The 117,284-nt window shown below is 38.4% G+C and overlaps 1 protein-coding gene, 3 long non-coding RNA genes and 1 pseudogene across 4 annotated transcripts; 1 reads left to right on the top strand and 4 right to left on the bottom strand.

Moving 5' to 3' along the window:
* Window positions 1-25,419: 25,419 nt before the first annotated feature.
* LOC105039990 (putative disease resistance protein RGA3) lies at window positions 25,420-29,784 on the bottom strand. The gene is made up of 4 exons (XR_831035.3): window positions 26,495-29,784; window positions 26,319-26,382; window positions 25,979-26,054; window positions 25,420-25,828 (listed from the first exon to the last, which is right to left on the bottom strand). It is a non-coding gene; the product is annotated as a putative disease resistance protein RGA3 (long non-coding RNA).
* Window positions 29,785-52,317: 22,533 nt separating this feature from the next.
* Window positions 52,318-56,331, bottom strand: LOC140854674 (putative disease resistance protein RGA3; annotated as a pseudogene).
* LOC140854675 (uncharacterized) lies at window positions 54,553-56,987 on the top strand. The gene is made up of 2 exons (XR_012137818.1): window positions 54,553-54,691; window positions 54,778-56,987. It is a non-coding gene; the product is annotated as an uncharacterized lncRNA (long non-coding RNA).
* Window positions 56,988-62,812: 5,825 nt separating this feature from the next.
* Window positions 62,813-69,455, bottom strand: LOC114913162 (uncharacterized). Its single transcript, XR_012137817.1, has 2 exons — window positions 68,574-69,455; window positions 62,813-63,536 (listed from the first exon to the last, which is right to left on the bottom strand). It is a non-coding gene; the product is annotated as an uncharacterized lncRNA (long non-coding RNA).
* Window positions 69,456-84,891: 15,436 nt separating this feature from the next.
* Window positions 84,892-96,152, bottom strand: LOC105039988 (putative disease resistance protein RGA3). The gene is made up of 4 exons (XM_073250649.1): window positions 93,952-96,152; window positions 85,791-86,590; window positions 85,473-85,550; window positions 84,892-85,322 (listed from the first exon to the last, which is right to left on the bottom strand). Exons 1-2 carry the CDS (start codon window positions 95,856-95,858, stop codon window positions 85,969-85,971), a joined length of 2,529 nt encoding a protein of 842 aa, XP_073106750.1. The 5' UTR covers window positions 95,859-96,152; the 3' UTR covers window positions 84,892-85,322; window positions 85,473-85,550; window positions 85,791-85,968.
* Between the last annotated feature and the right edge of the window lie 21,132 nt (window positions 96,153-117,284).

Genomic DNA, 117,284 nt, shown 5'->3' with positions numbered 1-117,284 from the left:
ATAAATAAATAAAAATTATTTTGATATTTTTTCATCACAAATGTTTCATCTTCTAATGAACTCCTGTGTTGTGGTGAAGTCCTTAGGACTATTTAGACTCGACAAAGGAGGATTTGTCGCTTAGTCCTTAAACATGTTCGCGACCAAATGATACGTTGTTACCAAGGACGATAACGTTTATCGAGCATAGGTCGTTGTGTGCCATATGGGTTGGTTGTCCTCATAACCAAAGAGTGTGGAGACACTGGTATGGCATACAGGTGAGATGTAATGGTACATCTGCACTGAACGTGACCAACTCCGGAGCTATTTCTGCTGTCAAGATTTGCTCCGATGGGATATGGGTATAAATGTCTCTTCGACCTGAGACTGCCACGGTGACTTGCAAGCAACTCACTGCACTTAGGCACTGGACTACCTGAATTTCTAATTCAGTGACGGAAGGTTGCTGGGTGTAGTCAAGTACTTGACTTGTCGGTGCGTGTGTCAAGATGGGATTGACCACTCCAGTTTAGGAGCTGTGTATAGTCATATTTTAATTTAGCAAAATCTTGGCCAGGGTAGTCCTAGTGAGGAGTCACAGGACTAATTGAGTTGAGCACGATTCGGATGATATCATCAGGGTTGACAGTTTAACCCTGAGTCGTCCTAAACACAGGGATCAAAAGGGATGAATTATACGGTAACCATATTCACGTAGGTTCTGAATGTTGCGATTGCGATTATTCGACCTATCCGGTCATCGGGTACCATTGCTAGATAGTCACTTCGATTAGTACAGAAATTGATTCCTGTGCTACCGGCTTAGGTTCGAACCTGCGGGGTCACACACATTGGAGGTTCCTTTCTGATTTGATGGCTGATTATGAGTCTTATCTATCTGAAACTCTATGATTGAGAATTAGAATTCTCTAATCATGAGTTTCACACATTTTGGGTACCAGTGTCAAAATTTTGAATTTCAAATTTTGAATTTGAAATTTGAACTCTTTGATCAGGGTTTCATATCGATGGTCTCTGATGCCTGATTGCCCATCGAATTTGGACTCAATATTTATGAGAGGTTTAATTAATAATTTAATCACTAATTAACTCAATTTGATTGAGTAATTATTTTTGGATCAAGTCCAATTGAATTGGATTCAGTTTGGATTGACCCGATTAGGTTAAATGTTGACCTAATCGCTAAGGTGGTTTAGTCCCTGATTTGATCAGGGGTTAGATTTAGTTAATTCCTGATTTGATTAGGATTTTATTGAGCCTAATTAAGTCTAATTATATTAAATTTAATCTGGTCTAATTGTGCTTAACCTATTTTAAACTAGGTTGGCTCAATTTGAATCAAACCACCTTGTTTTAAATTTCCTGCGACACCCAACTTCCTTGCACCCATTTGAATTCACGAGAAGAAACTTCTCGTGAAATTTTTCTCATGCAAAACCCTTCCCCACACCCTCATTTGTGCGTCATATGGATGGATAAAATAATTAGTTAGCCATTCAAATTCAAAACATGTTTGAATTTGAATGGATAACTTATCACTTGCCCTTTCATCCTTATCCATTTTGTGCGCCACATTACTTACACAAGAAAAGGTTTCTCATGAAATATTTTCTACGCACAAAGAGCCACGCCCCTTCTCTTCTCACACCCAAAAGGATAGGGATAAGTTGGTTTTCGTTTGAATTCAAATTTGATTTGAATTCAAATGTGTAACCTCTTGTCTTTATCCTCTCACGCGGATAAGACACGTTCGACGTTGTTTTAAAAAGAGGAGAAAGGTGGGACGTGCGTAGAAATTTTAGGAGAGAAACTTTGGGGTGTGAGGAAGGCTTCTGCGCAAGGTGAAGGTCCAAAACCTTCCGAGAGAAAAAGAAAGAAAAGAGAGAAAATTGGGCGTAGGGTTTTTGGTGTGTACCCTAGGGTTTCTACCTAGGGTTCGGGAAGTGAGATTGGTGTGCCACGAGTGTCGTGAGTCCACCAAATTTTAGGGAGAGATCCATCAGTCTCTCAAGCAACTGTGAAAATAATCCAGAGCATCCAAGAAGTCGGCACACATCGATCGAAGGAGTTCGATCAACATCTGCCTTCAAAAGGGTGAAATCACGAACTAGCATTCGTGAGGAGCTGATCAGACGGAAGCTTCGTGTGGATGATCCGCAGAGGTCAGATATTTATGTGGCTATGATGTGACGATCAGAGCCCCCCGACGGTGATCAGATTGCGGTGATCGACTACCCGCAAAAGGTGATGTGTTCTGAACACAGTACTGTAAAACGTTTACTGATTCAAATTTGAATTTCAAATTTAAATGCATGCTGTTGTATCATATTTAGATCCTAGTGTAGGATTAATTAGTATTAATTAATGAGATTAATTAATAATTTCACTGTAAAATAGTAATTTTGAAAAAGTTTTAAAATTACCATTTTGCCCCTGTACTAAATTTTCGCTTCAAATGGTATCAGAGCCAGGTTCTAGAATATGATATACATATGCATGCGTAGATTAAGGTGTAATCTATAAGTTTAAATTTGAAATTTAAAATTCAAAATTCAAAAAGATTTGAAATTTGAAATTTGAAATTTGAAATTTGAAATTTGTTAGAAGTTTCAAATTTGAAATTCAAAATTTGAAATTTAGTTGAAATCTCAAATTTAAAATTTGAAATTTAAAATTCAAAATTTAAAATTTAAAATTCAAAATTTAAAATTCAAAATTTGAAATTTGATTGAAATCTCAAATTTAAAATTTAAAATTTGAAATTTGAAATTCAAAATTCAAAATTCAAAATTCAAAGATTGAAAATTCGAAATTTGAAATTTGGTTGAAATCTCAAATTTAAAATTTAAAATTTGAAATTTAAAATTTAAAATTCAAAATTTAAATTTTGAAATTGGTATATTTAGATATACTTGATCCAAGTAGCAAGTAATCTAATTGGGTTGGTTGCCATGGCCGTCCGGTCATAGGAGAAAAGTAGGGTTTAAAGGTCCTCTCTTCCCATTCGATGGGGTCTCCTATGGCGGTAGGGGGATGCAATTATATCCCATACCGATGAAGCAGCGAAAGGACTTAATTAAGAAATTTATCATGAATGTGTTAGATTAGATCTAAAAAAAAATTTATGATTTATTTTGAGTTATTTTCTGTTATGAAATGAGCAATAGAATTACTGTTTATGAAATGTGCTGACCCGTTTGTGAAATGAGTTAACACATTTGGTGAACAGAAAATAAAATCTTTCAAATTTGAAAATTATTTTCAAAATGCCAAACCCTGACCCATCAGCCCAAGTACTTAATTAAAAGAATTAAGTATTGTCTAGTAGGTCTAGAATTGTGAATTAAGACCTAAGACAATTGCATAAACTTGTGGGTCAATGGGTTAGATGAATTAGGTCCATAATTGGGTTAGACCTAAGGTTAGTTTAAAAAATGGACTAAATGGAGTAATTGGTCAAATCTAATCAATAGTTGAATTAGATTAGGTCAAGGATACTCTAGACTCAACTTCAATAGTTGTAGTTGAATGGGTCCATGTCTTTAACTAGACCAAGATGGACTTAATTCATGGCTACGCGGTGGAGCCCTATTTACTAAGTTGATCAAAATTAAAACTAATGAACCGGTTGGTGTCTAAGGTAAGTTCGGCAGATTTGACCAGTGGTTCTTAAGCGGGAGCTACTCGCATTGATTCGATCATTGACGAGTTAATGACAAATCCCCACCACTGATCTCACTTACCTGGCCAATCTGGTAAGTTAGATTTTGATTAGATCACTTGGTGATTAGAGCTCACCCATGTCATTAGGTAAATCAGTGTGACTGATTTAGGTGCTCCTAATGCCAGCTTTAATTAAATCCTTTTTTAATCTGACTTGGTGAAGTCAGTGGGAGGATTGAAATTGGCTGGATGATTTCTTCTCTACTATTCTTTAATAAAATCCTCAAAATTATTAGGTCCCTAAAATGATTAAGTTATAATGATAACTAAGTCATAGCCTCCCATTAAGTGAGTGATAATGAGTCCATTAGTTCAATGATCATTGGAGGCCCAAAGGCCTGGTGCTCATTGGCTAATGGAATTATTATTCATAATATGATAATTTGATTGAGTCTTTCTAATGGTGGTTAGGTTGGCCGGCCAAAGTCGGGCCTGATCATTTATTGGTCCGATTCACTAAATTAAGTCATGTTAATGGTTGGACCTAACCAGATCTTTTCAGTGGAGGCCAAAGCCTACTGATTAGGTTCTGGGGCAAAATCAATTACTAGAAGTTGTTTAGAGAAACAACTGGTTAAGAACCTACCCATAGATGCACATGGGTTGACCAACCAAAGTTGGGCTCGTGTGTAGTCTGTGTAGATTCTAGTACCCATTAAGGAATTAAAATAATTTTTTGAATTGGAGGATGAGGCTACCAGTTCGTAAAAATATTAAAAAAAATTTTAGACTAAAATCCAAGTCTTTAGTATTAATTTATGTACTAATAGAGGTCTCGTTTTCCTTTAAGCAGCTATGGCCACTACCCTGTCACTCCGGTCATTATTAGATAATGACAAGCTCATGGGACCCAATTTCGATAGCTGGTATCGAAAATTGAAAATCATCCTTGAGCATGAGCGGATCCTTTATGTAGTAATGGATCTAGCACCTGAGGAGCCAGCTTCGAACGCTAGTAAGGCGATCCGAGACACTTACTTGAAGTGGCTCAATGACCGAACCACCGTTCGATGTATTATGCTGGCAGCAATGAATGACGAGTTCAGCCGAAGGTTTGAGAACGCCCAGCCACAGGAGATGCTTCAAATGTTGAACGACTCCTTTGGCACGCCTGACGATGTTAAAAGGCACAAAACTAGTTATGCCATTTTCAATGCTCGAATGAGGGATGGGGCCTCAGTCACTGATCATGTACTGTACATGATCGAGATGATTGAGCGCCTAAGCAAATTGGGCTTTCCTCTGCACGAGCAGCTCGGTAAGGATGCGATCCTTAATTCCTTGCCCAAGTCCTTCCTCCCATTCCTTACTTATTTTCGAATGGCAAAGCCTGCAGTAAACTACCACGGATTGTTGGGGTTGCTGCAGAACTTTGAGAAGGATCACCAACTCCATAAGGAGTCGGTGAATGTAGTGGGAGGGTCTTCTTCTCATCGTCAACCCTTTGGGAAGGGGAAGAAGAACAAGAAGAAGAAAAATAAGAAGGTGCAATCTCATGCTGTGACAGTAGCACGGGGTCAGACCAAGAAGCGCAAGCACGACCAGAGCCAGGAGGAGTGCTTCTTTTGCAAGAAGCATGGGCATTGGAAGAGGAACTGTCCTCAATACATTGCCTCCCTGGACCCGAACAGGCCAAAGAAGAAGCAAGGTAATTATATGATAACTCCTTGCAACTTTTCGATTTGTGATACTACTGCCTGGGTATTGGATACCAGAAGCCCTTATCATATTTGTAATTCGATGCAGGGTCTGCAGGTCAGTAGGAGATTTGATGAAGGCGAGAGGTTCCTGAATGTTGGAGATGGAAGCAAAGTTTCAGTTCTAGCTTTAGGAATCATAAGTCTTGTAATCAATTCTCATAATGTAATTCTGAGTGAATGTCACTATTGTCCAAGTTTTTTATTAAATATTATTTCTGTAGGCCTTTTGGCCATGTACGGTTATGATTTTTTAATAAAAAGAAATATTTGTAATATCATTTTGAATGGTGTTACAATATTTGTTGGACAATTAAATAATAAAATTTACTTACTATCACAGCCTGTTAATGTGGTTCAAAAATTTGGTAAACGCTCTAGAATAGATAATATGTCAGAAGTCTACCTTTGGCACTGTAGGCTAGGTCATATCAATAAGAACAGGATAAACAGGTTGGCTCAAGAAGGAGTTCTTGAAGTTAGTAATTGTGAATCACTTCCAACCTGTGAGTCTTGTCTTCTTGGGAAGATGACCAAGTCACCTTTTACTGGAAAAGGTGAGCGAGCCAGTGAACTCTTAGGTCTGGTACATTCTGATGTATGTGGACCCATGAGCTCAAGTGCAAGAGGTGGATTTTTTTACTTCATAACCTTCACAGACGACCTATCTAGGTATGGGTATGTCTATTTAATGAAGCATAAGTCGGAATCATTTGAAATGTTCAAACTATTCCGAAATGAGGTAGAAAAATAAACTGGGAAGTGTATTAAAACTCTTCGATCTGATCGAGGAGGTGAATACCTTTCCAATGAGTTTCTGACATATCTAGGAGAGAATGGGATTCTCTCTCAGTGGACTCCTCCTGGAACACCATAGCATAATGGTGTGTCTGAAAGGAGGAATCGGACCCTGTTAGATATGGTTCGATCCATGATGGGGTTTGCTGGTCTGCCGATCTCCCTCTGGAGATATGCGCTTGAATCGGCTTGTTACCTTCTAAATAGAGTTTCGAGTAAGTCTGTAGCCAAAACGCCATATGAGATATGGATAGGACGTAAGCCAGTACTCTCGCACCTTAGGGTTTGGGGGTGTCCGGCTTATGTTAAACGTTTAATTACAGACAAGCTTGAACCTAGATCTGACAAGTGTAATTTTATAGGGTACCCAAAAGAGACCAAAGGGTATTATTTCTACCTTGCTGATGAGCAAAATGTGTTTGTCAGCCTTAAGACAATCTTTTTAGAAAAGGAGTTCCTTAGTGAAGGAACTGTTGCCTCTAAAGTCGAACTTGACGAAGTTTGACAGGTGGAAAAACCGACACATATTACTGAACCTGAACCGGATTTGATTAGATCAGATCTAGAGCCCATTGATTATTCACCCTTAAGGAGGTCTGGTAGAGTACCACATCAACCGGACAGATACTATGGTTTCTTGATCCGGGATGGTGATCCTGTCGAACTTGATAAAAATGATGAGGATCCGATCACCTACATGGATGCAATGCAGAGACCCGACTCTGAGAAATGGCTAGAGGCCATGAAATCCGAAATGGAGTCCATGAAGGTCAACGATGTGTGGACATTGGTTGACCCACCCGAAGGAGTAAAACCCATAGGGTGTAAGTGGGTCTTCAAAAGGAAGAGGGACGCAGATGGAAAGGTGGAGACCTATAAAGTCCGTCTGGTTGCCAAGGGATATCGTCAACGTTATGGTATAGACTATGACGAGACGTTTTCTCCTGTGGCAATGCTCAAATCCATTCGGATTATGCTTGCGATAGCTGCCCATCTGGACTATGAAATCTGGCAGATGGATGTGAAGACAGCTTTCCTAAATGGAGAGCTGGACGAAGAGGTGTATATGATACAACCTGAAGGGTTCACATCCACAGATGAGTCCAAGGTGTGCAAGCTACAGAGGTCCATTTATGGACTTAAGCAGGCATCTCGGAGTTGGAACATACGTTTTGATAGGACGATCAAAACGTATGGCTTCGTTAAGAACGGAGAAGCGCCCTGCATTTATAAGTGGACTAATGGTCCAGTAGTAGTATTTCTTGTATTATATGTGGATGACATTCTCTTAATCGGGAATGATGTCCCTACAGGGAATAAAGATTTGGCTATCGTCACAGTTCTCCATGAAGGATCTGGGAGAAGCTTCCTACATCCTAGGGATGAGGATCTATAGGGATAGATCCAAAAAGTTGCTTGGCTTATCCCAGTCCACGTACATTGATACTATGCTGAAAAGGTTCAGCATGAAAAATTCCAAGAAAGGCTATCTACCGATAGGCCATGGAATTTCTCTCTCGAAGAGGGATTGTCCGACAACACCTCAAGAGAGAGAACGTATGGGTAGGATTCCATATGCTTCGACAGTGGGATCTATCATGTACGCCATGACATGTACACGACCAGATGTGGCATACTCACTAGGGGTAGTGAGTAGATACCAATCTGATCCAGGAGAGAATCACTGGAAGGTTGTTAAAACCATCCTGAAGTATTTAAGAAATACTAAGGACCAGTGGCTTATATATGGTGAATCGGACTTGAGACTTATAGGGTTTACAGACTCTAGTTTCCAGTCTGATCGCGATGATAGCAAGAGTATGTCAGGATTTATTTTTACCCTTAATGGTGGAGCTGTCTGCTGGAAGAGTTCCAAGCAGCACACTGTGGCTGATTCAGTATGCGAGGCGGAGTATATTGCTGCATCAGATGCTGCCAAAGAAGCGGTGTGGCTGAGAAAATTCATCACCGAGCTCGGAGTAGCACCCTCCTTTGTTGGTCCAGTTCTGCTCTACTGCGACAGCTCTGGAGCCATTGCTCAGGCGAAGGAACCAAAGACACACCAGCGGACGAAGCATATTCTGCGCCGCTACCATCTCATCTGGGAGATCGTGGATCGAGGTGACGTTGACCTTCAGAAGATCGACGAGAAAGAGAACCTGGCCGACCCATTCACTAAAGCCATTGCGGTGAAGGAGTTCAACGACTATAAGTCGTAGATGGGTATTAGATACTGCACCGATAGGCTTTAGGCCAAGTGGGAGATTGTTGGGAATAGTGTCCCAAAGCCAATCGTCAGCCTGTTGACGGTTGTGCTCCTTTTTGTATTAGTACATGAATTATAAATAAATAAAAGTTATTTTGGTATTTTTTCATCACAAATGTTTCATCCTCTAATGAACTCCTGTGTTGTGGTGAAGTCCTTAGGACTATTTAGACTCGACAAAGGAGGATTTGTCGCTTAGTCCTTAAACATGTTCGCGACCAAATGATACGTTGTTACCAAGGATGACAACGTTTATCGAGCATAGGTCGTTGTGTGCCATATGGGTTGGTTGTCCTCATAACTAAAGAGTGTGGAGACACTGGTATGGCATACAGGTGAGATGTAATGGTACATCTGCACTGAACGTGATCAACTTCGGAGCTATTTCTGCTGTCAAGATTTGCTCTGATGGGATATGGGTATAAATGTCCCTCCGACCTGAGACCGCCACGGTGACTTGCAAGCAACTCACTGCACTTAGGCACTGGACTACCTGAATTTTTAATTCAGTGACGGAAGGTTGCTGGGTGTAGTCAAGTACTTGACTTGTCGGTGCGTGTGTCAAGATGGGATTGACCACTCTAGTTTAGGAGCTGTGTACAGTCGTGTTTCAATTTAGCAAAATCTTGACCAGGGTAGTCCTAGTGAGGAGTCACAGGACTAATTGAGTTGAGCACGATTCGGATGATATCATCAGGGTTGACAGTTTAACCCTGAGTCGTCCTAAACACAAGGGTCAAAAGGGATGAATTATACGGTAACCATATTCACGTAGGTTCTGAATGTTGTGATTGCGATTATTCGACCTATCCGATCGTCGGGTACCATTACTAGATGGTCACTTCGATTAGTACAGAAATTGGTTCCTGTGCTACCGGCTTAGGTTCGAACCTGCGGGGTCACACACATTAGAGGTTCCTTTCTGATCTGATGGCTGATTATGAGTCTTATCTATCTGGGACTCTATGATTGAGAATTAGGATTCTCTAATCATGAGTTCCACACATTTTGGGTACCGATGTCAAAATTTTGAATTTCAAATTTTGAATTTGAAATTTGAACTCTTTGATCAGGATTTCATATCGATGATCTCTGATGCCTGATTGCCCATCGGATTTGGACTCAATATTTATGAGAGGTTTAATTAGTGATTTAATCACTAATTAACTCAATTTGATTGAGTAATTATTTTTGGATCAAGTCCAATTGAATTGGATTCAGTTTGGATTGACCCGATTAGGTTAAATGTTGACCTAATCGCTAAGGTGGTTTAGTCCCTGATTTGATCAGGGGTTAGATTTAGTTAATTTTTGATTTGATTAAGATTTTATTAAGCCTAATTAAGCCTAATTATGTTGGGTTTAATCTGGTCTAATTGTGCTTAACCTATTTTAAACTAGGTTGGCTCAATTTGAATCAAACCATCTTGTTTTAAATTCCCTGCGACACCCAACTTCCTTGCACCCATTTGAATTCACGAGAAGAAACTTTTCATGAAATTTTTCTCATGCAAAACCCTTCCCCACGCCCTCATTTGTGCACCATATGGATGGATAAAATAATTAGTTAGCCATTCAAATTCAAAACATGTTTGAATTTGAATGGATAACTTATCACTTGCCCTTTCATCCTTATCCATTTTGTGCGCCATATTACTTACATGAGAAAAGGTTTCTCATGAAATATTTTTCACGCACAAAGAGCCATGCCCCTTCTCTTCTCACACCCAAAAGGATAGGGATAAGTTGGTTTTCGTTTGAATTCAAATTTGATTTGAATTCAAATGTGTAACCTCTTGTCTTTATTCTCTCACGCGGATAAGACACGTTCGACGTTGTTTTAAAAAGAGGAGAAAGGTGGGACGTGCGTAGAAATTTTAGGAGAGAAACTTTGGGGCGTGAGGAAGGCTTCTGCGTAAGGTGAAGGTCCAAAACCTTCCGAGAGAAAAAGAAAGAAAAGAGAGAAAATTGGGTGCAGGGTTTTTGGTATGTACCCTAGGGTTTCTACCTAGGGTTTGGGATGTGAGATTGGTGTGCCACGAGTGTCGTGAGTCCACTAAATTTTAGGAAGAGATCCATCAGCCTCTCAAGCAACTGTGCAAACGATCCAGAGCATCTGAGAAGTCGGCACACATCGATCGAAGGAGTTCGATCAACATCTGCCATCAAAAGGGTGAAATCACGAACTAGCATTCGTGAGGAGCTGATCAGACGGAAGCTTCGTGTGGATGATCCGCAGAGGCCAGATATTTGTGTGGCTGCGATGTGATGATCAGAGCCCCCCGACGATGATCAGATTACGGTGATCGACTATCCGCAAAAGGTGATGTGTTCTGAACACAGTACTGTAAAACGTTTACTGATTCAAATTTGAATTTCAAATTTAAATGCATGCTGTTGTATCATATTTAGATCCTAGTGTAGGGTTAATTAGTATTAATTAATGAGATTAATTAATAATTCTGCTGTAAAATAATAATTTTGAAAAAGTTTTAAAATTACCATTTTGCCCCTGCACTAAATTTTCGCTTCATCTCTCGCATTAGGTGATAGTAGCACAGAATATATTGTAGCATCCGATGCAGCATTGTATTCTGCTTCGCATACAAAATCAGCCACAGTATATTGCTTGAAACTCTTCCAGCAAACAGCTCCTCCATTCAGAGTAAATACATAGTGGCATGCTTCTACTGTCATCACAATCTGACTGAAAACTGAAATCAGTATATCCTACAAGTTTTAGATTAGTGTCTCCATAGATAAGTCATTGGTCTTTAGTATTTCTCAAATACTTAAGAATTACTTTCACAATCTTCCAATGCTTCTCATTCGGATTAGACTAGTACCTATTCACTACCCTTAGTGAATAGGCCACATCTGGCTTCGTACACGTCATAGCGTACATGATAGATCCTACTACCGAAGCATACAGTATTCTACTCATATGCTCTTTCTCCTCAGGAGTTGTCGGATAATTCTTCTTGAAAAGAGTAATTCCATGGCCTATCGAAAGATAATCTCTCTTAAAATTATCCATATTATACCGCTTCAACAAGGTATTAATGTACACGGATTGGGACAATCCAAGCAACCTTCTAGATCTATCCCTATAGATCTTCATCCCTAGAATGTAGGATGCTTCTCCTAAATTCTTCATGGAGACTGTGATAATAACCATAGCTTCATACTTTGCAAAGTCAGGATGTCATTTTCTAGTAACAGTATGTCATCCACATATAGTACAAGGAAGATGATTACAGAATCGGTAGCCTACTTATAGACACAAGGCTCTTCTATGTTCCTAATGAAGCTATTCGTTTTGATCACCTTATCAAAATGCATGTTCCAACTCCTAGACGCCTGCTTAAGTTCATAAATAGATCTATTCAGCTTGCACACTTTCGATTTATCTGTGGATGTGAACCCTTCAAACTGTATCATATACACCTCTTTTTTTAGCTCTCCATTAAAAAATTTAGTTTTGACATCTATTTGCCAAATCTAATAATCTAAGGGTACAGTGATAGAAAGCATAATCCGGATAGACTTGAGCATTACCACAGGAGAGAACGTCTCATTATAGTCAATACCATAATACTGACGGTAACCTTTGACAACTAGACAAGCTTTATAGATTTCTACTTTTCCGTCCGCTCCTCTTTTCTTCTTAAAAATTTATTTACACCCTATAGGTTTTATCCTTTTAGGTGGATCAACTAGTGTTCGTATACCATTGATCTCCATAGACTCCATCTCGGACTTCATGACCTCAAGCTATTTTTGAGAGTTGGATCTTTGCATGACCTCCATATAGGTGATCGGATCCTCATCGTTCTCATCAAGCTCGATGGAGTCATCGTCCTGGATCAAAAAATCATAGTATCTGTCCGATTGTTGCGGTGCTCTATTGGATCTCCTTAATAGTGCCTCTACTGACTCCGAATTCGATTCTTCAATCAAATCCAGTTATGTATATGTCGATTTTTTCACCTTATGAATTTCATCAAGTTTAATTTTACAGACATTAGCTTCTTCACTAAGGAACTTCTTTTTCAAAAAGACTGTCCGACTGCTGACAAACATCTTTTGCTCTACAATAAGGAGAAGTAGTACCTTTTAGTTTTCTTTAGGTACCCTACAAATAAGTATTTATCGAATTTAGGTACAAGCTTATCTGTCTTTAAATGCTTGACATAAGCTGGACACCCCCAGACCTTAAGATGTGAGAGTACTGGCTTACATCTAATTCATATCTCATATGGAGTTTTATCAATAAACTTACTCGATATTTTGTTTAAAATATAGCAAGCAGTTTCTAGAGCATATCTCCAAAAAAAGATTGACAGACTCGCAAAGCCCATCATGGATCGGATCATATCTAACAAGGTTCGATTCCTCTTTTCAGACACCCCATTATGTTGTAGTATTCCAGGAGGAGTCTACTGTGAGAGAGTCTTATTCTTTTTTAGATATGTCAGAAAGTCAATGGTGAGCTATTCACCTCCTCAATTTGATCGATGGGTCTTAATACTCTTTCCAGTCTATTTCTTTACTTAAGCACGAAATTGTTTGAACATTTGAAATAATTCTGACTTATGCTTCATAAGATAGACATACCCATACCTCGATAGGACATCTGTAAACGTAATGAAGTAGTAGTATCCTCCTCTAGCACTTATATTTATAGGTCCGTATATATCAGTATGTATTAGACCTAAGACATCACTGGCTCTTTCATCTTTTTCTTTAAAAGGTGACTTAGTCATCTTACCAAGTCGACAGGATTTGCAGGTAGATAATGATTCACAATCATCTATCTCAAGGATATATTCTTTGATTAACCTATCAATCCTACTCTTATTTACATGACCAAGCCTATAATGCCAAAGGTAGGATTCACCGACATTATCTAATTTAGGATATTTACTAGCTGTGTACATTATACTAATAGACTGTGATATTTTGTATATGTCATGTTTTAATTGTCCACACATAATTACAGTATCATTCATCATGATATCACAAAAATCATTCTTTATTATAAATTTGTAACCAAGTTTGGCCCAAAAACTTATAGAGATGATATTCATCAAAAAGGAGGGACAATAATGACAATCATTTAACATGACATTACTGGATTCAAAGACAAGCTGCAAAATTTCTAAGGTCAGAACTGGAACGAGGCTTCCATCTCGAACATTAAGGAATCGCTCGTCCTCTTGAAACTTTCTTCTTATCTGTAGTCCCTGCGACGAATTACAAATATTAATCGAGCTTTCAGTATCCAATATCCAGATAGTAGTATCACAAATAGAGAAATTACAAGGAGTTATCATATATATACCTTATGAAGCAACCATTTGCTTCTTTCTCTTATTTTTAGGCCTGTTTGGGTCAAAGATGGCTATATTAGAAGAATAATTTTTCTTCCAATGATTCAGCTTCTTGCAGAAGAAGCATTCTATCTGGCTCTTATCAATTTTTAACGTTTTACTCTGCTTAGGATCAACAGCACGGGATTTCTGCTCCTTCTTCTTTTTTCCTCTCTTAGAGTATCGACGCCCTACAGATGAACCTCCCATTAAATTCATTAGCTCCTTTTGGAGCTGGTGATCCTTCTCAAAAGTTTACAGTAATTCTAGCAAATCATGGTAGTTCACTGCAGGCTTCGTTATTTTATAATGACTGAGAAAGGGTAGGTAGGATTTTGATAGCGAATTGAGGATAGCATCTTTGCCTAACTATTTATACAACAGAAAGTCAAGAAGTTTGCTAAGACGTTCAATCTGCTCAATCATATATAATATATGATCGGTGACTGAAGCTCTCTCTCGCATACGAATGTTGAACACTGTGCAGGAGATTTTGTGTCTCTCCACATCCTTAGGGGTGCCGAAGGACTTATTCAATATTTAAATGATCTCCTCAGGCTGTGTATTCTCGAACTTACGGCTAAGCTCGTCGTTCATAGGTACCCTCATCACATAACGCACAGTCGTACGGTTATTGAGCTACTTAATGTAAGTGTCTCTCACGATATGAGGAGCGTTGGTTGCAAGTTCTTCAGGTGCCTCATAGTAAGAACGTATAAAATCCTCTTATGCTATAAGATAATTTTCAACTTTCGATACCAGCTATCGAAGTTGGGTCCGGTGAGCTTGTCGCTGTTCAACAACGAATGGAGGGATAGTGTGTTGGCCATAATTGAAAGAAAAAATATAAGCCTATTAGTATAAAGACATGGACTTTAGTCTAAAGATTCTCCCATTATTTTTACGAATTGATAGTCTCTACCTCTAACTCAAAAAATTATATTAATTTTTTAGTAGGTACTAGAATCCACACAGACTACATTCGGGCCGAGTGTGGCTCGGCCAACCCTAGTGTATCCATAGATAGTTTCATAACCAATTATTTCTCCAAATAATTTCTAGCAATTAAATTATCCCAAGTATTCCTTCAACATGCGTGTGGCGCCTCCATTGAAAATCTTGATTAGATCTAACCATTAACATGACAACACCAAGTGCATCTAACAAACGGATGTCCATGCCCGAATGTGGCTCGGCCAACCTGAGTATTGATCTGAAGTTACATCATGATGGTCATATGATGATTGACAATTTTAATACATGATAGACACCAAACATGTGGTACCTCCAATGTCTATTTGAAATATTGGACTCATTATCACGCATCTTAATGGGAGGCTATGACTAAGTTATCTTATAATTTTATCATTTTATGGACCTAATAATTTAGAGGGTTTGATTTCATTGACCTGAGAACAAGAGAAGAAGATGACCTGTACGTCACAAATCCTCCCACTGACTTCACCAAGTCATGTAGGGAATTAGACACAAGCTGGTATAAAGACTCCTAAATCGTCACACTGATTCACCTTAGTGGCATGGGTCTGCATGAATCAATTAGTGATCTAATCAAAATATAATCTACCATGTTGGTCAGGTAAGTAAGATTAGTAGGAGGGATGTGTCCTTAACTCACCATAGACGTATCTAGGTGAATAGCTCCCAATTAAAAATTACTTGATCGAATCTACCAAACTTACTTTAGATACTAACTGGTTAATTAGTTTCAATTTAGTCCACTAGAAGATTCAAACTCAACCACGGAGTCATAATTATGATCCATTTATTAGGGTCAAACATATGGACTTGATCAAACTTCAACTATTGAGATTGATTTAAAAAAAAATTGACCTAATCTAATTCAACATTTGATTAGATTTAATCAATTTCTCTACTTGTTCCATATGTGTTTCTAGCCCTAGATCTAACCCATTAGAAGGATCTAATTCAAGCTAATCTTTTACCCATCGATTTATGTATTGTTTTAATGATCTTCAATTCTCAAATTTAGATCATTCAAACTTAACTCAAAATTAAGTATGTGAAACGTATGTTTCAGTATATAGAATTATTCTACCAAGATTTCAGATGAAGCATACCATATGTTTCAATCCATAAAAATAAATTTTTATAGTATATTTAATAATTAAACTTGCGTAGATATGGTTTAAACTTCATACATACATCTTATGCATCATGATAACTTTTAGATCAATATCGATTATATCTTATGTAATATGCTATTCAGATTTAAAATAATTTTATATCTAAATTTTATCTTATTATAATAAATCATAAATTATTTTAAATTTAATTTAAATATATTTATGATCAAAATAATTCATAAGAATCAGTTTGCTCTTCTTCTTCATGAAATCGGATTACAATGATACCCCTATATGTCATAAGAGAACCCATCGAATAGGCAAAAAAAAGATTAATCTCCTCAATCTCCTATGATCGGATGATCTGGTGATCTCATCAATCTGAGTACTAGGCTACTAAAATCTGAAATCTAATTTCATATGTAATCACATCAACATATAATTATTGATAAAATAATTTTATGTCATGAACATGTCCTTAATTTTATCAATCATGTTCATTATCTAATCTAATTAGATTCGATGCATCATATATATATCATATTAGATCTGAAACATATCTTATACTGATTATAAAATATTAATTTTAGATTTGATATCATATAAAAAATTAATTAGATGCAAACATAAATGCATAAGGATTAAATTTTTGATAAAATTTGTTTTCATGTAGTGCTAAATTTCGATAGGATTTAGATCTAAATATCCATCAAAATAGATTCAATTCAGATCTAAAATAAGCTCCACTTTATAATAAAAATAATAATATTAAAATTTTATTAAAATAAATTTAAACTAAATTTTAATTCATATTATTATTTCATAAAAAATTTAGCAATAGTAAAATTATGTTATAACAATCTTATAACAACCTTAATCAACCATTGATTAGGCTCATCTAATCCAATCAAAATTAGATCAAAAAATTTATATAATAGATTTAAATTAGATTTAATATGTAATATAAAATTTTAATTACATAGGATATATAAATAATCCAAAAAAAATCAGTTACGCATGCATGTATTTCAGCCCCGCTCTGATATCAATTAAAAGGAAGGAAAACTGTTTTTCTTCGGATAGCTCAGGTTGTATTTAAATTTTTTTTATTAATCTACATGAATAAAAATCAAATCTTTACTTGATTAGCAGTAGAACTAGAGATCAAATCTTCAAAAATCTAAAATAAATCTTTGCGGAGGCCTAGAAGTGCAGACCCTTCATGCACACACTCCAGACAACACAGGAAAGCGGTATGAACTCCGATCAAACCACCTTTGCAACCCAATCAAACGAAAAAAGAGAGGTGCTGGTGTGATGCCTCACATCAATAAGGAGAACACCCAAGATGGATCCCATGCCAAGGGATGAGGGGTAGCAAGGATGGTGAGAAGACAAGAAAGGAAGGAGGGAAGGAGGTTCCTCTTCTCATGCCTCTCTCTCTCTTTTTCTCTTCTCTCAATCTAATTTATTTGCTATACATCCATAGACAGATATCCTCTCTATTTATAGATGAATCTCATGATCCAATAAGTATAAGACTCTTAATTCAATTATATTTTGAATCGATCCAATACTCATGAAAGAAGAACTTCTAAATGAGATAGAATTACCATCACATATGACAACCACGTTGTACCCATTCCCACACCCACATGGGACACCCACAACCAGCACGATTTTAGATACTGGTTGGCTCATAAGAGAGAAAATTTTTAGTGCAAGTAGAATTTTTCATATCTCATCCAAAATGGATCCGATTCGAATCCAATTCGAAGCTGGTTCGAAACAATTTCGATAGACTGTCAATCCCAAACTTTTTAAGACTTTTGTATCAAGTCTAACTTAAATTTTAGATCCAATTAAATTTAATTAATTCAGATTTAATCTAAAATTAATTAGCATTTAAATTTAATCATTTATGTACTTCATAGATCATAGATTAGATACTATTCATTTTCAAGATCGAACCTAAACCTCATATGTAGTGCTAGCTAGACATAGTCAACTCTTCAATCTTATTTGATTCATAATTTAATTTTCAATTAAGTTAGCTTATATATTCAATCAAGTCAAGTACTTTCAAATTGGACACATAAACATAGGCTAATACTTTCCTATGGTGTCTGATTTGTGTGTATGACTCCATAGATTCAAATACTAAATCGGTAGTACAGGAACCGATTTCTGTACTAATCGAGATATATCTAGCAATAATTTTCGATGTCCAGATAGATCGAATTATCGTAAAAAAATATTTCAGAACCCATGTACATAGTTACCGCATAATTCATCTTTTTGATCCTGAATGCTCTAGGATGGTCTTAGATTAACTGTCAACCGAGATTGCTTCATCCATATTGTATTCAACCTTTCAAATTCATCTCATGGATTATTCTGATTAAGATTTTACTAAATTGAAATACAGTGACACATCAGCTCCAATAATTTAGAGGGGTCAATCCCATCTTGATCTATATACAGATTTTACAAATACTTGATTATGCCCAGTAGCCTTCCATCACTGCATCAGAAATTCAGATAGTCCGACACGAAAGTACAGTGAGTTGCTTACAAGTCACTATGGTGATCTCAGGTCTAAAGGATACTTATACCCATATGTTTCGCGAGCAGTTCTTGACAGCAGAATGCTCGGTAAGTGAGTCACTTGTTCCATGACGATGTACTCCTACATCTCATCTGTATATCATACCAGTGTCACCACACTCCTTAATTAAGAGGACAACCAATCCATATGGCACAGAACGATCTTCACTCGATAAACGTCATCGTCTTGTAATGACGTATCATTTGGTCGCGAACATATTTAAGAACTATATGATAAATCCTCTCTTTATCGTATACTGACATAGTTCTAAGGATTTTATCACAACACAAGAGTTCAAGAAAGATGTAATTTTGTGATAAAAAATGTCAGAATAAATTTTTTTATTAATCAATAATTTATATATAAAAAAAAATCAATCATTACATGATTGATTTTAGGACATAATTTTCAACACTTACTAGTTCTTATCGAAGGCCTTATTGGGCTGCTTTTTGTTCTTAGGTCCAGAATCCATTTCACCATTTCATTATATCAGTGAAATGTGCCGCGATATGTCCACCATTTGCTAGAAAAAGATAAATAGAACTTGTATGTCAATTTTTCTGCTTGCAAGGAAATCTTAATTTGATGCTTTAATGGTTTATAGATTACGTATATGTTTCTTCGACCAATTTTTACAAGTTAATTCAGATGCAAAATCCCTTCTTAAGAAGTAAGATGTTTGCTCCCTGAAACACTCAGGCTGCTGGTGTTATAAATTAAAGAGTCTAGAGTGCTTTGTTGTAAGCAACTATGATTTGCACATAAAGGTTTTGATTAAGAGCGAATCACGTTTCGACTTGGAGCATCTGTAATTTCCATCAACACGTGAAGAGCAAGATTATCGGGGAAGCTGTAAGGAAAGCAAGGTTCGCACCTAAAATTAGCAAACACATCAAGAAACTACAATTAAAGCTGCAGAGAAATATAAGATAGCTGTTATATTGCAAATGTCCCATGCCAACTAAATTAATACAATGCGTGTAAAATAGATAAGGAAATGGTGCATAGATGATCATCTTTTAGTACAGAGATCGTGATCATTTGGAAGTCAGCATAAGGAGTTCTCTGCATGTAATTTCACTGTTCAGTGCAGCTCGGTTAACCACTATATATTTGGGGCCAAACAAATGACCATATGATTTATTGCCTTTATCATTCAAACAAAGTCAGGGAAAAAATGATAATCTCTAGTATGATGATCATTCAACCACATGGCTAAAAAAATATTTCAATTTAATAAATAGGATCCTCTTCAAATGGATGCCTTTGATGTTGCACAACTCTAAACCTAAGATCTTCGCATGGCCAGGGTACATTTTTAACTAAAATAGCCATGGATGCCAAGAAATTCTACAGAAGGTGGCAGACAAAGTTCCACCTAGATAACATTTAATGCTATCTATCTATCTATCTATGATACTCCGTATTTTTAGAATCAGGCATTTAGAAAACACATTTAATACCCATGGCAATGGAATTTAGCGGCATTGGTGTTGGGTGGGTGGTAGCTACGGGGACAAGAATAAGAATACAAAGATTTTGGAAGCAGAAATTTTTAAGGTATTGTCTGATAAGAGATGATATTTCATATCATCCCTATGATATGAGTTGGGTGATATGATTATCTTGTTTGGTATTGCAAATTATATCCAGTGATGATGAATCTAATGATAAATTCAGTGATAGCAGCACTACATAGGTGATAGCATATCCTCGGGTATTGATGATATGTTGAAGTTATTTTAGGACAAAAATATCTCAAGTCACTACATTGGATAAAAAAAAAATACTTCTCATCTCTTTCTTTTCTTTGATCTTTCATTTTCAATAATATCCCTATAAAAGAAAACTAGGATGATTTTCTTTTCTCTGATCTTTCATCTTCAATAACACCTTTTTTTTATCTACTAGATAGCTATTTTATTTTATTAACAAATTTAGTTAAATATAATGGATGCTTTTTATTTATTTATTGGATATCTATTTTATTTCTATAGACAGATATGATTAATTGACATGGATGGATTATGCTAAATCTTTCATATTTTTTTTTCTTCATTTTATTTTGATGGGCTAAATCATTCCTAATGAGTAACCCTGATATTGATATGGTTAAAATTGGCTAAGCCTAGCTAAGTTGAATTATATATAATATTATTATAATATCATCTTAATAGCCTAATTAAAATAGATACCTATAACTATTATTATTACTACTATTACAATGACATATTTTTGTGAGAAGTTGTGAATGAAGAATATTTAATCAAACTGTAGAATAATTATTACATACTAATATATAAAATTATTTATGATATTTTATATATTATTACTATCACTATTTGGTGATATACCAAATGCAGTGAAGTTCTATTTCTAGTGATGTTCGAAATACAGTCATCATACATCATCTTAGTATTTGCACATCATCCCAGTGCTCATATCTTTCTAGTGATCACATCATCCCGATTATCACCTCACTAGTAATATATCAAACAACACCTAAGGGATGATATTTTTGAAAATTTCAATTTTCCAAAAGAACAGAAAAGAAGTTTAGATGTAACTTAGGCCATTGTCATTGCATTTATATTTTCAGAAATAGGAAAGTAGAATGGAAAACAAAGTGTCCATAATATATTAAATAATCTGCACATATTTCATGAGTAAGAGTTAAAACAAATGGTAAAATTCATAATTTATGAAATTAGGTAATTCAAATATCGAAGAAGAAATCAGAGAAAATCAATATGAAATGCGTCGGTGGATATGAAGCATTTAGTTGGATGACTTATTCTGGTTTCTAGTTGGGTATGATCATGCATGTTATCTTAGTCTCTAATGTCCAATAATTTGCCGCAAATGAACTGAGATTAATCTAAATGTTCATCCCTATCAATTAGTAATTAAAGATTCTGTGTTTGATTTTGGAATGACACATCTTCAAATATTTAGACTGGTTTTCTTTAACAAGACGTAATTCGAACAAGGTGGTCGCATCAGAAGGGTGGAAACACTGGCGTACCCAACGCCCGGAAATGTAAGAGTCGAACTGATCATGTGGATCGGACTTGAGCAGTTTTTATGACTAGCGATGTCGAAAGGACTGCATATTGGGCCAGGCCAAGTTTAGGGCCATCTTGGTAAGTTGAGCCTAACATTATAGTGCCAATTTTAACTCCATCCGTTTACCAGCCCAGCCCACCAACCCAACATCTCGGGTTCTCAGGTCAGGTACTGGTAAGCTGGTCATGGTTTGCCAGCGAGGCCCGCAAAACAATCGAGTGAAGGGGGTATAAGTTATTTTGTTTCCTAAAAGTGTATATTATATATTTATCGGGGTGATTATGAGCTATTGGATATAGTATTTATTTAGAAATTTGTGTTTATATTGTTGTTTGACTGATTTCGTTTGTCATGCAATGCGTTTTTAGTCCAAAACTATGAAAATGGTCTTCTTATACAATGTGAAGCTCAAATTAAATGGATTCAGACCAAGTAAAATGAGTTAGCGGGTTAGCTATGGGCCAGGCATAAGGCAGGTATCCTTGACCTGCAAGTAGTTTGGGTCGAGTTTGAGCTAAACCATATGAGACTTGATATATTATCTGAACCCATCTTGACATGTGGATTGTTTCCCTAGCATTGGCTTAGTTGTCAACATTCTTTGAATTACCAACTCAGTTAATCAGCTGTTACTTGTGGTTGTTTTTCTGATATCAGTAATAAAAACTTAGCAATACATTTGAGGCCTCATAGTCATCAATTAACATTTTTTTAGCTGCTTGAAAATTATTAATTTGAACTTCATGTATGTTTTCAAAATGCGCTTACCTTTCACTCAGAGGGAAAAAGTGAAAATGAAAATGGTTTGACCTATTACTGTGATCTTGGTCTATTAGTAATTGGACTGTATGTCCTTGGCCAGCAGTGGAATTGCTACTTAAAGTGGTGTCTGCTATGGGGAGTGCCAATGCAGCGGACCAGGTGCAAATTGGACAGGAAAAGTCCATTGGGCACGCCTGTTAACCAACTGGGAGGCCCAACCTTTTCTTGGCAGCTACCATATTTATCGCGAAATTCTTTGTACACCGCATGTGTAGAAAATCTGATATGGAGTGCACCATCTTGCCAATTGGTCTATAAAGTCATCATTTTCTAATATATATTTAATGCCTGCAGTTTTTCTTTTTCGTTTGAAATTTTGAACGATGAAAATGCTGCTCTTTAGAAAAAATTATGTTATTATGTGATCATATTATGATATTCTGTCGTCATGTAGAAAATCTGATATGGAGTGCACCATCTTGCCAATTGGTCTATAAAGTCATCATTTTCTAATATATATTTAATGCCCGCAGTTTTTTTTTTCGTTTGAAATTTTGAATGATGAAAATGCTGCTCTTTAGAAAAAATTATGATATTATGTGATCATATTATGATATTCTGTCGTCATATTATGACTTTCTGTATAGGAAGTGATAACTTGATCTTAAAATATCATAATTTAAGAAGAATATTTTTGTCCAACCATTGTCTAATGCGTATTTAATGTCTGCAGTTCTACTTTTTCATTTAAAATTTTGAATGACGAAAACGTCTCTCTTCTTCTTAAAAAATTATGACATCCTATGGTCATTTTATGACATCGGTCAAATTATGACTTCCTACATGGGATGTCATAATTTTTTCACGGCAAATCATAATAAGGGAGGGGTATTTTTATAATTTAAAAATTTTATAATTTTTTAATGATAAAAATATTTTTTTCACTTTATAACTTCTGAAAAAAAATTATGACATCTTATGTAGGAAGTCATAATTTAACCATAAGATGTCATAAAATGGCCATAAAATATCATAATTTTTTTAGAAGAAGAGGAGTATTTTCGTCATTCAAAATTTCAAATGAAAAAGTGAAACTACAGGCATTAAATGCATATACTGCAGGTATTAAATACGTGTTGAAAAATGGTGACTACGTGGCCCAATCAGATGAAACGATATATTTTTTCTACGTTGAGGGTGGTGTACAAAGAATTTCTCATATCTATTATCTATGGCGATTCTTGGTTATTAGGCCCATGATCAGCTTAGGTTTTCGGCTTTGACATTTATATAGGCCCATTTCATTAAGATATTCAAATAGCCGATAGCCATATGTAAGATGTCATGATGTCCTTAGGAAAATGAAAGATGGTTCCTTATGTGCACTCTATTGATGTAATCATCAATTGAAATTCTCTATAGACCACAGACATACTACAATTAATTGTTATGATAATATACTGATAATATTATCAAATTTCCGATATAGACAAGCAATATTTGATATGTTTTGGATCATTAATTTACATTGGAAAAACATTGCAGAATATCAGAAGGAATAGGGAGAATTTTGCCCTTACATGCTCGCATAAAAATATGGAATTTTGTTTTATTCCAATTCATGATCCTGTTTGTTCATGCAGTCATCCTAACAGACTATAATTAATCTGCAATCAAGTCCTAAAAAATAGGGTCCATGATACAACTGTGAGGTTCATGAACTCGCCTGCAGAGTCCAAAGCTCCATTCATGACTTAATATTATTGCATCAGGGGACCTTACCCGACCTTAATTTAGATCTAGATTTTTGGATTATATAGTCAAATAATCTAGTTATTGTGGACATTCATATCGAGTGGTATCAAGCCATTTTGTCGACAAAATTGAAGCCTTATGTACGGTAGCAATAAGGGCAGCTTGCGAAGAAGAAAATAACGACTCAGACCACGCCCACCAAGATTTTGAAGACACGGTGGGTTGAGATCGAAGAAACATTTCTTCAGACAAAAAAAAAAAAGAGAAAAAAAATCATTTCTTGACAGGACCAAAGAAGTAAAGGAAGAAGGAATAACCCAGTGGAGATGATCGCTCAAACAAGATCGACGGCCATGGTAGAAGGGACTAAGATAAAATTGTCTGCTTAGGTTTCATGATGTAAAGGAAATTGAAGAGAGAGAATGTAGCTGGTGAAGAAGATTGCTCGAAGCAACATCGACAATGACAGAAGCTTCTAAAATAAGATGATGAGCCTGCTTGGGTCTTGCAAGGTCAAGAGAACACTCATAAATTTTTTTTTTTTTTTTTTTTTTATCAAATTTCTTTCTTGACTCTGTACGTTGGAGCATTTCCCATCTTCGCTCAAAAAAAAAAAAAAAAAAAAGGATATGTACTTAAAAGAAAAATGATTCACCAAGTGTATCATATATAATATTATATACTCCTTTTTATATTCAGTGCCATTTGTAAACTCATTGGTTGGTAGACCAGGTAATTATTCTGGGCATGCTGCTAAACATTATATCCAAGTAAAATTTTGTGCATGTGAATTGGGACTAATCTAAATGGTCACACATGTCTATTAAAAAATAGAGATTTTGTGCTTGATTTTTGAATAATGCATCGTCAAATATTTCGAATCGGTAGTTTACAACATCGATGGGCTTCTGTTTAATGGTTTTGCTTTAACAAAAGCAAGGGTCAATGCCGGGAGCTTACTCTTCATTCATTGCGCCGAGCTTGAGCCACAAATATCAAACTAAGTATGGGCTGGATTAAGCATAGATTATAGTAACATGGGGTAAGCTTCAGACTACCTTTAACCTAGCCTTACCCGTCCAATTTGCATCCTTAGCCACAGAATCCATCGTGAAAATAATAGAATTCATATGGTCACATTCATAGATGACATCAAATGAATTTTTCTATAGATCATAGATATACCACATGTTTTCTATATCACAATTTTGTTACACAGGCAAGCATGATCTCATGTTTTCGAGTACTAATCTGCTATAGAGAAATCTTGTGGAATGCTTGAAGGAATTGGGAGAATTTTGGTGTCACATGCTCTCACATCAAAGTATAAAATTTGATTTATACATTCATGAATCCATCTGCCCATGCATCCATGCAAATGCACTCTAAAAAAATATTATTTCTTTCCAATCCCTGTCCATCCAAATATGGTAATTATATGTCGAACATGATTTCCTCAGTCAAATCCCAAAAACTATGGTCCTCAAAACAAGGAAAAGCAGAATTCGATAATGTACTTGCTCACAGACACATCTTTCCAATGTCTATGCTCCCAAATATGATACACTGATCTCATAAGATTTGGTCCGCGATGCTACCTTCTTCTGGCCAAGCAGGTGAAATAACGATGTTCGGAATGCTATCATCATCTTGCATTCATCAATCCTTTCTCTGCAGGAGAACAAGAAAGAGATTTAGTCTAGACTTTTACTAATTAGTACCATCGAGGAATATCAACTCATAATTGCGTTTTGCATGTCATAATCATTGCTATTTTTTCCATAAAATTTCAGTAACTGTTGGTCCGGTAGCCACTTATACCTTTCAAATTGCTTGTTGTAGATCACAATCATTGCTGTGCTTGTTCTTGTTGAAGATGGATGAGAGATATCAAACTCTTTGAGAAAGAACAGAAGAAAATTAAGATCACAGCATGAAACAACATCTAATTAGGGACGGCTGAAAAATTCGTCCTCATGATTATACAATATATATGCGCTCTGTTTGAGCAATATTAAGACATCAACAGACAGGACGGAATGGACGAAAGCAACAGCTTTGACCTCCAGGGTGCTATATATAATGCTTATCCCACCCCAAGAAAAGAAAATAGATAAAAAAACTGATATCATGAAGTACTCTGATCAGAATATATATGTACCTGAAAGGACGAAAATGATGCAGAGTATCGCGAAGTTGACAAATAATCTCGCATCTCTTGCTTGCTAAAGCAGATGTAAAATATGGAGCCTAGATTACGATCCATTCCTAACTGCAGAAAGAGCCAAAAAAAAAAAAAAAAAAAGAAAAGGAAGAGGAGAGAAAGAGAGGAGGAACCGATGGCTTCAACATGAGATGGGTGATGTGTCACTGGATCAAAGGCCAGTCAGGTAGCCCTCGACGACAGATTTCGTTTTCCAGAGTCAACTTGCGGAGAGAAGGGAAGCGCGGTTGTTCTTCACCAGCACCTACCAGCCACTCTGGGAGAGACTCTGCTTCTCGATCATCGAGCTGTACATGCTCCACGGCATCCACACCTTCCACATACATCAACTTCTCACAACCATAAACGTATAGGTGTTTGAGTGCAGGGAAGTTGGACACTCTCTCCAAACATGAGTTGCGAATCAAGATCAATTCTGTAAGAGAGGGGAGGTTTTGTACTTCTCTCAGGCTGTGGGCACCTCGAATGTCTAAACTCTTCAAGGCGGTGGCATGACAAAGGAGTCTATCTGGAAGAGACTTCAACTTCGGACATCTGTTAATGACAATTTTATCAAGTGATGGTAGCAATGATGTTGTCTGGTTGTCCTCCTCCTCCCATCCCCATTCTTCCCAATTAGGCATGTCTTCAAACCTAAGATGCCTTAGTTTGGAGAAGTAGGTGGACAAGGAAGAGCCTATTTTTCTTCCACTCCCCAGCGATAAGAATTCAGGCCCAACGCTCATGATTGCAGAAGCACCTTTAATGCGGAGGTAATCTAGTCGTGGCAGCATTCCCAAGGGTGGAAGCTGCTGGCATAGTGCACAATCATTCAGATACAACCTTCGTAGGTTGGGAAGCAATGACGAGGAGGGTGACATCATCCAGCTGGGAAACTCACGGCCGAAGTAGCCATGGATTTCAAATTGTTCAAGGCATGGCGGTGGGCGAAGCTCCTCGAAGACCTCCCCTATTCTCTTGATTTCTTCCTGCACATCAGAAGAGCTGCTCGGTAGCGTGCAATACATTTGTAGGAAGAGAAGATGGGGCTTGGCTTCAAGTGCGGCAGCTCTTGCTTCAGCCCTGTTTGATACCCTCTCCAATTTGTATATGCTAAGATACCTGAGTTGGGAGAGGGATTTCAACTCTTCCAGGGTGCAAAACCTCCCGTCTTTATGTCCCTTGTGCTCCTGCTTTCCACCATCTCCTACTATAGATCTGCCGCCGGCGCTACCATTCACCACAAATCCAAAAAGATTATACAGTTGTTGCAGTCTCCCTATTCCCATAGGCAGACCATCAAGTGGTGTATAGCTGACATAAAGATTCCTTAGACTGATTAACCCGAGGACACTGCTAGGGAGGCTGTGCAAACAGTAACAATGCTCGAGTACCAGGAATTGGAGATTTCTAAGATTCCCTATACTCTCCGGTATCTCTCTTATTGGAGCACCATCGATACAAAGACTTCTAAGGTGTACAAGATCTCCCAAGGAAGTCGGTAGATTGTTAATGGCTGTTCCACTTAAGTTCAGGATCCTTAATCTCTTCAGCTTTCTGAAGAGGTCCTCTGGAAGATCATGAATATGTGGGGTATGGAAGAATAACAGGGTCCTCAAGGATGTCTGCTTCATTATCAAGTCAGGTATGGTTTCTAATTTTTCATCTACAATTGATAAACGGCGTAGTTTTGTCGTCGATGATGATGACGCCTCGATCCTTCTTTCAAAGGCTTGTGCATCTCCGACGAAGCACTCATCCTGTGCTATATGCTGTGCTAGAGATCGCAAGAGGTCATGCATTTTGCCACCAAATACACCATACCAATTAGGATCTGGCTGTAGAAGGTTCCTTTGCACCAACTCCTTCCAATACCCATCTACCACTTCTTCCAAGAACGTATTGTCCTTGGATGTTAAAAAGCCCTCTGCCACACAAATATTGACAAAAACAGCTTCAGAAATCAGGTGGTCCTCAGGAAATGACGAAAAGCAAGTGAAGCACTGCTTGAGAGCAGGTCGTAAATCCTGATAGCTCAAGTATAATGCGCCCATCACCCCTTTTGGAAGCTCTGTAAAAGACCATGCTGGGCTAGAAAGGATCTTTCTCCATTCCAATGGCCTTTTTGCTTTGGTTCGAAGAAGCCCTCCAGTTGTCCTAAGAGCAAGGGGAAGGCCATCACATTTCTCTACAATTTTCATCCCTATATCACTCAAGTCATGCATGTCTTGTTCATCCCCTTCCTCAAACACCATCTTGCAAATTAATGACCAACCATCCTCTGGAGACAACTTCTCCACCATATGACTGTATGTGGCACCCATTTGTTTGGCAATGTCTATATTTCTAGTGGTTATCAAAATTCTACTATCTGCCAAACCACTCTGCAAGGGCTTTCTCAGTACCTGATCCCATACTTGTGCATCCCAAACATCATCCAAGATTAAGAAGAACTTCTTGTTCGTGATTACTTGGCTAAGCATGGGTTCGAGCACATCCTTCTCCTTAGCCTCTCCAGGGTCACCTCCAGCTTTTGTTATGATAGATCTCAGTAATTCGGACTCTGAGAAATCTTGGGACACGCACAACCAAATCAGTGGCATTTGGTTGAAGTTTTCCTGGAGCTTCTTATCATGGTAAATCTTCTGAGCAAGAGTAGTTTTACCTATTCCACCCATGCCAACAATAGCAAAGATTGGGATCTTTTTCTTATATTCCTTTGTCAACAAGTCCACCAACTTCCTTGTATCATCCTCAATTTTCTCTCCCACAAGATCAGGTTCAACGACAGGAGATGTCTTGTTGCTTATTCCAGTACTATTACAGGGGTCATGACGAGGAGCAGGTGTAAGATGGAGGTCATCTTTGTCCTTGGCAAGTTCTTCAAGCTTAAGGTTGAGATCTTTAATTCTATCGCCAATCTCATGATGGAATCTAACTTTGTGCAAGCAAGCAATAGGAGGATAGCAACAACGTACCGACTCAACACCATGAGATGAGGATGAGTTTGAGTTGAGAAGCTTCTCACCCTCAATCCGGCATTCGTCGATGACATCGTCAGCATCGTACATGAGATCTCGCAGCTCGTTCAGCCAGAGGTTGATGGCTTGATTCTCGAAGCGTCTGTCCTCTGCATCCGCGAGAACGACCTGTATCCTCTTCAACCTCCTATGGAGCTTCTTGATTTCATCGGGCACACCCAAGATCTTGGCAGCCTCTTCCTTTGCATAGGTTAGCAGCATCTCACACAATTTGGAGACTAAGGCATCCGCGACCATGGCCATCTTTTGTTTCTCCGAGTCCAAGACAATGGAAGGGTGGGAGCACGAAATGTTAGGGTGCTCCTTGCACTCTGAACAAGGACAAGTATTTAATAATTGCTAATACCCTTCCGCTCGTCTGAGACAGGACATGTGATATGGCAGAGCTATGTTGGTTATTTTACTCCAAACTAAGATGCCATTTTATTTACATGGGTAAATTATGTTTGTAATTTTTAAATTAAAATAATTTTTAAAATAAATTTTAAATTATAAAATTTTAAATAAGCCTACCAACTATCTGGATCTCTTTTATTTTGTCCTTAGATAAAATTCTGATGGATTTCTCTCACCAAAAATCTGATGTGACAGATCCGGTGTAGACTCGGCAAAATCCAAAACATATGCGACAAAAATTAATATTTTATTATTATTATTATTTTTTTCATTCTTCTTCTCTTCTTTTCTCCCCATCGATCCCTCCAGCCGCACCCCTACCCACCCCGGCACAACCTCCCCCCCGCCACACCCCCTTCGGCCACACCCCCACTCGCTCTGGCACCGATGGTTTGTGCACTGGTGCCCCTTTGGCTTCGCCCCACCTTCAGATCGGCCGTCTCTCACCCTCTACCACCACCTTCTTTTTCTCCTCCCTCGCCTCCTGTCGAGCCCCCTTCCTGCTGCTGCTGCCAACATCCACGATCGACAGATTTGAAAAAAAATAATATATCCAACACAAAACCCCGGTGATTGTCTAAGCTTCCCTGTTTCATAGCTCTAAGCTTGCCACCTTGCTGAACTAATGGGGGGGTGGGTGCAGAATCCACCTGCGGTGATGGGGAATGGGGTCGGGGGGCAGAGTGGGTTGTGTCGAGTGAAACCACAGGGACACATGGGGATAGGACGGGACGGGGTCGGGAGGACATCAGTGCACAACCCACCAGCATCGAGGTAGACAGGAGTGCGATCGGAGGGGGTGCAGCGAGGCGAGCGTTGGGGTGGGTAGGGTGCAGCGAGGGTGCGATTGGAGGGGTTGGTCAGAAGGAAGGAGAAGACTCTTTATAGGAGTCTTTTTTATTTTTTTGGATGCTTTACGATTCGTGCGAGACGTCGGTCAAGCTTGATTGTCCATGTTAGCATCGGAGCTCGTCACGTGGGACTTTTGGTGAGAGAAAATGATCGAAATCCTCTTCGGAGGCAACATAAAAGAGATTCAGATGGTTGGAGGACTTAAGTTTAGAATTTTATAGTTTAAGAATCATTTTAAAAAATTTGACTTAATTTAAGAGTTATTGACATAATTTATTTTATTTATATTTATTTATTTATTTATTTTATTAATTTTTTTTATATACAGAGAAGAAAGAAGATGATGACGTGGCATGAATGGTTTGTAGGAAACCACACTCCTACTATTGAGATTCCGTTCGGATTGTTCCCCTGGAGTGGGAAGAAAAAGATAAAGATGTGGCATTAATTAAAGGTTTGTAGAAAACCCACCCCCATTATTGAGATTCTTTTTGGATTGTTCCTCTGGAGTGGAAAAATGTTAGGATTTGATATCTCGAGATTCAGCCCATATTGAGCCCACAGCGAGGTTCGCGGCAAAAAATGGAGTCCAACGAGACCAAGATCACCCCAAACGGAGCTCGGATGGAGGAGATATGAGCTTTTGAAGTCAGCACGAGATCCGAGACAGTGGAGGACCGTCGGCGACAGACGGCGATGCGCGGCCCAGGCGGGACCAATGCGCGGGATGCACGACCCAGGCATGCAGGCGGCCCAGGCGGGCGCGGGCCGGTCCAGGCCCAGGTGCCCTACCTCGGCCCGTACCCTGATCCACTGTGGACCGGGCGATCCACGGTTGGGCCTGTGGACCGCATGGATATTTTCCATACATTTCTCGTGGTCCACGATACTATTTCATGGACCGAAGCACGATCGGAGGGTCCAGGGACGTCCCGATCTTGATCCAACAGTTTGGAGCCTTAATTGAATTTGATTAAGACTCTTAAACCTAATCTAGGTCATGTTTAATCCTTTAAAAGGGCCTGTGACGAACAGTGAAGAGGTGTGATTCGATTTTTGCTGAGGACGCCATGCAGAACCCGAGAAGAGGAAGAGAGATGTGCAAAGCGCTGAGAGAGAAGGAGCAGTAGGCTCCTGGACAGCGGACGCCAGGCATTTCAGGGGTTCAGGGGGTCTTCTAAGAGAAAGAGCTTTTGTGAGAAAAACTTCTAGTGAGAGAGAAATTGGGTGTATGAGGGTTGAGGGTGAGATCTCCTCTTGTAAAATTTTTTTTTCATAGTGAAGTTTGCATGCCCCATGGAGGCGAGTCCTTTTGTGGCTGATCCACGTATTTTGATTGTTTTATTTTGTTTCTTCTTTCTTCCTGCTGCATCGCGTGGTACTAAAAAGATCTTGAGAGGTGGTATCCTAACTAGACATCTATCCAATAGAAAAAGATAAAAATGTGACATTAAAGATTTGTAGAAACCACATGGTTTCTTTAAATTGTTTGTCTATCGCGAACGATTTTTTAAAAATATAAAAAATCATTAGATAAAATTAATCTACAGTAAATATGATAGATTAGTGGAGATCTATATAGATATGTATTTAATTTTATATTAATTATTTATAAAAACTATCTTATATATTTATATAAAATTAAAAAAATTTAAATAGTATTTATCAGCTAGAGTTTTTTTAGATGAAATTATAAGATGTGATAAATAGTATCGAGCTCACAGTCTATGCGGATCGAACGATATTATAGTATAAATTTTTTTTCTTATATTCTTTGACCAACCGGTTAATCAAAATCTCCGTGTCAGTCTCAATTTTCTCGCCCACCACTTCAGGCTCGGCAACGGGGAATGTCCGTAGCTTATTCTAGTACTCTTATAGCGGTTATCATGTGGAGCTGGCGTAAGATTGAGGTCAGCTCTGTCCTGGACAAGTTCATCAAGCCTATGGTTGAGATCTCTAGTTCTATTTCCAATCGCAGGATGGAATCTAGCTTTGTGCAAGCAAGCAATAGGAGGGAAGCAACAACGCACCGACCCAATAGAACGAGATGAGGATGAGTCTGAGTTGCGAAGCTTTTCACCCTCGATCCGGTATTCGTCGATGATATCGTCTGCATCGTACATGAGATCTCGCAGCTCATTCAGATAGAACATCTTGTATCCTCTTCAACCTCCTACGGAGCTTCTTGATTTCATCGGGCACACCCAAAATCTTGGCAGCCTCTTCCTTTGCATAGGTTAGCAGCATCTCACACAATTTGGAGACAAAGGCATCAGCGACCATGGCCATCTTTTGTTTCCCCGACTCCAAGGCACTGTGAGGTTCAGAGCCGGAAATAGCAGGGTACTCCTTGCACTCTCCACAAAGACAACCATCTAATCAGTGCTATTACCCCTCCACTCGTCCGACAGGACATGTGGATTGTGGTATGGCAGAGCTATGTTTGTTGTTTTACTCCGAATTAAGATGCCATTTTATTTCTTTATTTATTTATTTATTTTCAATTGACTTACCGTTTGCTTTCCACGTGCTTGTTGGAGCTCTAAAATCAGAATAAGATTTCTATAATCCGATCGGCTATTGAAAAAATTATGATCAAATATATTTCAAAAATATTTATAAAAAAATAAATGATCATATGTATTTATAAATGCATATATTAAAATACTAAAAAAAAGAAATAGATAAATCCTACAATAAACGCGTGCACGTTAAAATTCTAAAAAAAAAAAGAATGGATAAATTCTACGGATATTTGAATAGTTTAGATAAACATCATATAACCATCTCTTTTTTGATAGATGTCCCAATATATATACGTGGCAGACGATCACGATCCGACATAATTTCTTCCATGATCGATCTGACTATAGAAGTTTTATCTTTGAAATCACATGCGACGGATTGAGGGGTTTGCCCTCACTTCATGTGGAAGCTGTCTATCTTGATCTTTGATTTGGTGTAATAGCACCTGCGTTCGAATAGGCAAATCTCATCACTTTTTTTTAAATGTGTTTTTTAGCTTTTTTTTCCTTCTTCATTTTAGCGTCGGAAGTGGGTTGGTTTTGAAGCTTCATGGATAGTTGAAGGTAAGGGTGCAAATGGGTCGAGATCGGATCGGATCGTAAGTGATCCCGATCCGATCCAGTTCTTTGATCGGATTCTAATGTTGGACTCAGATCCAACTTAATTGAAAATCAAATTAGATCGGATCGGATCCATGATAAAAAATCTGTCACTCACGATCTGATTCTTTGATTAGATCCTAATATTGGATCAAGATCCAATCCAATTGGAAATCAGATTGGATCGGCTCAGATTCATTATCAAAAAAATCTATCTCATTAGATCTTTTGGATCGGATTGGATCCATGTATAATCCGATCTCAATCTAAAAAAATTGGATCTGGCTCAGACCTAAATTCTAGTTGAGCTCGGTTTGTTTGATAAACTAACATATGCAACATTTATGATAAAAAAAAAATAATATTATTTTATCTTAACTATTAATTTATAAATAATTTCTCAAAATATTACGATCAAATTGAGTAAAATTATATAAAAATTAACAATGCTAAAATAGCACTTGAAATTCTAATCCCACCCTATTGACTCTATAGCTTATATATTAAATTTAATACTGAATTTAAATCGGATCGGATCAAGTTCTAATTCAATAAATTCATATCTGATTTAAAATATTGTACGAATCTAATTTTAAAATTTAATTTAATTTTTTAAATTTTTTAAAATAAATCGAATTGTATCTACGTAGATCGGATGCCGGGTAACGGATCAATCCGTCCCGTGTGCAGCCTTGACTTGAAGGCGGTGTTGCCGGTTGGTCATGCACGCCGGCCGGTGCCAAAAGTACAGTCACTGGCTACACAGAAACAGAGCACGGATATCCCAGAACAAGCTTTCGTGTATCTCAATGCATGGTCAAAGGGCAGGGTCATCAAAATGGTCCCACGCATGATGGTCGGATCCTACTCGTGACCTATGATATAAGAGCGCCATCAACGAGATAGGCATGACTGCTTACTTGCAATGCACCTATGCTCTTAGGCATACCACATGTCACACAGACAAGCATGATCTCATGTTTTCGAATGCTAATTTTCTTTAGAAAAATTTTGTGTAATGCTTGAGAGAATTTTACAGTAACATGCTCTCATATCAAAGTACAAAATTGGTTTATGTATTCACAAATCCATCTTCTCCTGCATTCATGCAAATAGACTCTGCACAAGTTGTTATTTCTGTTCTGTCCTTGTCCATCCAAATATGGTAATTATATGTCGAACAGGATTTCCTCGGTCAAATTGCAGAACTATGGTCCTCAAAACAAGGAAAAGCAGAACTCGATAATGTATTTGCTCCCAAATATGATACACTGGTCTCATAAGATTTGGTCCGCAATGCCAACTTCTTCCGGCCAACCAGGTGAAATAATGACGTTGAGACGTTCGGAACACCGTCATATCATCTTTGCAGGCATCAATCCTTTCTCTGCACGACAACAATAAAGAGATTTAGTCTTGATTTTTACTAATTAGTACCATCAAGGAATATTAACTCATAAATGTGTTTTGTATGCCATAATCATTGCTATTTTTACTTTGAGATTTCAATAACTGTGGGTCTGATAGCCAGTTATACCTTTCAAATTGCTTGTTGCAGCTCACAATCATCGCTGTTGCTTGTTCTTGTTGAAAGATGGATGAGAGATATCAAACTCTTTGAGCAAGATAAGAAGAAAATTAAGATCACATCATGAAACAACGTCTTAGTGGGGATAGAAGCCATAATGTAACTTGAGGGACTTTCAGCTGGGAGAGAAGCTCTGCCTCTTCCAAGATGCACCGTGCACCTTGTCGACTCTAGCATGTCAACAGAGATAAAAGTGGGAGGCTAATAGATTTAAAAAGATGCTAAATTCTTCTGTCTGAGCTTGTGAAATAATGAAATTTGGAACAGCAATGTCTTGCTTCATCAATCCTTTGTCTGCATGAGAACCAGAGATATTTAGTGTAATATCCCGGCCTAGAATCAAGCCCAAAACCCAAAATCATACAAAAAAAAAAAAAAAAAAAAAAAGGAGAAAACAGAGAAATCGGGAGGAAGAAGACTCCCATTGAGAGTCTTCTTCCCACCGTGAAAAGGAGAGGGGAATCCGAGTAAAAAACAGATTCTTCCTCTATAAAACCCAAGCCCCTCGCCTCCTCCTTCGTGAATCACCCTAAAATCTCTCTTTCTCCCGATTTTCCTTGTTCTCGGATTGAAGGTTTTGGCCGGCGATTTAGTGGCCCAAAAACACCACAAAGAGCAAGGTAATGAATCAAAGACTCCTTTCTTCAATTTCTTTTGATTATAAATCAGGATTTCTATCGATTTATTGTTGTTTTTTTTGATGAAAACTTCGAGATTTTGAAACCTCTGTTTTGGCCGTCTGTGTATGTGTGTTTTCCGACGCCGTTCGCCACCGGCGAGCACCCGGATCGAGTGTCACGGTTGCGCCGCCTCAGCTAGATCTCCCCTCCCGTCATTTCGACAAGATCCTGTGGGGGATTTGGATGGAAAAGAAGGGGGGATCGCATCCCCTGTTTCGGCCCAAAAGAAACCCGTGGGAAGAGAAGAAAAGAAGAAGAAGAAGAAGAAAAGAAAAAAGAAAAGAAAAAGAAAAAAGATAAAAAAGAAAAAGATAAAAGAAAAAAAAATAAAAATAAAATAAAATAAGAAGAAGAAGAAGAGAGAAAAATTTTCTCTCTCTCCTCTCTCTACCTTCTCTCTCCAATTTTTCTCTCTAGATTCTCTCTCTATTTTCTCTCTCTAGATCTTTCTCTCTTTTTGTAGATTTTATCTCTCTAGAATCTTTCTACTCTCTCTCTCTGATTGCATCACAGACCCTAGGATATATTTGAATTTAAAATATGATGAATTGAGATTGCTCCGAAATTCGTGCAGTAGATCTGATCCCAGTCCGATCTTATTCGAAATTTGTAACACTTGATTCATATTGAGTCATCCTGATAGGATCTCTGATGATCTCGACCATGATTGCCTCATCGAAAGGATACGAAGGTTTCTCTCTTCACTTTCTCTCTCTACTTTTTCTCTCTAGAATTTTCTCTCTCTTCATGGATTTTCTCTCTCTAAAAGTCTTATGGATTAGTGGAGGATCCAGATACTTAGATAAATCTTAATTTTGGTTAATCCTAAGAGAGGTCCTCGATCTGTGTTATTAGGATCGATTATCGGTAATTTTCTCCATATATGATTTTTATATTTGATCAGGGTTACGAAGGGATGATTGTCTGCAAATAATATCGAGTGAAATATTTTGTTAAAAAAATTCATAAATCAAAGAAGAACATTGATTTCTGTGCTTGGATCAGTCACCGGTAAAGGTAAGAATCCCTGTACATGATCACTATTATATATATATGCTATTTTACTGTTGGTCTTGCATTATTGATTTTGCATCATCGGATTTGAGATCGATGAATTTATTATACCTAAGATACTGTTATTTGATTTTGAGCATGAGTATGTATGTCAATATATATATGTATCAGAGATTGATGGCATGATTATATGGATATGACATATCTGAATTGATCATAATGCAAGTCAGAATTGATTTGATAAAATCAACACATAATGATTTAATGAAAAGAAAGAGATATATGGTATGGACTAGTCTTGTCATGTGGAACAGCCCGCCAGGAGCTTATGCCTGGGATAATCCCCACTGGCTTACAGATGGATCAGCCGGCCAGGAGCTCATGCTTGGGACAGTCCGCTAGGAGCTTATGCCTGGGATAGCCTCTCACGGGCTTTCGTACGTGGGACAGCCGACCAGGAGCTCATCCTGGGACAGTCTTGAAAGACTTTTTAAATGGATTCGATCCGGATGATGACTGAGGTATAGACTTGGATAGTCCAGAGCCAGAAAGAAAATGTTAAAAATCATGTGGTTATGAAAAGAGAAATGAAAGATAAGATATGAAACAATTGTTGAACAAAAGTGTTTCATCTGTTAACATATGATGATGCATCTATTTTAACAAGACAGAAAATTTATGGATGTTTGCATTATTCTGGACATTGAACATGAGATTTTATATTTTATTGCTTATCCTTACTTTCAGACTATATTACTATATCAGTGTGATATGGGAATTCTTACTGGGCTGTAAAGCTCACACCCTTTCATCTTTCTTTTCTTTTCAGAGATACAGGATGTTCATGATTGGCTATGGCTTAGATTTATGGGTAAGCAGATGGATAGATAGAGTGTCATAGTACCTGATCAGATGATTGAAGAAATTTAATTTGTACCTATACAAGATTTTATGAATTATTATTGAAATTAATTGTTATGGATATTAAGGTTGTAATGATTTATTTTGGCCTTGCATATTCTTTAGGACTTGCTCTAAAGAGTATGCGGCCATCACGTATCCGATCCGGGTGTTGGGTTCGGGGCGTGACAGAATGGTATCAGAGCTTAGGATATGATCATTAGAGATTATGATATACGTGATAGGATATGATGGAATAATATCATAGCTTAGGATATGATCATTAGGGATTATGATATACGTGATAGGATATGATGGAATAATATCAGAGCTTAGGTTTAAGATCACTAAGATTATGAATTGATATCAAAACTTTATGTAAGATCCATAGGATGTGACAGAGTGATATCTGAGCTTAGAGCTTAGGTTATGTTCATTTGGAGACAATGATACAAGTGATTAGGATATGACAGAATAATACTAGAGCCCAGGTTTAAGGTCACTAGGGATTGTCATATAAGTGATATCAAAATTTTGGGATTATAATCAATAGAGTATGATAGATAATATCAGAGTTTAAGGTTATAATCATTAAGGATGTAATAGAATGACACTACAAGAAATTTGATTTTTTGTGACGAAATTTTAACGACGAAATATATTTCATCGCAAAAAAGTAAGCTTTTGCAACAAAATTTAAATTTCGTCCCCAAAAATTAGGTATTTGCGACGAAAAAAATTGCGTTGCAAAAAGTTATATCTTTTGCAACGAAATTTTTATTTTTGTTGCTAGAAGTTGATTTTTAGCGACGAAATTTTTTTTCGTTGTAAAAAATAATTTTTTTGACGATGAAATATTTTTTTTTCGTAGTTAAAAAATTATTTTTTACGATAAAAAATAATTTTGTCGCCAAAAAATTATATTTTTTATGACGAAATTGATATTTCGTTGCTAAAAAGAAAGGCTTTTGCGATCAATTTTATTTATATTTAGCGACGAAACTATTGCGTCGCTAAATTTTATTTTATTGAAAAATTTTTGAATATTTTGCGACGAAAATTTAAATTTCGTTGCAAGAATTGATTTTTAGCGACGAAAGTTTTTTCATTGCAAAAAATTATTTTTTTTGGCGACGGAAAAATTTTTCGTTGCTAAATTTTTTTTTTGCGACGAAAATAATTACGTCACAAAAAATTGGATTTTATGCGATGAAATATTTGTTTCGTTGTGAGAAATTTGATTTCTCGATCATTTGCGATGAAATTAAATTTTTATTGCTAAAAATTAATCATTTGCGACGAAAATATTTTTGTTGCAAAAAATATATTTTTTTGCGACAGAATATTGATTTTTAGCAACGAATGTATTTCGTCGCTAAATATTTTTTAATTAAAAAAAACTTTTGATATTCTGTCCTAATTGAAAAAAACCCTGTTGATTTCTCCCTCCCCGATCTCCGCCGCGGTCATCCAAATTTTCTCTCTCTCCGATCTTCGGCGACAGTCCTCCTTCCCCGATCGTCGGTCGTCCTTCCCGGTAAGTCCTCTCTCTCCCCGCCACCATCCTCTCTCTCTCTCCCTCCCCACCGCCGTCGAGCCCTCCCTCCCCGCCACCGTCGCCGCTCGAGCCCGCCCCCCATCGCTGATCGAGCCCACCTCCCAGCGCGCCGGCCATCTCCCTCCCGCCTCGCCACCCTCTCCTCCGCGCACCGAATCCTCCCTCTTCTTTGCCTCCTTCCCTCTGGTTCCCTCCAATCCCTCGAAACCCTAACCCTCCAATCCATAAAACGAAGGTGGCGGCCACCTCTCCTCCCTCCTTTTCCTCCTCCTTCCATACTTTCCTCCTATTCTTCCCCGCCGGCCGCCGCCGAAATGACTACCTCCTCCTCGTCTGGGCTACTCCAAGGATAAGGCCCTCGTCGCCTCCAAATCCCTCCTCCACATCACCACCCCCGACAAGCCTGACGCCGTCCTCGCCTTCCTCCTACACCACGCCGGCCTCTCCCCCCGCCAGCTCCACGCCTTCGTCCACTGCCGCCCTACTGTCCTCGCCACCAACGTCCCCTCCAATCTCCTCCCCAAGCTCAAGGTCCTCGAGCGCCTCCTACCCTCTCCCGTCCCCCGCCGCCGCCTGCCGCTTCGGCCTCCCGTCCCCCACCGCCGCCTACTGCTTTGGCCTCCCGTCCCCCACCGCCGCAGCGTCTGCAAGGCAGTCGCCGCTGGTCGACCCATCCATCCCCTGTCTCTCTCCCTCATTTTCTTTCTCAGTCTGGTTTGTCTGGTTTCGTAGGGCCGCCACCGCCGCGTCGCCGTCGGGCCGCCACCGCCGGGCCACCGTCGGGCCGCCACCGTCGGTTGCCGTCACTGTCACCATCACTGCTCACGGAAGAGTTGAAGGTGAAACCATTTTTTTAATTTATATATTTTTTTAATTTTTTTAATAAATTTTAATCATTAAAAATAATTATTTATTATTTTAGTAATTAGATATAATGTTAGATATAAATATTTGTTTGATATAATTAATTTTAATCATGATTTAAAAATATTTTAAAAATAAATTTTTTATAATAATAATATATTAATTGTAGCATAACAAATTTATAAGCCTTAGAATTTTTGTTCGAGGATAGTGTGCATAAACTAATATTTTTTTTTATGAAAAAAATATTGATGCTTTACACACTATTCTCGAATTATCCTCGTGGACAGTTTGGGCACGTGAATGAATTTAATATTGCAACACATGTGCTTCTATATCACAGAGTTTTATCGGTATTTTCGATCATGTTCTCTGGATACATAGCATAATTTTAATGCTTGTGTATCTGGAGAACTGCGTCGAAATGCTGCCGAAATTTTTTTGGTATACAAGACATGTATTGCAATATTAAATTCTTACGTTCCTGAATGGAATAGGACCATCACCCTATAGGTAGGAGATATAAGGCGTTAGTCAACTATTATTACATAAAATTGATTGTATAGTTTGCATCATAAATATGTAAGTATGGATCGTGGTTGGATGTCTTTGCGTGATAAGTTCTGTCCCGAGTATATTACGGATGTGATGACTTTTATGAATGTGGCGTCCAATCATACTAGAGAAGATGGGAAAGCTCGTTGTCCATGTCGTCGATGTAAGAATTTATTTTGGTGTACCTTATCGGACATTCAGAATCATTTATACGAACACGGTATAGATGTGACTTACAAGAGATGGACTTGTCATGGTGAAGATTTGCCGACTAGCTCGAACATATTGTCCAGGAGTCCCATAAATCCGTCGTCAGTCGATGGATCATGCAGTCGTGAAAGACAAATACTTGGTGAAGAAGATAGAGAAATTTTAGAGGATCTTCATCCGGAATTATTTAAAGTAAATGTAGAAGCGAGAGCAGAACATCAGCATTCCATTCCGAGACAAGAAGCTGAAGAGGACAGTAATATATCTATAAATGATAGATTCGAGCGTCTATTAAGAGATGCACAAAGTGATGTTTATCCTGGTTGTAAGAAGTACTCTCTGTTGTCCGCCGTAATAAAGTTATTACACATGAAGACACTTGGTAAGTGGTCAAATAACTCATTTAATTGGTTGCTCAAATTTTTGAAGGACTTACTGCCAGAGGGAGAGTTACTTCCGTCAAGTCATTATGAAGCCAAAAAAATATTGAAAGGACTCAGTTTGGGAGTCGATGACTTGGGCCTACGCTGTGAAAAGATACATGCATGTCCGAATGATTGTGTTCTGTTTCGGAAGGATAAACAAGATCTACAAGCATGTCCAATTTGTCATTCAAGCAGATGGAAAGAAAGTCATGGTAAGGATAAGAAGAAAAAGAAAATACCATGCAAGATTTTGCGGTACTTTCTGATTACACCACGATTGCGTCGATTGTTCATGTCGAGGTATACTGCTTGTGACATGCGATGGCATAAGGAGGTAAATAATATGGACGATGATGTCATGAGACATCCATCAGATGGAGATGCATGGAAACATTTTGATCGTGAACATCAATGGTTTACAGCTGATTCACGAAATGTCAGGCTAGGGTTGGCAACAGACGGATTTAATCCATATGGTAATCTTAGTACTGCTTATAGTATGTGGCCTGTTATGGTATTTCCTTATAATTTACCACCATAGAAGTGCATGAAATCACCTTTTAATCTATTGGCCTTGTTGATCCCGGGTCCCTGTGCCCCTGGAAGAGACATAGACATATTTTTAGAGCCATTGATCGAAGAGTTACAATATTTGTGGGAAGAAGGATGCGAAATATATGATCATGTTGTAGGAGGCATCTTTCATATGCATGCAGCATTGCTTTGGACAGTTAACGATTTTTCTGCATATAGCGATATTTCTGGATGGTGTACAAAAGGGTATAAAGCATGCCCAACTTGTAACGATGATATTACATCGGACCGTATTCGTGGAAAGATTTGTTTTACCGGCCATCGACGTTTCTTGCCAGATGATCATAGATGGAGGAGAAGTCTTAAGTTCAATGGCAAGCATGAACGACGTGCGCAGCCAAGATTCTGGTCTACGGACAATATTTTAAATCAGTTACCAAACCCACAGGATGTCATATTTGGTAAGGGTCTGGCCAGCCAAGTAGGGGTGCGAACAAGTATCGAAAATTGGAGAAAAAAGAGCAAGTTGTTTGATCTTTCATATTGGAAAATGCTTCTTCTTCGACATAATCTTGACGTCATGCATATTGAAAAGAATATATTTGATAATGTATTTTATACCATTCTCAATATCGAAGGAAGAACGAAGGATACCGTGAAGGCTCGTCTTGACTTAGAGGATATGCGGATTAGAAAGGAATTACATTTGATTCGACGAGGGGATAGGCTGGTGAAGCCATTGGCATGTTATACACTGAATCGAAGAGAGAGAAATCAATTTCTTTCATATTTGAGATCAGTGAGGTTTCCTGATGGATACGCCTCAAACTTGAAATGGTGCATCAAGTCGAAAGATGGGAAGATCGTCGGGATGAAAAGTCATGATTGTCATGTACTTCTACAGCATGTGCTCCCAGTTGGTTTGCGCGGATTGTTGCCGGATAATGTGTGTGATGCGTTACTTGATCTGGGAACTTATTTTCGGGACTTATGTGCGAAGACATTGAGACGAAGTCAGATCGACATATTAGAGAAGAAGATTATCATTACTCTCTGTAAGCTCGAGATGATATTCCCTCCCGCCTTCTTTGATATCATGGTGCATCTTTCTGTTCATCTTCCACATGAGGCTAGATTGGGTGGGCCAGTACATACAAGATGGATGTACCCAATTGAAAGGTAATTGCATGATATTGTAATATTTATTATTCATTATTGTATTTTTATTATATGTGATATCAATTGATAATTTATTGAATAGGGAGATGCGTGAATACAAGAGTGCCGTCACTAACAAAGCACGGCCTGAAGGTTCAATAGCAGAGGCACATGTTATGAATGAATGTCTGACGTTCTGCTCTATGTACCTTCGACGAGTGGAGACCAAATTTACAAGGCCACAACGGAATATCGATGTTGACGAGATTCTGACCGATGGATTGTCCGTGTTCTCCAATGTTGCCCGACCATATGGTAAAAAAGATTTTCGAATGTTGACACCACAAGAAACGGATGACATGCATTGGTATGTGCTAAACAATTGCGAGGAGGTAGAAGCCTACATGATGTGAGTATATACATTTAATTTTTATTTATTGATATATCAATGAATGTACGTGGACTCTAAATTAAAATATACATGGTATTACTGTATCACTTCAGAGAACACGAAAGTGAGCTCAGAAGAAGTAATCCTACATTAGCAGCGGCACGACATAGGAATCAATTCGCATCATGGTTTGACGAACGGGTAAGTTATTTTCATGTTCATCCATGATTAAAAGTTTGTTTATATAGTATTTATTTTGTCAAATTTAACCTGCTTATTGTTCTTTTAATTGTAGATAGCTCAGCTACGTAGAGACAATCCTAACTGTATCAGTAATGACTTAGCTGCACTTGCACGAAAATCTGACAGACGTGTATCAGTATATTCAACATGCATAGTCAATGGTGTGCGATTCTTAACGGAAGATCGCGATCGTGATCGAACCACACAGAATTGTGGAATAAGCGTGGAGGGCGAGCACAAGGGTGAAATAATAGATTTTTTTGGTGTTCTGCATGAGGTTATAGAGTTGAGATATAGTGGTCTTCGACAGATTGTGTTATTCAAATATCGATGGTATGACTTAGAACGACACAGGCCAATTGTTATAGATCCTCAACTCGTCAGTGTCCACACTGGTCATGTATGGTATGAAAGTGATCCTTATATTTTTGCAAAGCAAGCAAGACTAGTGTGGTATATTGATGATAACAAAATGAAAGAGCCTTGGCGAGTTGCAATAAGGGCTCAGCATAGGTATTTGTTTGATCCTGCACTTTTCACATGCCCAAATGATGAACATCTTGAGAATGAAGTCTGTGCAATTATTGAAAATGAAGCATATCAAATGCAAGCACCAGATAACATATTAGTGCCAGATGATACGATTGACATAGGACAATTACAAAGAGACGACTATGAACCTGAGGATGTTTCTGTTGTTGGATCATCGATAAGGGCACGGACACGAGCACGATCCAATAATGACTTCATTAACGACGATGCTGATAGCACTTCAGGGTCGAAGTCTTCTATGACTCCCGTCGAAGATGACTATATGGACACGAGTTCAGAATCTGAGAATAATAATTAATATGAATAAGTAATTTAATTTATTTATTTTTGTTATATCATGTAATACTTGAGTTTTTTTGATTACGTACTGATTTAAATTATTTTAATCATTGTAGCATCATGACTGGTCCTGGATGTAGACATTCACGGGGTAGGCAGCAGGCTCCGCTTGATGATACACATCCTCACTTTAGCATTTTGCATGATGAGTCAGAGGATTTAGATGAGACTCAGTTGCCCGAGTCCACAGAGCAGACTAGTGCTCAGCCAGAGCTTGCCCAGCCGGAGGCCATGGTACCGCAGCATCATCCCCTTACAGGTACATCTCTATCAATTTATAAACCATATATATTTTTTTGTTATATGCATTTAGTGATACATGATATATGTTCATTTCACCAATTTTTACATGTAGGAACACAGCATCGACGTGCAGTGCGTGGTCCTAGTAGGGGTCTTGTTTTGGAAAAATATGTGCATACACACAATGAAAAACTGAGGGTATATATATTTCGAGATCATCCGATTGGCACAGAGGCTAGTATCGTCGCAAATGAGATCAGTTTGTATATGTGGAATCATTTTCCGTGGGCTGCTGAAAGTTTCAAGCATGTAGCTCCTCGATACCGTGATGCTCTAGTCTCTCACATCAAGGTAAGAATTAAATTTGGATGTCTAGCATATCATTACATGATCATATTATTTTTGGTTATATAAATAAATTTTTTATTATATGAATAATTTTATGTATTTGCTTTTTGGTATGATTACTGTGTAGGATAATATTGACTTCGAGGATTGCACTGACGAAGAAGTGACGGCATGTATTCTCAAAATGGCTGCAAATAGATACAGAGATCGGCGATGTAGGCTTCATAAATACTGCAATGAGCTGCAGGCGAAGGGGATTGATCCTGTGACCCAGCCATACAGAAATTGGGCTGGGTCTAGTGACGATTGGCGGTGGTTATGTGAGCATTTTGGAAGTGAGGCATTTCAGGTATGTCTAGTGTTCCAAATTTTTTTAATTATGTTATGTCCTTTATTGGTTATAATTGTATATATTTTGTAGCGACGATCGGAGGCGAATAAGGTGAATAGGAGCAAGATTGATTCTATTCATATGCAAGGAAGTGCCTCTTTTGCACAGGAAATGAAGAGGATGGTACGTAACTACATTTGCAATCATACTTTGTAACTTTTTATTAAATATTTATATTATTTTGATATCTTTTTTTCTTTTTTTTTTGTTTGAACAGGGACTATCCGGAGTCGACGCTTATGCTAAATTCTATCAAAACAAGAGTGGCGAGTTCGTGACCGAGGAGGCGAGGCAGCGTCATGTAAGTATCATTACTCTACATTTTGAATACTTTTAAAGAGTTTGAAAAAAATTTATGATTTTATTTGGTTTATTGTGAAGGAAAAAATGTTAGAATTGAGAGAGCAGGCGACGAGGGAGGTGGGATCTGACGGTGATACTGGATCGCAGCAGGTTTGTTTGATGACAGATGATACGATTTTGGATACCATCCTCGGGCGGCAGCTAGGATCTGGTCATAGCATGCGGTCCAAAAAATCATGCAGTTCGTCATCCGGTCGGTCTGATGATGCATCGGTGCCAGAGGCAGTTAGGACATCCATGAGCATGATGCAAGATCAGATTAGTTACTGGATGAATCGTAGTCAGACGCTCGAGAGGATCGTAGCTGCGGTGGCGGGATGGCTCGGTATTGATGCTTCTGAGTTAGCACCTCTACAGTCACATGATGCCGTCTCTGCACCACCATCGCGACACATATCGGGTCAGGGATCGACGCCTGGAGAAGGGAACGAGGCCAACGAGTCAGATCATACTTAGTTTGTACTTATTTTAAATTTAAAATGGTGTATGGACTTATATTTTTGTATATGATAAAGATGGTTATGAAACTTTTTGATACTTGAAATTGGTCTTTTGACTTAGAATATTTTTATTGTGTTAACATACTATTTATTTAAAATATGTTTGATCAGATAATTTGTATTTGAGTAGGTTTTTTTGGAAAATAAATAAAAATTTTATTTTTTATCCAAAATTTTTTTAGCGACGAAATATTAATTTCGTCGCAAAAAAATTTGTGAACCCAAAAAAAGTAAAACTTTTATTATTCATTGCGATGAAATTTTTTATTTCGTTGCTATTTTTGCGACGAAAAAATAGTTTCATCGCTAAAAATTATAACTTTTTGCGATGATATTTTTATTTCGTCGTAATTATGACGACGAATATTTTTATTTCGTCATCCTTCTAGCGACGAAATTATTATTTCATCACCATTATAGCGACGAAATTTTTTTTTCATCGCAATTATAGCAACGAACATTTTTTTCGTCGCAATTATTGCGATGAAATTATTTCGTTGCTATTTTTGCGATGAAAAACTAGTTTCGTCGCTAAAAATTTTACCTTTTTGCGATGAAATTTTTATTTCATCGCAATTATGGTGACGCATTTTTTATTTCATCGCAATTATGGCGATGAATTTTTTTATTTCATCGCCCTTCTAGCGACGAAATTTTTATTTCGTCGCTATTTTAGCGACGAATTTTTTTTTTCATCGCAATTATAGCAACGAACATTTTTTTCGTCGCAATTATTGCGACGAAATTTTTGCGACAAATTTTTTTGTGACGAAATCCATCGCTAAGTTTTGCGACGAATTTCATTTTCGTCGCAAAAAATAAGAAATTTTTTTTTTAATCAAAATATTTAGCGATGAAATTTTTTTTTGTTGCAATTTTAGCGACGAAAATTTAAGCTCTTGCGACAAAATATTTTCGTCGCTAATACAGCACATAACTTCATCGTCTGGGTTTACTATTTTTTGCGACGAAATAAAATATTTTCATCGCTAAGGTCTTTTGCTACGAGGCTTTCTCTACAAATTTTTAGCGACGATATATTTCGTCGCAAATACGTTTAGCGACGAAAATATGATTTTTAGTGACGAAAAAATTTCATCGCAAAAAATCAGATTTCTTGTAGTGTGATATTATAGTTTAGGTTATGATCATCAGAAAATATGATTTATGCGGTATTTGAGTTTAAAGTAATAATTATTCAGAATTATAATTTTAGTGATATCTGAACTTAGGTTATGATCATGAGGAACATGATAGATATAAAAGAGAAGATTCAATATTTAGATTTCGAATCAATAGATATTAAGATGAAATTTATGCATAAGTGGCATATGATATCTATAATAGAATTGACGAGTTATATCTTAGATTTCAATTAGTAAGATTGACCTAAGTATGAAAAGAGTTGACCTTGAAATGAAGTGGAAGGTATTGATAAGTTATGTTGAATATACTAGATGATTTTGGAATATAAAACTTATATGATTGAAGATCATGATATTTTTTTTAATTTCGATGATAATTGTCTGAGCATTATGAATTTTGGACTTATCAAAGAAAGTTAATTAGGATATGGTCCAAGAAAAAATTTTATCATATGAGAGAGAAATATTTTTGAGCATTGAACCTATAAGAGGATCATATATGAAACTCAATCTTAGATAATATATATATATATATATACTTGAATTTTATTATGAGAATATGAGATACACATCTTGGTGAAATTTTTGGTTACTCAAAATATCATATTCTGAATATGATTCCTTGATCTTTCAAGTTGCATTGAATTTCAAGTCAAAAGTTTATTTTTCTAAGTGGATCAAAAGCATTTTGATATTGTTGTTAAAATAAAGAAAAAAATTTATTTTGTCAGAGTATGATATACAGGTTATGATGAAATCTTTAATAATTCATATTATTACCTTTGGATTAGATTTTTTTTTTTTAATTTTTTGATGATTGTTGAAGATGGTGAAGTGTATTAATTATTCAAGTCAAAGTTTAGATTTTTAAATTAAATTAAGATATCTTGTTAGTGTTAAATTTTGAATGACTTATATAAGGGACAAGATTTTATATGGATAATAAGATTTTGTATGAATTTGTTGATTAATATTAAGGATTGTGATAAAGGGAGCTCTATAAGAAATAATTAAGTTAATTCTATTTATAAAGATGTTGGCTTGAGTTTTTCTAATTTGTCAAGTTAGAATTAATTTTTTTAAAAAAAAAGTTTGATTTAGAAATTATCTAAATGATTGTAAGGTAAATCTAAGGTTAACTCCAATTAATTCTAGACATGTTGGATTCTTGAAGAGTGATGAAACTTATATAATGATTTCAAATATAGGAAGTAGATCAAGATTTAATTTTATATGCTATACCCGAAGGTAGTAAAGATAAAGAAACTTAAAATTTTGCCGTAAGTCTTATATGAAATTTGAAAGTTGGATCTATCCTGGATTGATCTAACATATAAGGATATCTTTATCTTTGATAGACTTATATAGTTTGATAAATTAATATCAGAGTGCGCAGCAAAAGCATGGTGGGTTAAAATGATTAGAAATATTAATTCTTTGATTCCAAAGATATTATGGAATACATTAGTTGTAAATAAAGAATGATTTTAATCTGATCATAGTCGGATAATTTTTGTTAGTAGGTTGCTTCATTGTAGATAATGTCAAGAAATTTTAGACATCTCAAGTTACAGTTTGATAGTTCTGGTATTAGTTCAAACTTAGAAAGTCCTAACATAGATCTTATATTTTAAAAAATTTAATATTGTTACTTAAACTGATATAGAAGATTGAGATTTTTCTTAAGATGAGAGTCTATATATAAAATTTGTTGGAAGGTCAAGAGAAGAAAGAAATTGATGATTATGAAGAGTGCCCGATGTTTGACCTTTATTTATTTTTCTATCAAGGGTAGTCTGAGATAATTATGAATTTTGAGTGAAATGAATTAGACAAATAACGGTGGTATATTAATACAAGTCCAAAATGTTACAGTTCTTCAAAAAGTTGAGAAATCAATAAAAAGGGATGAGTTTGAGATTTCAAATAATTTTGTTATAACAAGATCATGAGAAATAAAAGACATTATTGTAAGCTTGAGAATGACATGAAGAATGTATACTTTGAAATATATCTCGAATAACATAACTTAATTTCGAGGACGAAATTATTTGAAGGGGGGAGAATGTAATATCCCGGCCTATAATCAAGCCCAAAACCCAAAACCATACAAAAAAAAAAAGGAGAAAACAGAGGAATCGGGAGGAAGAAGACTCCCGTTGAGAGTCTTCTTCCCACCGTGAAAAGGAGAGGGGAATCCGAGTAAAAAACAGATTCTTCCTCTATAAAACCCAAGCCCCTCGCCTCTTCCTTCGTGAATCACCCTAAAATCTCTCTTTCTCCCGATTTTCCTTGTTCTCGGATTGAAGGTTTTGGCCGGCGATTTAGTGGCCCAAAAACACTACAAAGAGCAAGGTAATGAATCAAAGACTCCTTTCTTCAATTTCTTTTGATTATAAATCAGGATTTCTATCGATTTATTGCTATTTTTTTTGAGGAAAACTTCAAGATTTTGAAACCTCTGTTTTGGCCATCTGTGTATGTGTGTTTTCCGACGCCGTTCGCCGCCGGCGAGCACCCGGATCGAGTGTCACGGTTGCGCCGCCTCAGCTAGATCTCCCCTCCCGTCGTTTCGACAAGATCCCGTGGGAGATTTGGATGGAAAAGAAGGGAGGATCGCATCCCCTGTTTCGGCCCAAAAGAAACCCGTGGGAAGAGAAGATAGGAAGAAGAAGAAGAAAAGAAAAAAGAAAAGAAAAAGAAAAAAAAAGAAAAAAAAAAGAAAAAGATAAAGGAAAAAAAATAAAAATAAAATAAAATAAAAAGAAGAAGAAGAGAGAAAAATTTTCTCTCTCTCCTCTCTCTACCTTCTCTCTCCAGTTTTTCTCTCTAGATTCTTTCTCTATTTTCTCTCTCTAGATCTTTCTCTCTTTTTGTGAATTTTATCTCTCTAAAATCTTTCTACTCTCTCTCTCTGATTGCATCACAGACCCTAGGATATATTTGAATTAAAAATATGATGAATTGAGATTGCTCCAAAATTCATGCAGTATATCTGATCCCAGTCCGATCCTATTCGAAATTTGTAACACTTGATTCATATTGAGTCATCCTGATAGGACCTCTAATGATCTCGACCATGATTGCCTCATCGAAAGGATACGAAGGTTTCTCTCTCCACTTTCTCTCTCTACTTTCTCTCTCTAGAATTTTCTCTCTCTTCATGAATTTTCTCTCTCTAAAAGTCTTATGGATTAGTGGAGGATCCAGATACTTAGATAAATCTTAATTTTGGTTAATCCTAAGAGAGGTCCTCGATCTGTGTTATTAGGATCGATTATCGGTAATTTTCTCCATATATGATCTTTATATTTGATCAGGATTACGAAGAGATGATTGTCTGCAAATAATATCGAGTGAAATATTTTGTTAAAGAAATTCATAAATCAAAGAAGAACATTGATTTCTGTGCTTAGATCAGTCACCGGTAAAGGTAAGAATCCCTGTACGTGATCACTATTATATATATATGCTATTTTACTGTTGGTCTTGCATTATTGATTTTGCATCATCGGATTTGAGATCGATGAATTTATTATACTTGAGATACTATTATTTGATTTTGAGCATGAGTATGTATGTCAATATATATATGTATCAGAGATTGATGGCATGATTATATGGATATGACATATCTGAATTGATCATAATGCAAGTCAGAATTGATTTGATAAAATCAACACATAATGATTTAATGAAAAGAAAGAGATATATGGTATGGACTAGTCTTGTCATGTGGAACAGCCCGCCAGGAGCTTATGCCTGGGACAGCCCCCACTGGCTTACAGGTGGATCAGCCGGCCAGGAGCTCATGCCTGGGACAGCCCGCCAGGAGCTTATGCCTGGGACAGCCTCTCACGGACTTTCGTACGTGGGACAGCCGGTCAGGAGCTCATCCTGGGACAGTCTTGAAAGACTTTTTAAATGGATTCGATCCGGATGATGACTGAGGTATAGACTTAGATAGTCCAGAGCCAGAAAGAAAATGTTAAAAATCATGTGGTTATGAAAAGAGAAATGAAAGATAAGGCATGAAATAATTGTTGAACAAAAGTGTTTCATCTGTTAACATATGATGATGCATCTATTTTAACAAGACAGAAAATTTATGGATGTTTGCATTATTCTAGACATTGAACATGAGATTTTATATTTTATTGCTTATCCTTACTTTTAAACTATATTACTATATCAGTGTGATATGGGAATTTTTACTGGGCTGTAAAGCTCACACCCTTTCATCTTTCTTTTCTTTTCAGAGATACAGGATGTTCATGATTGGCTATGGCTTAGATTTATGGGTGAGCAGATGGATAGATAGAGTGTCATAGTACATGATCAGAGGATTGAAGAAATTTAATTTGTACCTATACAAGATTTTATGAATTATTATTGAAATTAATTGTTATGGATGTTAAGGTTGTAATGATTTATTTTGGCCTTGCATATTCTTTAGGGCTTGCTCTAAAGAGTGTGCGGCCATCACGTATCCGACCTGGGTGTTGGGTTCGGAGCGTGACATTTAATCTTGATTTTACTACTTTGTCTCTGAACTTACAATTGTTGTATGACTGTGCTAGAACCTCAGCTACTAATACAATCAGAAAGAAGTCCCCAGAAACAAGAACTTGAGCTGATCTGTTGGCAATGCAAGATCATACAAAAACAAAGGTAAGGGTATAAAAACAACCAAGATGAACGCCGAATGTTCTTCACATCAAAAAATTCAAAGGGGTGGATGGATGTTTTTCACCATTATCACCAGCTTCTTCCCCTCCAAAGCTAGTAAAGCTATTTTTTCCCTAGATTTCGGTAATTGTGGGTCTGATAGCCAATCACTTCTCAAATTGCTTTCTGCATGTCAGAATCATTGCTGTTGCTTGATCTTGTTGAAGATGAGAGATAATGGTGTTGAAGGTGAAGGTGCCAATCCTGTACTGAGATATCAATCTATTTGAGAAACAAAAGAAGAAAATTAAGATCTCATTGATATCAGACCACATCATGAAGCAATGTCTCATAGGGGTTCGGTAAAATAAAAAAAAAAAAATTCATCCTAATGATCGATGGTGTGATGTGCACTTCTGTTTGAGCAATTTTAAGACACCAACTGGTATCAGATATCCTCTCTTGAAGGTAAGGTCATGAGAATATGTGTCCGAAAGGATGAGAATGATGCAGAGTATCAAACAATTGCCAAGGAGTATAACATCCCTTGCTGAAGCAAATGCAAAATTTGAAGAATGAATGGATGGGCCTATTTGCCAATTATTTTCCATTATAACTACAAAGAGGAAAGAAAGGAGAAAGAGAGTTGGAAACCATTTCTGACCTTTTTGTGGTAGAGTTCATTGTCATTGGCCCATCCTTGTGGATTGCTTCAACATGAGACGGGTGATGTGTCATCAGATCAGAGGCCAATCAGGCAGCCCTCGGCGACATATTTTGTTTTTTAGAGTCAACTTGTGGAGCGAAGGGAAGCGCGGTTGTTCTTCACCAGCACCTACTAGCCACTTTGGGAGAGACTCTTCCGCTTCTCGATCTGTGAGCTTTATGTGCTCCACGGCGTCCACACCCTCCACGCACATCAACTCCTCACAAGCTTCAATGCTTAGGTGTATGAGAGCAGGAAAGTTGGACACTCTCTCCAAACTCGAGTTGCCCAAGATCAGTTCTGTAAGAAACGGGAGGTTTTGTACTTCTCTCAGGCTGCGGGCATATCTAATTACTAATCTCTTCAGAGCGGTGGCACGAAAGAGGAGGCTGTCCGGAAGTGACCTCAATTTCGGACATTCATTAATGTTCAATATCTTAAGATTAGGTAAAAGCGATGTTCTCTGGTTGTCCTCCTCCTCCCACCGCCATTCTTCCCAATTAGGCATGTCTTGAAATATAAGTCTCTCCAGTTTAGGGAAGTAGGAGAAGCAAGAGTCTGTTTTTCTTCCACTTGCCAACAATAAGAATTCAGGTCCGATGCTTGTGACTGCAGAAGCACCTTTAATACAGAGATAATCTAGTTCTGGCAGTATTCCCAAGGGTGGAAGTTGCTGGCATAGAGCACAATTCGTCAGCCACAACCTTCGCAGGTTGGGGAGCAATGTTAATTAGGAGGGTGTCATCATCCAGCTGGGAAACTCATGTCCGAAGTAGCCATAAATTTCAAGAGCTTCGAGGCATGGTGGTGGGCAAAGCTCCTCAAAGACCTCCCCTATTCTCTTGATATCTTCCTCTTTGTAGTCATTTGCATGAGGCTGCTGCACATCAGAAGAGCTACTCAGTAGCGTGCAACACATTTTTAGTAAGAAAAGATGGGGTTTGGTTTGAAGTGCAGCAGCTCTTGCTTCGGCGCTGTTTGATGCCCTCTCCAACTCATATACACTAAGAACCTTGAGTCGGGAGAGTAATTTCAACTCTTCCAAGGTACAGAACCTCCAGTGTTGACGTCTCTTGTGCTTCTGCTCCCTGTCATCTCCTCCTACTCCAGATCTATGGCCGTTGCTACCATTCACCACAAATCCCCAAAATGAATATAGTTGTTGCAGTCTCCCTATTCCCATAGGCAGACCGTCAAGTTTTGTATCCCTGACATTCAGATACCTCAGACTGATTAACCGGAGGACACTACTAGGGAGGGTGTGCAAATTTTGACAATTCTGGAGTATCAGGAATTGGAGATTTCTAAGATTCCCTATGCTCTCCGGTATCTCTCTTATTGAAGACTTGGAGAAATTAAGACTTCTAAGGTGCACAAGATCTCCCAAGGAAGTCGGTAGATTTTTAATGGTTGTTCCACTCAAGTCTAGGATCCTCAAACTCCTCAGCTTTCTGAAGAGATCCTCTGAAAGATCATGATTAAGTGGGGTACGGAAGAATAACAAGGTCTTCAAAGATGTCTGTTCCATTATCAAGTCAGGTATGGTTTCTAATTTTTCATCTATAATTGATAGACGGCGTAGTTTTATCGATGATGACAATGACGCCTTAATCTTTCTTTCAAAGGCTTGTGCATCTCCGACGAAGCACTCATCCTGTGCTATATGCTGTGCTAGAGATCGCAAGAGGTCATGCATCCTGCAACCAGATTCATCATACGATTTAGGATCTGGCTGTAGAAGGTTCCTTTGCACCAGTTCCTTCCAATATCCTACCGCCACATCCTCTGGGGGCGTATTGCCGTCGGATGTTACAAAGCCCTCAGCAACACACCCATGGACAAAAGAAAATATAGTAAATACGTAGTCCTCAGGACATAATGAAAGCCAAGTGAAGCACTGCTTGAGAGGAGGCGGCAAATCCAGATAGCTCAAGTACAACGAGCGCATCTCCTGATTTGGAAGCTTTGTAAAAGACCATGTTAAGCTAGAAAAAACCTGTGCCCATTCCGATTGCCTTTTCTCCTTAGTTCGAAGAACCCCTCCAACAGTCCTAAGAGCCAGTGGAAGGCCATCGCATTTCTCTACAATTTTCATCCCGACATCACTTAACACATGCATATCTTGTTCATCCCCTTCCTCGAACACCATCTTGCAAATTAGTGACCAACCATCTTCTGGAGACAACTTCTCCACCATATGAATGTATATTGCACCCATTTGTTTAGCAATGTCTATTTTTCTAGTCGTTATCAAAATTCTACCATCTGCCAAACCATTCTGCAAGGGCTTTCTCAATACCCAATCCCATACCTGTGCATCCCAAACATCATCCAGGATTAAGAAGAACTTCTTGTTCGTGATGACTTGGCTGAGCATGGGTTCAAGCACTTCCTTCCTCCTAGCCTCTCCAGGATTACCTCCAGCTTGCTCTATGATAGATCTCAGTAATTCGGACTCGGAGAAATCTTGGGATACATACAACCAAATCCGTGGCATTTGGTTGAAGTTGTCTTGAAGCTTCTCATTATTGTAAATCTTCTGAGCAAGAGCAGTTTTGCCTATCCCACCCATGCCAACTATAGCAAAGACAGGAATTTTTTTTTTTATGTTTCTTTATCAACAGGTCAACCAAATCCCTCATGTCAGTCTCAATTTTCTCGCCCACAACTTCAGGCTCAACAACAGGGGATGTCCCGTAGCTTATTCTAGTACTCTTATAGCGGCCATGATGAGGGGCTGGTGTAAGATTGAGGTCAGCTTTGTCCTTGGCAAGTTCATCAAGCCTATGGTTGAGATCTCCAATTCTATTGCCAATCTCATGATGGAATCTAACTTTGTGCAAGCAATCAATAGGAGGGAAGCAACAACGCACCGACTCAACACGAGGAGACGGGGATGACTTCGAGTTGAGAAGTTTCTCGCCCTCGATCCAGCATTCGTCGATGATATCTTGTGCATCGTACATGAGATCTCGCAGCTCATTCAGCCAATGATTGATGGCCTGGCTGTCGAAGCGTCTATCCTCTGCATCAGAGAGAACATCTTGCATCCTCTTCAGCCTCCTATGGAGCTTCTTGATTTCGTCGGGGACACCCAAGATCTTGGCGGCCTCTTCTATTGCGGAGGTTAATAAAACCTCACACAATGTGGAGACAAAGGCATCCGCGATCATGGCCATCTTTTGTTTCTCCGAGTGCAATACAATGGGAAGGTGGCGATCCAGAAATGGTCGGGTACTCTTTACACTCTCCGCAAAAACAACTATTTAATTAGTGGTGGCTCTATTTTCTTAGTTGGACCCAATCCTTGAGCTTTGATGTAAGAGCATCACCAATGAGATAGGCATGACCGTTCACAATGCATCTCCTAGCTGGATTCCTTGACTTTTTAAGTTTTTGCTTGGTATAACCGCATTATGAAGATTTATTTTATTTTGGTGTTGTTATTGCCGTGAGCTATGCACCTAGCATTGGCACGGTCATCCGCACAAGCTCTGACGTAACTCAATGAAGAATTTTCAATGCTATTTAGGAGGTCTGCCCTCTGGTCAGTGGACGGGGAGCCCCACAATGTACGTGCAGACCTGTGGGCTTCGGCTCTCACCGAGTCTTCTCCACCCCGCGCAAGCAGTACAGGGTCCGGTCAAAGACCCTGCCTCGTTCTTCTTAAAAGTCTTTGTTCTAATCTTATGCCTTTGTTTCTGTCATCACGTGGGCTGCCCTTATATTTTACTCTCACTTTTTTTTTTTTGGTAAAATATTTTACTCTTCCTTGACGAAACTCTTTATCCATGTAACTCTCCTCTTCATTAGCTCAATAAAATCTTCTTTTTTATTTTTTTTATTTTTTTTTTGAGGTTGAAAGGATACTGAGAGAACTATCGATTGGTGTTTATTAAGAAGAGATTATTTACAGAAAGAGAAATAGAGTTGAGACCGAGGAGGAGTTACATTAACTATATTAAGATTTGATGTCTCGAGATTCGATCCATATTGAGCTCACAGCGAGTTCCGCGATGAAAAATAAAGTCCAACGAGCTCAAGATTATCTCAAACAGAATCTGGATGGTCGAGATACGTCTGATTAAAATTGGCACGAAATCCGAAGGGTGGAGAACCACCGACGGTGGGCCGATGGAGTGGCAGTGGCCGTGCGCGACCCAGGCGCGGCACCGCGCAGCTTGGGCTCGACAGCGCATGGCCTGGCGGCAGGGCATGGCCCAGGCCTAGGCGCACGCTAGCGGGGCGCGACCCAGGCCCATGCGCGCTCGCTTGGGAGCCAGTATAGCCCAATCCACCATGGACCGAGCGGTGCACCGATGGGCTTGTGGACCGAGATGGTGTTTCCCCTCGGTTTCTCACAGTCCACTGTGGACCGACAGTGGTTTCCCTACGTTTCTAGCAGTCCACGACTTATTCCATGGATTGTTGCTCGATCGGGTGGTCTTGGGGGCTGCCGGTCTAGATCCAATGGTCCAAGGAATTTGTTTGGTTGCTCTAAAGAGTCCTTAACCTAATCTAACTCATTTTTAAGCCTTTAAAAAGCTTATGCGGGAACAGAAACAGGTGGTGGCTCGATTTTGATGGCAGAGAACCTAGAGAGAGAGAGAAATAGAGCAGATGCGCCAACAGAAGCAGGAGCAGAGGCTCCAAGGAGGCTTTTGGACAGCGGACAGCGGTCGCTTCAGGGGTTCAGGGGAGCCTTCCTAGAAAGAGATCTTTTGTGAGGGAGAATTTTTTGTGAGAGAGAGATTGGGTGTACGAGGGTTGAGGGTGAGATCTCCTCTTATAATATTTTCTTTTCTCATAATGAAGTTTGCATGCCCCGTGAAGGCGAGCCCTTTTTGGTTGATCCACGTATTTGATTGTTCTCTATTTTATTTCTTCCTTCTTCCAGTTACATCGTGTGCGGTATGGAAAAAGTCCTAGGAGGTAGTATCCTGGCCAGACATCCATCAATAAGTGGTATCAAAGCAAGGCGGTACCAGGACGTGGATTGCAGCGATGGTGAGCGAGACTGAAGATGAAGAAGACAGGATCAATCAAGATAGAGATCAACAAGTTTAATGGAAAGAGCAGTTTCTCCTTGTAGCAGGCAAGGGTGAAGGACGTGCTCATCCAGCAATGGTTGATTGATGCTCTTTTGTGCGAGGAGAAGCCGACCACTATGGAGATGCAGGATTGGAGGCGGCTCCAGATGCAGGCAGTGAGTACAATCCATATGTATCTAGCGGATGAGGTGGTGATCCATGTGCTTAGCGAGACTTCTTCGACGATGCTGTGGTCGAAGCTCGAGGAGTTGTACATGGCAAAATCTCTCACCAATACTCTTTTCCTCTGGAGGCAGTTCTACCAGCTACAGATGACTGAAAGACAGAAGGTGCAGGAACATCTCAGCCACTTCTAGAAGATCCTCACCGACCTCCTCAGCATTGGTGAGAATGTTGAAGAGAAGACCAGGACGCTGATTTTGCTAGCGTCGCTTCTCCCTTCGTATGAGTCCTTAATGACTATTCTCCTAGTGGGGAAGAGCACTATCAAGATGGACGAGGTCACTACGGCGATTCTCCAGAATAAGGTTCTCAGGAGGAAGAAACTAGCTTCAAGTTCAGGTGGCGGAAGCTCATTTTGGTGGTTTTTGGAGGAGCAGGAGACGGTAGACGGAGCGATAGGAGATCGCAATGAGAGCGATCTAAATCCAGGAGGGACTTGAACAAGACCAGATATTACCGATGTGACAAGTTGGGGCATCTAGCTAGAGATTGCTCTCAACTCAAGGATCGGACGATGGCTGCTGTAGTGACGGTCAGTAGCGATTCAAAGGGAGATATCCTGGAGATATCTGACGAGATATCTACTTCTTCCCATAGTGGATCTTAGATTTTGTATGCATCTATCATGTATGTTGTGGAGAGGAATAGTTTGACTTCTTGAAGAGCAGTGAGAGCACTGTTTATCTGCTGGATGGATCGAGCTGTGCGATCAGAGGCATCAAGATGGTCAGCTGGAGGACACATGATGGTGTAGTGAAGAGATTGGGGGAGGTTTGATACATACCCAATTTCAGACGAAATCTTATCTCACTGAGTAGACTGGATTCGAGAGACTACAGGATGGTAGCTGGTGGAGAAATTCTGAAGGTGCTATACGGCGATAGGATTGTTTTGGAGGAGAAGAAGAAGATGAGAGGATATTATTCCCTGATGGGGAGCCCAATACGAGGTGGAGCTTCAGAAGCCAGGAGAAGTCCAGAGTGAGGTAGAGCTCTAGGTGGAGGTGGATCGGGCATGAGACGCAAAACTCGAGAAGATGAAAGGTGATATTGCAAGGTGAGATTTTTATTGCCACAGGATGATGTCTTGAGCAGGTCAGGAGAAGATCGAATATCGAGTCGAGATGGAGATTGTTAAGATTTAATATCTCAAGATTTGATCTACATTGAGCTCACAACAAGATCCGCAATGAAAAATAGAGTCTAACGATCTTAAGATCACCTCAAATAGAGTCCAGATGGTCGAGATACGTCCGATTGAAGTTGGCACAAAATTCGAAGTGATTGAGAAGCACTGGTGGAGCAGCGGTGGCATGGCGGTGTGCAGCCCAGGTGCGGTAGCGCATAGCCTGGGCTCGGCAGTGCGCGGTCCAGTGGCAGGGCGCAACCCAGCACACAAGCGTGGCCTAGGCCCGAGCGCACACGCGCGAGGCGTGGACTAGGCCCAAGCACGCATGCACGGGCGAGGCCCAAGCCCAGGCACGCAGGCGTAGCCCAAGCCCACGCGCGCCCGCCTGGGAGCCCGTACAGCTCGGTCCACGGTGGATCGGGTGGTGCATCGACGGGCTTGTGGACCGAGGGGGCATTTCCCCTCGATTTCTTGCAGTCCACTGTGGACCGACAGTGGTTTCCCCTGTGTTTCTCGCGATCCACGGCTTATTCTGTGGACTGGTGCGCGATCGGGTGGTCCTGGGTGCTGCCGGTCTAGATCCAATGATCCAAGGGATTTGTTTGGTTGCTCTAAGGAGTCCTTAACCTAATCTAACTCGTTTTTAAGCCTTTAAAAGGCTTGCGTAGGAACAGAAACTAGTGGTGGCTCGATTTTGACGGCAGAGAACCCAGAGAGAGAGAGAGAGAAAGAGAGCAGACGCGCCAACAGAAGTAAGTGCAGAGGCTTCAGAGAAGCTTCTGAACAGCAGACAATGGTCACTTAAGGGGGCTTTCCTAGAGAGAGAGCTTTTGTGAAAAAGAACTTCCTGTGAAGGAGAGATTGAGTGTATGAGGATTGAGAGTGAGATCTTCTTTTGTAATATTTTTTTTCTCTTAGTGAAGTTTGTATGTCCTATGGAGACGAGCCCTTTTTGGCTGATCCATATTTTTTATTGTTCTCTGTTTTATTTCTTCTTTCTTCCTTCTGCATCACGCGTGGTATTGAAAAGATCTTGCGAGATGATGTCCTGACTAGACATCTACCAACAGACTAAATCTCCCCCCCCCCCCCTCTCCTCAAAAAAAAAAAAAAAATTACAAACGTGTGTTTGGAGATGATGTCTTTTTTTTTTTTTTTTTTTGGTAAGATGTCCTAATTTTTTTTTCACCAATATGGACTAAACCCAGTTTTGATATTGGACTCCTACGCTGTTGGGTCCATCTCCCTTGTAGGTTGTCATATTTATTTTAGCTTTCTACTTTATTGAAAAAAAATATTAATAGATTTTAGTAGCATAAAATATTGTTTGATTGTGGGAACGCTATGCTAGTCTATTTACCACTAGAACAGAAAAACTGAAACAATCTATCGAGCTCATACACACAAAGAACCCAGTATCACACCTCCTATGGTAAAAACTAATAAAAATAGAAGGAAAGAACTGATATGTTGAATCATGCCTACCATAGTACAAAAAATTGTGAAGGAAGAGACATAAAACCAAAGGCGATAATGGATGTAGGGTCGGTGGTTTTGATGTGCGGTCTGAATAGATGGAGGATGTGTGCGTGGTTTGAATAGGCTTGAGAGTGCTGATTTTTTGAACTGACGTATGATGGATGTTGATATTTTGTATTAGGCACTCACAAGGGTCCTCCGTAACCGATCCAGTAGTTGCTAGTTTTTTATGGGAGGCCTTTTCTGACTTCTTTAATTTGTTCCTAGGTCTCTGTCCTGCATGTTTCATCATTTATTATATCAGTGAAATATACCATGATATTAGTTTCACCGTTTTGCTTAAAAAAATAAAAATAAAAAGAGCTCGTAAATCAATTTTTTATAAATTTTCACATGCATAAAAATATTAATTTGATGCCTTAGCAGCTTAAAGAACTAAGTAGTTGTTCCACGTATTTGCACACAAGCTTTTGATAAGAAGCTTATAATTATCTTCCGACTTGGACGTCAACCAGTAAAGAGTGGCACCATGGGCAAGTGATAAGAAATTTTTCAAAAAATTTTCACCATTCCACCAATCAGAGCGTCTATGTCGCGTAAATGGATTGCAAGAAATTTTCTAAGGAGAATTAGTTTGGTCGGTCTTTCAAAGATCCTTCTAAAAAATATATAAAATTTTACAATCCGTTATAACTTTAAATTTTCATGTACACTAAACTTTCGTAATATGTTGATGTTTATAAAAAGTATAGATAAATTGGTGTGCTATTTAAATTTTGCCGACACTTCCTGTTAGCATCAACAAAATTCAATCAACAATATAAATAATTTTTGTAGTGAAGATGGTTAAATCATTTTTCTGTTAATCAATAAAATAGATATTTAATTTTATTCTTAAAATATCTTATTTTTATTTTCGATATTTTTATTATTTAATATTAAATAATTCAGTTATCTATTTTTTGAAACTTAAAAAATATAAAAAATATTATGATAAATATAGATAAATTTTAATGATTTATTGAAAAAATAATAATATAAAAAAATATGAATAACAGATTTTCAAACCACTTTTTCATATATAAAAGAATATAAATAAATTATTTTTTATCTAAATATTATTTTAAAAAATTTATCTAAAAAATATAAATTTTTATATAAATTTTTTTATGCATAAAAAAAGGATCCTAAGTAAGTTTGGTATGATAGCATTATCAACAGGATAAAGACTGATTTATTTTGTTCTGGAGCTGTCATTGCCTTTTCTTTGCCGTGAGCCATGCCCGTGGCAATGAAGTCAATGGAGAATTTTCTATGCTATCGACGAGGTGAGCACTTTGGTTCGTGGACGGGAGGCTCGGTCTTCGGCTCTCACCGAGTCTTCTCTAGCCTGCGCAAGCAGGGCCCCGTTAAAGACGACGACCGGTCATTCTTATAAAAAATCTCGCTTCTAATCTTACGCCTTTTTCTTTTTTTTTTTTCTTTGGTACAGAATCTTGCGCCTTTGATCCCGACATCACGTGGGCTCCCGTTATATTTTACTCTCCTTAGACGTAACTCTCCTCTTCATTAACTCAATGAAATCTGCACGGTCCTTCCCTCCAGTTTTTCTTTATCCCAAAAACTGAGAGAGAAATTAATTACAAACGTGCTTTTTTTTGGTAAATGATAACTTTATTATACTATATCAAAAAGGTACAGAACCATAAGGATGTCGTCCAGTTAGCAACAGTCCTCCGAAAGGTATAGATCCAAAACAACAGGACGACAGGAACCACGGTAAAAAATACAAACGCAGCGAAGTCGCTATAATATTGCATAAGACGTAATATACATGTAAGTAAACAAGAGAGATATGCAGAAGATACCGAGAGGCAGCCGTTGAGGGCAAGTAACCAATTAAGACCCTGTCAATATCAGAAGAAATGAAGAATACAGCTCCCAGAATACTTGAATTACGAGGAACCATATATAGCAGATATATCCTGAAGTGCAGCGAAGCAATATATGTTGATGAAGCCAACTTAAAATATGGACCAATAGTAATGGAGTTGGAAAATGGATAAAATAAATAAAACAACTGCCCCATCAGCATTCATCTGCCAAATCACATCATTTAGGCATTAACTGCCCATTAGTAATCAACTGCAACAGCACACCATTAGGGCTGATATAACAACAGTAACAGCAACAGTAATCTTGTGAAGAGAAACCAGCCATAAACAATAACTGCAACACTAACAGCAACGGTATTCATTCGAGGCGCTCGTGTGGCAGTTAAGCAGTAGAAATGAGCCAATGCAAGATGCACAGGAATCAGGTAAGAAAAGGACCAGCTCCCCTCAGTAAGAAGGACATAATGGACATCACTTGGGAGAGAAGTAATATAGCAAACGGTAACCCTCAAGATACTTATAGAGGAGCAATTGAAATGCCCACCAGTTAGAACATCCTTTGGGCTGAAAATAGTAATATTACCACCGCATGCAGAATTCAATGTTCATCTGCAAAAACACTTCATGTGGGCTGAGATAATAACAGCAGCAATGATCCAGTGTAAGATGCACAGTAAGCATGTAAGAGAATTAAAGACCGTCTCCCATCAGTAATAAGAACATAGCAGACATCACTTGGGAGATAACTAAGATAGCAAACAGAACCCCACAAGGAGCAATAAACGTTCCCATCAGTTAGAGCATCCTTTGGGCTAAGAATAGTGACAGTGCCACAGCAGGAAGTCCAAAAACTAATGACCTTACTACCTGTGGGGGCACGTAATGTAGAGGACCAACCGAAGGAGGGCACAGAACTGACAACACTCACAGAGGCTCTTGGGTTACAAGATCTGCATATAGATGTGGAAGCAGAATTTTGAAAACCAAGTATGAAACATAATGCTCTGCAACCCAAAGTTATAAGTATAAACTGAGTTGGCAAAAGCTTGTAGCTAGATCCCTCCCCGAGGTTCAGCAGTTTGCATTTGATCGTGTCGGATAATGTGGGCGAAGGAGGAAGGTAGAACATCTCCCGAGGAGTAGGAGCAGTCACCAAGGAGGGCTTGTTTAGACAGCCAATCAGCGGCTTGATTTTGCTCCCGATAAATATGATTAAAAGTGCATCGTGAAAACAAATTAACAGTGGCTAGAATATCCTTGTAATGAGGAAGATGTACAATATCAGAAGAAGATCGATCGTTTTGAAATCCAGCAAATGACAGTAAGAGAGTCACCTTGAACAGTAAGGATCTGATCCTTGAATAATCCATACCAAGCAGCTACCAGTTCAGTGATAGGCACAGAACAAGGATTAATTCGATGTCCCTTAGCCAGGAGCAAGTTACCGTAAGCGTCTCTAATGATAAAACCAATTGCAGCAGTGTCGAATTGAACCGCAGCATCAAAGTTTAATATTAGTCCCCCAAAGGAAGGAGCAGGGCCGGTCCTGACATTTTTTAGACCTAGGGTTAAATAAAAAAATGGGACCTTCTCTATTAAAAATTAACATACTTTAAATATTAATTATCATTAAAAAAAATTAATCTACGTGCAATAATTTTCTATAGATATATTCGTTAAGCAGTATATAAAACCCATCATTAACCTATTTAATTATTTTTTTTGTTATAATATTATAGAAAGCCATCTTTGTATCCTATTGGAACATCAATATAAGGTCTAGGCTTGGGGCCTGGGGCGGTCGCCCAGTTTGACCTGCCCCAGGGCCGGCCCTGGGAAGGAGGCGACCAAGAAAGAGAATGAAGAGGAGGAATGTGCCGTGGCACATGATAGTCACCCCAGGACTCTGGATGGGACCTAAGAGGAAGCTCATCTGTATAGGCCAGATAGCAATCCAGCTGGCGGATCAACCGTACAGGAGTAATAGACTGCCTTTGAAAAATGCGAGCATTGCAAGCGGGCCATAAAAGCCAAGCCATGTAACACATCAATACTTTAATCCACTTCTCTATCTGAGTGTGAGTCAGAGATGCAAAGAAAGCAGGCAGAGAATGAGGAGTGGAATGAAGCTTAGATCTCATGACAAGACAATTCCAACATTGTTGTGCAAATTGACAAGTAACAATGACATGCTCGTCATCCTCCACAAGTCCACGACAAAGATCGCAGAATATCGAAGGTTGTGCAAGAATACCTCTGTGGTGAAGATTAAACTTGCAAGAAAGGCAATCCCAAACAAGTTTCCATATGAAGCATTTAACCCTCATGGGAACAGCAAGTTGCCAAATCCATCGATAGGAAGGTTGATATGAAGAAGAATCTAATTATGAGTTAATAACAGAAAGGATATTAGAAGCAGAAACATTAGTGGTATTTGAATTACCCCAACAGAGAACGTCTGGCCAAAGATGGACATGTATCGGCATTCGTTTGGTGAATTGTATAATTCATCACAGAAGCAAGACACCAAAGCTTGATCATTCCATTGCCGATCTATCATTATAAAGTCAGCAACTTTAGCAAAAAGCAAGTTACCGTCAACATTAATAAAAGTTGGCAATCGAGATAGAGGTATAGTAGTGAGCCGCAGGTCGTATAATGCATTGACAGAATTTTCAGAGCCCACCATCCAAATCAAATGATGATCCAATTTGGCATCAGCAGTAGATATTTTATTCCATATAGGAGAACATATACGGGGCTTACAATAACCAGACCATGTTCCTTTAAAATTGTACTTAGCATGAACCAACTGAGCCCAAGAAGATGTGGGGTGAAGAGCAAGTTTAATTGCAATTTTGCCAAGAAGTGCCTGCTGCTTAATTTTCAATGTGAAAAAACCTAAACCAGCGCACCACTTTGGCTTACAAATCTTCGACCAAGCTATCATATGAAGAGCCTTTCGATCTGAAGAATGACCCCACAAAAAGCATGAAATTCTTTCTCTAGATGATTAAGAACCGAAAGAGAGACATGAACTGAAGATATAGCATATAAAGGAATAGAGGATAGAACCAACATTAATAGAGTAGCCCTACCTGCAAATGAAAGATGCTTCCATTTCCATCCAGAAAGTTTGTTGTCTAGCTTAGTCAAGAGATAATGAAAGTAGCAGATAAAGGAACTCCCAGGTAATGCCATACTCGACTAGCAACAGGGATTTGTAATATGTGCAGAACTGGAGCCTTAATTGCTGGCCTAACCTTAAGACTGATTATAATTTGAGACTTTGAGTAGTTAATAGCCTGTCCTGTGACAGCACAATAAGCATCAAGGACTGACTTTAATATTATAGCATTTCAAACAGTAGCCCGGGCTACTAATAAACAATCATCAACATAAAAGATGTGCGATATGACCGGTCTAGAAGGTCGAGGCTTGCATGCTTTAAGAAGATTGAGCTGAATAGCACCATTCAAATATATGGAAAGAAGCTTTGAGTCAAGAATAAACAAATATGGAGACAATGGACATCCTTGACGAAGGCCACAATTTATAGAAAACCTATTAGTTGGTGCACCATTCACAAGTAAGACGAACTGAGGATGAGTAACACACGCCATTATCCGAGAAATAAATTTGCTGTGAAAGTTAAAGGCCACAATAAGCTTATGCAAATAAGCCCACTGAAATCTGTCAAAGGCTTTTTTCCGTATCGAGTTTCAATAACATCAAGCTGCGAGTAGGAGAAGCAATATGTAAGGAATGCATTAATTTCTGAGCTAATAGGATATTATCAATAATATTTCGGCTAGGAACGGAGGCAGCTTGTGAAGGAGATACCAGCAAGGGAATAACTTAAGACAGCCTCATTACCAGAATTTTTGCAATAATTTTGTAAATGGTATTTGCAAGGCTAACTGGCCGGAAGTGCTGAGCCATAGAAGGATTAGAAACTTTGGGAATACGGGAAATATAGGTCTGTTTTCTTATGCCTGGAATTGTAGAATTTTGGAAGAAATACTATATTTCAGCAACTACATCTATTTTAATAAGATCCCAAAAGGCTTGAAAGAAAAAAGGCTGGAATCCATCAGGCCCAGGGGATTTGTCAGGGTGGAGAGAAAAAACGGCCTCTTCGATTTCTCTAGCTGTGATTTCAGAAGTTTAGTCAGCATTCTGGTCAGGTGTGAGAGTATTTGGCATTGGAGGAAGATGAATTTCAGGAGAGTGCCACACAATATTCCACCTACAAGAAAAGTGATCCTTAAGGAGGTTACAGATGCCTTCCTCAGACTCAACCACAGTACCCTCATCTGTTTTCAATTGAGTGATTCTATTACGACAACGTCGGAGAATGGTGGACCAATAAAAATAACGAGTATTGGCATCACCCTCTTTTGGCCATTGAACTCGTGACTTTTGCCTCCAAAGGATCTCTTGCATACATAGATTTTGATGATAGGCTCTTAAAGATGAGAGAAGCAACATATGTTGATCATGGGGCAGAGCACCCTGTCGAGCTTCTAGCTCTTGCAAGGAGAGAATACGAGAGTAAAGAAAATCAGCAGTGCGAAAGATATCACCAACTCGCTTTTTATTCCAACAGCTGACCTTCCTCTGAACATTATCAAGTAAAAGGGTGAGTCGGTCAGAAGGCGGACCTTAAAAATCACTAGACCAGGCAGAAGTGATAATATCTGACGTTATCACACAGCAAACAGAATTTCTCAAATCTACAGGGAGGACATCGCCTTTGCCTAACCGACGAGACAGTAAGAAGGAGAGGACAATGATCTGAAGTAAATTTGGCCAGATGAGTAACATGAGATTCAGGAAATAAGTCTAGCCATGTAGCAGAGGCAAAGGCACGATCCAATCGCTCCCAAACTCTGGCCAATCCCTGCTGGTTGTTACACCAAGGATACCTAGGCCCATGAAAGCCAAGGTCGATCAACCTAGTGTTCAGAATAAAGGATTTAAATTCACTGATACTGCGATCAACCTTAAATGTCCTTCCTCCTCTCTTGTCTTCCGCCGATAGATGGTATTAAAATCACCAATCAAAAGCAGTGGCAAATGAGTTTGAGAGGCATTAGAAAGAAGATCCCATAGCTTTCGTCTTTCGATACCATTGGTACTGGCATACGCAATGGCAATAAGCCAAGTAGGACCTTGAGTAGGAGTAATAAGACCAACACAGACTTGACGATCAATATGCAGAAAAGTAACTTGGCCCACGATTTGTGCCAAAAAAACAACAATACCTCCTGAAAGCCCAACTGCCGGAACCATATGGTGGTCCCATTGAGGGGCCATGATTCGCTGAAGCCGAGGTAAGGATTGATAAGAGACATGAGTCTCAACAAAAGCACGTAACATCGGATTATGCTTGACAAGTAAAGATTTAACATATTTAGCAAAAGGGGGCTTAGCTGCCCCCTGCAATTCCAAAATATAAGATTCATAAAGAGGAAAGCGGAGGACCAGAATCCGAGGACTGCCTAAAACGCACCACCTCCTTTATGGAAGCAGCAACTATTGAAGATTGCTCATTTGGAGAAGAGGACAAGGATTCATCCAATTGAACATTTAAATGAGCACAAAGATAATGCAAATGGGGTTGATGCGATGAAAAGGCAATACCTTGGGTATGCTGAGAATTGGAGGCTGAAGAAGACACCAAGGAATCCTTACCAGACGAAGAAGTGTGCACAGAAGAGGAGCCAGCAGAGCTTGAAGCAACCGCTCTCCAAACTTCTTTTTTCGTGACAGTCCTGTGAGACTTCAGAACTGGTTGGGAAGAGTCAGAATGAGAACCAGAGAAGACGGGATCAGATTCTTCAATGACCACCACTTTGTGTTGCGGGGAATCCGAACCAGGAGATTTAGATTGTCCTCTGCCTGAGGGCGGCGATCGCTTCCTCTTGTCCTTTTGTTGCTGTGGCTCAGATGAAATATCCATAGGTTGACAGGATGGAGGAGTAAATTGTTCGACTGTAGACAAAGGGCCAAATCTAGAGCCGATAACCAAGACTCCGGAAGATTTATCAACCCCAGATGATGAAGGAGGAGATTTATTCTTGGAGGTCCTTTTGGGCTGGGACCAGGAAGAGGTCGAAGGAGGAACATCAGCTGGAGGCGTAGGAGACCTCTTCCCCTGCATGGAGGGAGAAGAAACATTGACAACAGGAACCCTTAATGCCCAAATCCAAGGGCCTAATAGAGGCTTGGTACGGTGATCCCCTGAATCCGAGCAATGACATTCAACCATAGTCGTCCCTATCTTACCACAACTATAGCAGACATCAGGAAGATCTTCATTAATAAATTTTTGCCACATGAGAGAGTCGTTCACCTCAATTTTAGTCTCTGGGCATATAGGTTTAGAGAGATCGATTTGAATACTAACTCTAGAAAACTCCATCCTAGAGTTAGTTTCTGTTCATCCATCCAAGTACGGTGGCTTGCCTGCCACCGAGACAATCTTGAATAACATAGACTTATCCCATAATTCCAATGGAAGGTCTGGCAGCCGGAGCCATGTCGAAGCAAACCTAGGTTGATCATGGCCAGGTCCGAAAGAAGGTCTCCATGCCTCCATAGCAAGGCTGGACCAAGATCCTCTGGCCAAGATCCTATCCCGGATATCAACACACAGGAGAGGAGCAACAAGCCTTCTGATAGAGGCATAACTTGAAAATCCCCTTAAACATTCCAGCTTAGCTTCAGTTCTTTCCGAATAAAGTCGACTCGATCTCAGTGAATAAAAACATACTTTCTATTGCTTGAGATGGAGTTGACTTAGATGATTCTGAGTTTGCTCGATCCCATGCAAAGCCTAAGTACCAGTATTAGTCCGCTCGACCCCATATTAACTATGACAAGATATTTTCTCCTGTGGTAATGCTCAAATTCATTCGGATTATGCTTGCGATAGCAGCACATATAGACTATGAAATCTGATAAATGGATGTGAAAATAACTTTTTTAAATGAAAAAATAAAAGAAGAAGTGTATATGATACAGCCTGAAGGTTTCACATCCACAGATAAGTCTAAGATATACAAGCTTCAGAGATCCATTTATGGATTGAAGCAGACATCTCGAAGTTGGAATATACATTTTGATAAAGTGATCAGAATGTATCGCTTCGTTAGGAATAGAGAATAATCCTGCATTTATAAATGGATTAACAACCCTATGGTTGTATTTCTTGTTCTGTTTGTGGATGACATTCCTTTAATCAGGAATGATGTCTCTTCATTACAGGGAATAAAAGTTTGATAATCGTCTCAGTTCTCTATGAAGGACTTGGAAGAAGCATCCTACATCCTTGGGATGAAGATCTATAGAGATAGATCGAAAAAGTTGCTTGGATTGTCCCAATCCATGTACATAGACACCATGCTGAAGCAATTCAGTATGGAGAACTTCAAGAAAAGCTATCTCCTGATAGGCTATGAAATTTCTCTCTCAAAGATGGATTGTCCGACAATACCTCAAGAGAGAGAGAGTATATGAATAGAATTTCATATACCTCAGTAATGGGATCTATAATATATGCCATGATATATACGAGATCGAATGTAGCATACTCATTAGGGATAGTAAGTAGATACTAATCTGATCCAGATGAGAACTACTGAAAGGTCGTGAAGATCATCCTTAAGTATTTAAGAAATACTAAGGATCAGTGGCTTGTTTATGAAGAATCTGACTTGAAACTAGTGGGGTTCATCGACTCCAACTTTCAGTCAGACTATGACGATAGCAAGAGTGTATCAGGATACGTGTTTATTCTGAACGGTGAAATAATCTGCTGAAAAAATTTCAAGCAGCACACTATGACCGACTCTGTTTGTGAGGTGGAGTATATCGCAGCATTTGATACTGTGAAGGAAGCAGTGTGGTTGCAGAAATTCATCAATGAGCTTGGAGTAGCACCCTTCATTGATGGCCCTGTCTTGTTGTACTGCGACAGTACTGGAGCCATAGCTTAAGTCAAGAAGTCGAAGTTTTATCAGCGCATCAAGCATATTCTGTGCTGCTACCACCTTATCTGATAGATCGTGGATCGAGATGACGTTGACTTTTAAAAGATCGATGAAAAAGAAAATCTGACCGACCCATTTACTAAAGCCTTCAGATTCAAAGAGTTTGATAATCATAAGTCGAAGATGGGTATATGATACTGTATCGATTGACTTTAATTCAAGTGAAGTTATTGAGAATTGTATCGCAAAGCTAATCATCAGTCTATTGACGGTTGTGCTCATATTTGTATATTGTATATAAATTTTTATTAATAAATATTATTTGATCTTTTTATCAAATTTTGTTCATCTTCTTAGAACTTTTGTGTTGTGATGAAGTCCTTAGGACTCTATTTAATCGATAAAGGAGGATTTATCGTTTTGTCCTTAAACGTATTTGTGACCAAATGATATATTATTAATAGGACGATAGTGATATCAAGTGTAGGTCATTATGTGCCATATAGATTGATTGTCCTCTTAACCAAGAAGTGTGGAGACACTGGTATGGCATGTAGGTGGAATGTAGGAATATATTCACACCAAATGTAACCAATTGCGAAGTACTCTACTGTCAAGAGAAGCTTACGAAGGGAATGGATATAAGTGTCCCTCCGACCTGAGATCATCACAATGACTTATAAGTAATTTACTATACTTTGGTGTCGGACTATTTGAATTTCTAATTCAGTGACGGAATATTTTTGGATACAGTCAAGTACTTGTCAAGTCAGTGCGTAAGTCAAGATGGGATTGATCCCTCGAAATAAATAGAAGTTAATGCATCAGTGTATTTCAATTTAGTAAAATCTTGATCAAGATAATCCATATTAAAAATTTGAAAAATTAAAATATAATGTGATTGACTATTCTAAGATTGACAATTAAACACTAGGTCACCTTAAATATTAGGATCAAAGGCATGAATTATACGATAACCATACGTTAGTATGTTCTTGAATGTTGCTTTACAATCATTCGGCCTATCCAGATGTCGGATCTCATTGCTAAATGGTTATATCGATTAGTATAGAAATTTATTCCTATGCTACCGACTTAGGTTTGAACATATGGGATCACATACATTAGAAGTTTCGATCTGATCAGATGGTTGATCTGCTAAAGAGTCTTATTGGATTGAAACTCTGATGGAGAGTCCCATTGGACTGGGACTGTTATTAATAGAGGATTAATTAGCAATTAGATTGCTAATTAGCTCAATTTGATTGAACAATGAGGTTCGGATCAAGTTTAATTAAATTGGATTCAGTTTGACTTAGATTGAGTTTGATTAGATTAAGCCTAATTACAAGAGAAACTAGTTTCTGATTTAATCAAGATTTGAATTCAGTTAATTTCTAACTAGATTAAAAATTTATTGAGAAGATTGTGTTCCTAATTAGATTAGGTTCCTTCCTCTCATTAGGTCCAAACCAAATCTGATTTGGATTGGAATCAAATAAGAAATCCTAGAGTCTCAACCACTTGAGATTCTCTCCCTTGCGCATGCCTAGGACTCATGCCACTTATTACACGCAAAAAGGAGTTTTGCATGAGATATTTTGGTGGAACAAAGGAGGGCATAGAAAAGGATGGGCGGCACTTGTGTGATGAGTCATGATCCTTATCTCCTTCCTGATTTGAATTTGATTCAAATCAATGGAATATGTAGGTGGCACCAAAATGAATTCCTTTTTCATGTTAAAACATTGGTTGGTGTGAGAAAGATCTGATTTCTTTCTCACGCCATCCCACTAATTGGCATGAAAATTTTGGATGCCATATATTCATGGCGTGAGAAATTTGTGGCACCCCTCCTCCAAACCCTAATCCCTAGCCCACTTACAAAAGGGGTCCAATAGTTGGACGCCTTAAGCACGTGAAAAATTATTTTCATACATCTAGCCTCTCTCCTCCCTTCCTTTTCTAGTTCTTCTATCTCTCTAGAGTGTTTAAGAGATTTGAAGAAGAAGATAGTAAAATCAGCCATCAAAGATCTGTGTGAGCTAGCACTTTCGAGGAGATTGATCAGTAACTGATCTTCGTATGGATGATCCATAGAAGCCAGACATCTTGTGCGACTGTGAGCAATTTGAAAGAGCTCTAATCCACATGACTCAATTGTAAAGATCAGCAACCCATGCTCTGGTAATGAGTTTTGAACTCGTTAGATCAGATCGGATCAGATCTAATGGTTAGATCTGATCTAGAGCATCAATATGATCGATACAGATTTTATTATTTTTATATTTTAATTATATATTTAATTATATCATAGATCCCATCAAAGTAGTTCAAATTAGATCTTATACATATAATGTAGATAAAATTATTTAATCTATCATGTTTCACTGTAAAATATTTTAAAATTGCATGCATAGAACTGTCTAATTTTCTTTCATAACTCTTTCGCCATTCTTAGATCGATCATCAGTGCTTTATATTTGGCTTCATTATTGGAGGTGGAAAACTCAAAGCATAGGATGTACTCCATAACCACTCCATCTGGACTAGTCAAGCTTAGTCTAGTTCTCGAGCCCGTGATATTTGAAGAACCATCTATATGGAAAACCCAACATTCGTTGGTTGTTGGAGCTACCTCTTCACCGTTCTGTTTCTTATCTGAAATTGTGCATTCCAAGATGAAATCGGCCAATGCCTAAGCTTTAATAGATGGTCGAAGAAAGTATTTGATGTCAAATTCTTCTAGCTCGATAGCCCACTTAGCTGGTTATCCAGAGGTATCAGTCTAATAAAGTATTATTCTAATAAGTTGGTCGGTGAGGATGGTAATGGTATGTGCCTGGAAGTATGAGCATAGCTTCTTAGAAGATGTCACGAGAGCATAAGCTACCTTCTCAAGCTTCGTCTATCTAGTTTCGACATCATGGAGCACGTGACTAACATAATAGATCGGCTTCTGCACCTTGGCTTCCTATCGGACGAGGATTGAGTTGATCGCCGAGGGTGAAACTGCCAAATACAAATACAGCACTTCTTCAGGTTCTGGCTTGCTTAGGAGGGAAGGTGAGGTATCTTTTTAGGTCATCAAAGGCAGCCTGACACTTGTTCGACCACTGAAAGTTCTTCACCTATTTGAGAGTCTTGAAGAAGGGGAGGCTCCTTTCAACCGACCTTGAGAGAAACATGTTCAAAACTATGATTCTCCCAGTCAGATGTTGTACTTCTTTGATTGTCCTCAGAGATTTTATTTCTTGAAGGGCTTGAATTTTTTTTGGGTTGACTTTGATCCCTCGTTGAGACACCATGAACCCAAGAAATTTGTCAGAGGTGACACCAAATGCACACTTGCTAGGGCTAAGTTTCATTTGAAAGTGCCATAGTGTGATGAACAGCTTCTCAAGATTAGTGATATGATGCTCGGTAGCTCTCTTTTGACCAGCATGTCATCTGCATATACCTCCATATTTCTGCCGATCTGCTCTTTAAAGATCTTGTTGACAAATCATTGGTAGGTCGCACCTGTATTTTTTAAATCGAATGACATGATCTTTTAATAAAAAAGACCCTGATCAGTAACAAAAAAGATCTTCTCCTCATCCTCGGGGGCCATCCGAATCTGGTTGTATTCAAAGAATGCATCCATGAAAGATAAGAGCTGATACCCCAAGATCACATCTACCAACTAATCAATTCGAGATAGAAGATAGCTGTCTTTTGGGCACATCTTATTGAGATCAGTGGAGTCGATACAAGCATGCCATTTTTCATTAGCTTTTTTGACCAGGATGACATTGGCTAACCACTACGGATAATAAACCTCTCGAACAAACCCTACCTTTAGGAGCTCATCAACCTCTTCTTGGATGGCTTTCTGCCATTAGGGAGTAAAGCTGTGCTTCTTCTATCTGGTTGGACGATGCTTCGAATCCACATTGAGTCGATGGACTATAACCTCCAGATCGATATCAGGCATATTAGAGGCTGACCAAACAAATATGTCTGCATTGGCCCATAAGAAAGAGATGAAGTGCCGACAGTCCTCTTCATATAAGTTCGAGCCCATCTTCACCACTTTACTTAGATCCTCATCAATGGGTATCGAGATTAGGTCTTCCATCGAATGACCTCTTTGTTCAGTTAGCTCGTCCGTACAACGAACTCGTCTGCCGACTGTTCGACAGTTGTCACCCCACGTAAGGTCGCCATATAACATTCTTTTGCAAGCTGCTAATTTTTTTGGAGCTCACTGACTCCGAATAAAGTAGAGAATTTCACCAATAATTTTTTGGGAGCTCACTAACATTATAGCTCGGAGAGTGTTCAGTCCAGACCGATCTAAGATAACATTGTAGACAGATGAGCACTTCACTACAAAATAGTTTATTTTAACGATTGCCCATTTTAGAGCTCGTCCAGCTATGGTGGTCAAGGAGATAGTTCCTTCCACAGAGACTATAGTACCCAAGAATCTGATAAGAGGTGTATTCTTCTTCACCGACAGCTCAGAATTTAACTCTATATGAACAAAAGCATCATATAACAAAATATCAACTGAACCTCTATTATCAACCAAGACTCGATGTACATCATAATTTATAAGATCATCTTGTGGACACTTTATTCCATCTAGATCAGCTTTAGAGAATGTTTGCACATGTGTGGTGCTCCCAAGCCTTGGGAGACCATGAGAAGAGCCATAGGCTTGGCTTCAAGATTCTAGGACCGATTTGGATCCTAGGGCCAAGATCGGTTTGGTCCTAGGATGGAGGTTTAGCCTCCACGGGCTCGAGGTCCAGGAGATTTGGGTCTCGAGGGGGCTAATCTAGGTTTGGACTAGGTTTGGGTCTATGAGGGTGAGAGCACATTATGTACTCGGATTTGGTTTGAGTGCTTTTAAGTATTGGGTTAGCCTAAGGAATTTTTGAGCTAGGGTTTAGGTCATGTATACTAGTATATATACGTAACTTGTAAACTCTAATTTGTGAGGAATGAATTGAACCTTTTTCTCCTATATCTCTTCCTCTCTCTTTGATTTTTCAGCCACCAAGAAGCTCTAGGGGACGCACCTCCTAGGAAGAGAAAGGAGGCGTGCCCCCTCATCACATTTCTTGATACATGCGGAACAAGGCAGCGCACGCTAGCAAGAAGAGAGACTCCCATCTGCCTGGGAGTCTCTCTCCTAGTAGGATCTCCATGCCCAGGTCATCCATAGAAGAGGAATAAGAGGGTAGGAGATATTTCTCATGGAGAGAAATCAGGGAGGCGCATCCAAGAGGAAAGAAATCAATGTTACGTGCGGACAGGCTGTAGATTTCTATACCGGGAGTCCCTGTTGGACAGGGAGTTTCTCTTCATTTAGATCTTAGTTTTGCTGGGATTAAAATAGTGAGGGCAAAAAAAGAAGACCTTACTATCTTAATGGTTCATCTAGATGAGATCTGAAAAGGTGAGAGTTCAGGTGCACAAGGAAGATGCACGCAGGCTGAAATGTTGCCAAGGAGTCCTGGTCCAACAAGGACTCTCCTCAAACTAATGGTTTCAGTCTAGATCTGTGTGCCCCAAGGTACCACACCCTTAGCTCAAGTCCCAAGGGTATTAGAGATGGAAGATCAGATCTGGAGGTGCATCCCAGATCCATGGAAGCGAGAGGGATGCAGACTAGGTCGCTGTTGTAAGGTTCAGGTTGCGCAGTGGTCCAGGGCATGGCATTAGCTATCCTTAGAGAGTTCGGATCGCCAAGGACTCTTGCAGAGGGCTTTGCCACAGGTCTCTTTAGGTCCATGTAGGTGCACGGTGGTCCTAATGATTGGTAGCAGAGCCTGATAGAGTTTGGAAGTGAACGAGGAGTCGTACAGGAGAAAGCTGAAATCTGCACTCTAATCTAAGGTACTCTCAGATCTACCTTCGATTTTTTTTTTTGTTGTGGTTTGGTCAACCAGGAGCAGCAAGATGAAGGTGGAGGTGGAGAGGTGTGACGAGAAGAGGAGCTTTTCATTTTGGATGGTACGGGTGCATGATTTAGTGGTCCAACTTTGGTTGGGTCCAGTCTTGGAGGAAAGGCCGGGGTGTATGACGACAGACGATAGAGTTTGCTAGTTAGGAGGGCAGCAAAGGGAGCTGTTTGGTGGATGAGAAATGTTTGGCATATATGGCATATTGGAGGAGTGATTCTCAAAGGGGTAATGGTTGAGGTAGAGCTAAAGAGGTAACTATACAGTCTTCGGATGCAGGAAGGTAGGGAAGTAGTCAGGGTGCATTCAGCAGTTCGACCAAAGTAAGGGTTTGTAAAGCCTTGGAGTGACGAACATGGCTGATCCACAGAGTGTCACAGCTGGTTCAGAGGAGGAGGAAGTCCTCTGATCATTTTGTAGGTATCCACGGAGTGCAGAAGGTTTGAAATGACAGCAGCGACGGTGGAGGCTCAACAGGAGATCCAGCAGGGCAATGCTGGAGGACTAATCTTGGATCAGATTTTATCTTCTATAGGGGCACCGGGAGGAGTCACGATTTAAGTGGAGCACTAGCTAGAGGTGCCTCCACGAATGGAGGATGGTTTGGCACAGGTTTAGAGCCTAGGGGTGCAGGGATAGGTGTCTAATTCCAGCACTAGCAGCGGTGACGCATTGCATGGATTTATACGAGGTTGTAGGCATCGTGGATTGAGGCTCTAGGGAGATCATGTCAGACGGTTTGTTTGCAGCAAGATAAGATCCAGATACCTATGAGGAGGCTGTGATGAGCCACGAATTAAGATAGGTAGGTCTGAGCCCAGGATAAGATTTGAGCTACAGTTCCTCTAGGTGATGTTGAAGTGATGGTTGATGTAGAGGCAGAAGAGGATAAAGTACTAGGATAGAATTTTTTAGATTCAGTCACCGAAGGAGAAGAGTTGGATGAACTCTTGGATTTTGAAGGTGCATGCAGGATGTAGAAGCATTCGAAATGGCTTCGGAGGGATCCGCAAGGTGCGAAGGGTTCGAAGGGACAGTGATGGTGGTTGGGGTGTGGCTGCATCAGATGGACTTCAGATTCAGGTGAAGCATCGAGTAGAGGTGGCTTCGTAGGTGAAGAGGGTTTTAGTTACAGTGAGTGCCGGTTGAGGAATGCTGCGGGTTTCTTTAGAAAAGTCTAAGTCAAGTGATACAGCTGCTTAGCAAAAGAGAGTTTACAATTTCTAGAGTGGTGCAAAGGAGCAAGCCAAAGGTCTTCAACTGAGGAGGTGGTCATCCCAAAGGATCTCCAAGGGCATGCAGAAGCTGAGGAGGGTTGACAGTGGCAAGAATATTCGCAAAAGGGGCTATCAGGGCATGCAACAACAACGAAAGTATGTAGAAGAATATTGCTAGGTTTGCTAAAACTTGGGAGAACCAAGGTGGCGATTGTTGGCACATATGTGGTGCTCTCAAGCCTTGAGAGACCACGAGAGGAACCATGGGCTTGGCTCTAGGATTTTAAGACCGATTTGGATCCTAGAGCTAGGATCGGTTTGATCCTAGGGTGAAGATTCAGCCTCGACAGGCTCGAGGCTCGAGAGATTTGGGTCTTGAGAGAGCTAATCTAGATTTGGATCAATGAGGTTAAGAGCACATCATGTACTCGGGTATGGTTTGATCAGGTATTGGGTTAGCTTAGGGAGTTTTTAGACTAGGATTGAGGTCATGTATAGTAGTATATATATGTAACTTATAAATCCTAATTTATGAGGAATGAATTGAATCCTTTTCTCCTACATCTCTTCCTCTCTCTCTGATTTTTCAGCCGCCAAGAAGCCCTAAGGGGACGCACCTCTTAGGAAGAGCAAGGATGTGCGCCCCCTCATCACATCTCTTGATACATGCGAAACAAGGCAGCGCATGCTAGCAAGAAGAGAGACTCCTATCTGCCTGAGAGTCTCTCTCCTTGCAGGATCTCCATGCCTAAGTCATCCACGGAAGAGGGAGAAGGGGGCGGGAGAGATTTCTCATGGAGAGAAATTAGGGAGGCACGTCCAAGAAGAAAGAAATCAGGGTTGCGTGCAGACAGGCTGCAGATTTTTTTATTGGAAGTCCCTATTGGATAGAGAGTTTCTCTTCACCTGGATCTCGATTTTTGCTAGGTGCACAAGGAAAATGCGCACAGGCTGAAATGTTGCCAAGGAGTCCTGGTCCAGCAAGGACTCTCCTCAAACCAATGGTTTTAGTCCAAATCTGTGAGCCCTAAGGTACTATGCCCTTAGCCCAAGTCCCAAGGATGTTAGGGGTGAAAGATTAGATCTGCAGGTGTGTCCTAAGTCCCTGGAAGTAAGGGGGATGTGGACTAGGTCGCTACTGAAAGGTTTAGACTGCGCAGCAGTCTAGGGCATGGCATTTGCTGTCCTTAGAGAGTTCGAATAATCATGGACTCTTGTAGAGGGCTTTGTCGCAGGTCTTCTCAGGTCCATGTAGGTGCACAATAGTCCTAACAGAGAAAGTGACTTCATCATCAACCTTCCTTTTCTTTGGCTCCTTATCTTCAGCTCGGCTCAAATCCGAGGTACCATGACCGAGCTGCCCCTTAGAGATCATGCGGATCTCTCCTGCTATTGGTTGATCTTTATGGAGATATTTTTACCAAGGAGGCTCACCGTGTGGGTTTTCTAGAATCCGTCATTCATCAATGTAGTACCGAAGATGTCCACATCAAATGAGTGCCTCTATTTTCTCCTTAAGTTGCCAGTATTTCTTCATGTCATGTCCGTGATCCTAGTGATACCTGCAATATTTTCTCAGATTTCTTGTCTGTGTCGGAGTGAGTATTCTCTTCGACTGGGGGAGCTCTTCTTACCGCTCTATCTTCATGAGGATTTGAGCTCGGGTGAGTATTCAATGGAGTAAAGTAATGGAATCTATGTGGAGGAATCCTAGATCAGTGAGGTGCCATAAGGGATCTAGGTCGGTTATTCTGAGGTGGAGTCCGAAAATGATAAGGATTTGATTCAACGCATTGGTGCTGCACTCATCGATAATCTTTCTTTTTCTCCTGTCCAATGTTCTACTATGATCCGCTGTCGAGATTCTCCCCCTGTCGATCCCAGACTTCCTCGACTTGAGCATAGTTCTCTGTCCGCTCCAACATTTTGGCGAAGTCCTTCAGATTGTTCAAGTTGAGCGAGAAGAGAAGGTCGTTCTGAAGGAGCCCGGCCTTTAATGCAATCATTGCCACAGACTGATCCAAATTTCAAACTTCTCAGGTTGCAGCATTGAATCGGTTTATGTAGTCTCGAAGAGATTCATTCTCCCTCTGCTTGATATTTATAAGGAAGTCCAAGTTGCGGTGCTGTCAGTGGCTGCTGATGAAGTGCACGACAAATAGTCAGCTTCTGCAGCATCAGATGGACCTCAGATTCAGATGAAGCACCAGGTAGAGGTGGCTTCACAAGTGAAGAGGATTTCTGTTGCAGCGAGTGCCAGTTAAGGAACACAGCGGGTTTCTCTAAAAAAGTCCAAGGCAAGTAATGCAGCTGCTTAGCAGAAGGAAGTCTATAATTTTCAGAGTGGTGCAAAAGAGCAAGCCAAAGACCTTCGACTGAGGAGACGGTCATCCCAGAGGGTCTCCAAGGGCATGCAAAAGCTGAGGAGGGTTAACAGTAGTAAGGATGTTCGTAAAAAGGGCTGTCAGGGCATGCAGCGACAGTGGAAACATGCAGGAGAACATTGCCGGATTTGCCAAGACTTGAGAGCACCAAGGTGGTGATTGTTGGCACATATGTAGTGCTCCCAAGCCTTGGGAGACCATGAGAGGAACCATGGGCTTGGCTCTAGGATTCTAGGATCGGTTTAGATCCTAGAGCTAGGATCGGTTTGGTCCTAGGGTGGAAATTCAGCCTCCACAGGCTCAAGGCTCGGGAGATTTGGTTCTTGAGGGGGCTAATCCAGGTTTGGGTCTATGAGGGTGAGAGCACATCATGTACTCGGATTTGGTTTAAGTACTTTCAGGTATTGGGTTAGCTTAGAGAGTTTTTGAGCTAGGATTTAGGTCATGTATACTAGTATATATATGTAACTTATAAACCCTAATTTGTGAGGAATGAATTAAACCCTTTTCTCCCACATCTCTTTCTCTCTCTCTAGTTTTCCAGCCGCCAAGAAGCCCTAAGGGGATGCACCTCCTAAGAAGAGAAAGTAGGTGCGCCCCCTCATCACATCTCTTGATACACGTGGAATAAGGCAGTGCATGCTAACAAGAGGAAAGACTCTTATTTGCCTGAGAGTCTCTTTCCTAGCAGGATCTCCATGCCCAAATCATCCACGAAAGAGGGAGAAGGGGGTGGGAGAGATTTCTCATAGAGAGAAATCAGGGAAGCACGTTCAAGAAGGAAGAAATCAGAGTTGCATGCAGACAGGCTGCAGATTTTTCTATTGGGAGTCCCTGTTGGATAGGGAGTTTCTCTTCATCTGGTTCTTGATTTTTACTGGGTGTACAAGGAAGATGCACATAGACTGAGATGTGGCCAAGGAGTCTTGGTCCAACAAGGACTCTCCTCAAACCAATGGTTTTCATCCAGATCTATGAGCTCCGAGGTACCACGCCCTTAGCCCAGGTCCCAAGGATGTTAGGGATGGAAAATTAGATCTACAGGTGCGTCCTAGGTCCCTGAAAGCGAGGGGGATGTGGACTAGGTCACTACTGAAAGGTTCAGGCTATGCAGCGGTCTAGGGGATGGCATTTTCTGTCCTTAGAGAGTCTGAATCACCATGGACTCTTATAGACGGCTTTGTCATGAGTCTTCTCAGGTCTACGTAGGTGCATGATAGTCTTAACATAGAAAGTGATTTCATCACTTACCTTCTTTTTCTTTGGCTCCTTATCTTTAGCTCGGCTTGAATTTGAGGTACTACGACTGAGCTGCCCCTTAGAGATCATGTGGATCTCTCCTGCTATTAGTTGATCTTTGTGGGGATCTTCTTGTCATAGAGGCTCATCACGTGGGTTTCTTGGAATCTATCATTCATCAATGTAGCACCGAAGATGTCCACATCGAATGAGTACCTTTATTTCCTCCCGGAGCTGCCAACATTCTTCCATGTCATGTCCGTGATCCTAGTGGTACCTATAATATTTTCTCAGATTTCTTGCTTGTGTCGGAGCAAGCATTCTCTTCGACTGGGGGAGCTCTTCTTGCCGCTATATCTTTATGAGGATTTGGGCTCGAGTGAGTATTCAACGAAGTAAAGTAGTGGAATCTACAAGGAGGAATCCTAGATTAGCGAGGTGCCACAAGAGATCTAGGTTGGTTATTCCGAGGTGGGGTCCGAGAATGACAAGGATTTGGTTCTATGCATCGGTGCTGCACTCGTCAATAATCTTTTTTTTCTCCTACTTGATGTTCTACTGTGATCTGCCATTGAGGTTCTCCCCCTGTCGATCCCAGGCTTTCTCAGCTTAAGCATAATTTTTTGTCCACTCCAACATTTCAGTGAAATCCTTCGGGTTGTTCAAGTTAAGCAAGAAGAGAAGGTCATTCTGAAAGAGTCCGACCTTTAACGCAGTCATTGCCATAAACTGATTTAGATTTCAAACTTCTCAGGTTACAGCATTGAATAGATTTATGTAGTCTCGAAGAGATTCATTCTCTCTCTGCTTGATACTTATAAAGAAGTCCGAGTTGTGGTACTATCAGTGGCTGCTGATGAAGTATACGATAAACAGCTGGCTCAACTGATGGAAGGAGTCCACGGAGTTCGACTGCAGATTAGAATACCAAAGAGGAGCTGCCTTCCTTAGAATCGAAAGAAAAGCTCGATAGAGAGTCGCATCATTGGCCCCTTGCAGAAGCGTGAGAGATTGAAAGTTCTTCAGATGGTCTACTGGGTCGATAGTTTCATCATAGGGCTCCATCTAAGGCATCTTAAACCTAAGTGGTAGGGGTTCATCTATTATTCTCTGAGTGAATGATGGGTCGATGTTGAACCCCAAATCATCATACAACTGCTTCAGTGCCTGGAGTGCATCGATCCGTTGTTGTATTTTTTGGAGTCTCCTTTCCATATCATCCTCCCTGATTGGACGGTGCCGAGGAGAGATATGACCCAGAGTAGAATCTCTTCTCAAAATCAAGGTAGGTGACCGCCTAGGTCGGTGGCAAAGTGGGCTATTAGGTCAACTATGACAACTGGCCCATGCTCTCAGGCTACAAGGAGGCCAATCTATCAATCTCCCTCTATTTGGCTATGAATTTTTAGGGGTAGGAAAGGCTCGCTGTTCTATTGCATTCCTCTCACTGCAGTCGAAAATGCCTGAATCTGCTGGACAAGACTGTTGTACTAGTCTTGGGAGATTGCTGGTACTGCTGGCGATAGATTCTCTTGAATCGATGGCGATGGTGCATTGGTCGGTTGGACATTGTTGGCTTGCTGGCCGTTGGTGTGTTACGATACATTAGATGCACCCCTTCGTGTCCTCATAATATTTGGTGGTGAGCTATCTCCTCTTCAAATAGGTCCTCAAAACTAGTCGAGGACCCTTCCGCTAGCACCACTTGTTGCTCCTGATCTCCCCACCTGAGGTTGGTCGCTGAGGTAGATATGGCCGAGGTGAAATTATTGCTGAAGCTCCGTCCGAACATCTGCAAACAAAGTCCTCACTGCGGGCATTCTCTGGTGGAGACCCTCCGACACTCAAGTCAGGAGATGGAGAACAATAAGAGGAGAGAGCGAGGAGTCGATTGCATACCTTAAGAATCTCGGAGTCTTTATTTATAGGGGAAGAGTTGGAGTCATATCCATCTCAGAGTTCTAATAATTTCTGGATTTATCACACAGATTGATTTGGATAAGATATTTTTTTTTATGAGAGACTCGATCCAGAGGAATTCCACTCTATCTAGACTTTTTCAATTTGAGAGAGATGGATCTGGTGAGGAGCTTAACTCGGCTACGAACGAGTTATAATAGATCATCCGAGGCCAAGGTTCTAGAGTCCATGGAACAGATATACAATCTCAGATTGGCTGAGATTGGTCGGTTATGTACGAGCTATGATAGGTCGTCTGAGGATAAGAAGAATTCGGATTGAGCTGACAAATAGAAATTACTATCGATTTAGTAGATCGTGCCTGACGATCTTTATCTACCATATACCTGTACTCTGATGATCATCTTCTCCCATAGCTCGGTGCTAACCGAGGATGTGTTAACCAAAATCAAGGTACAGATCTACAATATATGATATAAAGAAAATTGAAGAGAATGATCAGGCGGAGATGATTGCCCCAAACCACATCGACAATGACAAAAGGTCCGAAGATAAGATGTTGAGCCTGCTCGGGTCTTGCAAGGCTAAGAGAACTCTCATATTTTTTTTTAATTTCTTTCTCGACTTACGTACTTTGGAGCATTTCCAATCTTCGCTTAAAGAAATAAAAGATGTGTACTTTGAAGAAAAATGATTCACCAAGTGTATAATATATAATATTATATTTCTCTTTTTATATTCAGCACCATTTGTAAACTCATTGGCTGGTAGACCTGGTTATCCTGTGCATGCTGCTAAAAATTATATCCAAGTAAAATTTTGTGCATGTGAATTGAGACTAATCTAAATGGTCATACAAGTGTATTAGAGATTTTTGTGATTGATTTTTGAGCAGTGCATCATCAAATATTTCGACTCGATGGCCTATAACATGGATGGGCTTCTATTTCATGGTGTTGCTTTAACAAAAGCAGGAAGTCACGAAGTTCACCAGGATCAATGTCCTGAGCTTACTTTTTCATTCATTGCGCCGAGCTTGGGTATGAGCTGGATAAAGCATAGATTATAGTAACGTGGAGTGAGCTTGAGGCTACCTTTAACCTGACCTAACCCATCAAATTTGCATCCTTAACCGCAGAATCCATCATCCATATGGTCACATTCATAGATGCATCAAATGTATTTTTTCGATAGATCGTGGATATACCATATGTTTTCTATATCACAATTATGTCACGTAGACAAGCATGATCTGTAGAAAAATCTTGGGCAATGCTTGAAGGAATTGAGAGAATTTTGCTGTTACATGCTCTCACATCAAAGTACGAAATTTGGTTTATGTGTTTAGGAATCCATCAGCTCATGCATTCATGCAAACTGAGTCCACAAAAATGTTATTTCTTTCCGATCCTTGTCCATCCAAATATGGTAATTACATGTCGAACATGATTTCCTCAGTCAAATCCTAAAAACTATGGTCCTCAAAAGAAGGAAAAGCACAATTCGATAATGTACTTGCTCACAGACTCCATGTTTTCATTGATATCTTTCCAGTGTCCATACTCCCAAATGTAATACACTGATCTCATAAGATTTGGTCCGCGATGCTAACTTCCTCTGGCCACGCAGGTGACATAATGACGTTCGGAGCACCTTCATCATCTTGCAGTCATCAATCCTTTCTCTGCACGGGGACAAGAAAGAGGTTTAGTTTTGACTTTTACTAATTAGTACCATCGAGAAATATCAACTCATAATTGCGTTTTGCATGTCATAATCATTGCTATTTTTTCCTTGAGAATTCAGTAACTGTGGGTCTGATAGCCATTTGTACCTTTCAAATTGCTTGTTGTAGCTCACAATCATTGCTGTTGCTTGTTCTTGTAGGAGATGGATGAGAGATATCAAACTCCTTGATAAAGAAAAGAAATTTAGGATCACATCATGAAACAACTTAGTGGGGACGGCTAGAAAATTCGTCCTCATGATTATACCATATGCACTCTGTTTAAGCAACATTAAGACATCAACAGAAATGGACCAAAGCAGCAGCTCCGGCCTCCAGGGTGCGGTGTATAATGCTTATCCCACCCCAAGAAAAGAAAATAGTTAAAAAAGTGGTATCATAAAGTAATCTGATCAGAATATGTACCTGAAAGGACGAGAACGATGCAGAGTATCACGAAGTTCGCTAGTAATCTTGCATCTCTTGCTTGCCAAAGCAGATGTCAAATATGGAGTCTAGATTTTGATTCATTCCTAACTGCAGAAAGAACCAAAAAGAGAGAGAGAGGAGGAACTGATCGCTTCAGCATGAGATGGGTGATGTGTCATCGGATCAGAGGCCAGTCAGGCAGCCCTCGGCGACAGATTTTGTTTTTTAGAGTCAACTTGTGGAGACAAGGGAAGCGCGGTTGTTCCTCACCAGCACCTACCAGCCACTCTGGGAGAGACTCTGCTTCTTGATCATTGAGCTCCATGTGCTCCACGGCATCCACACTTTCCACATACATCAACTCCTTGCAAGCTTCAACGTCCAGGTGTTTGAGCGCAGGAAAGTTGAACACTCTCTTCAAACTCGAGTTGTCCACTATGGTCAATTTTGTAAGAGAGGGGAAGTTTTGTACTTCTCTCAGGCTGTGAGCACCTTCAATATATAAATACTCCAGGACGGCGGCCTGACAGAGAAGGCTCTCCGGAAGAGACCTCAACTTCGGACATTCGGCAATCTTCAAAATCTTGAGAGAAGGTAGCAATGATGTTGTCTGGTTGTCCTCCTCCTCACACCCCCACCACCATTCTTCCCAACTTGGCATGTCTTTAAATCCAAGTTCCCGTAGTTTGGGGAAATAGGAGGAGATGCAAGAGCCCAATAACAAGAATTCACGCCCGATGCTCGTGATTGCGGAAGCACCTTGAATCCAGAGGTAATCTAGTTGTTGTAGCAAACCCTGTAACGACCCAGAAAAAAAAAAAAAAAAAAAACAGAGGAATCGGGAGGAAGAAGACTCCCGTTGAGAGTCTTCTTCCCACCGTGAAAAGGAGTGGGGAATCCGAGTAAAAACCGGATTCCTCCTCTATAAAATCCCCTTTCCCCTTCCTTTAGGTTTTTATCACGAGATTTTGAGAGATTGAGAGATTTTTTTTCAAAAGGATCCGCGGGTTCTTAGATGGAAAAGAAAAAGATTGCCGGAGTTCTTCTCGGCTGCCGGAGCTCGAGGTAAGCCCCTCCCCTTCTTCCTCTCCCTCTTCCCTTTCTCCCCTGGCCCAAAGCCTCGCCGTCGGCCACCGTCTTCGCCGGAAAATTCATGAACAAGAAATCCCCTGTTTTTCCGATCTCTTTTTGATTTTTTGCCGGCCGAACCTCGCCGCCGGCCGTCCATTGCTCACCGCCGCCTCCACCTGTTGCCGGATCTCCGACCAAGCCGTCGGAGCCCGAGCCATCGAGGGGGGGGACCTCACGGTCCTCCCCTGTTTCAGCCAATGGTGGCCGCGGGAAGAAAAGAAGAAAGGAAGAAGAAGAAGAAAAGAAAAAGAAAAGAAAAAGGAAAAAAAAAAAGAATAGAAAAAGGAAAAAGAAAAAGAATAAAAAAATAAAATAAAATAAAATAAAATAAGAAGAAGAAGAAGAGAGAGAATTTTCCTCTCTCTCCTTTCTCTCTTCTTTCTCTCTCTTTTCTCTCTCCTCTCTCTACCTTCTCTCTCTACATTTTCTCTCTCTAGATTCTCTCTCTAGACTTTTCTCTCTCTTTACGGATTTTGTCTCTCTGGGATCTTTTCTTCTTCTCTGATTGCATTATGAACCCTAGAATAAACTTGAAGATGAAAATAAGATGATCTGAGGTTGCTCCGAAATTCGTGCGGTAGATCTGATCCCAGTTCGATCCTATTCAAAATTTGTAACACTTGATTCATATTGAGTTACCCTGATAGGACCTCTGATGATCTCGATCATGAGTGCCTCATCGGAAGGATATGAAGATTTCTCTCTCCACTTTCTCTCTCTACTTTCTCTCTCTAAAATTTTCTCTCTCTTCATGGATTTTTTTCTCTCTAGAAGTCTTATGGATCAGTGGAGGATCCAGATACTTAGGTAAATCCTAATTTTGGTTAATCCTAAGAGAGATCCTAGATTTGTGTTATCAGGTCGATTATCGATAATTTTCTCCATATATGATCTTTATATTTGATCAGGGTTACGAAGAGATGATTGTCTGCAAATGATATCGAGTGGAATATTTTGTTAAAGAAATTCATAAATCAAAGAAGAACATTAATTTCTGTGTTTGGATCAGTCACCGGTAAAGGTAAGAATCCCTGTACATGATCACTATTATGTATATGCTATTTTACTGTTGGTCTTGCATCGTTGGTTTTGCATCGTCGGATTTGAGATCGATGAATTTATTATACCTGAGATACTGTTATTTGATTTTGAGCAATGAGTATGTTATGTCAATATATATGTATCAGAGATTGATGGCATGATTATATGGATATGACATATCTGAATTGATCATAATGCAAGACATAATTGATTGATGAAATCAACACATAATGATTAAATGAAAAGAAAGAGATATATGGTATGGACTAGCCTTGTCATGTGGAACAGCCGGCCAGGAGCTTATGCCTGGGACAGCCCGCCAGGAGCTTATGCCTGGGACAGCCCCCACTGGCTTACAGGTGGATCAGCCGGCCAGGAGCTCATGCCTGGGACAGCCCGCCAGGAGCTTATGCCTGGGACAGCCTCTCACGGGCTTTGGTACGTGGGACAGCCGGCCAGGAGCTCATCCTGGGACAGTCTTGAAAGACTTTTTAAAGTGGATTCGATCCGGATGATGACTGAGGTATAGACTTGGATAGTCCAGAGCCAGAAAGAAAATGTTAAAATCATATGATTATGAAAGGAGAAATGAAAGATAAGATATGAAACAATTGTTGAACAAAAGTGTTTCACCGGTTAACATATGATGATGCATCTATTTTGACAAGACAGAAAATTTATGAATGTTTGCATTATTCTGGACATTGAACATGAGATTTTATATTTTATTGCTTATCCTTATTTTCAGACTATATTACTATATCAGTGTGATATGGGAATTCTTACTGGGCTGTAAAGCTCACACCCCTTCATCTTTCTTTTTCTTCTCAGAGTTGCAGGATGACTTAGATTGGCTATGGCTTGGATTTACGGGTGAGCAGAAGGATAAATAGAGTGTCATAGTATCTGATCAGAGAATTGGAGGAATGTTAATTGTTATTATGCAAGTTTTATGAATTACTGTTGAAATTAAATATTATGGTTGATAAGATTGTAATGATTTATTTTGGCCTTGCATATTCTTTAGGGCTTGCTCTAAGGAGTGTGCGGCCATCACGTATCCGATCCGGGTGTTGGGTTCGGGGCGTGACAGAATGGTATCAGAGCATAGGTTATGATCATTAGGGATTATGATATAAGTGATTAGAATATTATAGAATAATATCAGAGCTTAGGTTTAAGATCACTAGAGATTATGAAAAGATATTAAAACTTTATATAAGATCAGTAGGATGTGACAGAGTGGCATTTGAGCTTAGAGCTTAGGTTACGTTTATTCGGAGACAATGATACAAGTGATTAGGATATGACAGAACAGTACTAGAACCCAAGTTTAAGGTCACTAGGGATTGTCATATAAGTGATATCAAAACTTTGGGATTATAATCACTAGAGTATGATTGATAATATCGGAGTTTAAGATTTTGATCATTAAAGGTATGATAGAATGATATTAGAGTTTAGGTTATGATCACTAGAAAATATGATTTAAGTGGTATTTGAGTTTAAGGTTATAATTATTCAGAATTGTAATTCTAGTGATATCTGAACTTAGGTTATGATCATGAGGAACACGATAGATATGAAAGAGAAGATTTAATATTTAGATTTCGAATCAATAGATATTAAGATGGAATTTATGCATAAGTGGCATATGTTATCTATAATAAAATTGACGAGTTATATCTTGGATTTCAATTAGTAAGGTTGACCTAAGTATGAAAAGAGTTGACCTTAGAATGAAGTGGGAGGTATTGATATGTAATGTTGAGTATACTCAATGATTTTGGAATACTAAACTTATATAGAAAGAAATTATGATAACTTTTCTGATTTTGATGTTAATTATTTGAGCATTATAAATTTTTGGACTTATCAAAAGAAAATTAATTAGGGTATGGTCTAAGAAGAAATTTCATCATATGAGAGAGAAATATTTTTTTGAACACTGAACCTATAAGAGGATCATATATGAAACTCAATTTTAAATGAAAAATATACTTGAATTTTATTATGAGAATATGAGATACACATCTTGGTAAAATTTTTGGTTACTCAAAATATCATATTCTGAATATGATTCCTTGATCTTTCAAGTTGCATTGAATTTCAAGTCAAAAGTTTATTTTTCTAAGTAGATCAAAAGTATTTTGATATTGTTGTTAAAGTAAAGAAGAAAATTTATTTTATCAAAGTATGATATACAGGTTATGATGAAATCTTTAATAATTCATATTATTATCTTTGGATTAGATTTTTTTTTTATTTTCTTGGTGATTGTTGAAGATGGTGAAGTGTATGAATTATTCAAGTCAAAGTTTAGATATTTTTTAAATTGAACTAAGACATTTTGCTAGTGTTAAATTTTGAATGACTTATACAAGGGACAAGATTTTCTATGGATTTATCGATTAATATTAAGGGTTGTGATGAAGAGAGCTCTATAAGAAATAATCAAGTTGATTCTACTCATAAGGATGTTGGCTTGAGTTCTTTTAGTTGTCAAGTTAGAATTAATTCTTTTAAAAAGAAAGATTGATTTAGAAATTATCTAAATGATTGTAAAGTAAATTTAAGATTAACTCCAATTAATTCTAGACATGTCGGATTTTTTGAAAAGTGATGAAACTTATATAATGATTTCAAATATAGGAAGTAGATCAAGATTTAATTTTATATGCTATACCCAAAGGTAGTAAAGATAAAAAAACTTAAAATTTTGCCGTAAGTCTTATATGAAATTTGAAGGTTGGATCTATTCTGGATTGATCTAACATATAAAGATATTTTTATCTTTGATATAATTATATAAATTGATAAATTAAGATCAAAGTGCGCAGCAAAAGCATGGTGGGTTAAATTGATTAGAAATATTAATTCTTTGATTCTGAAGATATTATGGAATACATTAGTTGTTAATAAAGAATAATTTTTAATCTGATCATAGTCGGATAATTTTTGTTAGTAGGTTGTTTCATTATAGATAATGCCAAAAAATTTTTAGATATCTCAAGTTTATTAATAGCTTGATAGTTCTGATATTAGTTCAAATTTAGAATGTCCTGACATAGATCTCATATTTTTTTTAAAATTTAATATTGTTACTCGAACTGATATAGAAGATTGAGATTTTTCTTAAGATGAGAGTCTACATATAAAATTTGTTGGAATGTCAAGAGAAGAAAGAAATCGATAATCGTGAAGATTGTCCAATGTTCGACCTTTTTTTATTTACTTTCTATCAAGGGTAGTCTGAGATAATTATGAATTTCGAGTGAAATGTAATGGTGGTATATTAATACAAGTCCAAAATGTTACAGTTCTTCAAAAAGTTGAGAAATCAATAAGAAGGGATGAGTTTGAGATTTCAAATAATTTTTGTTATAACAAGATCATGAGAAATAAAAGACATTATTGTAAGCTTGAGAATGACATGAAGAATGTATACTTTGAAATAGATATCTCAAACGACATAACCTAATTTCGAGGACGAAATTATTTTAAGGAGGGGAGAATGTAACGACCCAGAAAAAAAAAAAAAAAAAAAACAGAGGAATCGGGAGGAAGAAGACTCCCGTTGAGAGTCTTCTTCCCACCGTGAAAAGGAGTGGGGAATCCGAGTAAAAATCGGATTCCTCCTCTATAAAATCCCCTTTCCCCTTCCTTTAGGTTTTTATCACGAGATTTTGAGAGATTGAGGGATTTTTTTTCAAAAGGATCCGCGGGTTCTTAGATGGAAAAGAAAAAGATTGCCGGAGTTCTTCTCGGCTGCCGGAGCTCGAGGTAAGCCCCTCCCCTTCTTCCTCTCCCTCTTCCCTTTCTCCCCTGGCCCAAAGCCTCGCCGTCGGCCACCGTCTTCGCCGGAAAATTCATGAACAAGAAATCCCCTGTTTTTCCGATCTCTTTTTGATTTTTTGCCGGCCGAACCTCGCCGCCGGCCGTCCATTGCTCACCGCCGCCTCCACCTGTTGCCGGATCTCCGACCAAGCCGTCGGAGCCCGAGCCATCGAGGGGGGGGACCTCACGGTCCTCCCCTGTTTCAGCCAATGGTGGCCGCGGGAAGAAAAGAAGAAAGGAAGAAGAAGAAGAAAAGAAAAAGAAAAGAAAAAGGAAAAAAAAAAGAATAGAAAAAGGAAAAAGAAAAAGAATAAAAAAATAAAATAAAATAAAATAAAATAAGAAGAAGAAGAAGAGAGAGAATTTTCCTCTCTCTCCTTTCTCTCTTCTTTCTCTCTCTTTTCTCTCTCCTCTCTCTACCTTCTCTCTCTACATTTTCTCTCTCTAGATTCTCTCTCTAGACTTTTCTCTCTCTTTACGGATTTTGTCTCTCTGGGATCTTTTCTTCTTCTCTGATTGCATTATGAACCCTAGAATAAACTTGAAGATGAAAATAAGATGATCTGAGGTTGCTCCGAAATTCGTGCGGTAGATCTGATCCCAGTTCGATCCTATTCAAAATTTGTAACACTTGATTCATATTGAGTTACCCTGATAGGACCTCTGATGATCTCGATCATGAGTGCCTCATCGGAAGGATATGAAGATTTCTCTCTCCACTTTCTCTCTCTACTTTCTCTCTCTAAAATTTTCTCTCTCTTCATGGATTTTTTTCTCTCTAGAAGTCTTATGGATCAGTGGAGGATCCAGATACTTAGGTAAATCCTAATTTTGGTTAATCCTAAGAGAGATCCTAGATTTGTGTTATCAGGTCGATTATCGATAATTTTCTCCATATATGATCTTTATATTTGATCAGGGTTACGAAGAGATGATTGTCTGCAAATGATATCGAGTGGAATATTTTGTTAAAGAAATTCATAAATCAAAGAAGAACATTAATTTCTGTGTTTGGATCAGTCACCGGTAAAGGTAAGAATCCCTGTACATGATCACTATTATGTATATGCTATTTTACTGTTGGTCTTGCATCGTTGGTTTTGCATCGTCGGATTTGAGATCGATGAATTTATTATACCTGAGATACTGTTATTTGATTTTGAGCAATGAGTATGTTATGTCAATATATATGTATCAGAGATTGATGGCATGATTATATGGATATGACATATCTGAATTGATCATAATGCAAGACATAATTGATTGATGAAATCAACACATAATGATTAAATGAAAAGAAAGAGATATATGGTATGGACTAGCCTTGTCATGTGGAACAGCCGGCCAGGAGCTTATGCCTGGGACAGCCCGCCAGGAGCTTATGCCTGGGACAGCCCCCACTGGCTTACAGGTGGATCAGCCGGCCAGGAGCTCATGCCTGGGACAGCCCGCCAGGAGCTTATGCCTGGGACAGCCTCTCACGGACTTTGGTACGTGGGACAGCCGGCCAGGAGCTCATCCTGGGACAGTCTTGAAAGACTTTTTAAAGTGGATTCGATCCGGATGATGACTGAGGTATAGACTTGGATAGTCCAGAGCCAGAAAGAAAATGTTAAAATCATATGATTATGAAAGGAGAAATGAAAGATAAGATATGAAACAATTGTTGAACAAAAGTGTTTCACCGGTTAACATATGATGATGCATCTATTTTGACAAGACAGAAAATTTATGAATGTTTGCATTATTCTGGACATTGAACATGAGATTTTATATTTTATTGCTTATCCTTATTTTCAGACTATATTACTATATCAGTGTGATATGGGAATTCTTACTGGGCTGTAAAGCTCACACCCCTTCATCTTTCTTTTTCTTCTCAGAGTTGCAGGATGACTTAGATTGGCTATGGCTTGGATTTACGGGTGAGCAGAAGGATAAATAGAGTGTCATAGTATCTGATCAGAGAATTGGAGGAATGTTAATTGTTATTATGCAAGTTTTATGAATTACTGTTGAAATTAAATATTATGGTTGATAAGATTGTAATGATTTATTTTGGCCTTGCATATTCTTTAGGGCTTGCTCTAAGGAGTGTGCGGCCATCACGTATCCGATCCGGGTGTTGGGTTCGGGGCGTGACAAACCTAAGGGTGGTAGTGGCTGGCATAGGGCACAATTCGTCAGATCCAGCCTTCGTAGGTTGCGAAGTGATGACGGGGAGGGTGTCATCATCCAGCCGGGAAACTCATGGCCGAAGTAACCACTAATGCCGAGCACTTCAAGGCATGGTGGGGGGTGGAGCTCCTCGAAGACCTCCTCTATTCTCTTGATTTCTTCCTTCCCGTAATCATTTGCACCAGGCTGCTGCACATCAGAAGAGCTGCTTGATAAGGTGCAATGCATTTCTAGTTCGACAAGATGGGGCTTGGCTTGAAGTGCAGCAGCTCTTGCTTCAGCCCTGTTTGACACCCTCTCCAACTTGTATATGCTAAGATACTTGAGTTGGGAGAGGGATTTCAACTCTTCCAAGGTGCAGAACCTCCCTTGTTGCTGTCCCTGGTGCTCCTGCTTTCTATCATCTCCTGCTCCAGACCTGCGGCCCTCGCTATCATTCACCACAAATCCCCAAATTGAATGTAGTTTTTGCAGTCTCCCTATTCCCATAGGCAGACCATCAATTGGTGTATCCCGAACAACCAGCCTCCTTAGACTGATTAACCCGAGGATGCCACTAGGGAGGCTGTGCAAATATTTACAATTATGAAGCGTCAGAAATTGGAGATTTTTAAGATTCGCTATACTCTCCGGTATCTCTCTTATTGGAGTCGCATGGAGATCAAGGTATCTAAGATGTACAAGATCTCCCAAGGAAGTCGGTACATTGTTAATGGTTGTTTTACTTAAGTCTAGAACCCTTAGACTCCTCAGCTTTCTGAAGAGATCCTCTGGAAGATCATGAATAAGTGGGCTACGGATTAATAACAAGGTCCTCAAGGATGTCTGTTCCTTTATCAAGTCAGGTATGGTTTCTAATTTTTCATCTACAATTGATAAACGGCGTAGTTTTATCGATGATGATGATGACGCCCCGATCTTTCTTTCAAAGGCTTGTGCATCTCCGACGAAGCACTCATCCTGTGCTATATGCTGTGCTAGAGATCGCAAGAGGTCATGCATCCTACAACCTTGTTCATCATACCAACTAGGATCTGGCTGTAGAAGATTCCTTTGCACCAACTCCCTCCAATACCCTTCTACCACATCATGCAAGGGCATACTGCCTTCTGATGTTACAAAGCCCTCTGCCATACAACTATTGACGAAAGGATCTCTAGTAATTAGGTAGTCCTCAGGAAATAATGAAAGGCAAGTGAAGCACTGCTTGAGAGGAGGTGGTAAATCTTGATAGCTCAAGTATAAAGCACCCATCATCCCATCTGGAAGCTTTGCAAAAGACCATGCTGGGCTATGAAGGACCTGTAACCATTCCGATTGCCTTTTGGCCTTGGTTCGAAGAACCCCGCCAACAGTCCTAAGAGCAAGTGGAAGGCCATCGCATTTCTCTACAATTTTCATCCCTGTATCACTCAAGTCATGCATATCTTGTTCATCCCCTTCCTCGAACACCATCTTGCAAATTAGTGACCAACCATCTTCTCGAGACAACTTCTCCACCATATGATTGTATATTGCACCCATTTGTTTAGCAATGTTTATATTTCTAGTTGTTATCAAAATTCTACTATCTGCCAAACCATTCTGCAAGGGCTTCCTCAATAGCTCATCCCATACTTGAGCATCCCAAACATCATCCAAGACTAAAAAGAATTTCTTGTTCATGATGACTTGGCAAAGCATGGGTTCAAGCACTTCCTTCTCCTTGGTCTCTCCAGGATCACCTCCAGCTTGCTTTATGATAGATTTCAGCAATTCGGACTCGGAGAAATCTTGGGACACGCACAACCAAATCCGTGGCATTTGGTTGAAGTTATCCCGAAGCTTCTCATCATTGTAAATCTTCTGAGCAAGAGTAGTTTTGCCTATCCCACCCATGCCAACAATAGCAAAGATTGGAATTTTTTTTTTGTGTTCCTTAATCAACAGGTCAGCCAAAATCCTCGTGTCAGTCTCAATATTCTCGCCCACAACTTCAGGCTCAACAACAGGGGATGTCCCGTATCTTGTTCTAGTACTCTTATAGCGGTCACGATGAGAAGCAGGTGTAAGATTGAGCTCAGCTTTGTCCTTGGCAAGTTCATCAAGCCTATGGTTGAGATCTCTAATTCTATTTCCAATCTCATGATGGAATCTAACTTTGTGCAAGCAAGCAATAGGAGGAAAGCAACAACGTACCGACTCAACACGAGGAGATGAGGATGACTTTGAGCTGAGATGTTTCTCACCCTCGATCCAGCATTCATCGATGATATCTTCTGCATCGTACATGAGATCTCGCAGCTCATTCAGCCAACGATTGATGGCCTGGCTGTCGAAGCGTCGATCCTCTGCATCAGAGAGAACATCTTGCATCCTCTTCAGCCTCCTGTGGAGCTTCTTGATTTCGTCGGGCACACCCAAGATCTTGGCGGCCTCTTCTATTGCGGAGGTTAATAAAACCTCACACAATTTGGAGACAAAGGCATCTGCAATCATGGCCATCTTTTTTTTCCTCGGAGTGCAAGACAATGGGAGGATGGAGAGCTGGCATGGAATTGGTAGGGGCACAGCTTCCTCTCCAGAAAGATAACTTTAATAAGTGTTTGCACCCCCTCAGGGCGGGTCCTGATATTTTTTAGTTCTGAAATAAAATAAAATAAAATAAAATCTTTTCTATTAAAATTTAATATATTTTAAATATTAATTATTATTAAAAAATTAATCTATATATAATAATTTTTTAAAAATATATTCGTTAAATAACATATGAAATTCAACATTAATTTATTTAATTATTTTTTTATTATAATATTATAGAAAAATATTTTTATATTTTATTAAAACATTAACGTTGGATCAGAGACTGTCGTCCAATTCGATCTGTCCTAAGATCGATCCTGCACCCTCTCCACCCATCCGAAGCAAAACATGTGACATGAAAGAGCTATATATGTTGGTTATTCTACTCTAAAATTATCATTTTATTTATTTATTTTACTCCAATATGTATGTTTTCAATTTGCCTTCGGAGCCCCGAAATCACATGCGACTTGTTGACGGGTCTGCCCTTACGAACTTCATGTGAAAGCTGTCATTTAATTTTTTTATTATTATTTCTGGTTTGGTGAAGTAGCACTTGTACTGGCATAAGCATTTTTATCACTTACTTTATTTCGAACGTATTTTTTTAAATTTTCTTTCCTTCCTGATTTTAATGTCGGAAGGGTTGGTTTTGAAGCTCCGTGGACAGTCGAAAGCCTTGATGCTCATGCATGCCGGTGCCAAAAGTATAGTCATGAGCTATATATGACGTCCGAAAACAAGCTTTCATGCATCTAAATGCATGGCCTAAGGGCCTAAACAGCATAGGATCATCAAAATGGTCCCATGCATGATAGTTGGACCCTACCCTTCTCCTTTGATTTAAGGGCGCCATCAATTAGATAGGCATGACAATCTATTCCCAACGCACCTAGTTTCCCTGGCGTAAGTTTTAGTTTGATATAAGATAGCGTCATCAATGGGATAGGAATGATTTATTTTATTCTGGAGTTGTCTTTGCCTTTTCTTTATTTTTAACTATTCAGTTGGTTGAAACATTGTCTATGGAATACACTTTTCTTTTAAAAAAGTCGAAGATGTTGTTTATTTTTATGGTTTGTGTTACATATTACTGTTATTATTATTGTTATTATTAGGATGAGCTTGATTTCTTTTCTCCATGCGCTAAGGTTTCAAAAGCATTGATACCTGCATTCATCAACATTATTACATTGTATTGCAGTAGAACACCAGCATTATTTCTATACTTTAGTTTTATATTAGATTTTTTAGAGAATAAGATGATTGTTCATGTTACCAATAGTAGGTAACGACAATACGAGATGATGCATGTAGACTACAATCAATTAATTAGTATCCAAGTCCACATGAACCAGAAGTCTGCCAAGGAGAAGTTGGTTTTATTTAAAATCATAATTTTTTGCTATCTTTGTAAACATTTTGTAGGGTGTGGGATGTCTGTGATGACACTATGACGACAGAAAGAAAGGAAGAATCGTTGTATCTCTTGGCGTTCAGGTCATCTCCCTTAATGAGATCTTGTTCAGGGTTTTGTTCCCCTATAACACTCCTTTTTCCTCGCCTTGCTAAATCTCCTGAGCTACTGAGCGCTCTCAGCTATTAGCCGCCGTAAGAACTCCTATAAACATTCTTCTATTTCATCAATGACAGGTGGCAGTCTCTACCTCCTTTTCTTTCCAAAAAAAAAAAAGACATTATGATTAGTTAGGCTAAATATTGGATGAGCCGAGCTATGATACCTTCAACCAGAAAAGGATCAAAAAACCAATGAAACCAACTAGGGCCTAGCTCCAAAGTAGGCGAAGCTAGCAAAACTTGACCTCTCTATATCCCTTGAGGATTGTAAGGCAACTTCTCTCACAAAACAAAACAAAGCAAATGTCCATCCATTTTTCTTACTTAGGTTATCTCCACACATTAGAATTTTTAATCCAATCTCCATCAAGCATCACAATAGACAAAGAGGATGACTTGACTAGCGTTGCACCAAGAATGTGAACATAGGAGCTTGCGTATGCTAGCAGTGTTTCTCTTTAACGGGAAGAAGAAGATCAAGATATGACATTAAGGCAGTGTTTGGATGCTCTTATTCTAGGTGAAATAAGGACTTATTCCATCTTATTCCCTCAAACACTAGAAAAAATGATGGTGAGCCCTGCAAGTTTAGCAATTCCATTCAACCCTACATTAATTACACTTTTTTTCCATCTACCTGATTTAGCTATTCTATGGTGGACTATGGAATGCTTATTTTAAATCTTTAATGAGTATTAATTGTACCTTATTTCAGACATATGGAATAATTAACACTGGATTAATTGTACCTTATTTTTGATGGAATAGCAGATTTCCAACCAAACAGAAATCTGAAATAGATATGGTGAATAGCTATTCTTTAAAAATTCATATTTTTATTTCAGAAATAGAAAAAGGGTAACCAAATACTATCTAAAAGTTTGTAGGAGACCACACCCTAATTATTGAGATTCATTTGGGATTGTTGGTCTAAAGTGGGAAGAAGAAGATGAAGATGTGACATTAAAAATTTTTTATCCAAAAAAAACAAAGGTTTGCAGGAAACCTTACCTCCATTATCGAGATTCCTTTTGGACTGTTCATCCAGAGGCATGTGCACAGTACAGATAAATGTGTGCAGTTTTATAAAAATATAAAAAATTATTAGATAAGATTAATCTATAAAAATATGATAGATTGTCGAGGATCCATCTAACCTTACATCAATTATTCGTTGAGAATATCTTACATGTCTATACGGAATTAAAAAATCTAAATAATATTTTTTAACTAATTTTTTTAAATAAAATTATAAAATATGACAAATGGTATTGGAGCCGATCTAGCTCATATCTATATAGAATAGAGAATATGCAGCATAAATTCATTGAGATTAGTCACAAACCAATCATGATATCTATAAATAGATCTATATAAATTTATATTCTTAGTTTGGCAAAGATATCGGGGTATAAATTGAGAGAGTATCAAGGATCCATGCGGATATGTATTTAGCCTGACATAGGTTATTCGTTTGAAATATTTTGAATATTTATAGAGGATAAAAGAGTCTAAATAATATCTTCCAGCTAGTCTTTTTGGATAGATCTTAGGTTGTGATAAGACTAAGTCAATGTCAAAATAATGGTTAAGCGTGTTGAGAAAGCTGCAGCTATTGTAATATTTTTTCATAAGCTTAATAAAAAAAATCTTATTAAAAATTTGACTTATATAATGTAACACCTTTGTTTTTGTTATTAAATGGGCTCCCGTTATATTTTATCTTTTTTCTATATACATATTTTATCCTTGATGAACTCTTTCTCCATATAACCTTTTTCATTAACTCAATGAAATCTGGATGTTTCTTATCATCTTTTTTTTTGGATAAATTATAAAAATTTCTTCTCAACTTTAGCTCAATTTTTCTTACATCTTCTTGACTTTAAAAAGTATTAAATGAGCCTTTCTAAGTTCTCAAAATATTTCAAAGTAGTCCTACTGTTTATCTCTATTAATAGAATGATGTCATGTGATCATCATATAATATTATCATTTTATAAAATACCTAAACTATCCTTATTCCTATCTCCTTCCTCCTTTTTAATTGCTCCCTTCCTTCGTTGACATCCCTCCGCCTTCCTCCTTCTCATTCTCTCCTTCCTCTTCATCCCTTTCTTCTCTTTATCATTCTCCTCCACGCCCATCTATGAGCCCTCCTCCATGGTAGCCCCTCTATCTCCATCCATCTTCACTAGTAACCTCTTCTTCTTCTTTTTTTCTCCTCACTCACTTCTTCTCCTTGTCCTCCTCTTCTAAGCCTACCATAAGTCCTCCTCCTCCACCGTGGTTTCCTTCACCTTTCCTCATTTCTTACCAGTGATCCCTCCTTTCTTCTTCTCCCCTTCCTTCTCACCTACTTCTCCTCCTCATCTTCCTCCTCCAAGTTCGCTTATGAGCCATCTCCCTCTATCTTCATCCCTTCTTATTAGCAACACCTCTTTTCTCCTCCCCTTTCTCTTCACCTTCTCCTTCTCATCATCATTTTTCTTTAAGTTTACTCATAAGCTTTCTTCCTCTACAATAGCTCTCTCCATCTTTACTCATTCTTCACTGGTGTCCCCTCTTTTCCTCTCCTTCCTCCTTACCCTCTTCTCCTTCTCTTCTTTCAAGCTAGCCTATGAGCCCTCCCCTTCTATAGTGGTTCCCTCCATCTCTATCCCTTCTTGCCAACAATACCTTCTTCCTCCTTACCTCCTCCTCCTCCCACTCATTATCCTCCTCTACGTTTGTCCATGAGCTCTTTCCTTTCATGATAGTTCTCTCCATCTTCATCCCTTCCTTACTGGCAATCCTCCTTCCCCTTTCTCTTCATCCATTTTCCTCCTCCTCCAATCTCACCCTCTTTCTCTATAGCGGATCCCTCCAACTCCATCCCTTTCTCAATGGTGATATTTCCTATATGATCAAGGAGTATTTTCATCTATTGAAATGGCAAACTATCACTATTTGTTGGTAAATAAATAGTAGGCTCACTTTAAAATATTTCAAAAATTTAAAAGATTAATTCGATAGTTTTAAAGCTGAGGAGATATAAGTAAAATTGGATTACAATTGAGAAGTTGTTTCTATATTTTTCTTTTCTTTGTCTGATGGATTAAACTCAATTTTATATTGGATTCCCCAGTTGTTGGTTCCATTCTCTTTCAAAGTTCTTATATTAGTTTAGCTTTCTACTTCATTGAAATAAAAATAATACATTCTAGTAGCAAAAAAAATTGTTTGATCATGGAAACTCTATGCTAGTTTTGTTATCACTGGAACACACAAAAAAAAAAAGAAACAATTTTATTGGGCTTATGCACAAAGAATCAAGTGCCCCTCCTGCTATAGCAAAAACATCTAAAGATTGGAAAAATGAATTGATGTAGGATTATTCTCAAAATAATTATGCCATTTTTATTTGAATTAAAAAAAATTCATGGATGGAAGGAGGAGGAAAGTGTCACAAGAAGAAAAGGTGCTTGTAAATGGATCGTCCTGATATGGTTGTTAGATTTTCATATACCATGGCAAACCGGAAAAAGAGAATTTTGCTCTATATAATTTTTTTTCTGCATACATATCAAAAAATTTTTATTCAATTGGCATCCATTTCTATATGTGATAGGCTGATGATGACATCCCTCTTAACTTATGATGGCTTTCTTTGATCTTAATTTTTTTTCTAACTAAATTCTTGTCGAAAAAATTATTGATTAAAATAATTCTATCACGTGCATCTTAGACTATCCAATAATAAATCAACACATTGTCTATTAGTTGAAAAAAATATATTATTATTTAAATTTGATCGAAAATTTTAAATAAAAAAATTTATTGTTAGCTATGATTGGCTAGTTGATAATTTTTATTATTTAAAAAAAATTATTTTTTAAATTATATATTAATTTATTATTAGATGATCCAAAATATGTATGATAAAATTAACCTAATCAACAATTTTATCTGCCAAGATCATTATACCGCATTACAATTATTATGCTGGCCGTATGTTTCTAGTTGGACCCAACCTTTGTCCTTTTATGTAAGAGCATCATCAATAAGATTAACCCTATTTCGAATGCACCTGCCATTTTCGATCGCGTAACGTTTTAGTTTGATATAATATCATTATCAATAGCATAAACAAGAATACTCTACCCCACTAAAAATAAAGAAAATAAAGAAAAGGAAATGCCTCCCACTTGCTAATTGATGCAGCTCTTATTACTTCATTAACAGAAAAGGACAAGATATGACTTTTTTTTTTTTTTTTTTGGTACATGACAGGATATGATTTCATTAACAGAAAAGGATAAGATATGATTTTTTTTTTTTTTTTTTTGATACATGACAGGATATGACTTCATTAACAAAATTTTCTATGCTATTTTAGTAGGTGTGGTCTCCGGTTGGTGGACGGAGGGGCCACAATATGCGGCCTTCCTCTCTCACCCCTGTAATCTCCATCCTACGCACGCCAGCCGAAGATTCCTTCTCCACTACAGTCAACATTTAAAAAAAAAAAAAAAAAAAAAAAAAAAAAAAAAAAAAAGCCTTATTAAAAACTTTACTTCTACATCCTTACACCTTTATTTTTGTTGTCATGTGGGCTCCCGTTATATTTTAATCTCCCTTGATTAAACTCTTTCTCCGTGTAATTTCTTATTAACTCAATCAAATCTGGATGGTTCCCCCTCATTATTTTTTCCCCAAAATTGTTATATTTGGCTCCAAATCTGATTTCCTTTTCCGTTTTCCGTGATATCAAGGAATTCTACACCGATTGAAACTCTTCTTCTTAGAAGGTTTTCTTCCTTTATAAAGAGGTCCCTGGCATCCTTTTCTTGGAGAAGAGAGGCAAGAGCGCGCGGAGAAATTCTAGGGCTTCTTCGGGAGGTTTTTTCTTTGCTTTCTCGTGCCCGCAGGCTTTGTTCTTGAGTCGACCTCTCACTTGTGAGTCGACCTCTCACCTGTGCCTTGTGCGCGGGATCTGTTCTCTGGCCTGTGTCTTCTCGTGTGCGCGTGCTCTGTTCTCTGGCCGATCTCTCTTGCTTGTTCTTCGGTGCTGGCCTGTTCTCTGGCCGATCTCTCGGCTGTGCCTTGTGCGCGGGCTCTGTTCTCTGGCCGATCTCTCGGCTGTGCCTCGTGTGCAGGTGTTTTCTGGCTTCTTTCTGTTGGCCGTCGGGTGGTGATCTACCTGTCTTCTTCTTCTCGGTTTCACAGATACTTTGTGCTGCTACGGCTGGTAAGGAGGTATCGTCTTGATTTTTTGCCAAGGTTTGAGGAAGGTATCTTCATCAGGTATTGTTTATTATTTTGATCTATTGCCGAGGCTGAGATTGGTTGATCCGTTTGGATCTTGGTTGCCTTCTATTCGATATATTGTTGCCTTCTTGTGGGATTCGAAAAAAGGTATTTTATATCTTATATTGTACCTATTTTTCGGGACGGATTATAGTGGATTGCTCCTCCTCCCCGTGGATGTAGGCCTGTTGTGCCGAACCACGTAAATCTTGTCTCTTTGTCCTTGTTTATTTATGCCTGCAATGTGTTTGGTGAATTATCTCAAAGAAATTAGATATTAGATCACAAGCCCAGATCGATCCTATCCGGTGCACGTTGCTTCAACAATTGGTATCAGAGCATCAGGATGGCTGGTGACAAGAAACCAAGTTTCTCAATGGCTAATGATCCGGTATCTGTCTCACACTCCACCACCGTCAGGCATGAAGTGGCCGTCTTTGATGGCACGGGAGATTTTTCACTATGGAAGGTAAGGATAAAATATCTGTTAGTTAAAGAAGGTGTTGCAAAAGCCCTTAAGGGTATAGATTCAATTCCGGGAGATAATGAAGCTGTTAAAGAAGAGATGAACGAGAGAGCCCTAGGAACCTTGTTTTCAGGTTTAAGTGATAAAGTCCTTCGTAATGTTGTGGAACTAGACACAGCCAAAAGTGTATGAAAAAAACTAGACAGTTTATACATGGCAAAATCTTTGACCAATAGATTATATTTGAGGGAAAAATTACACACATTTCGTATGACAGAAGGAACTTCACTTAAAGATCACTTGGATGAGTATAATAAGCTCCTGCTAGATTTAGTAAATGTTGGTGTCGATGTAGATGAAGAAGATAAGGCTTTGATTCTAATTTACTCTTTGCCCAAGTCATTTGAGCATATTACCACTACCATACTTTATGGAAGAGAAACAATAAGTCTTGAAGAAGTAGAAGCTACTTTGTTATCCAATGAACTTAGATTAAAAGTACAGCTTCAGCATCAGGCTCAGACTTCAGCTCAAGGTCTTGTTGTTAGAGGTAGAGAGGAACAGATCTATATGCAACAATCACCTGGTTTTGAGGTTCCAAATAAAGAAGATCATGTATGCCGACTCAAGAGATCATTATATGGTCTCAAGCAGTCTCCAAGACAGTGGTACCGCAAATTTGGCAGATTTATGGTTGACCATGGATACAGTAGATCTCCATATGACAGTTGTGTGTATCACCAGCAGCTTTCAGATGGGTCCTCTTGTTATTTGTTATTATATGTGGATGATATGCTAATTGCAGCCAAAGACATGACAATCATCCAGAAACTGAAAGCCGAGCTCAGTACTGCATTTGATATGAAGGACCTTGGACCGGCAAAGAAGATACTTGGGATGGAGATTATTCATGACAGGCAGTCAGGTAGATTTTTCCTTACTCAGCATAGTTATATTGAAAAAGTCTTGGACAGATTTGGTATGTCTACAGTCAAGCCTGTCACTACCCCCTTTGCCAGTCATTTTAGACTTTCTGCCAGAGACTCTCCTCAGACTGAGGATGAGGAGAGATATATGTCTAGAGTGCCATATGCGAGCGCAGTTGGCAGCATCATGTACGCGATGGTCTGCACTCGACCTGATATTTCACAGGCAGTAAGCGTAGTGAGCAGATATATGGATAAACCTGGAAAGGCTCACTGGTCAGCCGTGAAATGGATACTTAGATATCTGAAAGGCACTTCTAAATTGGGATTGATATTTTCTACACAGAGTAATTGCACAGTTACAGAATTTTGTGATTCAGATTATGCTTGTGACTTGGACAGGAGAAGATCTTTGACAGGATATGTGTTTACTCTTTCTGGATGTGCAGTCAGTTGGAAGGCTACTTTGCAGTCTACAGTTGCTTTATCTACCACTGAAGCAGAATATATGGCATTGACAGAGGCAGCAAAGGAAGCTATTTGGTTAAAAGGGTTAGTACAGGATATGGGTCTCAAACAGGATTGTTTAGACATTCATTGTGACAGTCAGAGTGCTTTGCACCTTGCCAGAGACCAGATGTATCATGAACGAACAAAACATGTAGATGTCAGATATCACTTCATCAGAGACCTAGTAGAGAAAGGTGATGTCAGACTTCAGAAAATATACACTGCCCATAATCCAGCTGACATGTTCACTAAACCAATCCCTGCAATTAAGTTCAGGAATTTTCTGAACTTGATTGGAATCAATATTTGGTAATGCCCTGCAGGGCTTGTGGTGAGGAGGAGGCTATAAATTTTTTTTTATAAAGGTACAATATTTGTCGCAAGGAGGAGGATTGTTATATTTGGCTCCAAATCTGATTTCCTTTTCCGTTTCCCGTGATATCAAGGAATTCTACACCGATTGAAACTTTTCTTCTTAGAAGGTTTTCTTCCTTTATAAAGAGGTCCCTGGCATCCTTTTCTTGGAGAAGAGAGGCAAGAGCGCGCGGAGAAATTCTAGGGCTTCTTCGGGAGGTTTTTTCTTTGCTTTCTCGTGCCCGCAGGCTTTATTCTTGAGTCGACCTCTCACTTGTGAGTCGACCTCTCACCTATGCCTTGTGCGCGGGATCTGTTCTCTGGCCTGTGTCTTCTCGTGTGCGCGTGCTCTGTTCTCTGGCCGATCTCTCTTGCTTGTTCTTCGGTGCTGGCCTGTTCTCTGGCCGATCTCTCGGCTGTGCCTTGTGCGCGGGCTCTGTTCTCTGGCCGATCTCTCGGCTGTGCCTCGTGTGCAGGTGTTTTCTGGCTTCTTTCTGTTGGCCGTCGGGTGGTGATCTACCTGTCTTCTTCTTCTCGGTTTCACAGATACTTTGTGCTGCTACGGCTGGTAAGGAGGTATCGTCTTGATTTTTTGCCGAGGTTTGAGGAAGGTATCTTCATCAGGTATTGTTTATTATTTTGATCTATTGCCGAGGCTGAGATTGGTTGATCCGTTTGGATCTTGGTTGCCTTCTATTCGATATATTGTTGCCTTCTTGTGGGATTCGGAAAAAGGTATTTTATACCTTATATTGTACCTATTTTTCGGGACGGATTATAGTGGATTGCTCCTCCTCCCCGTGGATGTAGGCCTGTTGTGCCGAACCACGTAAATCTTGTCTCTTTGTCCTTGTTTATTTATGCCTGCAATGTGTTTGGTGAATTGTCTCAAAGAAATTAGATATTAGATCACAAGCCCAGATCGATCCTATCCGGTGCACGTTGCTTCAACAATAAAGTATAAAATTACTAACATGTTTGGACCTGATGTCTAACTCATCATTTTTTTTTTTTTTTTTTTTGGGCAGTGGGGGTGGCGGACCTGATGGACTAAATCCAGTTTTGATATCGGACTCCTATACCTATTGGCCCCATCTTCCTTCCAAGTTTTCATATTAGTTTTAGGTTTCTACTTTATTGAAATAAAAATAATACATTCTAATGGTATAAAAAATTGTTGGGTAGTGAAAACGCTATGCTAGTCTCATTCCCACTAGAACAGAAAAAGAAAAGAAACAATCTATTAGGTTTATACACAAAGAATTAAGTATCCCACCTGCTATGGCAAAACCTTTAATGATAGAAGGTATGAACTGATATGTTGAATCACGCCTCCCATAGCACAAAAACTTGCAAAAGGGGAGACATAAGAACAAAGATAGTAGTAGATGTAGGATGGGTGGCTTCGATGTGTGGTTTAAATGGGCTTGAGAGTGCCGATATTCTGAACCGATGTGGGATGGATGTTGTTATTTTTGTATTGGAATTCTCGGAACCAATCCAGCAGTTGTTATGGGAAGCCATGTCATCATTTCCTTACATGAGGGAAACGCGTCGTGGTATCTCCAGCATTTTGCTAAACAAGAAAAAACAGAACTCGTAAATCAATTTTCTGTGAATGAAATTATAATTTGATGTATTAGCGGCATAAAGAACCAAATTACATATTTCTTCGATCAAGTTTAACCAGTAAGCTCATATGCAAAATCACTTCCTAAGAAGCAGATGTTTGCTCGCTGAAACACTCAGGCTGCTGGTGTTATAACTTAAATACAGTACCCCGTAGGGCTTTGTTAATTGTAAGCAACTATTGTCCTATTTGCGCATAATAAGGTTTTGACTAAGAATTAGTTATCTCTGAATTTTGGAGCATCTGCATCTTCCATCAGTCGGTGAAAAGCGACACTAAGAGGGAAGTCGTAATGAAAGCTAGGTTCACCTAAAAATTAGCAAACACACCATGAAACCACAAAGCCATGCAAATAAATACAAGATGGTTGTTATATTGCAAATGTCCCATGGCCACTAAAGTAGTACGATACATGTAAGAAGGGATAATAGATGATCATGTCCTGGAGCAGAGGTAGAGTTATCATTTGAAAGTCAGTATGAGTTCCCTATGTAATTTCACTATTCAGTGCAGCTCAGCTAACCATTATACATTTGGAGCCAAACAAATGACCGATATGATAATGACATTTATTGTTCAGAAGAAGTCAAGTAAAGGAGGTACAATCCCTAGTGTGATGATCTACCAACCACATAGCTAAAAAATTGTTTCCATCTAATAAACATGGTCCTCTTCGAATGCACGCCTTTGATGTTGTACGACTCTAATGCTAAGATCTTTAGAAAAATAGTGAAGTGTACATCTTTGTCCAAATTAACCATGGATACCAAGAAATTCTACAGAAGATGGCAAGCAAAGCTCGTTGGAGATCTTGATTTTCTTAATCTCATCCTTCTAATATGTTCAGATATTCAGATTCAGATACAGATCGAATAGTTATCTTATTCATATTTATATCTAGTTTTGTTTGACGGATATGAATACAGATATGAATATGAGTCGGATCTTAAAATTTTTATCCATATTCAGATTGATTCGAATATGAAAACAGATTCGGACGGATAATATCCGTATCATTTTCATCTCTAAGTTAGACCCAATCTTTATCCTTTTAAATAAGAGCATCATCAATGAGATTAGCCCTATTTCTAATGCACCATTTAGTTTCTTTTGCTTAAAGTTTTAGTTTGGTATAATATCACTATTAATAGCATAAACAAGAATACTCTACCCCACTAAAAATAAAGAAAATAAAGAAAAGGAAATGCCACCCACTTGCTAATTGTTGCAGCTCTTATTACTTTATTAACAGAAAAGGACAAGATGTGATTTTTTTTGGTACACGACAAGATATGACTTCATTAACATGAAAGGATAAGATATGATATTTTTTTTTTTTGGTACATCACACGATATGACTTCATTAAGAAAATTTTCTATGCTATTTTAGTAGGTGTGGTCTCCGGTTGGCGGACGGACGGCCTCACTATACGGTCTTCCTCTCTCTCAGCTCTATAATCTCCATCCTACGCACGCCAGTGGAGGATTCCTTCTCCACTATAGTCAACGTGGAGGAAAAAATAAAATCACACAAATACCCTCTCAAATTTGGACCAACCATACTTATCTTCTTATATTTTAAAAAATATCAAATAGGTCTTTAAAATTTTTAAAATATTCTGATGAGATTCCGACCACCACTTAATCATTGACGACATCCGCTTGTTATTATAATGAATAAAAATATTCATATATCACATGGACTGTTTGAATTGGATTTCGACGATGTCCCTCTCAATTTCAAAAATTTTACGATTGAATTTCCATCCCCCTGTCATCCTCTCTTTGATAAATTTTAGACGATCCAATCACGTAAATCCATCCTTCCATCATCTTTCTATTATTCTTTCATCGTTCTCTCTCCAGTGAGATTCCCAATCACTCATCCATTCTCTTTTTCATAAATCAGTAATTATTTTTTCTTTCTTTCTTAATTTTTGAGTTGATGAATGATGATTTAGTCCGCAATAATACCAATTAACAGGGTATAGAATAGAGATTACAACCGTATGCACTTGTGGACCCAATAATACCAATGATGATTTGGACCGGGGTGTTACACACGGTACCTCTGCCACCTTCCTTTGGATCTTAAAAATAAGAGGTCATGTAGAGTGATTCGAAATTGTTGATGCCAAAAATCACATCCCATCGATAACTGATCTTAAAAATATTTTTATTATTTTTTAAAAGTAAAATATCATGTAATAGTCATGTGATACCTTTCTATTAATGAAAATGGACGGTAGAACCTCATCAGAATATTTTGAAAATTTTGAAATTTGTTTGATACTTTTTAAAATACAGAGAGGATAAATGCAACTAGTTTAAATTTGAGAGGGTGCTTATGTAATTTATTTAAAAAAAACTTATTAAAAACTTTACTTCTGCATTCTTACGCCTATATTTTTGTTATCACGTGGGCTCCATGTTATATTTTAATCTCCCTTGATGAAACACTTTCTCCGTGTAACTTCTTCTCGTAAACTCAATCAAATCTGGATGGTTCCCCCCTCATTATTTTTTTCCCCAAAATAAAGTATGAAATTACGAACATGTTTGGACCTGATGTCTAACTCATCTTTTTTTCCTTTTTCCTTTGGACCTGACGGACTAAAAACCTAGTTCTGATATCGGACTCCTAAGCTGTTGGTCCGTCACCCTTCCAAGTTTTCATTTTAGTTTTAGCTTTATACTTTATTGAAATAAAAATGTTACATTCTAGTAGTATAAAAAGTTATTTGATAGTGGAAACGCTATGCGAGTCTAATTCCCACTAGCTAGAACAGAAAAAAAAAAAAAAGGGAACTATCCACTGGGCTACACCAAGAACTAAGTAACCCACTTGCAATGGCAAAAACCTTTAATAATAGAAGGTATGAACCGATATGTTGAATCACGCCTGCCATAGCACAAAAACTTGCAAAACAAAGATAATTATAGAGGTAGGATGGGCGGCTTCGATGTGTGGTTTAAATGGGCTTGAGAGTGCTCATGTTCGGAACTGACGTAGTATGGATGTTGTTATTTTTGTATTGGAACTCTCGGAACCAATCCAGCAGTTGTTATGGGAGGCCATGTCACCATTTCCTTATATGAGGGAAACGCGTCGTGATATCTCCAGCATTTTGCTAAACAAGGAAAAACAGAACTCGTAAATCAATTTTCTGTGAATGAAATTTTAATTTGACGTCTTAGCGGCATAATAAAAGAACCAAGTACATATTTCTTCGATCAAGTACCCCGTAGGGCTTTGTTAATTGTAAGCAACTATTGTCCTATTTGCGCGTAATAAGGTTTTGACTAAGAATTAGTTGTCTCTGAATTTGGAGCATCTGTATCTTCCATCGGTCGGTGAAGAGCGACACTAAGAGGGAAGTCGTAATGAAAGCTAGGTTCACCTACAATTAGCAAATACACCATGAAACTACAAAGCCATGCAAATAAATACAAGATGGTTGTTACATTGCAAATGTCCCATGGCCACTAAAGTAGTACGATACATGTAAAAAAAAAAGATAATAGATGATCATGTATAGGCCTTGATGGCCTTCACGAGGCAGTTGTCGAGGCCTTTGGCCCGCTTTGGGAATTACTTGGACTTAACCCGTTAGGCCCACTTGGAACATTTATGAGATGCGAGCACAATTATATTTATGGCTTTTTAGCTTCTTTCGGTACTACCTGGAAAAAGTTGTATGAAGATTATAGGTCCAGGATCTTAGAGATATATCTACGAGAAATGAAATTCCTTCCCAAATTGTAATCTATTTTCCTTCTATTTAACTGAAAGAACCTTTCAGATCACATCTCTGTATGACCATGCGAGTGATAGAAGGCTTTAAGCTGAGTCGAGTTCATCATGCCTTCTACTTTCTTTTTGGACAACTAAGGGAAGCTTTTGAGTCACATCTCCATACAATCGTGCCTGTGATAGGAGGCTTCTAGTTGAGTCGGGTTCATTGTATCTTGAGGACAATATTGTTAGATATTTGCGCGAGAGGGCAAAATTCATTTTTTTGGATAATATGCTCCTACACGCACGTATTCTGGACACATCTTTCTTGTTTCCCTTCTAATCATATTATCTAAATTTTTATTATTTCAAATTATTTGACCCAGCATGCCCAACCTAAAACTTGACTCGGACCCAACCACCAAGAGCAAGTAGGTGGAATCGGTGTTCAGATGCTTGTCTGAAAAAAACAAACTCAGGTCTCCAATCTAGTTGGCATCCAGTATCTTATGCCAACATTTACGATTTATCCATCAGTTCATTCATTTTCCCATTTGTTTGATCATGTGTACATGCACATAGACTTGACCATGATTTATTTAATTTTTTCCCATTTTCCTCCCATTTATAGTGGTCCTCAAGCACCTAATATTCATTAAACACCTCCCATCTTGGTGCACACTCCCACATGCTTAATTTGAGGATCAAACTTACCTTTATCTAGCCGGTATCATGCCAAATATGATCGTCATTTATATCACAGGATTTGGTCTCTTACATCCGGACAATACATTCATGAAACTATATATCATGTCCATGCATTCATCTAAAGAATCTAAACTTTCATTTGGATCTATCTAATTTGCTTCCTCCCAAATATGGTGGTTAAAGATCTTTGTTCATGAACCTACTTTTCAAATGCAAATTTGGTAGGATACTATGTTAGATAATTTTAATTTCTATTATGTTTGGATGTGCTCATATATTCATACAAAAATCAAATCATAAATAAACCATATCTTGCACCATCATTTATGCAATGCAACGATCACATAGCCTGTAGGATACCTGATTTTCTCACATAGGGCGTCTGGTGTTCTCTCTCTTCACCCTCCTTCTTAATGTGGACGATTGATGGGAATTGTTCGTATCTTTCTGAGAGTTGGAGAAAGGGACCAGGGTACCTCTATTTATTCCTGCATTTATCTTATCTCATCAAAAGACTAACTTTTAATTAGAATCAAACTTTCAATCCAAATCTTATTAGGAATAGATCTCTTTAATTAATTGAACTCACCGTAATTGATTCAGTACATATAACTAACCCAAAGAGTTAAATCTGACTAAGTAATAATTAGGCCAGACATTAGAAGTTAAATCCAACGTTCTCCCATTTGGCCTATATGATTACTTAAAAATAACTCTTTGATTTTTCAAAAATATTTTATCTAAAAAGATAAAATATTTTAATTTTCAAAAACAACAGTCCTGAATCAAATTTTGAAATTGATCGAACGAGTACGTACTCATTTTTAAAAATTATCCAATTATCTATTCCTCGAAAGATTCTTTATACTTTGATTAAGCAAAAACTATTAATGTAGATAATGGTGGTTATATATCTCAAATGACATATTCCCTTCCATGTATCATGACATCAATAATCCTCACTTAACCCAGCTTTATATACTAGAGTACATAGGCTATCAAAATCCATAAGCCTATGATAATAGTCCCATTATTATGTCATATGAATGATATTTTTGTTTACTTTAACTTTGTTAAAAGTTAACCATAATGTATACAAATAATAATTAAACAAAAATAATAATAACTATTAAGCAATTAAGAGATCTCAAAATAAGTGTCTACTATAAATTAAATATCTTAATGACAAATGCCCATAACTTTTATATGCTCTTTAAAAACTTTGGGTGCCAAACCTTTAGTCAAAAGATCAGCTATCATACAAGCAGTACTAATAAAATCAATAGATACCTGATGACTACTAATTTTTTCATTTACAATAAGATACTTAACATCAATATGCTTGTTTGCATTGGTCATCTTGCTACTATTAAAGAAAAAAACTGTAACAGAATTGTCATAATAAATTCTCTGCGGTTTACAAATAGAATCCACAACTTCGAGCTCTGAGATGAATTTTCTCAACCATAGAGCATGTGAGAAAGTCCCGTAGTAGCTTATATATTCAGCTTTCATATAGTAAAGCAAGCAATAATGCGTTGTTTTGTGCTCCTTCATAAAATTACTCCACTGGCCAATAGAAAGATATAATCTGTAATGGACATTCTACTATCGAGGCAACCAATATAATCTGTATCTAAATAATCGATCATCTCTAACTGATCGATTATCTTGTAGATAAGTATGTAGTCTTTAGTCCTCTGAAGATAGTATATCACTTTCTTGACAGCTTTCCAGTGGTCCATACCTGGATCGCTCTGATATCTACCAAGTATTCTCAAAGTAAAATTAATATCATGACGAGTATATATTTGAGCATACATCAGACTACCCACTGCAGATATATAGGGTATATCCTTCATCTGATTTTTTCAATCTTATTCTTAGAATACTGAAATTTACTGAATTTATCATCCTTAACAATTGGCACTTCACTTGGTGAGCAGCTAGACATTCTAAATCTTTGTAGGATCCTAGTAATGTAAGTCTTCTGAGATAAACCATGCAACCTTTTATTCCTATCATGATAGATTTCTATATCAACAACATAAAAAGTGTCTTTCATATCTTTCATGTCAAAATGTTCGAAAAGAAAACTTTTAATTTCATACAAGAGACTCAAATTACTGCTGGCTAGTAAGATATCATCTACATATAGAATTAAAAATATAAACTTATTTTCACTTATCTTCAGATATATACATTGATCAATGATATTTTTTTTAAAATTCGAAGGAAGCAATGATATAATTAAACTTTAAGTACCATTGTCTGAAAGCTTGTTTAAGATTATATATGAATTTTTTTAATTTATATATCAATCTTTTATTTTTTTACACTAAAAATCCTTTAGGCTGTTCCATATACATCTCTTCCTTTAAATCCCCATTTAAGAATGTAGTTTTGACTCCATCTACTGTAGCTTTAAATCAAAATAAGCTACTAATGTCATAATGATTCTGAATGAATTTTTTTTAGAAATAGAAAAAAATATTTCATGATAATGAATGCCTTTTTTTTGAGTGAATCTCTTTGCTATAAGTCTAATCTTATATCTATTGATATTACCTTTAGAATCTCGTTTGGTTTTAAATATCCATTTACAACCTATAGGCTTAAATCCTTTAGATAATTCGATAAGTTTCTAGACTTGATTTTTAATTATGGATTCTATCTCATCTTTCATGACATCTAATTGAAGATCAGAATCATTGCTATTTATGGCATCCTTAAATGAGATTGGATCATCCTTCATCCCAATATGACAATCATATTCTTATAGGTAAACAATATAATCACCTGTAATAGCCAATCTTCTATTTCTAGTAGATCTCGTAATATTCTAGGTTCAGTATTATTATTATAATTATTTTCAATTAGATCAGGTTCACTGATAATCTATTCAGAAAGTGGTGTATCAATGTCCTATTGATGTTCCACAATCTCTGATTAAATAGATTTACATAGAATATCTCTAGGTGTTACTATAATAGAAAAAGATTATTTTATTTTTTCTAATACAGCATTACGTGATTCACCACTCTCACTATTTTTAACATCCTCAATGAACCTAACAGTTTCAATTTCAATAATTCTAGTGGCGTGTGATGGACAATAAAATCTAAAATCCCTTGATCTTTCTAGATACCCTATAAATATAACAACTAACAATTCTAGAAACCAATTTTTTTTCTTGTAGATTATATAATCAAGCCTCTTTAGGACAATCCCAACATGACAATCTCATAATTTTAATTTTTTTATCAAATTAATTTTTTACTTCAGCTTTGTATATTTTAAAGGCTTCCAAAGCTTCAGACTTTTCATGCAATAGAAAAATATAATCATAATATGAGAAATCATCAATAAAAGTGATGAAATACCTTTATCTTCCAAAATAAGATAAAAAATAGTCACAAATATCAGTATGTCAATTCTAAGAGTCCTTGACTTCTAGTGGTATGTCTTTTATAACTTTTAATTTTTTTAATGCAATCTATGCACATACTAAAATCACTGAAATTCAGATTTGGTAAAATACCTTCTTTAATCAATCTAGTCATCATTTCTTTTAATATATGATCTAATCACCTATGCCATAACATTGAAAAACTTTTATTTACAATATCATATTTTATTCCGACATTGACATTCAAAAGAAGTAGAGATTATGTAAAATAAAAATCCAAATTCATTTTATATAACCCATTGCACAATATTCCAGAACCAATCAAAATAAAAATTTTTATTAATTTAAAACTTAAATTTATAAAGTTAAATAAAAAACTTTCTAAATCAGATTTTGATAAAGAAATTAAATTTCTAGATACTGGAGGAATATAAAAGACATCATGTAGATCAAATTAGAGTCCGATGTCTATAATAAGTCTGTAGATCCCAACCGAAATGATCTTAGATTTCATCTGATTCTCTATAAAGATCCATCACTCTCTATCATTTAGCTTTCAGTTTGAAAGAAATCTATACAATGAACTAGTAATATGAATCACAACACTCAAATCAATCCATCAGGTATTTGAAGGAACATCAATAAAATTAGTTTCGAAACAAATAAGTGACAAGAAAAAACTCTTCTTTCTAAATCATTTCTTTCTTATCTCACAATCCTTCTAGGTATGTCTCTCCTTATTACAGAAGAAATATTTTAATTTATAAGAACTTTTTTTTGATAGATTGCTCGATCTTTTATTTTTTTTCTTCGTCTTCTTTCTTTTAGGATGCTCTTTTGATACCGTGTGAACAATTGAGATCCCTTCTTATTTCACTCTCTCTTCCTCTTGCGTACACTGAGAGATGAGTTCATTCATTGATTATGATTTCTTATGTGTGTTGTAGTAAATCTTAAATTAGATAAATTGGAATGAAAGAGAATTGAGAACAAACTGGATAAAGAAATTTTCAGATACGGTCATGCCCAAGTTATTCAACTTTTCAGCTGTATCATGCATTTCCATAATGTGCTTTCGCACTCCAGAAAATCCATCATATTTCATAAAGGGTAACTTATTCATAAGGGTACCATTCAAGGCTTTATTGAATTTAGTAAACTATTGTTCTACAAAGGAAAGATATCTAGAGGCCAATTCGTTATCAGGAATAGATCTTTTTATATCTCTTGCTATAATACTTTTAATGATCATAAGAGATAATCTATTAGAATGCTCTCACTTTTCATATATTCTTTATGATCAGGAGAACTAGTGGGAGTAAGTGGATCAGGCTGAGGCTTACGAAGGACCAAATCTAAGTCTAGACATTCTAGGATAATTAGATCCATTTAGTATGAAAATATTAGATAGATGCAACGAGAGTGAAGCAAAGGTTATAGTTGTAAGTAACAGAGTATGTTCATAATTACGATCATGATGCAAATTTCATAGCACAATTCTACTAATAATACTTATTATACAACTATAAAACATATTTGGATAAGAATCATAGCATATAATAAGTGTCACAACTAATTTAATCATAAATTTAAACATAATAAACAATTCAAAACATGCATTATATAATTTTTACAACCAACAATAATATGAAATATGTAAGCAAGAACAATAATTATGGCATGGACACATAATTTATATGTAACCTATGACCCATCATATTGGTTGCACTTTCAGTGGTCTAACTAACTATGATTATAAGAATTCGAAGTTATTTCTACCTTTGCATATAGAACTCCCCATCTTTATGCAATTCAAGTTAGTCAATCTATTTCTTTTTATTTTGTATCAAATTACAGTCATCTTTAGGTCAACTATAATAGATACACCTTTATATAATTCTAAATCTATAATAAGAAAAAAAATCATTGACCTTCAATAACTCAACTACCCAAGATCCATAGAGTGCTCCAGATCCTTTGGGGCTATGGAGAAACACAATTGAACATTATAATAGTATGCAAAATTATCAAATAAATAATTTATAAATTATTTAAATATTTTATTATTATGAGGAACTAAATCATAATGTTCCTCAGGCCGTCATAAGTTCAACGGTTCAAAAATCATTCAAATCG

The sequence above is a fragment of the Elaeis guineensis genome, chromosome 1 (genome assembly GCF_000442705.2).
Source record: "Elaeis guineensis isolate ETL-2024a chromosome 1, EG11, whole genome shotgun sequence".
Taxonomy (NCBI): domain Eukaryota; kingdom Viridiplantae; phylum Streptophyta; class Magnoliopsida; order Arecales; family Arecaceae; genus Elaeis; species Elaeis guineensis.
Note: the sequence above shows the minus strand (reverse complement) of the source record. Positions and strands in the feature narration are given on the sequence as shown.

Bases quoted from the DNA above. Each gene is read 5' to 3' on its own strand.
- LOC105039988 (XM_073250649.1), bottom strand. From the start codon at position 95,858: ATGGGTGGGATAGGCAAAACTACTCTTGCTCAGAAGATTTACAATGAT. The intron at 86,591-93,951 runs AGGTTTGTCACG...TGGGTCGTTACA, and splicing joins TGCCAGCCACTACCACCCTT to GGGTTTGCTACAACAACTAG.